Raw genomic sequence first — 144179 nt, forward strand, 5'->3', positions numbered from 1 at the left:
TGTCGTTTTATAATTGATTTGTTCAAATAAGAAGTCAAACAAGTTCTACTCATTGCATTTGATAGTCAAGTCTCTTAAATCTCTTCTCCTCTTCAGATTTTATTTTCAAGATTTTTACTCGTAAAACTCATGCAGTTAGCCTGCAGAATAACCCACATTCTGGAATTTTCTGGTGCTTTCTTGTAGTGTCATTTATATTGTTTCTCTATTCCCTGTATTTCTTACTTAGAGTAAGATCTAATGCTTGATTAGATTCTGCTTCATTTTTTTTTTTTTTGCATAAATATTTCACAGGTGGTGTTTTGTACCTCATAATGCATCACATCAAAAAGAGCATGTCTGGTTGAAAGACTTTCAGTAATGCTAGATCTATGAGGTCATATGGGAGCAGTCCAATTCTACTGTGTAACTCTCCATCCAACTTTACCCTAGAAGTTTATAGAAGAATTATTTCAATAGAGTTTGCTAAATAGTTTTCCACTTTTATCATATCTTCTGTAGTTATTATCTATAATTCTTCCATAAAGAAGAGTTTTGCTTAATCAAATACATTAAGATATTTTGCCAAATAATTATATAGAAATGACAGGATAAATGCTTGATACTGTTGTTGTTATTGTTATTGTTGTTGTTGTTGTTGTTCTAATTACCAGTTCCCAGAGTAAGAAATTAGTACCCTGGACACCTCCAATGGTGACCAAAAAGGGTTTTTTTTCTCTTTTTAAAAAATTGTTTGTACATTTTTTAACCATTCATATTTTCTTGTTCTTAGAAAAAAAATGAACTCATAAATTTTTATAACTTCAATTGCAGTCATTTTTCCTCTTTGATGCTCAAATTGTCCCATTGTGGATAGTTGGAAGAATTTTTTTTTTTCAAGTTGGATCCTGTGTCTTTTTGATATAACAATATTAATCCTTAATAGTTTTTTTTTCTGGTACATGTGTGCACTCGCTCACAGAAACAGTAACATACAGTCTCAATCTATCTTGTGTATTTCCTATTTGAAATCAATCGTTTTCTAAGCACCTAACTGGTAGACAATTTCCAGTAAGAAACAAGGGGGCTAAGGGTGAACACTAGGGATGCTCATTTCTTCTAGGTTACCATTGTTTCTAAATCTTTTCATTGTGTAGAACTAGGAAATATGCATAATTATGGTCAAATACAGATAACATAAAACTTACCATCTTGGCTATTTTTTAGTGTACAGTTCAGTAGCATTAAGTACATTCATATTGTTGTACTGCCAATTTCCAGAACACTCTTCATAATGCAAAACTGAAACTCTATGCCTATTTGTTACAACTGCCCATTCTCCCAACCCCCAGGCTCCTTGGAACCACAATTTCACTTTGTCTCTATGAGTCTGACTCTTCTAGGTACCTCATAAAAGTGGAATCACATAATATGTTTTTTGTGTGTGTGACTGGATTATTTTATTGGGCAAAATGTCCTCAGGTTCATCCATGTTATAACATGTCAGAATTCTCTTCCTTTTTAAGACTAAATAATATTCCTACTGTGTGTTTATATCATATTTTATTTATCCAGTCATTCGCCAATGGACATTTAGATTGCTTCCACCACTTGGTTATTATGAATAATGCTGCTATTAGCATGGCTCCACAAATATCTTTTCGAGACCATTTTCAATTCTTTTAGGTATATACCCAGAAACAGTTCTGTTTCTGATTATATGGTAATTTTATCATCAATTTTTTGAGGAACCACCATAGTTTTTCTATGTAAATGCTGTACCATTTTACATTCCTATCAATCATCATAAAGTTTCCAGTTTTTCTACATCCTCTTCAATACTCATGGGTATAAGGTTGTATCTCACTGTGAATTCAATTTGCATTTCCCTAATGACTAGTGATGTTGAGCATCTTTTCATGTGCTTATTGGCTATTTCTATATATATTATTGGAGAAATTATTCAAGTCTTTACTCATTTTTCAATATTGCACTGTTTGTTTTTATGTTATTGAGTTGTAAAAGTTCTTTACATCGTCTGGATATTACCCCCTATCAGATATATGACTTGTAAATATTTTATCCCATTCCATAGGTTTTTTTCACTTCGTTGATTGTCTTTGACCCAGTTTATACATTTAATATAGTCCAATTTACATACTTTTACTTTTGTCATCATATTCTTGACATATTCTGTTTTTTTTTTTTGTCATATTCTTAAAACCATTGCAAATCCAACGTGATGAAAAATTTCTTCTATGTTTTCTTCTAAGAGTTTTATAGTTTTGGGTCTTATGTTTAGATCTTTGATCCATTTTGAGTTAATTTTTTATATGATACAAGAAAAAAATTCAACTTTATTTTTTGCTTATGGATATACAGTTTTCCCAACACTATTTGTTGAAGAAACTATTTTTCACTTTTGGATAGTCTTGGCACTTTTGTCCTTTGACCACATATGTGTGAATTTATGGGCTCTCTATTCTGTTCCATTGCTCTATATGTCTGTCTTTATGCTAGTGATACTCTGCGATGACCACAACTTTGTAATAAGATTTAAAATCAGGTAGTGTGAGATCTCTAATTTTATTCTTTTTTTTTCAAGATGGTTTTCTCTAGTCAGGGTCCCTTGAAATTCAATATGAACTTTATTTTTGAAAAACAAATGCCATTGAGGTTTTGATATGGATGACATTGAATCTGTAGATCACTTTGGGTAATGCTGACATCTTAAATATATGTCTTTGGCAATGTTTTGTAGCTTTCACGGTACAAGTCTTTCATCTCCATTAATAATATCTAAATATTTTATTCTTTGTGATGCTATTATAAATGAAATTAATTCCTTCATTTTATGTTTGGATTGTTTGTTATTATTGTAATCAAACACAGTACATTTTTGCATGTTGATTTCGTATCCTATAAATTGCTAAATTTGTTTATTAGCCTTAATAGGGGTATGTTGGGGGGGGGGGAGTTGAAATCTGTAGGGTTTTCTACAAACAAAGTCATGTTCTTTACAAACAGACATAATGCTACTTTTTTCTTTCCAATTTGGATGACTTTTTTTTTATTAATTGCTTTTTCTAGGACTTTCAATACTATGTTGAATGGAAGTGAAAAATAGGCATTCTTGTCTTATTTGTGATCTTAGAGGAAGTGTTCAGTCAGGAAAAGTTTCCACCGTTGAGTATGATGTTAGCTGTGGGTTTTTCACATATGGCCTTTATTATATTGAGGTAGTTTCCTTCTATCCCAAGTTTATTAAATGTTTTTGTTATGAATTAAATGGAATTTTTTAAGAGCAAGATTAATAATGAAAGCTGTACTAAAAATTGCTTTCTAAGATCTTATTTTAATGTTACTTTGTAATCTTCACAAGATATCAAAATAACCATCATACCTGTTGTTAAATAAACGATGAACAAATACATATTAATTCATTTAATAGCTATTTCTCTGTTCATTTAATAGCTATTTCTCTGTTCCCAGGCACTTTTGGGAGCTGGGCTAAGCAAACAAAGCAGCTGCTCCCATGGAGTTTGCATTTTAGTGAGGAAGATAGAAAGTAATCAAAGAAAAAAATAAATGGAAAAAATGAGTGACTGGTGCCATTCAGAGGATTAAAATATGGCAATGTGATACACAAAGTATCTGGGGGAATGTTTTAGATTAGGGGTAGGGAAGATCCTCTAAAGAGGTGATAGTTAAACTGAAATCTGATTGACAAGAAGGAAGTAGATATGTGAGGAGCATTCTAGGCAGAGAAAATGAGAAGGACACGACCTTTAAGATAGAAACATGCTTGATAAAGTCATGGAACAGAGGGAAGATCAATGTGGCTAAAGTATAGTGGGCAAAGCGAAGATGGTTTAAGATGAGGTCAAAGGAGAGCGGTGATGATTTTATTTTAAATGTAAAGAGAAGCAATATAATCATATATGTAAAGCATTGTTAGACATGCACATACAGTATGGTCACTACCCTTAAGAAAGAATCTTATGAGTTCTCTAATAAAAATATGTAACCGACCAGCTTTGGAATAATTTGACTCAACAATCATAGCCATACCTGTATTTTTGTTTACATTGATATATAACAATTATAATCTAGTGTCATCCTTTCCTTTAAGACAGATTGACTTCTTATTCTTGAATACTAGAATTACAGACTTATCTGCCTAGTCCCATTAGATATGGAACAGGTCACGCAATATCTCTGTAAAATTACACAAGACATCAGAGGCAGTAAAGTATAGTAAATAAACATTTGGACTCTGGATCCAGACGGCCTGGGTTCCAGTCTTACTTTTTCAGTGTAACCTCTCATTTCAGTTTTCTTACCTATAAAATGTTGATCATGTAAGGGATTGTACCATAATGTGTTCTGCATCTTGTTCATCATACATCATATAATAATATCAAATATCTTTCCATATAAATCCATTCAGGTCTAACTCATTCTTTTATTAAGAAGTTGACTATTCTATTCCATGGATGTATTAGAGTTTATTTAATCAATTTTGCCTTTTCTTGATTCTTAGACTCATACAGGATGTAACCATTTTAGATTGCCTTCTTTCACTTAGTAATATGCATTTAAGCTTCTTCCATGTCTTTTCATGGCTTGATAGCTCTTTTCTTTTCTTTTCCTTTCCTTTTTTCTTTTTCTTTTCTTTTCTTTTCTTTTTTTTTTTAACACCTACAGCACCTGGTATTCCTAGGTGGTCTCCCATCCAAATACTAACCAGGCCCAACTCTGCTTAGTTTCCGATATCAGACAAGATTGTAGCTCATTTCTTTTTAGCACTGAATAATATTCCACTGTTTGGATGTATCACAGTTTATTTATCCATTCACCTACTGAAGAACATCTTGGGTGCTTTGAGGTTTTGGCAACTGTGAATATAGCTACTATAAACATCTATGTGCAGGTTTTTGTGTGGACGTATGTTTTCAGCTCCTTTAGGTAGATACCGAAGAGGGTGACTGCTAGATCATAGGATAAAAGTATGTTTAGTTTTGTAAGAAACTGCCAAACTGTTTTCCAAAGCGGCTGGACCATTTTGCATTCCCACCAGCAATTAATGAGAGTCCCCGAAGCTCCACATCCTCACCATCACTTGGTGTTCTCAGTGTTCTGAATTTTGGCCATTCTCAAGGTGTGTAGTAGTATCTCATTGTTGCTTTAACTTGAAATTCCCTGATGACATATGATATGGAGCATCTTTTCATATGCTTATTTGCCTTCTGTGTATCTCCTTTTGTGAGGTCTCTGTTAAGGACTTGGGCCCAATTTTAAATCATGTTGTTTGCTTTCTTATTATTAAGTTTTAAGAGCTCTTTGTGTAATTTGGATAATAGTCCTTTATCAGGTACATCTTTTGCAAATATTATCTCCCTACTTATGAAATTTTAATTGAAATGTTTCATTTTTATAGCCAATGTTCTCACTCTAAGAGAAAAACAGTTTAGTTGACACTTTAGGCATGTGGCGCCCTGTAGCAGTTCTAAATAGGGAATTCTTGTGATCAGAGTAGGAAGCCTATGACATCAGCCAACAACAATGCAGAAATCCTAAAGTAGAAGAGCCACAGGGCTTTGTTCTTCTGAGTGTTATATGGAAAAAAATACTCTTAAGAACTATAATTAAAATTTATTCAGAATTGTTCTCAACCTAATTAAATTTACAACAGCTTTTAATCTGGATGATTTTTAGATATAATTTAAAGGCATTTATGTAAGTTGGAAATTTAAAATAAAAAGTTCTAGTTTCTCTGATTTTACTTTAAAAAGTAAACATAAACAGCACACTCTTTAGCTGTGTGATTTGATCACAAAAGACTACTTTTTCTGTTCTACCTCCTACAGTTTAAATAACAATGTGGTGAAAATCTTGCTATAACAAAATATTCGGAAGTTTATTTGATGTTTAAAAAATTGTTTTGGATAAAGCTAATCAATATACAACTCAAAATCCCAGGGCAACAACAGAAAAATATTTGTTTAGGCTCCTGGTATATAAATAAAAGAGACTGATCATATCTGTGCTTATAATAGTGATTCTTAATATTTTGGGGTTAAGATCTCATTAAAACCACAAAAATCTGTAAAAACACAGATCTATATACATAAATGAAACTCTGTCTACAATTTTAGTGTTTATGGACTCACAGTTTCCTATACATAGGCATACAGCAAGAACTTTACCTTAAATGATTATTATGAGGATTAATTTTGGGGAGGAGGGTGCTTTTACTTCCAAATATATCTTTTAAGGTAACCTAGCCTCCCCACTTCCTAATAAATTTGGCCTAAAATCAAGCTGTTCCTAATTCAAGTTGCCAAATTTTCTCAAAATAATCAAAAGTAGTCAAATGAGTAAAGAAATAATGTTTTATAATCACTAGCCATAACCCATTGGTAGCACCATCATTTCCTGTACTGAGTTACCCTGGTTCCTAAAAATAACTTCTGTGCTATTCAACTGCTTACATTTCGCATATTCTTCATTCTTATTTGGGAAGGCACATTCCCTTCTCCAGCTGAAGAAACTCAGTGTCTGAAAAGAGCTGCCTGAAAACAGTTTTCCCTTTGGGCTCTTAAAAATGTTCAGCATCTGAATGCTGGCAGGGAGTGCTCATATCCAGTGGAGGCAACACTCCACAACTGAGGGGGAAAGGCGGGGGCCCTATATATGGAGAACCGGAAGCAGAACCAGTTGAAGCAGGCTTTCTCATATGTGACCCATATTCAAAGCCATAATCCAGCAACTACTATCTAGAAAAGAGAAAGACTTTATGGCTAGCCTAAGCTGTAAAAGACACATTGCAAAGCAGGCCAGACTGTTTTGCCATTTTCCATCTTACTTTTAAAAAGAAAAGAAAGCACTAACTAAAGCCTCAGGACAGGCAAGTCAAAATCACTGATACAACCATACATACTCAGTTAGTTGTTGTCTTGTAGCAAAGTGAATTTTTCATACTTACTCTGGCAATTATAACAAGGTACTGAAGAGCGTTCACTAGATCAAAACCTCTAAGCTAAGCCAAAAGTAAAAAAGTTGCAAAGTAAATAAACTTCCAGTTTCTCTGTATTATGATTATTTGCATGTTATTTATATATCTGGAGACAGAAGGAAGAGGAACTGGAAGGATTGTCTCACTCTTTCTTGTTCTTCAAAATGTCAATAATTCCCAGGGCTGCTTTTTTTTTTTTTTCTCTTTAATCTAAGCCACATAGATTCACATTTTAATAGAGGGGTTTTAGTTTCTTAGGAAAAACAATGGGATTATTCATGATTCAGAGGCATTTCCTATCAGAATGATAGGACATTATCGGAGACTTCTATTTCTTCCACCCTGATCCACTCATCTTTTTCTTTTTTTAATATTTAAAAGAGTTATGTTCTAAATAGCTGGATGTGGCACTTGAGAAAAATAAAGGTCACTCTGTAGAGACCTTTCTTAGAAAAGTAGCTGGAGACTTATCTAGCCACTGTCAAATCAGTTTGTTCTGGAAGCCATCACATACATTTACGATGTTATTTAAAACCCAGTCTAGTTACACTACTTTCCAAGGAATTTCCCTAATTAAATATCCTAGTAAGGAATTTTCATCACATAGGAACTTCCTAATTCAACACACTCATCCTCACACAAAGTTCTTCCTTATTCTCAATGTTGGAATGAGTCTTCACCTATTAACCTGGAACCTGATTTGAAACGTGTCCCTATGCATCTCTTCTGAATTTATAAAATTACTCTTCTCATTTCTCATTGTCTGGAGACTCTTATTTATAGGATGCCCATGTAATCTATCATCCATATCAGGATGTACTTTTGAGAATTAAAAGAGTGCTATTAATAATTATTTTTGGATAACAAACTAGGGCTATCTTGGGTATAGTAGGACACAAAGTCACCCTGCTTATTTAAAAATAACATGGTATGGATTGGGCTAAGATGTGCCAGTCAATGGCCAACACTAAGAAAAATTTGGTCTGGAGTATACACTTCTAATCTCACAATGCATGTATTCACCCTTCGTTCTAACCCCACAGAGTTGTGCCCTTTGATGACTATTGCACTTGTAAAATGATTTATAAATCACTGTGTACTAAAATATTTGCCTATACAAGTTTGTACTGTTTAGGGTTGTTTCTACTGTCAAATACTGGAAAGACTTCAAGTTATCATGAGAGGGTTTGTGGCTAACTGGACAAGGTAGTATTTGAAAGACTAAGTGCCAAGAATGCTCAAAGTACAAGCAAAAGACCAACACTGAATCGCTCTCATTCCCAATCCTGTATCCCATAATCATGAGATTAAACACAACCTTCTAGTTTTAAAGGTCAGTAAACATATTGTGATTCTACTGTCTAAAAGAGATAATCAGGTTTCCAGAGAAGCTTTTAGCCACTTTTGTACTTGACTAAATATGAGTAGTTCCCTTCATTTATGGAAGCCTATCTTTTAATTATAAATAAAAATATGAATTAAATACAGGTTGAAATGTACCTGGGCATCCAATAAAATCTCTGCTGGAAAAGAGTAAGTGAATATAGATTTGGAAGAGCACATAGTAGTATGGTGTCAAAACTAATGAAAAGGCCAACTTTTAATGATTTAACATAATGACTTATGAGATGGCAGAAGACAATTTGTAATAATTGGGAGACAGGTAAAGTATGTTTGTCTTAAATTCAAGGTACTAATAGATATTCTACTATGATATAATTTAGCAATGAGACTTGCGCTTAGTAGAATTTCCTGTTTAGCCTGGTAAGACTAATCAATCCTTGTTTAGAGTGTTCATGAATTTTATAGTTAGCTAACTGTCCATTAATATTTATATGAAATCAGAAGTAGTCATACTCCTGACCAATCACTGCTTTTCTTAGAAAATGTTTCTTTCTTTTTTCCCAAAAGCTTCTGACTTCTGTACATAAATGCTACTTACACTTCAATTTATCCAAATGTTCTGGCCTGGTCCAGAGGGAAGAAAATATATCAAATATTAGCTGAGCCCCTACTGTGTGTCATGGCACACTGTTCGATATTGGAATTAAAAAGATGGTTTAACTGTCCTTAAACGAATTTAGTTTAGGGTCGTGCAAATGTAAACTTTGTAATGTTCTTGTGGCAAAGATTGCCATCTCAAATCACATACAGGGAAGAAAATTCTGGGACGTTTAGTGCAAATCAAGCATAGACAAATTATGCTTTATCTTTTGAACTACAGTCTCCTATGCTGAGACCATGTGAGTTCAGATTAATTCTGAACAGTGCTATAACCAATACCTTTGAATTCAAGAATGTTGAGGTTTGGTGACAACTTTACCATTGGGAGTGTTAATACAGAAATATCGTTTAGCCTCTTAAGCATGGTCATCTATGAAATGGTCAAGTTATATTCATTTCTTAGAGGTCTTCAGAAATTATCTAACCAACAGATTTGATTTTGTTAATGAGCAATGTGCAAATGTTCCACAGATAGGATTACTCTATTTTCTCTTATCTAATATCGGCAGCCAAAGGAGCACCCAACTTCTAATCTCCCCTAAGTGAACCATTATTTTCAGTTTCACTAATCTCATAATTTGAGCTCTATTCCCAAAGGGTGCTGCAGCTCACAAGGTGGCAATATCCATTTTCAGCTCGCTAGCACCATATTCAGTTAAGATGTTGGTTGGTACAGGTTTCACTCCTCTTAACAAAATGTGCCTGGCCATTCTTATAATGAATGTCTCTTCTTTTTAGAAATATTCCTTCTCCAGCCCCCATCTCCACCTACTAAAAAAAAAAAAAAAAGGTGAGGATAAATAGAAACTGTATTCTTAAGGATGAAATTTTCCCTTGCCAATCATGTTCCCTACAAACGGACCGCCAGAATAACTAGAGCAGCTTTTCTCTTAAAACTTCCCACATCTCCATCTTTCTTGGCGTCCGCTTCTTTCCCAAGTCTCCATCTTTCTCATACACACAAGTCAAGCAAACTATCACTCCAGAAAAACAATATTGACTTAAGGTAATTTCTTTCCAAAAGGAAAACGTTTTGTAGCCCACGAAACCCTGCTGGGTAGGGGCCTGTCTCGATGAGCCTGGGACTGAAGGGGATCCCGGGACAGTCCTGGGCAAACTAGACGGTTGGTCAGTCAGACACGTGGCTTTGCGGACGCGGAACCTAGGACCGCGGAAAAGCAGCGCAGGCCCAGGTTCCCTACGGCCTGTCCGGTCTCTTCTCAAGGGCGGACCGTGACGCTCGCTGGACACCCTCGCCCCTCCCGCAGCAGACAGGGACACCGCGGCACCACGCAGGCCCCGGCGCGGGCCCTCGGCGCCCCCGCGCCCGCCGCTCCTTTGTCCCGGCGCCGGCTTCCGGCCTCCGCCCCCCGCCTCGAGCGCGGCTGACGCGGCCCGGGAGGAATGCGTTTCCGCAGGGAGAGGGCGGCGGCGGCGGCCCGAGCAGCCTCTGGGCCGCGCCGAGGAGGCGGGGCTGCGGGGGGCGCTTCCTGCCGGGAGGCGGCTCCGGGCCGCGAGCGCCCGCCTCCCCCGCCCCAGGAGGAGGAGGAGGAGCTGCCGCCGCCCGCCGCGCCCGAGACCCGGCAGGCCGCGCCAGCCCGCGGAGAGGCCGAGCGGGAGCCGCGGAGCAGCAGGCCCGAGCCGACCGCGCGGGCCCGGACGCCGCTCGGAGAAGGTAGGGGCCTGGGGCAGGCGGCGGCGGCGGCGGCCCCGGGGCGCGGCGGGACGCGGGCTGCGCGCCGCGGCCTGGCGGGACCCCCGTGCGGGGCGGCGGGGCCGGGCGGGCCTCGCGGGTGGGGTGGCGGGGGGATTCCAGCGTCGGGGCGGGGGAGGAGGGCCCGGCCGCCCCCCGCCGCCCCTCCGCTTGTCCGGCGCGCGCGGCCGCAGGCGCAGAGTCCGCCCGCCGCCTTCGGAGGCGAGGCTCGCCGGCCCGAGCGCTGTCACTTCAGGGCTGGGCGGTCGGCCGCGGCCACTCACGCCTGCCGCCCAGAGCCAGCCTCGCCTGACTCGTGGCCGCGGCGCCGTGGTTGGCGAGGGATGCCCGGGCCGCGCCCGCTTCCACCCGCCGCCTCGGCGCGTGCAGGTGGGAAAGAAGCGAGGCCGCCTCGGGACTGGGCGTGTTAGGACTTTGACCGATCCTTGACCGCGTCTCTTTGTCTCCCTTCTGTGACCGGCTTCTTTTTCTTTGAGCAACGCTGAGCTTAGTGATTAGCTTCCAGGTTGAGGAAATTTGGTCACCCTTCCAACTTCCAGAAGTTGAGTGCCAGCTCTCAGCGCCTGTGGCAGCGGATGAGTGTGGGGTGGGCTCGGCAGAAGTTGGCACTAGAGCCGCTAGGAGAAGGCGCAGTGTCGGCCGACGTTTTGTTTTTCTTTTTTCACCGAATGTTCATAAAAGCCACACCGGAGTGTCGGATCCCTGATCCGTCGGTCTCAGGCTCCTACTGAGGCTGGAGGAAGCCGCGTCCTCGCTGGACGCCCCTCCCTGTGTCTCTGCAACATTTAATGCCTGACCTGTTCTTGATGGCGTTTACTTCGTGTCATGTCTTATGCTTCGTAATGACACGTTGTATTTTTAACAATACCAATATTTAATCCCGAAAAAAATCTTTATTTTATCAAATTTGTGCTTTTGAGTTAAAACCTAGCATTAATTGTTACGATCAGTAGTAAATTACATTTTTTCAGCTTTCATTTCCTCGTGTCTAAAATGGCAACAAGAACACCTACGCTAATAATACAGGTAATAATTATTATAATAACCACGGTGAGGACCATGCTTAGCTCTGTGCACTTTTATATGTATTTTCTCATTTAATCCTGGAACTGATCCAATGAGACAGATGCTGTTTTATTCTCATTTTGCAAATGAAGAAAGTGAAATACCAGGAGCATAATCTGCCTGTGGTCCTCCAGCTAGTGAGTGGAGAAACCATGGGGTCTATCTAGTTTCAGAGCCCATGTTTGAATCACAGGTTGCTTTCAGAAACTACAGTATAGTTGTGAAAATCAGATGTAAAATGTAAAACACATGGAGTAGATGCTTAATAAAAGTTGACTCCTTTTCAGTAAAATGATTAAAAAAACAAAAAACAAAAAAAACCTTAGAATATAATTGATAACATCATTTGTAAGGTGTCTTTGGGTCTGCATTCCACATATTTAGGTGCATAGAATCACTAGGTTTTTTATTTTATTACTTTGATGGCACAGAAATAAATACAGAGTGAATTTCGATTAGCCATCTTTCTTAACATACAGCCTTTACAATAGATTGTACAATAGACCACTTTTAGGAATGATTAAGTAATTTCAGCTGGAAGTTACCTAGTCTGCATTTGTATACATCAAGGTCTAGAAGGGGATAAAACTTACCTGAGTTCCACTGTAATGTTTATAGTTTTATATAATTTGGTTCTTGATCAATATTAAATGAGTGACTGAAGACGATGAGATAAATAGAAAACATGAAACAAATTGGTTTTTTGGTTACAGCATTTGAGGAGAAAGCCATTTTACTTAAAATTCAGTGTAAAATGGAAGATATTATTAGAATGTTAATTTAAAAGACAGGGGATGTGGTTAATACTTCTGTAAACAGAAAGCAAATTCTAAGTCATCTATGTTGACCTCACAGACCTAAAACTTTTAAGTTTTTGTAGGGTTGATTCTTTTTAAAAGAATGTTAAGTTCTATATTAAGATTATTTTCTAATCTATCTCAGCATTCTGCACATGAAAGTATAGAGTCAACAATATTGAAAATCACTGGATTAAGTAATTTTAACTATCAGGTGGCTTTCTTCTTAACTTGCCATTCGCTGTAATTAAAATCTGCCCCAGTTTACTATAACTGAATGAATATGTAGTTCTGTATTGATGTCGATAAATCCCTAACTCCAGGAGCAACTTGGGACATCTGGCCACTTTATAAAATGGAAATTAATCAGTTTAACATGTTGGTAGTTTTTATGGAATGCTTGCCACTTAATATCTTTATAGTTTGACTTCTTGCCAAATATATTGGCTTACATCATGAGGAAGTAATATATTCTTTTTGAAGAAAAATTTTAAAAAATATTCTGTAAGTGCACTGGTCTACTTTTAACTACACTGCTAGAGTGATAAGATGAAACATTTAACTGCTAAAAGTTTCAGGACTTTCGAATTCTGAGAATTTAAATTTCTGAATGTGTAACAAGCTGAACTTACCTGAGAGGATTCACAGGGACTATTGTTAAATTTTAGATTTCCCCACTTACATGAAAGTTAAGATCTGTCGGGTTGTAGGTAGAATCCTAAAGGGTTATATTATACAAATAAATATGTAAATATCTCTTGTCGTAGTAGCAGGTCTCTTCTGACTTTGGTTATATATTGTGGGTTTTTTTGTCCTTTTACATTGTTGCAAACGTAGGAGTCTTGGGGTAGATAGGGTGGGTTGACAGGGATAAGGGTAGGAAGAGTATATTAGTCTTCAGGGTCCTGAAATGGTAACAGTATCTGTACATGTAGAAAACTGAAAAAATATTAAGTATGTACCTAGAATAAAGGAAGTGCAGTCCATAAAAAATTCATAGCAGTAGCAGCCTCAGAATATTTCAGTAGGTAGATGAAAAAAATGTATCTCTTTTTCAGGAGCTGTGTGCAAAAGGAGTCAAACTATACTTGATAAAGTTCTCATCTTTTTAAAGATGACTAATTCTAAGACTTTTATAGAATTGTTTTACTTATAAAATAACAATGTGGGTTTTTAGAAGTCAGCTACCTTTAAACTTTTTTTTTTGTTTGTGACTTTAGAAGATACGGTAAACTATATTTAGCAGTATGCTAAAGCATGTGCATATCACCTCATCATGAAATATGTATGTCTGAGTAAAAAAAAACTGCTTTAAATACCCATACTACATAATATATAAACACACATACACATATGTATATATTTACATATACATATGTGTACATATGTATTTCTTAAAAGAACCAGTCTCATTATAGAGTCTCTAAAATGCAGGTTCCTGAACCCCAGGAATGTGTAAATACTGCACTGGGGTGTAGGGAGAAAATATTAGACTTAATATTATATTTATATTTAAATCTCATCTTAAAATTAAAATTTTTTATTATGATTTATAATATACACATACACGTATTTTAATTTATAAATCAACATGTATATATTTTAGACACATGTATGCTCAAAAAAAATTTAATAAAGGTGAGTGATCAGAAAGCTTTGGAGATCATTGGTATGTATGGGGGATGATTTAGTTGGGTATAAGAACTACTGTATTTGGAGGAGAGAACTGATAAAACTTGGTGTCAGGTAAGAAATAAGAAAACCTAAGTGACACAAGTTTCTGGTTAGGTGGTTACATTCACTGAGGTAGGCGATATGACCACAAGGGGGTGGTGCTGGTTGATTGAATTTATAAATGAGTTTAGAGTTTATAATGTTGAAGGGTTTTTTTAAGGTGTATGTGGGACATAGGTAGAGATTCTAGAGTGCAGATTAGGAGCTCAAAAAAACCTGGTTGAGATTTAGATTTGGGAATTCTTAGTCTGTAAGTGCTAGCTGAAGCTATAGGCTGCAGATGAAAATACCACAGAGTGTGTAGAATGAAAAGGGGCTGAGGAGAACCTGGGACACTTAGCATTCAAAGGTGGGATAGATGAAAAGAAATCTAGAAAAGCATTTCCTTTACCCAGCTTTTTTCTCTGAATTCCTCATTCTTTTGATTGACAGTTTAGTTAGTGACTTGGCTATTTGTGGGGGTTCCCTGCGATTGGCAGGTATGAGGTAAAGGCAGAAAGACTTAACAGTCTTGAGACAATTAGAGAAGCAGTTTAATGTAGTAAAGGCCTCTTGATTGGGAGGTGGGGAACTTGGCTTCAGTGCAGGCTCTGCCATTGAGTTTCTCTTAGTTGGAAAGCTTCACCTTCTAGGACTTTCATTTCTGCATCTGCATCATAAGAAAGTGGTCTCCACCTTTCCCTCCCTCTGTCATTTGAGTTGAAGGATAGCTGCTGCTTGACCTGGGCACTGCAGAGTACAGCTCTCATCTTTCTCCTAGCAGCAGCCATTTTCTTATATCATCACCAGAGAAGGGAGAAGGTGCTGTGCTAAATGATTTCTTTAAGAACACTTGCCAGTGCTGACCAGACTTCTTCGTCAGGCTGTACCTCTGTTGTACATTATATTTTAATATATCATTTTATTGAGAACCGGTTACTTGAAAAAGGCTGTGCTAAGTGAGTGCAGAACAGTAAGTTGACATGGACTTTGGTGTTCAGTATATTATCTAATTGGGATAAGTTGTGTTCAATCTAGGGAAACAACAAATACCAAACAATGTACTACAGAATGTATTGTACTAGATAATATTCCTAAATGGATTTTGAGAGAAAGATCAACATTAGTTTAAGTGGTTTTGGAGGGCTTTCTTGAGGAGCTTGTAATGGTATGAGAGAAGATATGGATGACAAGATGGACAACATATTCAAAGGACAGTGTCGTTAGATTTAGCAAATATTGTTTGACTACTTCGTTTTATTTATATATAGATTATACACACACAAATGTGTAAGTATAAAAATTGGAATTGAAGGCCTGGATTCTTGCCCTCTAGCTCTGGTCTAGTGCGATTCACAGACACGAATACAATTAGCTATAATAGAAGTTTTATAATAAAATTAAAACAACACTGTACTATTGAGTATCACTGAAGGCAAGGTTTGTCATCTACTGCGCTAGACACTATCAAGAATATGTTTTGGAACCAGAAAGAATAGAGTGGTTAATTCTGCTTTTTGTGGTTGGTGAAGAAATGAAGAGCTAGTGAAGTCCAAAAAGAAGCCAGAAAGTTAGAAGAAAAATTAGTATTTTATTTTGTTTCAGGGAATGTAGTTTCAATGGAGTGATGAGGAAAGTTTTTACACGAAGAATTTGTTGGGAATGTACCATTTGAAGTATGCATGTCACATGCCAGTGTATGTTTACCGAATAAGTAATGTAAATAATTCAAGATTTCGTACTCTGAAATTAGGAATAGTAGTTTATTAGCTCTCCAATATTTTATTAGAAAATTCAGTAATAAAGTAAACCATGATCTGTAGATCACTATAAAGATGTATGTATGTTGCTTAGAGCTTTCACATTCATGGTCATTTTATCCTTGCAGCAAATTCTGAGGTATATATTATTCCCAGTTTAGTGCTGAGTAAAATGAGAAATTGATTTTTCCCTGTGTTTCCCAACCAAACACACACACACACACACACACACACACACACACACACACACGGAAAGATATCTATAACATAGTAAGTGTAAAGAAGGAACAGCTTACTAGACTGGTTTGAAGGATATCTTTGGCTTGGTAACGTCTTCCACTTTTGAGTGGAAGGAAGAGCTGGGAAGACTTAAGTTGAGGCTTTTCATGGTAATTTTGGATAATAGTTTTGTTTAAAGTGTTTATTTTTCTGATTGTATTTCAAGTCTGTCCTTCAGTCTTGGAGTTTATTTTGTTCCCTCTCACTGAGTTTTTAAATGTAATGCTTTTTTTTTTTTTTTCATTTTCACAGAAGGCTGTTTTGGGGAAGTGGTGGTGGTATTTCAGTCGTGTATTTATTGACTCAACCTTGACTGTATCAAAATATTTCTTATTGGCTTGAATTATTTTGAATTCTCTGTGTTTTTTTTTTAAGCTTGCTTTTTCTGTCATGATTCTGTTCCTTATGTTTATGAGTTCTGTAGAGGTTTTCCACATAAATTTCCTTCCTTAGCTCTGTATACTTTTCCTCTAGTTTAGTGGTCTTACTATTTTTGATCGCTATAAGGTAAAATGTATTCAAGATTTTCTAAGTTCTTTGAAGAGCATACGAATTTAACTAGATTTTCTCTTATTTTCAGAGAAGATTCTTCACTTTTACTTTTTGCCTCTACAAATTTTTTCTCGTTAAGTTGCATGTCCTTCCTTCCTCGCCCCCTCCCCCCCGCCTCCATTTCCAACTTATCTTCAAGGTTTTTTATTTGCTAACATGCAGGATATTCATTCTTTATCTTTCCCTTGCACTTGTGAACTGGGTGGTGGGTGGTAATAATTGATCATCCATACTCTCATTTTCCTGGAGAAAGTGGGTAGAGTAGTTACTAGTGATGAATTTTGTCTTCAGTCTGTTATTCTGTAATTTTCTTAAAGTATCCAGCCCCGTTATGAGCTCTTCTTGGGTTTCAAATTGTTTTGGGAACCTATAGCTTTAGAGCAGCCAAACCTTTGCTGTTGGAGCTCATTAGCCTCACACGGAAATTACCATTGAGTAAGAAGGTAAAAAGCCTCTTCTGGGTGGGAGTAGTGAATTTTAGGAGGTTTTTTAGTTCAGAGTACTGTTTTTATCCACAGTGGGTGGGAAAGTACTTCAGATGAAGTCTTAGTTCCTTCTTTGCCTTGGAATACTTAGCCTTTCTCATTCTCTATTTTTCCCCCTTCTCTTTTCTGTTAAGTTTTTATTAATCATTCTAACTTCTTATTTGGGCCAGAAACACGTGGTGACCACCATATACCTCTTCCTGCCAGATGGAGGGGAACAAATGTTAGGTTTAATTGTTTTTGCTGTTGGATGAATTCATCCAACTCGCACATTTGATGAACTAGATGGAGATCAGTTAGGTTTCTCTGAGTTCCTTCCATTCGCGCTTTCCCAACTGATTGTTCTCTCTGTGGGGAGAGGTGGGATGAAAGCAGACCCTCCATCTCCAGTCAGGCCTTCAGATGACTGTACCCTGAGCCACCCACCCAGCTATGCTGCTCCTAGATTCCTGACTCTCAGAAATGGATACAACAAATGTTTGTTGTTTTGAGCTACTAAGTTTGGGAGCAATTGGTTATGTAACAGTAGATAACTAGAACAGAAGCATTTTCTAGGAAGTAAGGGAAATTAACAGTTGTAACTGAAAATAGTGGTTTAGTCATAGGTTAGTGTCCGGAGTGCCCCTCGCTAACCTGCGCTCTGGCTTACAGGAGTTCCTGTTAACTCTAGTTCAGAGAAAATGATGAGAAATTAATTGTGTAAGTAGCGACAGAACTTCCCAATCATCCTTTCCAAATAGAAACGAGTATTGAAAGCTTGGGCTTTTGAATCAGGCCTGGATTCATATCCCAGCTTTGTCACTTATGTATCTGGTACATGGTAGATATGTGATAAATATTGTTGACTTTGATTTAATTAGTTGTAGTGAATAGAAATGTGCCCTTGTGCAAAGATTTTATAGGCAGAGATCTTTTGCAGATGTCTCTTTTTTGTATCAGATGTCTTTGGGGCACTTTATTTTAAAACTTGAAATAAATGTAACTCACCATATTTTTCTAAAGTAATTTTTTCTGAAATGTAGTTGCTTAATTTCTACAAGTATAGTACATGTAAAGTTTCTAAAAATTTTTATCTGAAAATGTAAGCGTGAATGCCAGATGAGTTATTTGTGACATTATTAAAAACTAATAAATAATAAGTGTATATTTAAAAGTTTGAACAGGACACAAAACTACACTTAATCTTGATTAATGGAGATGAGTTTACAATGGAGATTAAAATAATTAGGTAGTTTTTGACAGTGGGAACAATTGCACACATTCGCGGCTGTTAATCACTATAATGAGATAGCTTGGAGGAGATAGTTAAGATTATTTATTGCTCAAGGAATGAATTCTGACCCCTTAGATAAAATCGACTGTGGTAAAATATAATATTAGGGTGAAATACTTTTGTAGAATGAGATGCAAAATCTGTGGGTATGCTCATGAAATTTGATAATTAAAATAACTTTTGTTGGCCTCCATTCAGTCTGAAGGCCTAAGAAATAAACTCATAGAACATTACAGGTCCTTTCCAATTCTGTGCTCTGAGTCAGTTCTAACGCTCGAAGGATGTTGTCTTTTAAAATAATGACTAAGTAGGCCTTCAAAAAATTGTACGGGGTCACATCACAGCTTCTGGATTCAGATGATCTGGTTTCATTTTGGAGTCGTTATTTAACATCTTTATTTTGTTTTCCTCATCTATAAAATAAAGATAATGCCATTTCCAGCCCCACAGGGTTACCTGGAGGAAATACTTAACTGTTATTATTTTATCATTATTTTTATTATTATAGTCATTTGAATGTGTTGAAATAAAAATTTTTGATGCAGATTACCTTAGATAATCAAAACTCAGCATATTGTATTCTTGTCTGTGCTTGGTTTGGTATCTGCCTAGTCTGGCCCTCTCATGAACAAATAGATCTTCCTGTTTCAGTAGTCCCCAGTGGCAGCAGTCCCTGAATGTAAATCAAACTATGCAGCATCCTGATTCAAGTTTCTACTAGTAAGATGCCTTTTCAGAGAGTTTCCTTAATTTTTTTAGCCTCTCCTAGATTTGCTTCCTCATGACAGAAAAAGCCTCAAGTCATTCTTTCCTATTTCTATTAGCATTAGGTATGTCATCCCTGACTCTGATCTTTTTTGAAAGTGGTCTGTGATATTAACATACAGAAAAAGCTGTATTTTGTCTAATGTACTAATACAAAAACATTGAGGTTTTGCTGCTTTTTATTATTTTACAAATTGTTAGGAATCTGATTCTCAGAAAGCACATTAAGTAGAATAATCTTAGTTTGATGTGCAACCTAAAGTAAATATCTAATTATGCATGTTTATTAATACAGTAATTAGGATCTAATTAATATGATAATTAGCATCTGGTTAAAATTATTATGCAGTATAATAAAATTATGATATTTTATTAAAATAGCAGTAATAATCTACTTTAATCTATTATTTGCAGTGCCATTTCTAACCTTTATACCTTATCCTTTCTTCCATATCTTCTGTCTCCCTAACATAGATCAATACAAAGTTTTCTAGTTTTAATTATAATTGAAAAAAACTAAGCATTCAGTTACTTCTTTGTTCAATCAAGTCATTGATGAGCTCGAATCATGTGTATTAATAATCATAACAAGTAGTACTTAAGTAGCGCTTAAAATGTTCCAGAAGTTATTTTAAATTTATCGACTTATTTAAACTTCACACAACCCCAATAATGTATGTACTTTGGTCTCCATTTTTAAAGTGAGGAAACTGAGGCACAGATTTTAAAACTTGCCAGTGTCACCTACCTACTTATTGGTTGATCAGTGATTTGAATCCAGGCATCTAGCTCCACAGCCTGTTCTCTTAACTCTGCATGCATTGTCATACAGTGGTGGTTATTACACATGCTTGCCTTTGCTAAGCTTACTGGTTTTTGGAGACCTTGGAATATCTGTTATCTTTATTTGTAGTTTCTTTCTTAATTAAATATTAAGATATTGTGCTAGATAAACAAATGACTTCTAGGTGACAATTCATAAGGCAAGTCAACTGTACACATCTATAGTAGATGGGTAAGAGCTATATATGTGTCAAATACTAAATCTTTTAAAGATTTTTTTATATTTGTTTAAATATGTGTATGTGCATATATGTGAATCACCTGGCTTAAATTTCCTCTCCGATTCTTCTCATTATCAGGAGGCCCTAAAAGTTTCTGCAGATTTCTTCCACTCTGTTCCAGCAGTTTCAGTTCCAGTGGCCTTTGAGCACTGTCTTAGAGACCTCTTCAGCCCTTCTCACATTCTCTTGGCCTCCCCTCTGATTCGAGCCACTGTTGCTGGGAACAGTTCTGTGACTCCCTTCTGGCTGACTGCATCTTGCCTCAAGTGCCTTCATCATTTCAACTGGGGCTTCTCAAACAAGTCCTCTTATCTTTGGGGTGAGAAGCTGGCAGCAGCCTTCTGGGCAAATGTACTATAGTTCTTGGAAGTGTGGGGAAGTTAATGTCCTTTGGGACAAACTTTTACCTGTGGTCACTGGAATTGATACAATGTACTTGATCCTCCCATGGAAACTTCCCAGCAAGGTCAAGCCCTCAGGTATGCAACAATAGTAAATCAAAGATCCTGGGATAGGTTTTTTTTCTTTTTCATGGTTCTTTCTCTTTAGTACATTTCTCGGGGTCACCTTCCAAATACACTGCCTACCTGGACTCCTCTTCTTGTCTCAGGCTCTGCTTTGGGGAGGAACCCCAGCCAAAACAAGTAACCATAACTGTAACCTCCCTTAGACCTTTTTTCTCTGACATGGTAAGCCCACTGGCTTACTTACCAGCTCTTTTCCCTACTCTGTTTATGTGAGCCTCTTTTCTCTCACCTGCCCAGTGTGGTCTCTAGTCCCTTAACTTTGTCCTCTTCTTTGTTGTTAACTTTTTGTCAGTACCAACCCCCACCCCGCCTTTCTACATTTGTTCTGTAATCCAGTGGATTAATTCAGTGACTTCAGATTGGCACCTGAAGACCCATAGTAGCATGGGAAGTAGTCACAGTAATTTGAACATGTCTATAAGATTTCTAAAATAATTTTGTGCTTCTGCACTAATAATTTTAGTAATAAACAACTAGCATCTGGATTATAACTCATTAATTCTTACGCCCATGTTTGTATTTGCTGGTATGTGTAAATTAATTTTAGTTCTTAATATATATGAGCTAGAATCACAAGACATTTTACATCTAACTTTAAGTTGGCTTGTATTTACTTAAATGAATTGAAAATTGTTATCATTAGGGTATCCCCAGTCACTTTTCCATTAAAAGAGGATCTGCGCATTCACTAATCTGAGAGACTTCTTTCTTGGGCTTCTGAGGCATGTCAGAGAAAATATCATACAGTTTAAAAAGTTAAGCAAAAATATTTGAGCATTGACTTTGTGCCCAGCACTTCTAGGTGCTTTAAGTGAATGACACGCCAGAGCCCTGTCTTCTTGGAGCCTAGAACCCATCAGGGAAGATGGATATTAAATGAGTGTTACAAATGTGCTTTTATAAATTAGGATGTCATTACTTGCTGGGCCTTCAGTATTGCTCTAAAATCCTATTGCACTGTCCTAATTTTCTTCACCCTCTTAGCCCCATCTCCTTTTCTCCCAGCAGTTGTCCTTAGTTCTTGTTTCAGATTAACCGTAGGCCGTCATGCATGAATACTCTCAGCTTCTTATCCCTGCCCTGACTGAGAAAAGATGCTGTATCTCTCTTTAGGGTGATAGACCGCCTTGGTGCTCTGGATGCCATCCCTCTTTGCTCCAAGGAGGCTTGGCTCTGCTAGGTACTTCTATTCCCTTTTTCCTGTGTCTTAATCTCTTCAAGTCTGCCCTCAGCTCACCTCTCTTCATAAGAATTCTTTTCTTCACAATCTCATTCATTTTTTTCACAATCTCATCCAATTCTGTTTCAGTTGCCACCAATATACTGACAGGTCTTGGATTTGTATCTCCTGACATATCTCCTGACATCTAGACATCTTAACCAGCCGGTATCTTCCCTAGTTTATGCAGGCATTTCACAGTCCACATTTCTAAAACGAAAGTCATGATTTTCTCCCCTAAGTTCATTTTTCCTCTGTCTTTACTTGGTAGTGATGATTCCTTTTTTCCTCACCCTTATCTAAGGAACCATCAGACCTTACAATTGCTGTATTCTAATCTCTCATTTGTTTTCTTTTCCCTTGCTACTATCTGAATTCAGATGTTTGTCACCTCTTACTTGAATCTTGGCAGTAAATTTTGTACCTGTTTTGTGCCTCCTAATCTACACATCTTCTACCCTACTTATTTTCTGCCATGTATATGTTGTCATGTCACTACAGTGATCCGATTATTTTCAGTTTTCCTGGTGTATGTAGAATCAAATCTAAACTCCTTTATCGTGGCATTGAAAAATCTGTAAACTAACTCCTCCTGCCTTGTTGGTCTTGGTTCTTGTCATTTCAAACTTATAATTTAAGCCTTAGGAATACTTAAATACTTTAAGATTCTTTTTGGCCTTTATGGTGTTTTAAGATTTTAGCATAATTTATACTTATTGTAGAAAATTGCAGGGATAAAATAATCACTCATCTCACTGACCAGATTTAACTGTATATAACATGTGAATATATTTTTTGTAGTCTTTTTCCTCTAAAGATAGAAAGATTGAGACAATGTCACTAGAGAGGATTAGACATCCAAACATATATGTTTACAAATAAGATTAAAAAGAAGCCATTATAATTCTTCTTAGGAAACTGGCTTTGCATATGCAGATCTTTTGCCTGGAATATTTTTTAACATTCGCCCACATGTTTTCTGCATGTCTGCAGTTCTTGGCTGAGGTGTTATCATCTCTATGAAGCATCTGAACGTGCCCAGGCAGATTTTGGTGTCCTCAGTGCACTGTGTCCTTGTGTTCATAATAGAAACCATCACAGCATGTTGTAATTATGTGTATTTTTGTCTTTGAACTGAAAATTCCTTGAGATAGTGATCTTTGTATCTTCAAATAGGGCATAAAATATGGCATAGTTGGTTGAGGAGGAACTTCCAGAGAAGTCAGTAAAGTCCAGGGGAATAGAGTGTTTTATGAAAGAATCGCGAAATGTTTTAAATGTCGCTGTGTATAAATTCTGTGGGTTGTAAAATGCTATATTTCCCCAAGTGTATATTGTAGGCAGTCAAGAAATTTTCAAATGAAATAAATGCAGAGAGTAAGGTAAAGCCTGGTAAATTGTTTTTGTGAGAGCATTTTCACATGCATGGTAGCAAGTGGACACCAATTATAGCAGGATCAGGAGGGACTGGGAGGTTAGGAAATGGAGACTAGCGAAGACTATTTCTAGACCTTTGATCATAAAGAGGAGACAGTGATGGGATTAGAACAATATTGGAAGGCATCTTTCCCTAGTGGCCCCTCAAAATAAACTGTTCTGTGTGGAATGGTATTGGTAAAAAATTCCTTAAGGCACCTTTTCTCAGTGTAAGAATCCCCAGGAGTATAGGCCTCACTTCCTGAGATTCTGGTTTTTAGACCTAGGATGGGCATCTAGGTAAATCTGATACAATTTTTCCCTAGATCAGGGTTCCCCAATCCCCTCCGCCATGGACCGGGTCTGCAACCTATTAGGACTGGGGCTGTACAGTAGGAAGGAGGTGAGGAGTCGGGGCAGAGGCAGTGAGCGAAACTTTATCTGTATTTGAGCCGCTTCCCAGCGCTAGCATCACCGCCTCATCTCCACCTCAGATCATCAGTCCTTAGATTCTTGTAGGAGCACTGGTCCCTGGTGCCAAACAAGTTGAGGACTGCCGTTCTAGACCACAGTCTGAGAAGTGCTGCCCTAAAAGATTTTGAAATTTAGGAAGCTCTTGGCCTTCTTTCTCCCTGCAGGTGCAGGAGTGTCCATACCTTTAAAGACTGTCAGGATTTCAGGATTAGGTGGGGAAAGCTGTTTAGTCTTCTCTGCCACTTCCTTTTCACTATCCAGCTCTCTCTACTGCTGACTTTCCTGGTGGCCACTTCTAATCATGCTCCCTTCTAAACCTTATTATCCTCATTGCTCTTCTTTATTCTTAATTACTGTCTTCTGTGGCTTCTCTGACAGAAAGCCTACACTTTTACAGATATCACCAGCTAATGACAGTGCCTCTGGTTTTGCTGGTATGTTGACTAGTCGCAGGAGAGCTGACATCTGTCCTTGAGCTGTTCCCAGCTGTTGTCCTTGTTCTCTCAGCTGCTCTTCACCACTAAAACCTTGATTTGCCTTATTCTGGGTTTGAAGCTCTTCAGAGACCTGAGGATTTCAGAAGGCTGATCTTTGGCTTGTCAAGGTTTATAGAAGGAAAGGACAATGGCATTTAAAGTAATATTTTAAAGTTATGTAACCTAAGAATGTTAGGAAACATTTTCTGTTACCTAATAACTTTATCTTGGTGCTGATTCTCTGAATTGTGTACTATTTTAAGAGGTTTCTCAAGGTAGTCTAGTGGTCTTTAAAGTAGCCTGAGTAGTATCCTGAAGAAACACGTAGCAGTCCATTGGGCAGCAATTGCCCTAATGCTCCACTTGTCACAGCCATGCATTTCCTTGGAAGTCTTTATATTCCAGGTCCTTTTAGTCATAGCTTTGGAATTGATAACGTTATTTGAATTACTTAGAATTATGGTCTATATTGGATTTATTACACATTACATCTTTTAGGCAGGCCTTGAAAGGTGAACTGTTAGGCATTTCACACTCTGCAACACAGCTTTTGTTGGTCTTTTGGATGCTGTCTACAAGTGATATGTAAACAAACTAAGTTTTGGCATAACACAGTTTGCTGGTCTGAGGACCCTTGCAAAGTGGATGACTATGCAAATTACTCTTGGGAAGCCAACAGAGAAAAGGCGAACTGGATTTAACAGCAGAGGAAACACAAGAATCCAGGGTGCTCTGAAACAGCTTTGAAGCATTGTCTCACGGAGCTGTGGAAATTGTATCTTGGAATGTAAGCTCTTGCAGTTGGGGATTTTTAAAAGAAATATATATTTTTTTTAAATGAAGGAAATTTACTAAAAAAAAATTCCACACAGTTACTCTGGCATAATTCTTTTTATTAAGAAAGCAAAAAGAAGACTATAACTGTTTAAATACAAGTAAACCCACTGTCTTTGTATTATGCTTATAGCTCTTTGTCATCTGCAGATCTCTTGGCTACTTTATACTATTATGATTACATACCTGTCATCTTAATGTGTACTTTGCACTCCAAATTATTCTGTAAACCTTTTGATATTACTTCTTTTTTTATTATTATGGCTCTGTAATAGGTCCATCAAGTTGATGTATTTAGCCATTTCCCTATTATTGGATTGAGGCTGTTTGCATGTTTACCTATTGTTATTATACTGGAGTATATTTTTTAATATATATTTTTAATTATTTCCATAGAATGAATTTCCAGTAGCTAGATTACTAAGTCAGAGTGTGTAAACATTTTTAATGGTTTTTGGTATAGATTGTTAAAGTATTTACCCCCAAATTATACTAGTTTATAGAGCCATATCTGGTTATTTTCAGCCTTTTACAGTTAAGCTTTGTTGGGTTAAAAAATTTTATTTTTTTGCTTGCTAATTTACTTTATATTGCTTTAATTTTTATTTATTTGATAGCTAGTAAAGCTAACCATTCTTTTTGGTTCTATATTTTGTTGTTGTTTGGTTTTTGTTTTTGTTTTTTGTATTTGGGAGGGACAGATATTTATGCATAATTTTTAGACTGGCTGCTAGTCCAAGAGTTGTAAGTAGTAGTTAAAGGATAAGGTCAATGACCTGTAGCTAGCTATAGCCATCTTTGACTGGATTTAATTCTGGAAAGGCATAGATTAATATTGTGAAAACTTTGATTCACAAGAGATAGCTATATTCTAATGGTTGGAGTTTGGGGGTATTCTGCTTCATATACAGAATATTACTTAATTTTTCTTTAGAGATTCTGGAAGACATTCAAGCCTCCTTCCAGATCTTCTTATGCCGCATCCCCTTCCCCACCTTTTTTGATCTAGTTTGTAGTTCTAGAAATTGAAGGGAGTTAAACTGAGTATTTTACTAATTCCATGCACAGAAGTTGATTTTCTTAAAAAAGAGAAATAATTATAGGAGATCAAATTCAAAAACTGACTCAGGGCCTTGTGTAGTATATTGATCTTAGTCTGAGGAGAAATAAAAACTATTGAAAAGTTGTAAGTAAGGGATGATGCTGTCAGGGTTTTGGCACGTTCACTCAAACTAACATGTAGTAGTACTAAAGTAACTGAGGCATCTGATTTGGCCCCATGGGAGCCACATGAGATAATGTAGAGATTCCATGGGGCAAAGACTGTTAATAGTTTTTAGAGTGTTAGGGACTACTTGACACTGCTGTTCTTTTTGAGGCACTGTTAATTAGATGTTAAAGTATATTTGATTTGGGGAAAAGCAATGATGCATTCTGGGAATTTGGTATGAAAGTTATTTTAGTGCATGTAGGTGAAAGATGAGGTAACTGGAGAGGAAAGATAGGGGCATGGAGAGGGCTGGAGAAGAAATGGTTTGAGAGGTATTATGTTTATAAAAATCAAGATAAGGTGAGTGGGAATGTTTCATGTTTAACGTATTTTTTTAAAATTTTAACTTAATGTTATACATTTTATATTTCAGATGAATTTACAGCTGATTTTCTGGATTGGACTGATCAGTTCAATTTGCTATGTATTTGGCCAAGCAGGTAAAAAAACCCCAAAAAACAAAAAAAAACTTCCCCTAGTTGTCTTCATTTCAGTATCTTGTACCGCTTTTTGATCAGTTTTATTTCTGGGAAAGCTTGTCATACCATGCTGCCCTTCTGAAAGCCCCGCAGTAGCCCCTCTCACTCAGAGTGAAGGGCAAGGTTTTCACAATGTTGTGTAAGGCTCTTGATCAGGTACCTTTCATCCTTGCCACCCAGAATGAAGATAGGCAGGTTGGCCAGTGAAATGCTAAAATGATAGGATAGAATACACTACTTAAAGACTTTTTGAGAATCTATTAGGGTGTTTGAGATAGAGAAAGTTAAGGTGTGTGATAAGAAGAAAATAAGAGTAAAAGTGTAGAACGGTGGATTATGAACTATTCATTACCATCTGGAAAAATGAAACCAGGAACAATTGCCTTTCTAGAAGATATTCTTGCTCTTTGATCAGAATTCTTGCAAAATGTTGGCATTGAAAGAAGAATGAAAAATAAAGTTGAAAATGTATTTAATCGCCTTATAAACCATGGTGCATCCACATCTGAAGCATTTCCAGTTCTGTTCTCCAAATCTCAAAAAATATATTGCATAGAACGTTTACTTGATCTTAGGATAGGAAGGATGTGCTACATAGAAAAATGAAGAAAAAACCATGAAGGAAATATTGATAAATTTGAATGACATAAAACCAACCACACCAAAACTCAAAAATATCTGTATGTCAAAACACCATCAATAATGAGAAACTAAAAAAGGTTTAATTTTGTTAACATGTAGAGAGCCAGTAAAAACAGATGAACATGATAATAATAAAATTTGTAAAAGACAAAATAGAAAATTTACAAAAGAAATAGAAAGAATATGAAAAAGTGAAATTTTGAATAACTGACAATTGATATTCTAATTTTACCTGTTAAATGAGTAAACAAATTTTTTTTTATTTAAAAAGCACTCCATGTCTATGGCCATACCACCCTGAACAAGCCCAATCCCATCTGATCTCGGAAGCTAAGCAGGGTCTGGCCTGGTTAGTACTTGGATGGGAGACCACCTAGGAAGACCAAGTGCTGTAGGTGTAAAAAATAAAAAAATAAGGGATTCTAAACTGACAAGGTCTTTGCAGTCTTTGAGGTCAACCAAGGGTTGCCTTGTCTAAAAATAAAATTAAAAGTACTCAGTGCTATTGAAGGTGTAGTGAATGGTATTTGTATATTGCTTGTGCAAGTATACATTTGAATGTTACTTCTGAGTAGAAATTAGTTCATATCAAGAATTTTAAAAACATTAATACTCTTCAACTCAGTATTTTTTAAAAATGTATAAGGAAATAATCAGTCTTACATTGTGGAATGATCATCAGAATGGGAGCATATATGTGTATGTGTAAATATGTGTTTGGGGGGTCGGTTGTGTGTACATGTGAGCAAAAATGTGTGAATTGTGTATACATGCAATGGAAAACAAACTTGTTCAATGTTAAATAGGTATAATGAAATATGTAATTATTAAAAGCCATATTTTTGAAGAATTTGTAATGAACACTTAGGATAAACTATAAAAGGTAGTACACACAATATATATCCTCAGTTTCATTTAAATAATGTCTGTATATGAATGCTTGTTTGCTATTTTTCCATCTATATAAAAAGAAGCCTGGAAAGAAATATACAAAATTATTAACAGTAGTTATCTTTTAGCAGATTATGAGTGATTTTTAGTTTTTTTCTTTAAGCTTTTATATATTTTCAAATTTTCTATAATGAGCATGATCAGAAAAGGCACATTGGAGACATTCCGTATGAAAGGTTTCCACAGGAAAGGCATCCTGATACTTAGGTAACCAGATTCAAAGAAATGTAAGACATACTTTGAACACAGCCTGAAAAATCATGGGATTGTGGATTGGATGGATATGGGCTTTTCAATTATTTAACATTTAATAAAAATACAGGAAAACTGCAGAAGATATATATATGGGGTATGGTGTGGTAGCGTGAGTTAAAGGGAAAGAAATAATATTTTACCCAGTTATAAGAAAACTCCTGACAATTATGACCATCCAACATGTTAGATCCTGAAATTACACCTTTGGAAAAATGGATAAGTGTATGTATGTATAGGTTAACAATACCTTGTCTTTGCTATAGAAAACAAGATAAATATGCCTTTGTATGGTTCTGTGTCAGGTGATTCAGAATCACCTTTCCTTGGGGCAGGTGTGGATCAGTTTAGTAACAAGGTTCATAGTAGTCATATTTAACATTCATATATATTGCATTGTTTGTCACCGTAATCCTGATTTTTCATTTTCTCCTTTGAAACTTCATGTAAAGTGGTCTATTTTTTTCCCCTGACAGATGAAAATAGATGTTTAAAAGCAAATGCCAAATCATGTGGAGAATGTATACAAGCAGGGCCAAATTGTGGATGGTGTACAAATTCAGTAAGTAAGATTGCACAAGTCCTTTCCATTTATTCTCTAGTTATTCAGTGTTACACAAAACTGTGTCCTTGGGAGGGGCTTGACACGAATTTTCACTTAAATCAGTATTTTTTAAATAAGTGTCAAACTGTGTGTACTGTGTGATTATCTAGAACTGTGATGTTCAACACTGCCTCAGGGCACATGTGGCTTGAGGACTTAAAATATAAGTGGTCTTTATTGAGAATTGTTATAAGCCTCAAATAAATACTAAAGTTCGAAAATTTAATGATTAAAAAAATTATTATTAATGTTGAAATGCTAATATTTTGTATGTGTTGTTAAAATTGATTTCCTGTATCTTTTAATTTTTTTCTTTTTCGTGTAGCTACTAAACAGTTTATGCTCACCTTTGTGGAATGTATTATATTTCTATTGGACAGCTTCTCTCAAAACCCTAGCCATTTAATTTGACTGTTTTGGATCACCCTGCCCTCCCTTTTTTTTTTTGATGGGAGAGGTATAAATTAATCTTCCTAATTATATTTTAATTAAATTAATACAGAATTGCTTTGCATCCTAATAAAAGCCCATTGAGGTTAGGGTTTAAATTTTATTCAGGGAGGATTGGATTAAACATGGCGGACATGAGACACGTTTCCAGATCTCTTCCCTTGAGACGAGAATAAGCTGAATACCTAAACCTCAACAAAAAACAACCACGTCTGAGTGTGATCTGCACATAAGAGCTATCACAGGTCAGAACCCCAGGACTGGGAGGAACAAAGAAGCTGCCTCTCCCAGTCGGAGCTCCCTATAGGAGGAGGGGGAGGGGTGAGGGAGCTGCAACTTCTCTGAACAGCTCTGCCTGGCAGTGCCTAATCATGAGGGCAGAAGGCAGAGAAACAGGAATTGCAGCAAAGCAGGGACAGCAGAGAAACAACAGTTGATTTTTACGAAGTGCGGTTGCAAAACTGAGGGTGAGTTGGAGCCTCCAAATTCCAACCCAGAGAGCTCCGCCCCCCCCCAACCCTTCTAGACAGAATACTGCGTAGCCCCAGGGCAATCTGAGCAAATACTACCAAAACTATCACTAACACTGATAGGAACTGAGACTGAGGGTAACGAGCATGATTAAACATCAGTAAGGGAAAAAAAAAACCATTATTAACACTTTATAGAAAGCAGAAATCCATGAGGCTTAGTTGCTACCTACTGGAAACCAAAAAAAAACAAAACAAAACAAAACTTATTTGCGATAGGCTAGGGACCATTATATAATAAATCTTTCTGGAGGGGGAAAAAAAACCACACTTCCATTAATGCCCAGGCAGAGAAATAGTCCATTAAATGCCGCGAACAACCAAGGTGACAAGGCATCTCAGAAATAAAGAGAAAAATCTCCAGAAAATAAGCTTACAGACATAGAAATATGCAACTTAAATGACAGAGAATTCAGTGTGGTACTTCTGAAAAAACTCAGTGAGATCCAAAACAAATCAACAGTTTCAGGAATTGAAAAAACAACTAGATGATCAGAGCAAAGAGAACCAAAAGGAATCAAATAGAACTTCTGGAGAAGTTCTGCAAGAATTGAAAAATGAAATAACAAGCTCGTGAAATAGAGTCGACCAAATGGAGGAAAGCATCAGTGATATCAAAGACAGAAATCTAGAAATGAACCAGAAGATGAGAGAAACTGAAGAATGAAAAATAATGAAAGAGAAATTCAAGAACTAGCTAATACCATCAGGAGAGGAAACATAAGAATAGTGGATATTACCGAAGGCAAGGACAAGGAGCAGGGATAGAAAGCATTTTCAGACAAATAGTGGAAGAGAATTTTCAAATCTAAGAAATGAACTGGAGCTTGGAATTAAGTCAACAGAACACCCAGTTATCTCAATCCATAAAGGTCTTCCCCAAGACACATTGTATTAAAATTATCAAAAATCAATGACAAAGAATTCTCAGGGCAACCAGGGAAAAGAAGATGGTAACCTGTAAAGGAAAACCCATTAGATTATCATTGGACTTCTTAGCACAAACTTACAAGCCAGAAAGGAGTGGAATTAAATATTCAAACTATTAAATGAAAGGAACTACCAGCTTAGAATAATATATCCAGCTCAGCTCTCCTTTAGATATGAAAGAGAAATTAAGACCTTTCCAGACATATAAAAATTGAGGGGATTGTCCACTATGAGGCCTGCACTACAGGAAATAATGAAAAGTCAGCTCACCTAATAAAAAAACGACCAAAAAAAAATGCATAATTAGGAATAAGTGACTAGTAAGCTGATAAAAGCAGAGGAGTGCAACCCTTACTATGAACAAGGCATAATAAGCTTAAAATAAGAAGAGATGTGCTATAACAAGATAGTAAGGAATGTTCAGCATACATAGGGACAAAATGAGACAACAATGACAGAAAAGGGGAGGATTCAAAGATCCAAATTTTCAAAGGGGATGGGAGATAAGGCACAAGCAGAGGAAAAGGGACTACTATATATATACAACTATCCTTTTCATCTTTGTAATGGTAACCACAGGACAAAGATTTAGAACCAACGTATATAACGTAAAATAAGAAGGACTAGAGGGAAAACCCACAAAAGCTAACCAAAATAAAACAGAAGCATAAGGACAAGGAAGCAGTGGAAACACCGAGCTACCAGAAAGCAAAAGATAAAATTGCTCTAAGACGACCTCATTTTTCAGTAATCACCCTAAATGTAAATGAATTAAACTCACCAATCAAAAGGCACAGAGTTGCAAAATGGATCAAAAAACAAAACCAACCATATGCTGCCTTCAGGAGACACGTCTCAGCTCCAAAGACAAATATAGACTCAAAGTGATAGGGTGGAAAATGATATTTCAAGCAAATGGCAGAGAAAAGTGGGAGTAGTGGTACTATTATCAGACAAAATAGACTTCAAAATAGAAAAGGTAAAGATACTGAGGAACATTTCATAATGATAAAGGGAATAAAGGACCAAAAAGACAACACTTATTAATATCTATGCTCCCATTCAGGGAACCCTGAAATATGTAAAGTAATTACTAAAAGAACTAAAGGGAGAAATAGACAAAAATACTATAGTAGTAGGGAACCTAATACCCCACTGTTGGATATGGACAGATCACCCAAACAGAAAATCAGTAAGGAATTAACATCCTTAAATGACACATTAGACCAACTGGACATAATTGACATTTACAGAGCCTTCCATCCCAAAACAACTGTTGATACATTCTTCTCTAGTGCACATGTGACATTCTCAAGAATCGACCACATACTGGGTCACAGAGATAGCCTCAACAAATATGAGGGTTTAAATCATACCAACCATGTCCTCTAATCATAATGTTTTAAAACTAGAGATCAACTGCAGAAAGAAATCAGGAAGAACCACAAATACGTGGAGATTAACATACTACTGAAGAATAACTGGCTCAGAAAAGAAAGAAATAGAAAGATCAAGAGATACATAGAAACAAATGACAATGATACTACAACGTATCAAAACTTTTGGTTATAAGAAGAAAGTTCATATCATTACAGGACTAACTCCAAACACAAGAACAAGCCCCACCCCCCCAAAAAAACCTAACACTTAATCTTCAAAAATTAGAAAAGGAAGAACAAATGAAGCCTAAAGTCAGCAGAAGAAAGGAAATATCCAAATTATAGCAAAATCGAAATTGAAAACAAAAATAAAAAATAAATAAATACAACAAAGAGCCGGTTCTTTGACAAGGTTAATAAAATGGGCAAACCCCTGGCTAGACTCACTAAAGTAAAAAGAAAAAAGACACAAGTAAACAAAATCAGGGATCAAAGAGGGGAAATCACAACTGATAAGGCAGAAATACAAAGGATCGATCATACAAGAATACTATGAAAAAGTATATAACACCAAATTTAATAACCTAGAAGAAATGGTCAAGTACTTAGACAAATACAACCTTCCTACACTGAATCAAGAATTGGAAAAGCTAAATAGACTGATCAGCAATATGGAAATTGAAACAGTCATCCAAAACCTACCGAAAAGTAAAAGTCTAGGACCAGAGGGCTTCACCAGTGAATTCTACCAAACATTCAAAGAAGATTTAATACCTGTTCTCCTCAGACTCTTCCAAAAAATTGAAGCCAATATTACCTTGATACCAAAACCTGGTAAAGATAACACAAAAAAGAAAACTACAGACTCATATCTCTCATGAACACAAATGCGAAAATCCTAAATAAGATACTAGCGAACTGAAGACAGCAACATATTAAAAAGATTATACACCACGGTCAGGTGGGCTTCAACCCAGAGACACAGGATGGTTCAACAAACGCAAATCAATTAATGTGATATGCTACACAAATTAAAAAATAAGAATCATGTATCAATAGTGCAGAAAAAACCTTCGACAAGGTATAGCATCCATTTATGATCAAAACACTTATCAAAATCGGGATAGAAGGAAATTATCTTAACATAATAAAGGTCATTTATGACCTGAGCCAACATTATAAAGGTCTTCTATGACCTGAGCCAACATTATATACTTCATGGTGAAAAACTAAAAACCTTTCAAGATCAGGAGGAACGCTGTCCACTGTTACCACTGCTGTTCAGTATAACAGTGGAGGTCCTAGCAAGAGCAGTCAGGCAAGAGAAAGGTATAAAAAGCATCCAAATAGGAAATGAATAAGTCAAACTGTCACTATTTGCAGACGATATGATTCTCTATGTAGAAATCCCTAAAGACTCCACAAGAACGCTACTAGAAACAATAAGCAAATACAGTCAAGTGGATGTAAAATCAACGATCCAAAATCCATAGCATTCCTATACTCTAATAATGAAGTGTCAGAAAAAAAAATGTGGAAAAAATCATTCCTTTTGCAATTGCAACAAAAAATAAAATAGGAATAAATCTAATGAAACGTGAAGAACCTATATAATGAAAACTACAAAACCCCTATTAAAAGAAATCGAAGAAGATAAAAAGGAAAGATATTCCATGTTCTTGGAGTGGAAGAATCAACATAGTTAAAATGACTATATTACGTAAATTATTATACAGATTTAATCCAATCCCCATCAAAATCCCATCGGCATTTTTTTTTAAAGAAATAGAACAAAAAAATCAGGTTTGTATGGAAGGGCAAAAGACCCCTAATTACTAAAGCCATCCTGAGAAAATTATGAGATTGGAGACATCACTCTGCCCCATTTCAAATTATACGAAAAAGTGACAATCAAAACGGCATGGTATTGGCAGAAAAATAGACACATGTACCAGTGGAACAGATCCCAGAGTTCAGAAATATACCCATGTTTACATGGGCAAATAATTTTTGACAAAAATGCCAAATATACAGTGGAGAAAGGAAAGCCTCTTCGATGAATGGTATTGGGAAAACTGGAAAGCCACCTGCAAAAGAATGAAACTACACTGTTGTCTACGCACACCAAAATTAACTCAAAATTGATTAAGGTTCTGAATATAAGGCATAAAATAAGTTGTAGAAAGAAAACATAGAAACTAAACTCAAGGACCTTCGGCATAAAGAGGATTTTATGAATAGGACCTCAAAGGCTAGAAAAATAAACGCAAAAATAAATAAATGGGACTACATCAAACTACAAAGCTTCTTTTCACCAAAAGAAACCATCAACAAGGTAAAGAGACAACCATTCGAATGGGAAAATATATTTGCAAGCAACACCTCCGATAAGGGTCTAATATCCAAAATATACAAAAAACTTTTACAACTCAATAACAACAACAAAACGATCTAATCAGAAAATGGCCGTAGGACCTGAACAGACACTTCTCAGAGGACATACAAATAGCCAACAAATACATGAAAATATGCTCAACATCATTAGCTATTAGGGAAATGCAAATCAAAACCAAAATGAGATCTCATCTCACAACTGTTAGAATGGCTATAATCAACAGGACAAGTAGTAATAAATGTTGGAGAGGAAGTAGAGAAATAGGACCCCTCATACACTGCTGGTGGGACTGCAAATTGGTACGGCCACTGTGGAAAGCAGTATGGAGCTTCCTTAAAAAACTAAGAATTGACCTACCATATGGTCCAGTAATCCCTCTACTGAGTATTTACCCCAAAGACTGAAAACCCATATCTAAAAACATAATTGCACACCGATGTTCATAGCAGCATTATTCACAGTGGCCAGGACATGGAAGCAACCGAAGTGTCCTACGATGGATGATTGGCTAAAGAAGCTGTGGTACATATATATGATGGAATATTACTCAGCCATAAGAAGAAATGAAATATACCATTTGCAACAACATAGACCTTGAAATAATCATACTAAGCAAAATAAGCCAGACAGAAAAGGTCGAAAACCACATGATATCACTTATATGTGGAATATAAACCTAAAAGCAACAAATGAACAGGATAAATAAACACACTCATGGACATGGACAACGGACTAGTGGTTACCAGTAGGGTGGGAGTCAGGAAGGAGGAAAATAAAAAAAATATTTAAAAAATTATATATAGTATGAAAGATAAGTAAACTGATATTTAAAAAAATAAACAAACTTGTTATCTCTATATATTGTTTAACCTGGTACCTTCCACAAAGTTTACCAGATGTTGACTGAGTGAATGAGTGAAAAAATGAATTAGAACAGAAGGTAGAGGGAAGTCATTTTGAAGATACATAATTTATTCACAGATAATTAGTATCAGAAGATTAAAAGCTTATTATTTGTTTTTACTCAGGCATTTGATCCCACATTTCGAGTAGACATAACTGGTCAAAAGTTTGACCACAATTTGAAAGACAAATTGAGAGGTTTTTGTTTTGTTATTTCAAAAATTTTTAATGACACTTTCTGTTCACCTACAAATGATATTCTGGAATTGATTTGCAGACAAGGGAGGGAATAGGGAGTGCTGTGAATTTGTCTCAGGCTAGGCACACTAGCCTAAAACTCTTGGTTTTCTTAACTGGAAAATGAGCATGATAATGCCTGCGTTATCTTTGTTGTTAACAAGAATTAGAGTTGATTGAACTTAGGCAAGTTTCACATAAAAGGTTCTAAATGAGTGGTAGCTGCTGTTATCAATAACATCTATTTTATGAGGGTTATAGTTTATTTGGGGTTGTGGGTTATTCTACCCAAACTATTTTTTAAAATAGTTCAGCCTTCGATCATTGTTGCATAATTCTTAAATTATTAAAGTCTATTTTGGAATATATTCAGTGAAATTTTACTTGCGTGTTATGATTTTAAAGTTTCCCAGATTGACTAATATTTGGAAAGTAACAATGCACTAGGCTCCCGTGCATTGTTAGCTGTTTTAGGTTTGATAATACATAAAAGCAGTGCAGCTTTGACCCATCTGACCCATGGCATTCCCTTCCAGTTGTTTCTCTTAATTCCATAAATGCTCTCACTTAGGGTTTTGTTTCCCTTTAAAAATAATTGATCAATACCATTATGTATTCTTATGTGTATTTAAATAAGTGAACATAGATGACCCCAAATAAAAGGCATTCCCTCATTTTCCCAGTGTCAAGATAGAAAAAATATTTTGGCCATCTAAATATAAAATCTTTAGAAATACATGTGAAATAGTCAAATGTAAATAATTGGTTTAGTTATATGTACACATTTTAAAATGATGTGCACAGTCATTTTTCTTTCTACTCTGGCATTTTATGAAAAACTTTTCAAAATTTTTATATACATACTAAAAACAATGTTTATGATTTCACTATGTACTTCGTCAATCATCTGATAAAATATTTATTTCCATCTAGATTGTTTGAGGTATAACACATTTTAAAATTATGTTACTACTGGGAATTTTGCCCTAAGCCACAAGTACCATTAAGACTTTTTTATTTTTTATTTTTTAAATTCACCCTATGGAATCATATTCATGACCCTTGTCATATAATCACTTACAGAATTGTTTTTCAAATAAATTTTAAAAGGCTTATTATACAATAATAGCTAATACTTGAAATTGTTTTAAACCTCCAGGAATACTACATCTGTGCTAAATTTCTTGGTCTTTTTGTAAAAAATAGCATCATTAAGATACTTTTAGGGTAATATGTTTTCCATAAACATTAACTTGTTCCAGATATTGTAATGGAGAATATTATATAACATGAGAGGCTTTTAAAGATTTTTCTAAGGGAAATTTTAGGAAACAGTTATTCGTTTGATATTTGGGTATGTACATTACTGGCTGTTAACCATGCTGAATAAATGATTTCACTGAAGAAATTTCTTTGATTACTCTGAATTTGATGGTGGGACAGTTAAAATATACACTTACATCAGTCTTAAGCATGACTAAAATAATAAATTGCTAATAATATATTAGTGAAAAAAGTATTACTTTTCAAGGAAAAGATTTAGTTTATAAAGAACATTTATTATGGTTTGGATGAAGGGATCATTTTGTTTAAAACCCAGAAATAAAGTGCATTTGCTATGTCACTTGATTTTTATAATTTAATTGCATATTTGCAATTATTATATAAAAGATTTGACTATTATACTTTTTAAAAAATACTTTTTATTTATATCTATATTTTATATGTCATTTAGACATTTTTACAAGAAGGGATGCCTACTTCTGCACGATGTGATGATTTAGAAGCCTTAAAAAAGAAGGGCTGTCATCCAGATGACATAGAAAATCCCAGAGGCTCCAAAGATATAAAGAAAAATAAAAATGTAACCAACCGTAGCAAAGGAACAGCAGAGAAGCTCCAGCCAGAAGATATCACTCAAATCCAACCACAACAGTTGGTTTTACAATTAAGATCAGGTACAAAAATCTAATCCTGTGTGTACTTTTTTTTCTACTTGAGCCTTTTGACAACTTTACATAAACTTCCTACCAGTTTCTGTTGAGGGTTTATTTTCATATGTGGACTGGCACTCAAATAGAAATGTGGAACACATTAAATTTTAGAAAATTTTTCAGACATAACAATTTGTAAGATACATATACTTCAAATAACAATAAATGTTGCCTCATATCCAAAGTAAATTCTGTTAAAGATTTTGTCCTTTGTATTTGTCTAGTATTGTTAAAAAAAATTAAGGTTTTTGTAAGAATCTGTGGCAATCTCTCATTAAAATAAATAAATAAATAAATAAAAGAATATACAAGCCTTCCTAATACTCCTTTCAGTTTCTGTCTCCTTTCTCTAAAAGAAATGGTGTGCATTTCCTGTGTCCGTGACTTCCCCTCTCATTCACTCCTCAGCCTGGTACAACTAGGCTTCTGCTTCTGAACCTGTGCTGGCACAGCTCCATCATCACCTGGAACCACTAAGCCTAACAGACCGTTGTCGGGGTCTTCTTTTTCTTTTAAACTTTCTGTACTAAGTGATACCTTTGAACTACTTGAAATACACTCCTCTTGGCTTCTACAATATCACTCCTAGTTTTTCTTCTTATCTCTTAACAGTGCTTTCTGATCTTTTTCTTCCTTTTTGCAGTCCACTTAATCTCATGGCTTTAAAAACCATTTTTTTACTATACCAGACTTTAAGCTTCAGTCCTATTTATCCAACTGCCTATTAGAAATTTATATGCAGAAAATCTACAAGTTAAAAATTCTATGATTTTTCGCCAAACCTTCTTTTCCTATATTTCCTAAGTGAATTAATTACACCTAACACCTCTTGTATTGCTCTTCTTCTTCCTCATTATTTCTGTTTAAATCTTCATTGTCTTCCTTAGATTTTTATTATAGTTTCTTAACAAGTCTCTTTGTCTCTCTAAGTCACTTAAAAAACTTTTTGCCAGATTTTCTAAAGTAAAAATCAGATTGTTATTTGTTTGCATGTAGTGGGATCTCAGAAAACAATCTTAATCTTAGAATTTCAATCTCTGTACCTTGTAATGTGCCCTCTGTACCCACTCCAGTCTCATTTATGTTGTTCCATTCACTTGTTTTCCTCTTTCCTAGTTATAAATTGACTATTTGTTGTCTTGTTCACTGTGAATTAGGGATGTTGTCTTTTCACCTGCATCCCCATTTTAAGTATTTGTGAATGAAACCATTTCCATTGCATTACCTATGGAATTCTAATAGGTTTGTGTACAAATTATGGCAACATACATTTTAATCTAAGTTTTTTACCTTGTAAATATAGTTTATTTGCTTTTCATTGCTGGCAATCTATTGTCATTTTCTAATACCTTTTTAATTAGGAGAGCCGCAGACGTTTGCATTAAAATTCAAGAGAGCTGAAGACTATCCTATTGATCTCTACTACCTAATGGACCTTTCTTACTCTATGAAAGATGACTTGGAGAATGTGAAAAGTCTTGGAACAGATCTGATGAATGAAATGAGGAGGATTACTTCAGACTTTCGAATTGGTAAGAATATTAAGAAAATTTAATAATTTGTGTTTGTATAGGTCTAAGCAGTTTTGTTCTTTACCACGTACTTGTGAGATAAATAGGCGAGCTTTTATCCTTTTCCTTCTGAGAGGACTGTTACTCTTTTCACACATCTGATAATCTTTCTGCCTCTTTGTTAAACTTCTGTTATGTATGCTACCATGTTATTTGACACAGATTACAGTCATCCCTTGGGATTTACGGGTGGATTGGTTCCCAGCCCCCCTGTTCCACATACCATGCCATAATCTGTGGATGCTCAAGTACCTTATATAAAATGGGACTTTTTTGCATATAGGCAATAGCAGGGTATGCTTACCCATCACTTCATTCAGTTGGATTCATCATAGTGTTTGGTGCATGGCAAATTCAAATTTCCCTTTTTGGAACTTTCTGGGGTTTTTAAAAATATTTTTGATCTGCAGTTGGTTGAATCTGAGATGTGAAATGGATGTATGGAGGGCTAACAGTCTACCACACAGATAATGAAATGCATGCTTGTTTTCACAGGAATTCATTTGTTGATTTATTTCATAAACATGTTGAGTACTCAGATTCTGTTTCATTACTAATTAATAGGCCTACACCTGCCACTATAGCCTAATCGCATTTCAGAACTGGATTTTTCATATTACAGTAGTCACCTTTCCAAACCTTATTATTAAAACCTTACCGTTCTTTATTAAAGAAAAAAATCGACTTACATGTGGTAACATCCTTGATTTTTTTTAATGCAAGCTTATCTTTCCATCTATCTACCATCCATCTATTCATCTCTCTTTATGCATTTTTCCTGCACAGGGTTTGGCTCGTTTGTGGAGAAAACTGTGATGCCTTACATTAGTACAACACCAGCTAAGCTCAGGAACCCTTGCACAAGTGAACAGAATTGTACCAGCCCATTTAGCTACAAAAATGTGCTTAGTCTTACTGATAAAGGGGAAGTGTTTAATGAACTTGTTGGTAAACAGCGTATATCTGGAAATTTGGATTCTCCAGAAGGTGGCTTTGATGCAATCATGCAAGTTGCAGTTTGTGGGGTAAGTGCATTCATTTTTAACAAAGGATTATTGTATGAATTTTAAGTGTGATTTTACTATCAGTAGAAAGAATTACCTTTATGACCATATCATACTCGATTATTTCAGAGAAGTACAGAATTTAACCCCTTAAATTCCCGCCAACTACAAGTGCTTTATAAAAACATATGTAATTATTGCATCTGAATTTAAACTAGGCAGTTAGTGTATTTATACAGGGTTTTAAAAGCCAAAATGCTCACTAGTTGTAACTGGGGCAATTCCCCTGTACTTCAGCTAGTTTTCTTAGTTTTTAGAAGAGACCCAGGTGTCCTGACTTTCTGGCTTTGTCCAGAGACAGAATTGAGGTCTTCTGAAATATCAAAGGAGCATTAAAAGTGCTCAAAAGGAATAGTGTCTTAAATATCATTTTCCTTTGGCCAGTTTTCTTCTGCTCATCCCCTTTGAACTACATCTTTTCCTGTGTCACAGTAATTCAGAAAGAAAGAACTTTTTAAGTTCTAGTTTATAAACTGAGAAAATGTATTTGAGAAGTCATATATTTGTAAATAATTGTAAGATTTTAAGTAATAGCAAGCTCATCTCCACTGGACTAGTGATGGAATTTTTTTATCTTTTTTATTTTCAATTACAGTTGCTATTCAGTATTGTTTTATATTAGTTTCAGGTGTACAGCATAATTGTTAGACATTATATAATTTAAAAAGTGATCCCCCTGATTACTCTAGTACCCACCTGGCCTTGTACATAGTCATTGAAGTGTTATTGACTATAGTCCCTGTGCTGTACTTCACATCCCTGTGACTGTTTTGTCACTACCAATTTGCACTAATTAATCCCTTCACCTTTTTCACCCATACCTCCAGTTTGTTCTCTGTACCTCTTGAATCTGTTTCTGTTTTATTTGTTCATTTTTGTTCTTTAGATGCCACATATAAGTGTTTGACTTATTTAGCAATTAGAATGTTATGAGCCATTTAGCTTCTGGAGATTTTGAGATGACCTTAAAATGATATACTAAAGTTGAAAGGAGAAAACATTGTGAGGTAGATTAAGTTTGTCTTAAGTACCTACTGCTGTATCATTCCCCCCCCCCTTTTTTTTCTTATAGTATTCTTATTCCCTAGAAGCTCTTCCTTGATTCCAAATTTTTCTTAATGGTTATTTTTCAACCAATTTTTGCTAAGGTGCTAATTGCTGTCCAAGATAATAATATGGGATAGTGGTAATAGAACATTCTTTAGACCATTAGGACATGGCTTCAGACTTGCTCATCACCACTGATTAGGCAGTTTAGCCATTATAGAGGGCTGTTTTCCTTCTTAAGAAAGGATAATATACCTCATAGGGCTATTACGAAGTTTAAATAAGGTAATCCATATAAAGTACCATTAAGGTCTCAGCAAATATTAACTACTATATTGCTACCTCTGACTTCTCATGGAGTAGTTGCAATTTAAGGATAATCTTGCTTTTAAAGGGGAAGAAAGAGTAACTATTCCAGGTTGTGCATAGCCTGACACCTCTTTTCTTCTTTCCAGCCATTAATTTGTGTTCCTGTTAGCAGGTCACTGTGGGGAGAGCATTCTCTGGGTTGTCTCTAACTATTCCTTAGTCTGTGGGATTAAAACGAGCCAACTACTGTATTTCTGATTGTTATGCTGACTGAGCATAACTGTTCCACCTACTTCTCTAGATGTAAAAGAGACACATTCAACTGGATTGCCAGCATTAATAAACGTAATGTTTGCCTTCCAGTCTTACGAGTATATAAACAGATGTATTGAGTAAATTTAAACAAATATAATTACCATAAATAGAAGAGGCCTTTACTGCTACTCTAAATTATTTGTTGAATTGGGTGGAGAATTAATAAATGAACAAATAAACAGTGTTGATGAGTTAGAATGGTGGAATTAAGCAGTGCAAATCTTTGGAAAAGATAGTTTTTTCTGTACTTAAAAAAGGAAGACCTACTATGGCGGGCCAGTAAAGGTATATACTGTGGAAGTTAGAGTTAGGATGGAAGCATGGATGAGAATAAGACAGCAGGAAGGTAAAGTAAAGCATGAGCTGAGGCATTTTTATTTATTCAGAAATACTCATGAACCACCTACTACACACACACACACACACTCTGCCGGCTACTGCAGATATGATAATGAGCAAAACCATGAATGGTCCTTGCCCCCACGTGGAGTTGGCTTACCCCCACTAGAAGGTATTTATTTTAAAAGACACAGTTTTTTAAAAAGAGCTGAGAGAAATGGACAACCAGGCAAGATGTAATTTTACAGTGGGGTGGAAGAGCTCTGTTCAGTGGGGTCTATGTGTTTATCCACAAGAATATTAGCATTGTGGAAAGAGAAAGTAAAGAGAAGATACAGAATTAGGTTAAAGTACAGTGGTAGCCTATATGCACTATTGTGGATTATTGTGAGGAATACTTTTAAATTACAGTCCTTTTCTTTTCAAGTCATTAATTGGCTGGAGGAATGTCACACGGCTACTGGTGTTTTCCACGGACGCTGGCTTTCACTTCGCCGGAGATGGGAAACTTGGTGGCATTGTTTTACCAAATGATGGACAGTGTCACTTGGAAAATGATGTATACACAATGAGCCATTATTATGTAAGTGTCTAATTCCTTATATATTTATTGAATGGATTTATATTGAGTTTTGACATTTAATACTAAGATATTGTGAGCAAGTGGCTTGTGAGTTTTTCAGGGTTTGGGGTTTTTTATTTTGGTAAGTATGGGCCCTGACCTTATGTGCAAGAAAGCAAGTATTGCTGTTTCTAAAAATGTAGCTTTGTGCTTGCTTTCTTCCGCTTAGATGAGGACTTCAGTAGGAGGAAAGGAGCTTCTTAGACATTTTTACTTCATGCCTCAACCCATAGCTGGGTTTCTTCTCACTTGCATGCATCATTTGGTAGCAAATTTGATTTTATTTCTAAAAAAATAATTTGTACTCACATATAAATAACACTCCATATTTATATGCGAGTTTTAAAAATAGGCACCCTGCCTCTACTAAAAATAAAGATGGGCAACTTTTCCAGGTTCTGGAAGAAAGTGGTCTTTTTCTTAAGTAATAGATAATACAACCTTTAATTACTGGCAATTCTTTAATTTCCTTGTTCTGACATTTAATATACTTAGATAATCTTGCTTTATAAAACCTGTTATAGAAATTTTTATATACATATATAGATTAGAAACCACTCCAGCAATTATTTGTGTATTTCAAGCAATCTTATGTAAGTAATCCAGTTATATAGTCAAATCATGATTTTCAAAAAGGATTGAAAAACTGGAATTGATTAGATGTAATTACATACTAAATTTTATCACTTAACTTCTTAGGATTATCCTTCTATTGCTCACCTTGTCCAGAAACTAAGTGAAAATAACATTCAGACGATTTTTGCAGTTACTGAAGAATTTCAGCCTGTTTACAAGGTAACTATATGTATGAGATAAAAAGAGGAAGAAATTTCTAGACCCCTTTTCTTTTAGTCATTAGAGACAAAATCATATGTCTGAATTAAAATGTGGGAAAATGTCACCTGCTAGACAGACTGGATTTTACAGAAGCATTTTATATTAACAGGTCTGACTCTTTAAGTTATTTAGTAACTATGTATGGAACTGGTATTTAAAAATAAGTATTTGGTACTCCGTAGATGCTTATTGAATGACTATGTGTGTATTTTAAATGTTTTATCTTTTAATTACAGGAACTGAAAAATTTGATTCCTAAGTCAGCAGTAGGAACATTATCTGCAAATTCCAGCAATGTGATTCAGTTGATCATTGATGCATACAACGTGAGTGCATTTTAAATAAGATCTGTTTTGGACAATACCCTGTTGAGAATACTTTGCTCAAAGAAAGTAAAGCTCCCTTTATATACAGTTTAACAAAACCCAGGGACAACATAAATTTTAAAGTTTATATATATGGAGAAAAAACTCATATTTTTTAAAAGCATAATTATTAATTTTAAACAAAGAAAAAATAAGATAAAGGTGTGTGGAGAATATTTCTAAATATCTGTTTGAAGGTCATTAGACAGGAAGTCTCTTTGTTGGAAAGCAAACGGGAAAAAACTCACTTTTTGATTTACAGTTTTTTTCTACGTAAATATAGATATGACTTAGCTATTTTTAAAAGATTTATAAAATTTTTCCCCTCACACATGGAAGGAAGTTGAAATAAAGAGGGAATCGTTTGCTCCATCTAGAGCTTAATTCAGAATACCTTTAATAATATTCAGTAAGCATTGGTTAATGATTATTTTAAGTAATCTGAAGGCATTTGTATCATGTGTGCTGTATGCCACCGTCTCCACTTAGCCCTTGACCAGTTGATTTTTAGATACTTTTTATTTCATGCCAGGAGTTCCCAAAATGTTTTACAAAGACCCCACTCAAAAATGGGGAGGGAAAGAGATACAGAAGGGTAAAGGGTATCAAATATATAGTGATAGGAAGAGATTCGACTTGAGGTGGTGAACTCACAATACAATATATATATGATGGATTATTGAATTGTACACTTGGAGCCTATATAATTTTATTAACCAATATCACCCAGGAAATTTAATAAAATTTTTTTTAAATGTTTGATCATCTCAAAAAAAAGATTTTTACAAATATGTTCAGATGTTGCATGCCTTCGGCATAGTCGTTCTCCATCTTAACCACATGAATTCCCATGATGTAGGGGTTAACAGGTGATAACTTGCCGCCACAGCCTTTTGCTTTTGTCCTGGGCAGTCTGATATTCTTAAAAAAAGCATTGGCTTGAATCCTTACTGAGGGCTTTTGTTTTATTTTGTTTTGGCCAGGGCTACAATTGCTTCTAAGTAAATTTGTTCCAGACTGTATAGTAGATTATTTACTTTAGTCCCTAGTTAGATGAAGTGGTAGGGGCAGGGTGGAGCCATATTGCTGACAGGGAAAGAAAATGTTGGTTCTGAGTTCTTAGGACTCCTCATAATTTATATCAGGTTTCTGTGCTTAATGATCATTAATATTTTAACTAATATAAATAACTTAATTTCCAATCATGCACAATATTTTGAACTGATCCTTATTAATTAGAGCCTTATTTCTCTAGGTTCTGTGTTTTCTGGTCACTCAAGATTTGGCTTCAAGTATTTTATTTAAATGATATTTTGTTAACAGTTCATTTTACCCATTGGTTTTATGCATTCAGCTTATTTTATAATGGCATTTTGTTTGCCTTTCCTATATATAATTAGACTTTCTTTTAGTCTCTTTCCTCAGAAGTCATATTGGAAAATAGCAAATTGCCAGAAGGAGTAACAATAAATTACAAATCTTACTGCAAGAATGGGGTGAATGGAACAGGGGAAAATGGAAGAAAATGCTCCAATATTTCCATTGGAGATGAGGTAGGTGGTATAAATCTACCTTTTCTGTAGAAAAGAAAAAATCACTTATTTATAAGCAATCTAGATTATAATTTCAGGATAAAAAAATGAGTAGCTTTTTGAAATATTTTTTAGTAGATTTAAGTTGCTTAGTTGTTAACTCATTTTTTCCTTTAAGGTTCAATTTGAAATTAGCATAACTTCAAATAAATGTCCGAATAAGAATTCTGAAACCATTAAAATTAAGCCTCTGGGCTTCACTGAGGAAGTAGAGATTATTCTTCAGTTCATCTGTGAATGTGAGTGTCAAAGTGAAGGCATCCCTGGCAGTCCAAAGTGTCATGAAGGAAATGGAACGTTTGAGTGCGGAGCTTGCAGGTGAGCTGGAGGTGGTCGGAAAAGGACAGAGAGAGGTATATTGGTTCAGAAAGTTACAGGCAGGTTATGTTTTGGGACATCAAGAGAAAACCTGGCTATTTGGAGCAAATAAATTATTTGTTTCAAATAAATGAACACATGTAATGGATTCAGACTCATAGATCCAGAGAACAGACTGGTGGTTGCCACATGGGAGGAGGCTTGAGGGACTGGGGTAAAAAAGGTGAAGGGGAAGTACAAATTGGTAGATAGAAAATATCATGGGGATGTAAAGTACAACATTGGGAATATAGTCACTAATGTAATAACTACAGTGCCATGTAGGTGCTAGACTAATTAGAAGGTTCTCTTTGTAAATTAAGTGGCCAACTACTATGCTGTACACCTGAAACTAATATAAAATAATATTGAACGTAAACTCTAATTGAAAAAAAATTTTTTTGGTTCCAACCACTGTTGGTTACCTCAAGATCAATTTGATGATCTTGTTTGTGATATTTATAGAAAATTCTTCCTTGCCTTTTTTTTCCCCTTAAGAAGACTGCTTTTAAAATAAAAGCTTTTATAGCCATCCAAGCCATATATTTAACAAACTATTTAGGTAGCATTAGGGTTTTTCTCTCATAAAATAGCAATCTAAATTTTCTAGAGCTTATTAAATAAGCTTATGTAATGTTTGTAAAAAACATTTTGAAGACATGTCAAACTTATAATGGTGATTTTATCTGGGAATTGGAATTAGGACATGATAAAGGATGTTCACTTTGTACTACATGTACTTCTGCATAAAATTTTATTTTCACACTAGTTATTTTTAATTAAAAATTAAAATTGAATATACTCTGAATACAGTTTTCTCCTTAAAGAATAGGAGGGGAGAGTATTTTGATTAAATGTCAGCTCCAAATGGTTAAGTTTTTAAAGATTTTAATCATGAGAAAAATAAATGGCTCTATTTCACCATTAGTTATTAGCTATCATTTTAAATATTAAAATGTTACATTTTTATGTTTGCATATCCTAAGTCATGTAAATGATGCCTTTCTTCTCTTTATATATTTACTAGAAACAGAGTTAGTGTATTCAGTGTCTGTGAGCATTAGGTATTCTGAAAATATACAAGTGTATCTGAAAAGTCTGGATCCATAGGATAAATTTGTTTTTAAACAATATGTTACTTATATTTTTAAATTATATTCTCAGTGTTTAACTTCTGTGTGCTTTTAGGATGTGTTTATTGTACTTTCTTACATTAACAGTTGGACCATTGCTTTAAATTTAGAGATGCTTCACCAATAATAGCAAATATAATAGCATGTAATTTGAAAACATCACTAACATACTGTTTAAAAATAAGTTTATCCTTTGTTTCTAAATGTTTTGTGTACTTGCTTATTATATTTTCATCTTGATCAAAATGGTTACTCTCCTGAAGAGTTTTTTCCCTAGGCCCTTGCACATGTTCCGTGTGAACTTGAATGGCTGGCGCGTGTGTGTGTGTGTGTGTGTGCATATGCACACTTTGTGTCCATGAGCACTCCCATGTAACATAATTGTAGTTGAAACGTATCCTTAATCTTTCTCACAGCATAGTTATTTTAAGTTACTTTTCTTTTATGTGATTGAAATTTTGGACTCTTTAGGTGCAATGAGGGACGTGTTGGCAGACATTGTGAATGCAGCACAGATGAAGTTAACAGTGAAGATATGGATGCTTACTGCAGGAAAGAAAACAGTTCAGAGATCTGTAGTAACAATGGCGAATGTGTCTGTGGACAGTGTGTTTGTAGGAAGAGGGATAATACAAATGAAATTTATTCTGGAAAATTCTGCGAGTGTGATAATTTCAACTGTGATAGATCCAACGGCTTAATTTGTGGAGGTAAGAAAGGAGTCAGAATATGGTAATAAAATGTGATCTCATCTTAATAGGGGAAAAGTAGCACAGGGTAGGGGTAGGGGTAGGTGAAGGGGCTGGGGCTCTTCAGTGCTGGCAGTCTTTTTTTCTTGACCTAGGGCTAGTTACATTTATTTCCACTTTATAATTACATGTTAAACTTATGTATGTTTTATGTACTTATCTGTTATGTATGTTATATTTCACAATAAAAGAAGAAAAAAATAATATACAAAAAAATATGATCTAATATAATAAAAATGTTAGAGTTTGCTTAATGAATAAATAGAAAAAGGGCAGCATTGAGGGTCAGTCCATCCTTTACATATACTTTCTTCTCATTATTGCTCATTTTAACTTTTAAATCAGTGCTGTGATATTTGTTTTACTGTTATGAGAAATGATATTTTTAATTGTAGGAAATGGTGTTTGCAAGTGTCGTGTGTGTGAATGCAACCCCGACTACACGGGCAGTGCATGTGACTGTTCTCTGGACACGACTTCATGCATGGCCACAAATGGACAGATCTGTAATGGCCGGGGCATCTGTGAGTGTGGCACATGTAAGTGCACGGATCCCAAGTTTCAGGGGCCGACTTGTGAGATGTGTCAGACCTGCCTTGGCGTCTGTGCTGAGCATAAGTAAGTATTTCCTAATTGCTTTAAATAGTTGGCATTTACTGTCTGTTGCCCTGTGTGGTATCACTAGATATGGAATAGTACCTGCAGTGCCTTACATTGTAAATAAAATATCTGTCACACTGAAGCACACTCTTCAAATCTAAAAATTCTTTCTCAGTGGCTAGTGTTTGTCACATGATTTTGGAGAGTGTCATAGGATAGTGGTACCATTATTTTGATCTGAATTTGCTATGTAATTGAGTCTGGTAACTTCTGTTACATTAGCATCACCAATTGCTTAATTACTGTCTTTCGCCTAAGCAAAATTGAAGGTTTTCTCCTTGAAAAACTATTATTGTACCAGCAATACATCGTTTAAATTATTTTCATTTTATATCTGATAGAGCTAGTTTTATTTTACTACTATTTCTTTTGGGGGATTTTAGTTTGAGTTGTAATAAATTATAATTTCACTTGGGAAACTAGCATCTTATATTTTGTTTCTCATCAAGCAATGTTGTATGCCACTGCTTTTAGTCAAACTCTTCATAGATCTTGGTTCAGTTTGGTCAAATTTTGAATCTAGCACGTGAAGTAATTTCTAAGCAGATATTCATTTTAAATATTAAATTTTAACTGTTACAATTTGTGTTTTAACAGAGAATGTGTTCAGTGCAGAGCCTTCAATAAAGGAGAAAAGAAGGATACATGTGCACAGGAATGTTCCCATTTCAACATTACCAAGGTCGAAAATCGGGATAAATTACCCCAGCCAGGCCAGGTGGATCCCCTGTCCCACTGTAAAGAGAAGGATGTTGATGATTGCTGGTTCTATTTCACATATTCCGTGAATGGGAACAATGAAGCCATCGTTCACGTTGTAGAGACTCCAGGTAGAAATCTGATACTTCATAATGATTTTCATTTTCTTCTATGTCTTGTTTCTGCTACTTAGGCCTATTTGCATTTTCCTTAATGTCCAGGAATGGCCTCCAGCTGGATTATTTTAGGTTCCAATTGGGACATTTTTATCTCAAAGTTTAAAATAGTATTTAATTAACTATATAAGAAGTGAGGAAAAGCGAAAGCAAGTTTTAAGTTTTATGAGTGGAGAGTTTGAAGATTTAATACAGTAATCCCCACAAAACACTCAGCACAATATCTGACACCAGGTAATTCATAAGAGTTATATCATTATTGATGATACATAAATTTGAGGTTGATTTAGGCTTTGACAAGAGAGATAATTTGTTAAAGATTATTATAATTTGTGAGTTTGTTCAGCTTCTCAGAAGATGAAACATTTTTTTATCTTGGTTTTTCTATGTGCTTTTTGTATATTCTTTGGAATTTTCTACATTTGGGTACATGTTTTTATGGGAATGTAAGTTTACATTTCTCTTGAATAAATATTAGGAATGAATTTTGGGGGCTACGATAGGCATACGTTTATAAGAAACAGCCAAACTGCTTTTTAAAGTGTCTGCACTGTTTTGCCTTTTCAGATATGTGTTTTGCAATAGTGTCTCCCAGTCTGTGCCTCCTTGTTTTTTTATTTTCTTAACAAGGTTTTTCAAAGACCCAAAACTTTAATTTTGATGAACTACAGTTTACCCAGTTTTTCTCTTATGTATTTTGCTTTTACCATTTTATCTGAGAACTCTTCACCTAACCCAAGTTCATAGGATTTTTCTGTGGTGTTTTCTTCTAGATGTTTTTTCTACCTAGGTCAATAACCCATTTTGAGTTAATCTTAGTATGTGGAGTGAGATTCAGTTTTTTGCATATGGATGTCCAGTAATTCTAGCACTGTTTATTGAAAAACTTGACCTTTCTCAACCATTTTTGAAAATGAGATGACCTTATATGTATGCCCTATTTCTGACTCTATTCTAGTCCGTTAATGTATGCAACTTTCTTATGGCCAGTAAATACCACACTGTCTCAATTCCTATTACTTTATAGCTGAGCATGAAGTCTGATAATGTAAGTTGTCCAACTTTGTTCTTTTCCAAAAGTGATTTTGAAACACTTCCCTAGTTCGCTACCTTCCTGTAAATTTTAGAGTTAACTTTTTAATATCTACAAAAATCCTGCCAGGATTTTGATTTGGATTGCATCGATCAGATTGGAAGAGAATCATATCTTAATATTTATTGAGTCTTCTGATCCATAAACATGGACTAGCTCTCTATTCAGGTCTTATTTGGTTTCTTTCATCAATGTTTAGTAATTTTACCATGCAAAACTTGTACATATTTTGTTGGATTTACCATGTAAAACTTGCACATATTTTGTTGAAATACATAAGTATTTCATGACTTTTGATACTATTATAGAGGATACTATTTTAAAATTCAATTTCTAATATGTAGAAATAAATTTCTATATAATATGTAGAAATATATATTATTTTTATTGGTCATGGATTCTGTGTCCTTGTAAACTCACTTGTTAGTTGTAGTGTCTTTTAGATCTTTGGGATAGTATATGTTTATTGATAAGAGACTGCCTAGCTCTTCAGATTTCTGACTGTACTCTCCACACATTAATCCCTGTGTGCTCAGTCTTTCCTTTGTACTCTACAGAGTGTCCTACTGGTCCAGACATCATTCCCATTGTAGCTGGTGTGGTTGCAGGAATTGTTCTGATTGGCCTTGCATTGCTGCTGATTTGGAAGCTTTTAATGATAATTCATGACAGAAGGGAATTCGCCAAATTTGAAAAGGAAAAAATGAATGCCAAATGGGACACGGTAAGTTGTAAAACATCTAAAAAGTTCCATAAGTTCATTATTCAGAAAACTTGCATTTAGGGCAAAACAAAAAAACATCTTAAATATATCCCATTAAAAGAAAATGCTATAAGAATGTATCTTTGATTACTGTGGTCAGTATTTTTATTTTCTTAATAATTTTGATATTAAAGCTCCTCTTTTGCCTTTTCATCTCATGTAAAGTAGAATCCTAAATAATGTTATCTGCGTAGCAAGCTATTTGATGGAAGGCTCTCCCTCCCTCTCCCTCCCTCCTCCGCCCTCCCTCCCTCTCCCCCTCTCCCCCTCCCCCTCCCCTTTCCCTCCTTCTCCACTTCCCTCCCTCTCCCTCCCTCCCTCCCTTTTCCCTCCTTCTCTCTCTCTCTCTCTCTCTCTCAAACCTTAAGTAGAAAGCTCCCAGACTCAAAAGGCTACATAGTTTATGATTCCATTTATATGACAAAACTATAGGGATAGAAATCAAATTTGTGGTTTCCAGGTGCTAGAATTGGGGTAAAGGGCACAAGGGATCTTCTTGGGATGACGCTGGTGTGGGTGCATTTATACATTTGAGAGTTACGAAACTCTGTACTTAAAAAAGGACATATTTTACGCTTTGGAAATTATTACTCAGTAAACCTTGCTTTATAAAAATTTTAAAAGCTATAAGGGTCTGAAAGTTTGTGCTAGAGTTTAGTGCTTTGAAATACGGAGTCAGAGGTGGGGTGGCCAGATGTTGGACTTTGTGTATTAATCTTTTGATACAAGAAAACTGACAATCTTCAGTATTTTTAAATTGTAAATTTTAAAATAATGAATTTAAGAAGTGTAAAGTAGTAAAAATTCTCTTACAGTGTTTGAACACTATACATGTCAATTTTTTTATGATGACATCATTAGAAACTATCTCTTTCACTTTAGCAAGAAAATCCGATTTACAAGAGTCCTATTAATAATTTCAAGAATCCAAACTATGGACGTAAAGCTGGTCTCTAAGTTGCCGTTCGTATTTTCTTTCATTCTCTGTCTTTGCATGTGAACTTTCATCCTTTTTTACTGCACTGTGTGTCTTTTATCACTATTGCTATTTTTTAAGTCTGGCTTTAAATGGCTATATAATGGCTTTCCTTTTTGTGTGTTAATTTAAAGTTAGTGTTTAGAAGAGCTTTAAAATAATGGAATAGAAGCAGCAGCTGTGTTGTTGTGGAGAGAATGCTTTGTGGTCAGACAGACCTCGGGTGAAATCTCAGTTCTTCCATTTAGTAAGTAGAGTAGCATTAAGTCATTCGCTTCCCAGTGCTTCAGTTTTTCATATCTTTAACAAGGAGTCAGTAATATCTGTTCTATGGTGTGGTTGCTTGTAGCTAATAAACTACAGTGTATGATACCAGCCTGTTGGTCATAATCTTCACTGCAGTTCAATGCTCTATTAGCCTTCTAGAACAAATTACTATATGTCAGTTTTGGGGTGAAATAGTGAAAAGTAAATGAAATCTAAATGGCAAATAGAAAAATAAGTGTAACCTGGTGTAATATTTGTATAATATACAACTACAATGTCATTGTTATTTGTTCTAGAAATATTTTGAGATTTTTTATTCTTGATTGTAACTTGAAATTTCATTAAAGACCAGAAGACCATTTAATTCTAACATTGAACTTTTAAAAAGAAAGCTAAGAGACTTTAAAAAGTCCAGTTACGGTTTTAAATAAAAACTTAGTTGAAAATCTCATGGTCATAATAAGGTTTACTTAATCTCTAAGCTAGGCTAAGTTATTATGGTGAGTGTATGTTTTACCTGGATAATAAATTTATCATTACCAGTAGTGGGCAAGATTCTTCCTTATAACTGAAATTTCATGAAATGCTTCTAGCATATTTTAGCACAAGCCCCTAAAACTTTCTAATAAAAAAGTTGCGATCAGGACATATTCTCTTGACTGATAATCTAGAATTCTTTCCTTTCCCAACTACTTTTATTATTTCACCCATGAGAAAACTGAAGGACAAAAGGATTAGGTAACTTTTGACTCACGTTCACATATTTTATTGGTGTAAGAGCTGAGATTCAAACACATTTGGGCTCCAGGGTCCAAGTTCATGTCCACTACAATGTACTGGCAGCAGTCATATCTTCAGAAAACTCGGTTACCTGCTTAGGAAGAGGTAGATCACTCTTTATAGAAAATTATAGCTTTTTGACGTTTGTTGTAATTTAGAGTAACTACTGCATTGGGCAAACATTGCAACAGGGAAATCACTTTATTACACAGAAACCAACAATATAGTTTTGCTTGTTTACTAGTGTATACTTATAAAATAATAGCAAATAAGATCTTAATACAGAAATCTTTAATATATTTAGAGATATAGGAACTACCAAAAAATATTAGAACTCATCTGGTCAGATTTTTATTTCTAAGCAGATTTTAAGATTTCTGAAATGAAAAGTTAAATTTCATGGCAGAAAATGATAATCAGATTTATATATGGGCAGGCTGGTACATTTCCTTGTTAGTTTGAGACTTGCCACATTCTTTTTCTTACCTAATACTTTCCAGAAAGTATTTTTTAGAAGGAAACTGATTTGCTTGCATTTTTTTTCTTTCTAGGTTTTTTTTTTTTTTTTTGGATAGGTCAAAAACAGTCAATTTTTTATGTCCTAGCAAACGGTGAAATTTTCACCTTTGCTGTACATTAAATTGTACTTTGAAGGAAATTATCAATAATAGTGAAACTTAAAGTTTATATCGTTCAATTAATTTTTGGCTGAAATGTTACTTTTTTCAGCCAAAATAAGCATTTTGGATAATTCAAGAAGCAAAAGTAAAAATGTCTTTATTTATTCGTAAAATGCAGGTGAACTAACAGCTAGGGGTTATTCTGAGGTGTTTTCTCAAGAAAAATTAAAGTAGAAATAAAAAATAAATTAATGAATGAATCAAGAAATTAAGAACAAATCATGGTTTGTAAAACACTTTTCTGATATGGGATCAAAGTTTTCCAATCAATTATATCCTCAACTTTTGGGGTAATGGGCAAAAACTGTATTTAGCACATGAGACTCTCATGTTGATACATTAAAAAAAAAAATCAAGTTATCAACTTTATGATTGTTAAAGTAGATTGAAAAAATTGTCTAGTCTAGCCTCCCTTGCTGTTATGTAAAAATAATGGACTCCTAATCTCTCATAGTTGTGCATTGTATATTTAATATATTTTACAGAGATGATTCTCTAGCCATCATTGTCAGCATTCCAGAATGAGCACAAGGATCACATTTTACTGAGTACAGAGGATTTCTTTTCTGAATATACCCTTGCTCTCTTGATTTAAATAGACTTTTTTGTTGTTGGGATAGGCTGGGGTTGCACTCTGAACGATGAAGACTAATCTGAATTATTTTAGTTTATCTCCATTTAAAGTGATGCCTAATGCATATAGTTTAATTTTACCTCTAACCTTGCATGTTGAATTTTTGTTTGGCTGGACTTTGAAATAATGATGTTTGTGTATATGAAAAGGCAAACTTTTCTCCAAAGGTAAGTAAGTCTGCCATGTAATTTGTACTTTGGACTCATCAATAACTTAAGTGGTTTTTTTCTTTTGGGTTTTTTTTTTTTCAGATTTTTTTGTGTAACTTGCTTACAATTTTTAAGCATTAAATATTAGATTTATCTAATGCATTAAAGAAATTTAATTAAATGGTAATTAATTTTCCCAGCATATTTGAAAGAATGAGCAGGCAGTACTAGCCTCACAGGCACATAGGAAGATGGAAATAGCGAGTGTAACCCATTTGTACTACATAAGTTGTTAAGAATGTAGTTGCTAGGGTCCAGTTTCCCATCTCTATTATGAAACATCTGCTGTAATGTGCGTATGGGAATTATTAAATCCAATTGGGATTAGAGCTCAGAAATTGATATCCTATATGGTTTTTATCATTCAGATTATATAATGTTAGTTTCTAAGGGATCCTGTGTTCCTCCATGTTCCTAAAAATGGCTGATCAGGTTGTATTTTATGCAGAAGGGGAGCATGTGTGTGGCTAAAGTATACTGTCATGTTTTAATTGGTATTCAGACTAATTGCTGAGCTGAAATCATAGTGCCTTATTTGGTATCTTTCAGGACTCAGCCCTTATATGATACTCTCCTTCAGTGATTTTTTATCAGCATGATAAAATTCAGTCTTTTTAGTAGGGCATATGCAGAACCTTCCTGATTTGGCACTGTCTTATTTCTTGTCTTTTCTCCCTTCTCCACACCTCAAAATATATACTCACATATTCATCCTAAAAAACTAATGAATTATAGATATTTCTGCTAAATGTATTATTCTTCCCTACACCTTGACTTTGCATATGAACTTTGATTTTGCATATGTTTCTATTTACCTTTCAGTATTTTATCTGTAGTAAGGTTCACTATGACAGTATCTCTTCTCGAAGTCAGTCCCTTTTTTATACTATTCCTTTATTATGTACAGAATTCTATTTATTATATCAAAGTGACTTAATTTATTTTCATGTTTGTCATTCATCAAACTATTCTGAGGACAAAAATTGTGGCAATAAAAGCCAGGTCCAAATGTAATATGCAATGAGGTATAAATAAAATTTAAAAGCAAAATTACTGTTTAGATGCTTTCTATAAATATTTTTAAAAATTACTACAAATAGATCTGATGAGATATATGAAACTAAACAACATTTCAAAATCTTAATATATGTCTAAAAACTTAATGTTTAAGTTTTCATTTAATGTTTATTTGATTTGTACTCACTGCAATTTCCTCTGATAGAGGATTATTTTGCAGTATATCTTACTTGACTTTCAAGCGTACTTTCACTTTACAAGAACAGGAGAAAAAAGAATGCTGTGTCAGATATTTAAATGAATCAATTAGCATAAGAGACAAAGAAAATGGTAGTGTCGGGTTGTCTGTTATTTTCCTGTTTGAAACATCACTATCAGTATATTTTGGGATCTTGAAAGGTCTCTTGTTTATGGCTTGAAATCATTTACTGGACTTGATTATAGTACTCTTAAAATATATTATTGCAATAAAAAACATTTTGCCAATGCAATGTTGAATAATAACAATTATTTCATGAAGAATGGTAATTATATTTGTTAACATAATCAGTAACTTTTGTGGAAGAGGCTCAGGTGAACACCTCCCTCACAGAGATGAAAGCCAAGGATTCTTATTACTTATCAGGTACCTTCTATGTACAATAAAAGATTAAGAATCAGGCAGTTAATGGCAGAAGAGTTAATTCTTTCTTAAAACACATATTTAAAACTAGTTAAATGATAGAAACCGTAATAGCACATTCTCTACTATGGAGGACATTGTCAAATTAGCTCTCCAATGGAGGAAGGACTCAAGAATGAAATAATACCAGATTACAGGGGCAGCTTTAGACCTGTAGATCAAAGCTTTCATTTTTCATATTTGTATAAACTTTTATTAATGCCTTTTTAAAAAATTGAATGTGATATCTGGACAGAAAAAATAGAAATGACTTCTGAAAATGACTGTAGCTTTCAAAATTGTTTTAGAAAGTAATATTACATGATTTTTAGAGTAACTGCTCTTTTTTCTTTTTCTTTTTTAGGGTGAAAATCCTATTTATAAAAGTGCCGTGACAACTGTTGTCAATCCAAAGTATGAGGGAAAATGAGCACTACCTGTGTACATTTCATTTACAACACTGAATGCAAAGTAGCGATTTCCATAGTCACAGAATAATGTAGCTTTAGGGCAATATCACCATGGGTTTTACTCATGTGCAGGTCTTGAAAATGTACAATATGTATAATTTAAAATTTTTTATATTATTTTGAAAATAATGTTATAATCAATGCCAGGGACTGACAAAAGACTTGAGACAGGATGGTTATCCTTGTCAGCTGAGGTCACATTGTGCCTTTTTGACCTTTTCCTCCTGGACTATTGAAATCAAGCTCTTATTGGATTAAGTGATGTTTCTAGAGTGTTTGAAAGGGCAGTACAGTAGTTAAAGTAATGAGTATGAGAGTTCCTATTAATCAAGTATTAAAACTGATTTTTAGCTTTACAGATATGTCAGTTTTCAGTTATAAAAAATCCAAAGTGTCTTATTTGCTAGTTTAGAATTGTTTTAAGTTTATTATTTTGCTATTTGCCTCCTAGACATGACTGATGACATATCTGAAAGATGAGTATGTTGGGAGCTACTTTTGTAAAATAGTTTTGAAATATTTCCTCTACAAAGGCCATGAGAAAAATCAGTGTTGGGAAGAAAAAACAGCTTTAAAATCTGTGTGCCATTTTAAGAGTTACTTGATTTTGGTAACTTTTATGCCTTCTCATTATAAATTCAGGCCTTGGATAAAAGTATTGGGACATTTTCTGCAAAAAAGTCCTTAATTTAGCATTATTTACATAAAGGCTTTAATTTACATAGTATTTGCTGAATTGGGGACCTTTGGTTCATGAATTTATTTTATTCATTTTATTTTGTGTAAAGCCTGGTGCTTTTTATCACCACTTCTAATCATTTAATGCACTTGCAATTTTGGGGTAAGACTTTTTTTTAATCAGTACTTTTTCTTTGCTGTTTTCGCTGTAAATTTGCCTTCTTAATGATCACATGAAGTTGTACTGTGGCTCGTGCAACACTTATCACTTACACAAGTCTTACTTTCAATTACTGCAGTAACCACTGTATATTTCTCACTGAGTTGCCCATTTTGTTTCATACTAGTCACATTCTTGTTTTAAGTGCCTTTTAATTTTAACAGATCACTTTTTACAATGCTATTTACTGAAGTTATTTATTAAATAGAAATGCCTAAAATACTTACATTGTATGTTTCTATTTTGATATATTCGTCACTTTGTTTGCATAAAATTTTTATAGCTTAAAGAGACTGACAAAAAACATTTCTGGTTGATGGATATTTCACTTAAGGTAAAACATATTTCTTTAAAAAAAATAAAAATAAAAGATGTGCCAGGGACATAAGGAAATGTGGCATGGTAAAATAGATTTTCAGACACCTTTGAGCTCTCTAATATTAGATAACTCTTCATCCTCCACCCAACACTAGAAGATACGTTTCATCCCTACGTTAATCAGAATTAATTCTTTATGAAGGTCATCTTAGAGCTGTTAACTAGAAGCTAGAAATTCTATCACTTTAAGATATAGACAAGCAATTGTTACTTTTCTGATAAGGAAAATTTTATTTTCATTTGGCTGTGGTTTATTTGTGTTAGAAAGTATATATATGTCTCCATAAAAATACTTGTATAAAGCTTATTAAAAGAAATATATATTCTTTCCTAGAGCATATAACAAAAGTCAGAAGTTTTGGGGGAGAGGACTATTTAAAATTTCAGTTTTACCAATCTCACATTTACAGTGTTCCATTTTTTTAAAATTGGTATCCTTTTTACTTATTCCACTTAAATGTATTTCCTAGCTTACAATAAATCATCTTTCATCTGAGAATTATATTTTTACTAGTTTGTAAATTCTGTGACCAAAATTATCTTGTTCGTTTATCATTTCATTTTATCCTGCCCATTTTCCATTTCCCACCACCCATACTCCCTCTTAGCTTAACTCATTTCCATATGCCTTAGGCATAATCAATCAACTGAATTGAATCACATATTTCCACTCTAGAAGATTGCTATAATGGTTTTTTTTTTTTTTTTTACAAATATCATAGTCTGTTTTCTATATATGCATGATTTTTCCTAACATATCTTTGACACTGAATATGGTGGATTTTTAGATTTAAATGATGAATTATAAACATTTTCTGACTATAGAAATCCTTTTATTTGGAAGCTAGAAGAATTGTACAAAGTTATTTCTCATGCTGACTGTAAGAGCATTGACATTTGAATAATTTTAGTTTTGAAACTGGCAATTTTAAAATTCAGTCGAAGAGATTGATAATTACTTTTGATAGAAGCCACATAGAACTTTGTCACTAAAAATTTTCCTAGCAACAGTACATTTTGACCTCCAATGAAATGCTTTCCAAAAAATGGTTCTGAAAGTAAAATTAGGTATAAATATTTTTATTCAAACTATAGTATGAATATTTATAAAATGTTAGGTATCATGCATATATTTGATCAAGTGTCAAGTGTTAATAGTGGCATATTTTGCAGTAATTCCCGACAGTTTACAAAGTTTTCTTATTCTATTACAAAGTATAACTATGAATTTCTTTGATAAAGATGTCCAGATAAGACCTGGTCACTTTGGTCAACTTTTTATTTATTTTTTATTTTTTTTTTTTTTGGTTTCCTAGTGGAATTTGATAGATAAACTTGAATAGAGGCATTTGTCTTTAGTTTATTGCCTGTCTCCCTGAAGACGGATTTTTTGACCTATTGTGCTCAAAGGAGTTCAGAAACAATATCTCCAGGACTCCTTTTGAGTCTATGAAGACTTCACTGACTCTCATGTCCCAAGATTCTCTTGAGAATTTACAGATAGGTAGAAGTGGCTTCTGAGAGATCAGTGGTAGCATATTTTCCAGGCCAGATTAGATTAAGGTTAAATAGTCCACTGTAAGGGTGATATGTTACTTAAACTAGAACCTTTGGGGTACAAAAATGTTAGCATGAAGGATGAGACAAATAACTAATCATTTAAGTCCACTGATAATGAATGACAACCTTTATATTCATTTCCTTCTACACTCAGTCTTCACTCAATTTTAACTTTATTAAGATACTTGAATTTTTCAAGGTTAGAGAGTTTCCATAAAAGGTTATTAGTGATATTTCATTTAATTTTACTTGATTTTCTACTTTGGGTTTATGGACTCATTAGGACTAATTCTAAAATAAACTGGTATATTAAACAAGAGTTAATTATGGATCACTGTGAAGGGAAACACTATGTAGAATATTTAAATCCCATAACTGAATCCATTACTTTATTGTAGTAGTTTATAGAAGATAAGAGTTGCCTTTAATTTTATATGCAATATTTGATATATTATTGACTTTGCTTATTAATAACAGTGTTCTATTAATGTTGCTTACTGACCAACACTATTTGTGGGAGATATATCAACATTCATGTCTCCTTTAATAGCTAGCTGTCTCCTCAGCAACCATTTAAAACATGAATTGATCATATTGTTCCATCACCCTCATTGCAGCTCCTCAGATCCTCAAGCCTGCCACATGTCCTTCCTATTTCATATTTCTGTCTTATCCCTAGATTTGATAACCCCATGAGTACAGGAACCTGTGTGTTTTGATTCTTTATTGTATCCCTAGGACAATGTATGGTACAGAATAAGTAGGTAACCAATAAGTATTTGGATGGGTTTGTTTCCGTAAGTTATTGCTGCCATGTCTCCTTACCTAGCAGCATCTGCAGTGATATACTCCGCCTTCCTGCCTGTTCTATGAATGAACTCTGCACTCCAAGGCCAGTCTTTCCACTTATATCTTAAATAGTATTCCCTCTTAACCACTAAAACAAGCAATTCACTGCATTCTGGCATCATTGATTTTTCTCTCTCTTTCTAGATCATTTCCATCATTAATAAACATGCTATAGATATATCTGTTTCTCTCTTCTCTTTTACAACTCAAGTTGTTTGACATACCTATATAGCCAACTGATTTTTAACAAAGATGCCAAGTTTACTCAATGGGGAAAGAAAAGCCTCTTCAACAGATGGTGCTGGGTAACTGGATTTCCACATGCAAAGAATGAAATTGGGTCCCCACTTCACACCATATATAAAAATTACCTCAAAATGGATCAATAACCTAAGAGCTAAAACCATAAAACTCTTAGAAGAAAACATGATAAATATTTATGACCTTGGATTTGACTTTGGATTCTCAGATGTGATACCAAGAGAATGAGCAACAAAAGAAAAGAAAAATGTTTGAATTGAAGATTCAAATTAAAAACTTCTGTATTAAAGGATGTTTTCAAGAAAATGAGAAGAAAAACTTTGGGAAAATGTATTTACAAATTATATATCTGATGAAGTATTATACAAAATGTAAAGAACTATAAGAAACCAAAATAAACATGGCAAATAAAAAACGAGTAAAGGTCTTGAAAAAACAATTCTCCAAAGAAGATCTGAATAGTCAACAAACGTGAAAAGATGCTCAACATCATTAGCCATCAGGGAAATACAAATTAAAACCACAGTGAAGTACCACTTCACACCTACTAAGATGGCAATAATAAAAGTAGGAAATAAGTGTTGGTGAAGATGTGGAAATTTAGAGACCTTGTACATTGCTGGTGAAAGTATAAAATGGTGCAATGGCTATGGGAAACTGGTTTCTGAAAAAGCTAAACAAAACTTATATGACCCAGCAATTTTAGATATATACCCAAAAGGATCGAAAGCAATGACAAACAGATACTTGTATGTCAATATTCATTGCAGCATTATTCATAATAGTCAAAAGGTAAAAACAATTTAGGTGTCCATCAACAAATGAATGGATACACAAAATATATGTACAACCAATGGAATGTTATTTAGCCATAAAAAGGAAGTTCTGATCCATCCTGTGACAGGTGAATCTTGAAAACATGCTAAGTGAAGTAAACCAGAAATAAAAGGTCAAATATTTTATGATTCCACTACAAAATATCTTGACTAGGCAAATTCATAGAGACAGGAAATAGGTGAAAGTTTACCAGGGTTTGGGAAGAAGTGGAAATGGAGAAGTATTGATGATTAAAGAGCTTTTGTTTTGGGAGATGGAAATTTTTTTTGGTAACTTTTTAAATTTTTTCCCAGCTTTATTGAGATAAAATTGATAAGACATTGTGTAAGTATAAGGTGTAAAACTGGTTTTATATTTGTATATGTTGCAAAGTGATTACCACAGTAAAGTTAGTTAACATCCATTACTTCTGTTAAAATTTTTAATGTGGTGAGAACTTTTAAAATCTCAGAACTGTCAAATATGCAACACAGTATTAACTTATAGTCGCCAGACTGTATATTAGATCTCCAGAACTTATTCCTCATATAAATGGAAATTTACACCCTTGACTCTCTTCACACATTTCCTTCACCCCTGGCAACCACAATACTGTTCTCTGTATGAGTTTGTTGTTGTTTTTTATTGTTTTAAGATTCCACATAAAAGAGAGATTTATCTTTGTCTGCAACTTATTTTATTTAGCATAATGCCCTCAAAGTTTATCTATGTTGTTACAAATGACAAGATTTCATTTTTTATGGCTGAATAATATTACAGTTTGTGTGTGTGTGTGTACACACATTTTCTTAACCCACTCATTGGTCAGTGGACAGTTAGGTTGTTTCCATGTCTTTGCTATTGCTAAATAATGCTACAATGAAAATCGGGGTACACATATCTCTTCAAGATAATGATTTCATTTTTTTCACTATATACCCAAAAGCCAAATTACTGGATCGTATAATTCTATTTTTAATTTTTTGAAGACCATAGAGTTTTTCGTAGTGGCTGCACCAATGTGCATTTCCACTGACCATTTAGAAAGTTTCCCTTTTCTCCACATCTTTGCCAGCATTTACTGTTTGTCTTTTTGATAATACAGAAATACCTCGTTTTAATACAAGTTGAATGCTTGTGGCAACCCTGTGTCCAGCAAGTCTGTTGGCACCATTTTCCCAACAGCATTTGCTCACAATGTCTCTGTGTCACATTTTGGTAAATATTGCAATATTTCAAACGTTTTTGTTATTATATATTTTAATGGTAACCTGTGATCAGTGATCTTTGATGTGACTATTGTAATCATTTTGGGGTACCACGTAGCATGCTTATAAAAGATGACAAATGTAATTGATAAAATGTTGGGTGTGTGCCGATTGCTTCACTGACTGGTCATTTCCTCATCACTCCCTCTCTCTCTCTGGGCGTCTATTCTCCGAGACACAACAATATTGAAGTAAGGTCGATTAACAACCCCTACAATGGCCTATAAGCGTTCGAGTGAAAGGAGTTGTACGTCTCTCACTTTAAATCAAAAGTTCTAAATGATTAAGTTTAGTGAGGAAGGCATGTCAAAAGGCCAGACGGGCTGAAAGCTAGGGCTCTTGTGCCAAACAGCCAAGTAGGTGAATACAAAAAAGTTCCTGAAGGAGATTAATAGTGCTACTCCAGCGAACACATGAATGATAAGAAAGTGAAACAGCCTTGTTGCTGATGTGAAGAAAGTTTTAGTGGTCTGACTAGAAGATCAAACCAGCTACAACTTTTCTTTAAGTCAAAGCCTAATCTAGAGCAAGGCCCTAACTCTTCAGTTCTGTGAGGGCCAAGAGAGGTGAGGAAGCTGCCGAAGAAAGGTGAAGCTAACGGAGAGTTTGGTTCGTGAGGTTCATTTTTCCCGGGGAAAAAAATCCACTTTTGGTCATGATGTATTATATTTTTAATATATTGTTAGATATAATTTGGTAATACTTTATGGAGGATTGTTTGTCAATATTCATGAGATACCGGACTATAGTTTTCTTATAATGTACTTTGGTTTCGTTCAGGATAATGTTTACCTCATAAAACAGTTATCACATATGCCCTCTTTTTTTTGGAAATTTGTCTCAAATTGGTATTATTATTTCTTTAAATGTTAAAATTCATCATCGAAACCATGTCTATATTTTTTTGTGGGAAGTTCTTTACTCTGAATTTAAATTTTTAAAATTGATATAGGACAATTCAGATGATCTATTCCTTATGAGATCCCTGGAAGCTTGTTTTTCAAGGCATTTACCCACTTCATCTAGTTTGTCAAATTTATTGGCATTGAAATATTTCCTGTTACTTTAATTATTTGTGGGACATGTAGAGATGCCCCCTATTTCAGTCCTAATAGTAATCATTTTTTTTTGTTTTTTTTCCTTCTCAGTTTAACTAGTTTTATCAATCGATACTTTTAAAGAACTAGGTTTTAGTCTCATTTTTTCTGTTTTTTTTTGCTTTCAATTCATTAATTTCCGCTTATATTATTTCTATTCTTTGCCTTGCCTTAGTTTAATTTGTTCCTCTTTTTCTAGTTTCCTAAATTACCAGCTTATGTCATTGAGGCCTTTTTTTCCTACTAATATAAGCATTTAATGATATAATTTATTCTCTCAACAGTGCTTTGGCTCAATCCTACAACTTTGGATATGTTATGTTCTTTGAATGTTTTTGAGGAGATAATTTGTGTCTGGTACCATATTCCTTCTTGAATAACTAGCATTTCTTACAGTATAGGTCTTTGTAATAAAATATTCCCTTTTTGCTTGCTTGAAAATGTCTTTATCTTCTATTTTTTCTTCTTTTATATAGTGTTTAAATATTTTGCCCTTTTTAAAATTAAGTTGTTTATTATGAGTTGTAAGGCTTCTTTACATATTCCAGATATAAGTGCTGTTAGATATGTATATTAAAATTTTTCTTCAGTTTTTAGTTTGCCCTTTTAGTTGTGTCTTTTAAAGATCAGAAGTCATATTTTGATGAAATCGACTATATTTTAAAACTTTTATAGTGTTTCTTGAGTTGTAAGAAATATTTACCCTACCCTAAGTTCACGAGGATTTTCTTCTGTTTTCTTTTAGAAGTTTTATAGTTGTTCAATTTTTATGTTTAAATCTGACTAATTTTGAATTTTATCTTAAAAACTTTAGTTTTGGTGGAATACACATAAAAATTACTATCTTATTCATTTTTAAAGTGAATAATATTCACATCGTTGTGCAGGCAATCTCCAGAACTTTTTTTATCTTTCAAAACTAAAACTATACATACACTTTCTGTTCTAATAAATCTATCCAGGATTGAGATAATTAATACCAGGAATGAGAGTCCACACTAAACTGGCAAAGTATTTTCAATTAGTGTCATGAATGATATGAAAATTTAACTCTTTGTCCCAAATCAATAAATCCTAATATATAATTTAAAATGACACAGAACATAAAACAACTTTTACATACTATTTGCTGCTTTTAGGAAATATTGTGATTATAGTTTCACAACTGTTTTACTGAAACGTAATATATAGATAAGGTTAAAATTATGCTCTACTTGTACTAGGGGTTACCTTTAGTCGTACAATCAACTCGAGCATCTCAAAGCTCAATGTCTTTGTTCTTTAGAATTATTTGATACAAATTCTTGATGAATATGTATTCACATAACTCAAACATAAAAACGTTTTGTGAAATATCAAAATAAAAAGATAGCCATCAATTTATCAAATTCTAATGTTTGATTAAAAAAACAAAATACTTCTCTGCTTTAAAAATGTATTTTATAATGTCACTCATTCTTGTATCATAATTTTTGTTGTCCCATTACTGTGATCTGTTTATTTCAGGGCCAGTTTTAGGAGTTAACTTCCAATAATAGCACCTGGACAGGTTAGGCCAAAAGAGACCTACATTTATGTGGCTTGCATAGTAAGGAAGGGGCCTTTGAGGCAGGTGTGGAGGGTCTGACCAGCAGCAGCTCTTCTAGGGACCTTAACAGCTTCTTCCCAACAAATGTTGATGACAGTGATGGACTGTCAATTTTTTTCCACTGATCTGTGTGTCTGTTTTTCTGTCAATAACATGCTATTTTGATTATTGCCACTTCGTAGTATAATTTGAAGTTAGCCAGAGTGATGCATCTGGCCTTTTTCGTTTTTCTCAGGATCACTTTGGCGATTCAGGGTCTTTTGTGCTTTCATACAAATCTGATTATTTTTTGTTCTATTTATTTAAAAAATGCCGAAGGATATTGATGAAGATAGCTTAAATCTGCTTAATGCTTTCAGTAGTAAGGTCATTTTAACTATGTTGATTCTTCCAGTTCAAGAACATGGAATATCTTTCCATTTCTTTCTATCTTCTTCAATTTTAATAGGTTATTTTATTGGGGTAACATTGGTTAATACAATTATATAATTTTCAGGTCTACATTATCATTTGACATCTGTATATTCTATTGTGTTTACCATGCAAAGTCCAGTTTCCTTCAGCTACCATATATTTGTGATCCCCTTTACCTACTTCACCTTCCCCCTAGGTCCCTATATTTGACCCTTTTTACCCCGTCTACCTCCTAGCTCCTCCCCCACTCTCTACTATCTGATAACCACTAGTCTATAATCCCTGTCCATGAGTCTCTGTTTGTTCGTCCTGTTTGTTTGTTGCTTTTAGGTTTATATACCACATATAGGTGATATCATGTGATTTTCAACTTTGGCTTATTTCGCTTAACGATTATCTCAAGGTCCATCCATGTTGTCACAAATGGCAGTATTTCATCTCTTCTTATAACTGAGTAATATTCCATCACATATATACCACAGCTTCTTTGTCCAATCATCTATTGCAGGACACTTCTGTTGCTTCCATGTCCTGGCCGCTGTGAATAATGCTGCTATGAACATCAGTGTGCAAATATCTTTTTAGAGATGGGTTTTCAAATCTTTGGGGTAAATACCCAGTAGAGGGATTGCTGGATCAGATGGTGGGTCAATTCTTAGTTTTTTGAGGAACCTCCATATTGTTTTCCATAGTGGCTGTACCAATTAGCAGTCTCACCAGCAGTGGATGAGGGTTCCTTTACTCTGCATCCTCTCCAACATTTGTTATTACTTGTCCTGTTGATTATATATTCTAACAGGTGTGAGATGGGATCTCATTGTGGTTTTGATTTGCATTTCCCTAATAGCTAGAGATGTTGAGCATCTTTTCATATATTTGTTGGCCATTTGTATGTCTTCTAGGAAGAAGTAAGGTCTCCTGCCCATTTTCTGATTGTATCATTTGCTTTTTGTTGTTATTGAGTCGTATGAGTTCTTTGTATATATTGGATATTATTCGAGGCGTTGCTTGCAAATACATTTTCCCATTTGGATGGTTGTCTCTTTACCTTGTTGACAGTTTCTTTTGCTGAGCAGAAGGTTTTTAGTTTGATGTAGTCCTATTCATTTATTTTATCTTTTACTTCCCTCGCCTTTGATGACAAATTCATAAAATCCTCTGTAAGTCCAAGTTTCATGAGTTTAGTTCCTATGTTTTCTTCTATGCATTTTATTATTTCAGGTCTTATATTTAAGCCCTTAATCCACTTTGAGTTAATTTGGGCATGTAGTGATAGGCAACAGTCTAGTTTCATTCTTTTGCAGATGGCTTTCCAGTTTTCCCAGCACTATTTATTGGAGAAGCTTTTTCTGCACTGTATGTTTTGGCTTTTTTGTCAAAAATTATTTGCCTATATAAATATGGGTTTACTTTTGGACTCTTGATTCTGTTGCACTTTTCTGTGTGTCTGTTTTGCTGCCAATATCATGCTGTTTTGATTACTGTCTTTTTTTTTTTTTTTTTTTTGAAGTCAAATAGAGTGATGCCTACAGCCTCATTCTTTTTTCTCACTATGGCTTTGGCAATTCGGAGTCTTTGTGTTTCCATACAAATCTGACGATTTTTGTTCCATTTCTTTAAAAAGTGCCAATGAGATTTTGATGGGGATTGCATTAAATCTTTATAATGATTTAGGTAAAATGGTCTTTTTAACTATGTTTATTCTTCCAATGCAAGAACACGGAATATCTTTTCATTTCTTTGTATCTTCTTCGATTTCTTTTAATAGGGTCTTATAGTTTTCATTATATAGGTTCTTCACTTGTTTTGTAAAATTTATTCCTAGGTTATTTATTTTTTTTCGTTGAACTTGCCAAAGGAATTATTTTTTCCACTTCTTTTTATGATGTTCGTTATTTGAGTATAGGAATGCTATAGATTTTTGAATGTTGATTTTGTATCCAGAGACTTTACTGTATTTGCTTATTGATTCTAGTAGTGTACTTGTGGAGTGTTTAGGGTTTTCTACATAGAGAACCATATCATCTGCAAATAATGACAGTTTGACTTCTTCATTTCCTATTTGGATGCCTTTTATATCTATCTTTCTTTTGCCTAATTGAACTCGCTAGGACCTCTAATGTCATATTGAATAAGAGTGGTGATATTAGACGGTCTTGCCTTGTTCCTGATCTTAGAGGGAAGGTTTTTAATTTTTCACCATTAAGTATAATGTTGGCTGAGGGCTTGTCATATATTATGTTAAGGTACTTTATTATGTAAAGATACTTTCCTTCTATACCAAATTTTTAAGTGTTTTGATCATAAATGGATGCTTTTTCTGCACTACTGATATGATCATATGATTATTTTTTAAATTTGTTTATATGATATATCACATTAATCAATTTGCATATGTTGAACCATTTCTGTGCCCCTGAGATGAAGCCCACTTGATCGTGGTTATAATCTTTTTAGTACGTTGCTGTATTCTGTTTGCTAGTATCTTATTTAGGATTTTTGCATCTGTGTTCATGAGAGATATTGGTCTGTAGTTTTCTTTTTTTGTGTTATATTTATCAGGTTTTGGTGTCAGAGTAATATTGGCCTCATAAAATGAGTTGGGAAATATTGCCTCTTCTTTGATATTTTGGAAGAGCTTGAGGAGAATAGCTATTAAATCTACTCTGAATATTTGGTAGAATTCACTGGTGAAGCCATCTGGTCCTGGACTGCGACTCTTGAGTAGGTTTTTGGTGATTGGTTCCATTTCCATACTGCTGATCAGTCTAATTAGATTTTCCACTCTTGGTTCAGTCTAGGAAGGTTGTAGTTTTCTAAGCACTTTACTGTTTCTTCTAGATTATTAAATTTGGTGTTATATACCTTTTAATAGTATTTTTGTATAATCCTTTGTATTTCTGCAGTGTCTGTTGTAATTTCCCCTCTTTCAACCCTGATTTTATTTATTTGTGTCCTTTCTCTCTCTCTCTCTCTTTTTTTTTTTTTTTGGTAAGTCTAGCCAGGGTTTTGTCCATTTTATTAAGCTTCTCAAAGAACCAGTTCCTGGTTGCATTTATTTTTTCTATTGTTTTTTTGTTGTTATTTCAATTTCATTTAGTTCTGTTCTAATTTTGATGATTTCTTTCCTTCTGCTGACTTTAGGCTGCATGTATTCTTCCTTTTCTAGTTTTTTAAGATGAAGTGTTAAGTTGTTTATTTGGGCTTGTTCTTATTTTTGGAAGTAGGCCTGTAAAGATAATAACTTTCCTCTTATTACCATGTTAGCCATGTTCCAAAAGTTTTGATATGTTGTACTATCATTATCATTCATTTCTATGTATCTATCTCTTGATTTCTCTTTTCATTTCTTCCCTGACCCAGTTATTGTTCAGTAGCATGTTGTTTAATCTCCATGTATCTGTGGTTCTTCCTGCTTTCTTTTTGTAGTTGATGTCCAGTTTCAAAGCGTTTTGAGCAGAGAATATGATTGGTATGATTTCAACCCTCTTATATTTGTTGAGGCTATCTCTGTGTCCCAGTTTGTGGTCAAAGCTTGAGAATGTTCCATGTGCACTAGAGAAGAATGTGTAAGCATCTGTTTTGGGATGAAATGCTTTGTAAATATCAGTTATGTCCAGTTGGCTTAATGTGTCACTCAAGGATGTTATTTCCTTATTGATTTTTCTGTTCGGATGATCTGTCCATATCCAACAGTAGGATATTTAGGTCCCCTACTACAATAGTGTTTTGGTCTGTTTCTCCCTTTAGTTCTGTTAATAATTGCTTTACATATTTCGGGGATTCCTAATTGGGAGCATAGATATTAATACGTCTCCTGGGTGCGTGATTCCCTTTATCATTATGAAGTGTCCCTTTGTATCTTTCTTTACCTTTTTTATTTTGAAGTCTATTTCATTCGATATTAGTATCACTACTCTCACTTTTCTCTGAATGCCATTTGCTTGAAATATTTTCCACCCTTTCACTTTGAGTCTATATTTGTCTTTGGAACTGACATGCTTCTGCTGGAGGCAACTTATGGTTGAGTTTTGTTTTTTAATTCAATCTGCATTTCTGTGACTTTTTATTGGTGATTTCAGTCCATTTATATTTAGGGTGATTATTGAAATATGAGGCTTTTCAATAGCCATTTTATCTTTTGCTTTCTGGTAGCTCAGTGTTTCCATTGCTTCCTTGTCCTTTTGTTTCTTCTTTTTTTAAATTTTGATTGGCTTTTGTGCATTTTCCCTCTGGTCCTTCTTTTTCTTATTATATACTTTAGTTCTGAATCTTTGGCATATGTTTACCTTAACAAATGTGTAGAGTATAATTATATATATATATTTTCTTCTGTGTGTGCCTTATCTCCATTTCCCTTTGTGAATTTGGATCTTCGAATCCTCCCCTTTTCTGTCACTGTTGTCTCAATTTGTACCTATGTATGCTGAACGTTCATTACTATCTTGCTATAGCAAATCTCTTCTTATTGTTTAAGTTTATGTTGCTCTGTTCTTAGTTAAGATTGTACTCCTCTGTTTCTATCTCGCTGATAGTCGCCTAACTCATAATTATGTAATTTTTGGCATTTTTGTTCTAGGTGAGCTGACCCCTTTCAGTATTTCTTGTAATAAAAGCCTTATAGTGGAGAATTCCTTCAATTTTTGTATGTCTGGAAAGGTCAGTCTTTATTTCTCCTTCCTATCTAAAGGAGAGCTTACCTACATACATCATTCTTGGGTAATAATTCCTTTCATTGAATAGTTTGAATATTTGATTCCATTCCTTTTTGGCTTGTAAGGTTTGTGCTGAGAAGTCCTATGATAATCTAATGGGTTTTCCTTAATAGGTTACTGTCTACCTTTCCCTGGCTGCCCTGAGAATTCCTTGTCATTGATTTTTGATAATTTTAATACAATGTGTCTTGGGAAAGGCTTTTTGGGTTGAGATAAATTGGGTGTTCTGTTGCCTTCTCGAATTCCAAGCTTCAGCTCATTCCTTAGATTTAGTGAATTCTTGTCAACAATTTGTCTGAAAATGCTTTCTAATCCCTGTTCCTTTTCTTCGCCTTTGAGAATGCCCATTATTCTTATGTTTCCTCTCCTGATGGTATCAGGTAGTCTTCAATTTCTCTTTTCTTATTTTTCATTCTTCAGTTTCTCTCTTCTTCCTTCTGATTTATTTTTACATTTCTGTCTTCAATATCACTGATCCTTTCTTCCATTTGCTGAATTTATTTCCCAAGCTTGCTATTTCATTTTTCATCTCTTGCAGTGTGTTCTTCATCTCTAGAAGTTCTATTTGGGTTCTTTTTGAGGGTTTCAATCTCCTTGCTAAAGACCTCATTCTGCTCATCTAGTCGTTTTTTCAATTCCTGAAATTGTTGATATGAATTATTTTGGATATCATTGAGTTCTTTCAGAAGTACCATCCTGACTTCTCTGTCATTTAATTTATATTTCTGTCTTTAACTTATTTTCTGTAGATTTTTCTTTTTCTTTCTGCGATTCCTTGCCACCTTGGTTGTTCTTGGTGTTTAATGAACTATTTCTGTGCCTGGGCATTAATGGAAGTGTGTTCTGTGCCCCCCTCCCCCAAAAAGAAGATGTATTATATTAAGGTCTCTCTTTAGCCTGTTTCAAAGAAGGCATTTTTCTTTTGGTTCCCAGTAGGTGGTTTCTAATCCTCTTGGATCCCTGCTTTATATAAAGTCTTAATAATGCTTTTGTTTCCCTTACAGACATTCAATCACCTTCACTACCCTCAGTCTCAGTTCCTATCAATATTAGTGACAGTTTTGGTAGCATTTGCTTAGTTTTTCCTGGGGCTCTGAAGTGTTCATTCTTGGAGGATATGGAGGGAGGGGTCCTCTGGGTTGAGGGATGGGGGCTATGGCTCAGCCTCATGTTGTGCAGTTGCAGCTGGTAATAATCAACTATTGCTTCTTGGCCATCCCCACTTCTCTGCTTTCCGCCCTTATCCCTGGGCACTGCTGCTGTTTGGAGCTCAAAGCTGTTCTGGAAAACTGCTGCATCTTCTTTCCTGGCACCCTCCCCCCCACCCCCCACTCATGCAGGAAGCCCTGGCTGTGAGAGGCAGCCTCTTTGTTTCTCCCAGACCACCACCCAACTTCCGGGGTTCTGTCCTGTGGTAGCTCTTATGCCCAGATCCCACGCTCAGAAGTGCTAGTGTGCAGGTTGGGTGTTTTTGTTGAGTTTTAGAAGTTTAACTTATTGTTTTAACGGATTGATCTGGAGAATTCTCTCACTCTACCATGTTTGTGAATCAGTAATTTAAAAATTCCCGAGAAACAAAAGTCCAGGACTTGAAGGCTTTTCAAGGTGAATTCTACTAAACATATAAGAAGAATTAATACCTATCCTCAAATAATTCCAAAAAAATTAAAGGGAAAATAATGCTTCCTATCTTATTTTATGAGACCAATATTTTCCTTATACTGAAGGAGAAAGACACCACACGCAAAAAAGCAAATTATAGGCCGATATCTCTGATGCAAAAATACTCAACAAAATGTTAGAAAACTGAATTTAAAAATACATTAATAGGATTATTTACCAGGAGCAAGTAGGATTTTTTCCAGGGATGCAAGGATACTTCAACATGAATGTAATAAAATTCAGTATAATCAATCAGCAAAACAAAAGATAAAATCATGTGATCATCTCAATAGATTCAAAAAAATCATTTGAAAAATTCACATTCATTTATTATAAAAACTCAACAAAGTTGAATGGAAGGAACATACCTCTAAATAATGAAAGACATATATATGACAGACCTACAGCTAACATCATACTCAATGGTGAAAAGCTGAAAGTTTTTTCTTTCAGATTAGGGATAAGACTAGAATGCCCACCCTTTTCATTGTCCTCACTAGAACAGTTAGGAATAAATAAAGTAAGTAAGTAAGTAAATAAATAAATAAATAGCATTCAAATTGTAAAGGCAGAAGTAAAACTGTCATTTGCAGATGACATATTTATAGAAAACCCTAAGTCTTCCACCAAAATAACTATTAGAAGCAATATGTTAATTCAGTAAAGCTGCAGAATACAGAATTAACATACAGAAATCAGTTGCACTTCTATACACTTTTATAAAGAGCCATTAGAGAGATTTAGAAAATAATCTCATTTAGACAAGAAATAAATTTATTCAAGGTGAAAGACCTGTATGTACACTGAAAACTACAAGACATTGATGAAAGAAACTGAAGATGACATTTAAAAAAAAAATGAAAAGATTTATTTGCTCATGGATTGAAGTAATTAATATTGTTAAAATGTCCATACTACCCAAAGCAATCTACAGATTCAGTACAATCCCCATCAAGATACCAATGACATTTTTCACAGAACTAGAAGAAAGACTACTAAAATTTATATAAAACCAGAAAAGATTCAAATAGCCAAAGCAACATTGAGAAAGAACAAAACTAGAGGTATCATGCTCTCTGATTTCAAACTATAATACAAACCTGTAGTTTAGTGATGACGAACTCCTTTAGCTTTTGCTTGTTTGGGAAACTATCACTCTCCTTCAATTCTGACTGATAACTTTGCTGGGTAGAATATTCAGGGTTGTACATTTTTCCCTTTCATCACATTGAATATATCATGTCATTACCTTCTGGTCTGCAAAGTTTCTGCTGAAAAATCAGCTGATAGTCTTATGGGGGTTCACTTGTATATAACTAGTTGTTTTCCTCTTGCTGCTTTTAAGATGTTCTCTTTAACATTTTATATGATGTGTTCTGGTGTGGGTCCCTGGCTTCATTTTTTTAGTGACTCTCTGTACTTTCTGGACTTGGACGTGTTTTCTTCACCAGGTTAGGGAAGTTTTCAACCATTATTTTTTCAAATAGGTTTTCTGTCCCTTTCTCTCTCTCTTCTTCTGGGCCCTGTATGATAGGAATGGTAGTATTCTTGATGTTGTTTCTATAATTTATGCTATCCTCATTCTTTTAAGTTTTGTTTTTGTTTTGTTTTTGTCTTGCTCTTCCAATTTGGTGATTTCCACTACCCTGTTTTCCCAATTGCTGATCTCTGTCTACATCATATGATCTGCTATTGATTCCTTCTAGTATATTTTTCATTTCAGTTGCTATATTCTTTAGTTCAGGTATTCTTTTTTTTTTGTAATTTTTTTATCTCTTTGTTGAACTTTTCACTGAGTTTATTCACTTTTCTGTAGAGTTTGATGAGTATCTTTATGACCATTATTTTGAACTCTTTATCTAATAGACATCTTATTCTTTCTGAGGTTTTGTCTTTTGTTTATAATATATTCTTTGTTTCTTCATTTTACCTGCTTTTATCTATGTATTAAGTAGATCAGCTATGTCACCTGGTCTTGAAAATTGTCTTTATTTAGGTGGTGTCCTGTGGGACCCAGTGGTGCAGTCCCCCCCTTGTCACTAGAGCCAGGTGTTCCCTGTGTGATCTGGTGTAACCTCCGGTTGTGATTGGGTTACAACTGCTAAAGATGCATGGGCAGATGGGGCTGGTCTCTAGCCCAGCTAGCTGTAAGGCCTAGCTGCAACTGTTGTGGGTGCACTGGTGTGCAGGATTGGCCCCTGGTGTGGCTGGCTGTGAAGCCTGGCCTCAAGTGTTGCAGACACACTGCTGTGTGCTAGTGCCAAATGAGGCCACCCACCAGGTATAGCAGGACAGGAACTGCTTTAGAGGGGTGCAAGCCTAGGTAAGTCCTCAGAGAAATGCCAGGGCAGGGTGAATAGTGTTAGCAAAGTTAATGGAGAGTGTCAGAAATGGCACTTTCCAGCGTCAGACCAACTAGGAAAAAGGAGAGTAAAAAAAGGTTGCGGGGTGGGGAGACATGGCACCCAACAGCACTTCTTTTTTCTGGAGAAAGTTCCAACAGATTGCTACCCCTCCAGCACATGCCCTAAAATTAGTCTATGTATCACGTTCCTGTATGACTCAGGTGCTTTTCAAATTGCTGACTCTGTGCTAGAACTTACAAAGACTGCAAATTTGGTTTCCTTCAGCCCTTTGGCTCTCCTAGACATAAGCTCTGCTGGTTTTCTAAGCCAGATATTATGGATCCCCCAGTGCAGGTCCCCCAGGCTGGAGCTCACACCACTTTCTCTTTAGGGGGAACCTCTGCAATTGTGATATCCCTCTTGCTTTTGGGTCATCACATGGGGAGTGAGGGTAGGGTGGTCCTGAATTGACTGATTCTCTGCTTCTCTTACCCATCTCAATGTGGCTTTTTATTTATATCTGTAGTTGTAGAAAATCTGTTCTGCTCGTCTTCAGGTGTTTTCAGAGATAGCCATTCTATATGTACTTGTAGTTTTGGTGTCAATGAGGGGAGGTTAGCTCAGGTTTTACACTCTGCTATCTTGAACCTGAAGCTAGGAGCCTTGCTCTTGAATGCCAGTTTAGCTTGTTTGTGAAATGTTTTTCCTTGTGGCTCATGCACTGTCCCCACAACAAACATGTCTCCAGATCACCATGGTATTCTTAACCATTTTTAAATGTACAGTTTAGTGTCATTAAGTACATTCGCACCATTACCACTATTCGTCTCCAGAACTTTTTTATCTTTCCAAACTGAAACTCTGTGCCCATTAAACAATTACTGCTTATTCACCCCTTTCCTATACCTGGCAAGCATTCTAACTTCTATGAATTCAAATTCTATAAATTTGACTACTTCTGTTACCTCATATTGTGATATTATACAGTACTTGTTCATTTGAAACTGGCTTATTTCACTTAGTGTAATGTCTTCAAAGTTTATCCATATGTCAGACTTTCCTTCCTTTTTAAGGTTGAATAATATTCCATCATATTTATATATCACATTTTCTTTACCTGTTTATTCATTGTCAAGCAATTAGATTGCTTCTGCCTTTTGTCCATTGTGAATAATGCTGTTATAAACATGGGTGTACAAATATCTGTTCCAGGCTCTGCTTTCAATTTCTTTGAGTATGCATCTAGAAATGAGATTGCTGGATTATATGATGACTCTCTCTCATTTTTTTGAGGGATTACCATATCATTTTCTATAGCAACTATACCATTTTACAGTCCCATTAATAGCACAATACTGGTTATTTTCTGAGAGTTTAAAAAAATTTTAAATTAGTGCAAAGCCAATCATTTTATTCTTCTCCTCTCAGGCAAATGTGATGTGTTCCACACATTTTGGAAATAACCTTTCAGTATAATGGTTAAATTATGAAAGCCAATATATATGATCAAAATGAAAATTGCTCATCTGTCCAAATCTTAAATTGAGGGTTTCCTGTTTATCTTCTCATTTAACAATTGTTTTTATTTTAAAATAATTTTAGACTTACAGATAAGTTACAAAAATAGTACAAAGACTTCCCATATACCCATTACCATGGAGTTCCTAGGTTTTCCAACTTGCTTATCTATAACTCTTTTGTCCGCTAGTGAGAAATCTAACTCCCACTCTCCAGCATCCCTGTATTTATTTGTTCAGTCCTAGTATACATGTTCAGAATTGTTAACTTGTACTGCTGTAGGAAACAAATTTATTGACTAGATTTCAGTGTTTATATACCTTATTTTTGTCTTGAATTTCACAGTTTCCAGTGTGATTTGATGTACTTAAATACATGCCTAATGATCATCTTTTGAATAACAAGTAGAAGAAATTCTACATGGTGTAAAATTATAAGTTGTATATGATTTGTTGCAACTCATTCTTTGAACTCTAGGGTTGTGTAAATATATTCCATAGAATGAAGATAGACAATGTGGTATAAAATATTATCCTTCACCTAGGTCTAACATTTTTAAAAACAAATTAATTTGCCGTTGGAGTATATATGTATTTGGATTTAAAATGTTTGTGTATCACTGAGAGACACCAAAGATGTGTCAAAGGAGCTGCTTTGAACCTATCTCTGCGATCCACAATGACTGTATACTATATGCTGAGTTGTATGCTGAATTAAATGTGAAAGATTGAATTCTTAAATGTAGAGATTTAAATACCTTTTAATATTTTTTCCCCAAAAGCAGAATCTTATTATAAGCACCTTTTGAAATAGTGAAATAATTTTGGATTCTGGGGGAAAAAAATCTATTTTAATATATAATAGCATTATTTCATTTAATTTTATTTCATTTGAGATTTCAAGTAGATAAGGAACTAAAATATTACTTAATACTTATAAATATTAGAAGTTTATAAAATATTTTAAAAATACATTTAAAAATCTTTATATAAAAAGAGGACCATGATTAGATTATAGTAATAATGACAATCTATCAATCTTAGGGTCAAAGAGAAAACAAGACAACATATAGATAGTGGACTACTAACTCATCCAATATTTACAAGTTTTTTCCTCATCTTTTCAATTTCCCTTTTAACACTAGTATTAAACTTGGTATTTACTAGTAACAATCCTATATAGAATAAGTTCTTTGAGTCTATAAATAATGTCTTTTACAGTTGAGCTAGAGCTAGTAGTATAATTTATAGTCCTACTAGGTTTAATAACATGTAAATAAGAAAGACTTTGTTCTGATCTCTTCAACGAATTTCAAGTTTCAATATGAAAAAAAGAAACAACTAAAGCAAGATATTTTTCTTTCTGAATGTAATTTCTTTACTTGGAAGTGTAAGAAATGTATGTTTTTTTCTATATATAGTGTGTCATACAGAATAAATTTGCAAGTAATATGACACTTAAAGAATCATGACACTATCAAAACATGCTGAGCACAAATTTTATTTCATTGATTTTACACCGCAACAGAAGGCATTACAGGGACATTAGTGACTAGAAGGAAGCTGTAATTACAACATAGAGCTTCTTTCTTAACACCAGCAACAAAGAGGCTTTGATCTTAGAGTTTCAAATTTGTTCCAGATAGTAAAGAAGAGTTCTGAAAATAAACAAGTAATTATAACTTTAATTCAACCTCTAATACACACATATATACAAGCATTTCTGAAACTTTCAATTTTGTTCATTTCTTATTATTACAGTATATTTTACATTGTTTTCATGGTATTTTTAAAAATTTTATCTAGAGCTTCTAGTTTTCAAAATCAATGATTTTTTTCTCTAAATGCTAAATGCTAAGAAGTTTATTGTAACTGGACATTGACAAAGACTCCCTCCTTAAACAAACTTTAGTCAGGCTTTTTAAAGTCCTCTTTTCTTTTAGGCCTCATACTTGGCCCTTTCCTTGTCCTGCCTTTAGCAAGAACACCATTAGGCTAATTTAGTAGCAGTCTCCTTCACTCGCTGCCTCCTTTTAGTAATTTTACATCCTCATTCTACTACTCATTGGCTATAAATCTCCAGTTTTTTTCCCCATGTTTAGAGTTGAATTCAGTCTTCCTTTTCTATTACAATAGTCTTGAATAAAGTTTTCATTGCCATTTTGAACAAACGTCAATAATTTTTTTAACAACATCGTGAGACAGGCTGCTATGGACTTTGGTATTGTGCTGGGATATATGTCAGAGTTAAAATCCTGTACTTTAGAGTCTATTTGTATAGGTTCTCATTTTTTAATCTGCTACTTAGGTGATCTATATCCTTGAGTAATTCAGGTGAACTTGTGTGCTTTATTTTCAGATGATCAACATATGCTCTGAAGTAATAGACTTAACCATGAGAATATATTCACATGTGCTAGCCTGTCTACAAATAATTTCTATTACCATGAACTCTGCCCACACTGCAGAGTCTGGGAATTCTGTATTCTTAGTTTAGGAATTACATTCATATTTTAAGGTAGTGGGGCACGTTGACTATGGGCACCCAGCCTGTAAGCTTTCCATCTGCGACTCAAGCACTTGACTGGCTGTTCAAGAAGGAAATAGAAAGGTAGAAAAGATATGAGAGAGAGAACAATTATGGTGTTTTTACTCTTCCCAGTCTGTGGATTCAGCAGTCTATGTCTCAGGGAAAACTGAGTGATGTGTTCCTTCCACTAGATTAAAGTGATGATAGACTTCAAAGTGTCAGGCAGCTGCATGGACCAGGATTTCACTCAATTAGAAGTTATCAGTGCCCTGTATTCTAATGACCAACACCCCTTATTCCTTGCCTCAATACTCAGCCATTTCTGTTGAAAATTGATATCCTCCTATAAATAATAACAAATACAGCCCATGTCCTGTTAAAAATTCCATTTTATTTACCACCCCAGTGCTCATTAATCTAGGTAAGAGCATAACATAATAAGAATTGTTTCCTGAATCAAAAAACAATTGCATATTGCCCCTGAATCATGAATGTAACTGTGTAATCAACAGGTACCTAGGAACCTTCAAATGAATATACTTTGTCTCACTCTGCACCTAAAATCATGGACCCTGTACAAAAAATTAATCACCAACATGTAAAGGGAGAAATTAAAGTTCCTCTAACCCCTGTCTCCAAGTAATCTCATGTTATTCTTGAAGAAGAAAAATAAGGATTTTTGCTTCTCACAAAATACTGAGGTATCAAATGGTTATATTTAGATTACTATCTGCTCCTGTTGATCTCTAATCTCATGGGTCAGCTCTACAAGACATTTTAGAACTGGATGTTCAGGATACCATCAATTTGATCTCAATTAGAAATGGTGACAAATAGAAAGTTGAAATGTTACAGGCACTCTTGACAATTTAATAAGCCTCAGTAGCATGAATGATACCATAATTTTTACAAACAAAAATTTATTGTTTCACTCCCTTCCGTATAGAGCTTGTTTATGAAGACGATATTCTAATTTATATATAAAAGCAGACCTCGCATAAACCTTTGGTTTAAGTAATCTGTATCTGTTTTCAGCAGCACTATCTTTAGAACAACCATGATAAAAATATATTCAAACAATGAGAGAAATACTCTCTGGGCCTTTTTTAGTTTACTTAAAGCATTCCTATGATTTCCAGCAAGTTTTTAGCTTTTGAATGACTCACACTAGAACCAAATGAATCTGAATTTCTGGGGTTCATTAGTTATTTATTCTCATATCTATGCCCTATCTCATTATCTGACCTCTTCAAGAAGAGAAGGGACTTGCCTTATCTTTGATGGTAGCTAAAGCCTTCCAAAAGCTGTGAATCCTAGTCACTTTTGCCCTAATTCTGGCATAATTTGAGCTAGTGAGAGTTCTTGGTTGAAACTGACATAACCTGCATAACAGTAAGAATCATTCTGCTATCTTAAGAAGCATTAAATCTTATTCAACAGTTCTGTTGAAATCTTATTCCTGCTTCTACTTCTCCATCCATTTTTATCATGTCAGTCATTAATCAGTAAAAAGCTTTCCCATATATCCCTCTGAACAGCTCACTGTTTTCCCAGGTCCTGTTAGGCTGATGAGTCATTGGTAATTCTTGGGTTGTGTTATCCAATATGGGAGCTACTAACCACATATGGTGATTTAGATTTAGACTAACTAAAATTAAATAAAATTAAACATCTAGGTTTTTGGTCACACTAGCCACATTTCAAGAGCTCAATAGCAAGGATAATGCTTCTTCTCTTTATTTCTGCATATATTCTCTCTAAAACACTCTTGAGAGTTATTTATATATTTTATATTTATATTACACATTCACACCTTAGTAAAGAATTACTCCACTTATTTTCTCCTGACTGATAATTATGCTTAATTCATTATTTCTTCTTATTTATAATTTGTACATTTTTACTACTTTGTAAAATATAAATTATATCTTTACAATGAGAGATTATAGAGTATAGCCATTATCTCATTAATTTTATTTCACTTTACATTGTTTCTGTAAAAACCCAAATTTTTAAATTAATTTTTTATACAAAATAGATCTCCAAAATATTTGATTAATATTATTGTTCATTGTTCTAATCCTTGCTAGAGAAATATACAAACATTTGAGGTGCAAAAGGATATTATACAAATTTAAATACCTATGTCAATAATAATCCAGACTGGATTTAAGACAATCTCATCCAATAATATTTATGCTCTCTAGGGCACAGTAAAAATGTGGTTAAAAACAATATTTTGATGTTGTTAACATTGATTGACAAGAATCATGTCTTTAAAACTCTTAGCACTTGTTTTTTGTGCCATATCAAATTTTACAGAATCTGATTTAACACATATCAATCAGGTTATTGTCTTGAGGCATTATGTTCACTTACTTTCTGAAATTGGTTGGGCAATGTTAAACATTAACATTTTGAACAGGGTTGAATATTTTCAACACTTGTAATTTAAAAGATAACTATAAATTTTTTTAAAAGAAAAAAAGGGAAAGCAATTTAAACATTCAAACTCACCTGCTGCATATTAAGACCTTCTGTGATCTGAGCCTACCCTGTTTATTCAGGGTATTTCCTATATTGTTCAATAAGCGCCATCCACTTAAGTCATTGTTTTTTTCATAAGGCCTCCATACTTGCAATTTTCATTGCCGTTTCCATGAATTTGTACATGTTTCTTAGCTTGCCCAGAATTCATTTATTCTCAGAAGTATGTGCGGAGTGGAGATTTTTGAGCCCTATATGGCACTTTAAAGAAAAGTTATGTGATTTAAAAATATAGCTTTAATTTCATTAAGGTTGATATAATTTTTATTATATATGACATCATGGAAAATAGAATATCATAAATGAATAATAGTAAATATGAAAATGGAAAAGCAGTACATAAATCTCACTATGTTTCTACAGAAATGATACAGGGACATCCTTAACTTACAGTAGTATAAAAGTAGTACAATGGTTCTCCAATTTTAGCCTGCATCAGAATCACCTAGAGGACTTATTAGAATAGACTGCTGGACACAAACCCCACAGTAGGTCCGGGGTGGGGTCCAAGAATTTGTATTTCTAATAACTTTCTAAGTAATGCCAAACTGCTAGTCCAGAGATCACACTCTGAGAAGCATTGACAAAGAAATCAGAAAGTTCAAGTTCACTGGAATATTTTTTTTGAATATATAAAATGTATATGCTTAATATATCTATGTTTCTTCAAAAAAAATCATCAGTTTTAAATAAGAGGTGAATTTCTGAACTGCAAAAGAAAGAGGTCAAAAGAAATTAATGTCAGGGAGGAAATATGGATATTTTCTTTTGTATAGAAGACCCTTTGAACTGATGGAAACGAAGACTGGATTATAAAATACCTATTGATTCCAATGATCTTTATTGCAACATTGTTTTTTATAGAGAGAAAACTGGAAAAAAAATAAGGTGCCTATTTAACAGAGACCTAGTTAAATTTAAACTACAGTCTGCTTGAATATAAAAGACTTAAAAAGATTAGGTTGATGTGCTGATATGGAAAGATTTTGAAGTTACTTTTTTTTTTGCTTTAAAAAATGAAGGAGCAGAAAAGATGCATGGCTTCTTTGAATAAATAATAACAGAGGCAACATCAACAAGATGGAGGGCTAGGAAATCCCAGTCATGTCTCTCCCATTAAAAACAACAAAAACAATAAACAAACAAATACAAACCAATGAAAATGGCTCTAGAAAAGCTCTGCTCTACAAAGAAAAAGCAGCAGAAATCTTGAGGAGCTCAAAAACCAAGGATGGCTGCATTAAAAAGGGTGGGAAGCATTTTGCCTGTGTCGCTGCATCCTCCAGCCAAGAGAGATGCCCTTGGAGATACCCAGGGGGAAAAGGCATCCCAGCATGCCTCACTGTCATGGACGCTTGTGGGCTTTGCTACTGAAGACTCCCACATTATCCACCAATGTTGATTGCAGTCGACGAGCCTCTTAAAGTCCTCCCTCAAAAAGCCACCCTTCATCTATTATTCCCCAGGGCTGTAGCTGCGGCTGTGATGAGACTTGTCCCCAGACACCCCTATAGCTGCTATGCCTCAATTTTCTGAGATTGTAAAGCCATAGTGCCTCATCATCTATGGGACTAGAGAAGCTGCCACTGCTCTGAGTACTGCCCCAGGTCCTAGGCTGTGGCTCTGATGCACTATTACCAGACTAGTTGCTGCTTCTCTGATCTCTACCTTCTGTGTCATGATACTTGGCTTTAATAGGCCACCATGTGGACATATTGCTGTGTTCTGTGACTGCCCCCTAGGGCCAGAGTTGGGACTTTGACTCACCATCCCCAGGCCATGATGCTACTGCACCTTGCTCCCTGAGCCCAAGATACCACTGCACCCTGTTATCTCAGCACTCATGTCACTGCTGTGTCCCCCTTAACTCCCTCCCCCACTCACTGCAGTGAATCCCAGAGCCCTAGACCTCAGTTCCACAGGAAATCTGCATACACCTGCTCCTCAGACACTAGTGCTATTGCCATGGCAAGTGTACCTGTGTCCTAGAATCAAAGTACTGTGGTAGTTCCATATGCACCTGATGCCAGGAATGTCTCTGCTGATGATCTGAGTGCCATCACACCAGACCTGGCACCAAAAAGGATTTGCTCAGTTAGAGCTTCCTCTCACGAAGTAAAAAGGAGAACAAGAAGGCCACAGCAGCCTTCACCTCTAAGGACTCTAATTCCCCTTGTTGCCACTGATACCTACAGATCCTTTGCAGTACTGGTAACAGGAGACTCCCGCGGTATTCCCCAACATTGACCTTGGCTGATGGAGCTATAATGAATATATAATATATAATGAATATATTTTGCTGTGTCCTCCTGAGAACCAGAGATGCTGCACCCCAGCCAGCCAGTCATCACACAGCTGTCTTCACGTGAGAGAATTTATCACCAGTAAAACTGCCTTACAAGAAATGCTAAAGGGAGTTCCTCAAGCTGAGACAAATGGATGCTAAATAGCAACAGGAAAAAACAAAAGTATACAATCTACTGATAAAGATAAATATGTAGTAAAATTCAAAATACTGCAGTGGTGATGTGCAAATCACATTGAACTCTAACATATAGATTAAAAGGCAAAAAATTTTTAAATAACTATAGCTACAATATTTTGTTAATGGAAACATAATGTAAAAGGTATAAACTGAATTTTCTATATAGAGAATCATGTCTTCTGCAAAAAGTGACAATTGACTTCTTCATTCCCAATTTGGATGCCTTTTATTTATTTATCTTGCCTGAATGCTCTAGCTAGGACTTCCAATTCCATATTCCATACCCAAAGCAATATACAGATATAATGCAATGCTCATCAAAATCCTAACAGCATTTTTTTAAAGAAATAAAACAAAAAAATCATCAGATTTGTGTGGAATCACAAAGGACCCTGAGTAGTCAAAGTAATCCCGAGGGGTGGTGGAGAAATAAGGTTAGACTGTGCCTGACTTCAAATTATACTACAAAGCATCTCTAGTAAAAACAAAACGGTATTGGCAGAAAAACAGACACACAGACCAAAGGAACAGAATCGAGAGTCCAGAAATAAATCTCCATATATATGAGCAAACAATTTTTGACAAAGGAGCCAAAATATACAATGGAGAAAGGAGAGCCTCTTCAATAAATGGTTCTGGGTAAACTGGAAAACCACATGCAAAAGAATGAAACTAGACTGCTATCTGTCACCATATACCAAAATTAACTCAGAATGGATTGAAGACCTAAATATAAGATCTGAAACAATAAGTTCATAGAAGAAAACACAGGTACTAAATTCATAAACTTTGGATTTAGAGGGGATTTTATGAATTTGACCTCAACAGCAAAGGACGTAAAAACAAAAATAAATGAATAAAACTGTATCAAAAAAGGCTTCTGACAGCAAAAGAAACCATTTACAACAACAACAACAACAACAAAACAGGCGACCAACTGAACGGGAAAAGATATTTGCAATCAATGCCTCTAATAAGGGGTAAATATCCAAAATATATAGATTATATGACTCAAAGATAAAAAATGAACAATCCAATTAACAAATAGGCAGAGGGCCTGAACAGACACTTCTCCCAAGGAGGCATACAAATGGCCAACAGACATATGAAAAGTTGCTTAACTTCACTAGCTTTTAGGGAAATGCAAATCAAAATCACAATGAGATACTGCATCACACCTGCTAAAATGACTATCATCAACAAGACAAGTGATAATAAGTATTGGAGAAGCTGTGGGGGAAAAGAAACCCTCATACACTGCTGGTAGGAATGTAAATTGGTACAGCCACTATGGAAAACAGTATGGAGTTTCCTCAAAAAAATTAAGAATAGAATTAAGAATATAATAATCTAGCAATCCCTTCTCTGAATATCTACCCAAAGATTTGAAAACAGTTATCTATAGAGATATAGACACCCCGATATTCACTGCAATATTATTTATGGTGGAGAAAACACAAAAACAACTAAAATGCCCTTTGATAGATGATTGGCTAAAGAAGCTGTGGTACATATATACAATGGAATATTACTCAGCCATAAGAAAAGATGAATACTGCCATTTGCGACAACATGGATTAACTTGAGATTATCATGCTAAATGAAATAAGTCAGACAAAAAATTGAGAACAAAAAATTGATTTCACTCATATGTGGGATATAAAACTGAAAGCAAGAAATGAACACGACAAACAAACAAAAACTCATAGAAATAGACAAGTTTAGTAGTCACAGTGGGAAAGAGGTAGGGTGAGGTAGATAAGGGTAAAGATGGAAGAAGATTTGACTTTGAGTGGTGAACACACGATGCAATATACATATGACATATTATTGAATCATACTCTTGAAATCTATGTAATTTAATTAACCAGTCACCCCAATAAATTTAATAAAAAACAAATATGCTGGTACCAAAAAAGATGTAAATTGAGACATCAACAAAGAAAAATTAGGGGACAGTTATGGAATTGAAATTAAGTTGTTATCAGCTTAAAATAGGCTATTATAACTATAAGATGTATTATAAAAACCTTATGGTAATTATAAAGCAAAAAACTAATAAATACATAAATGATAAAGAGAAAATAATCAAACCATTTTACTATAAAAACCTATCAATGCACAAAGAAAGACAGCAAGAGAGGCAAAAAGGTACTATAAAGTATTCGGAAAGCCATTAACAAAATGGTGATAGTCCTTATGTATCAATAATTACTCTAACTCATTTAAATTCACCAATTAAAAGACAAAGAATGGTTGAAAGGATAAAAACAAAAAATCTAAGACTGCCTATAAGAGACTCATTTAAGCTTTCAGGGCACTCATAGGATAAAGGAGAAGAGACAGAAAAAGACATTAATAAAAAACAAAAGAGAGCAAATGTAGCTATACTTATACAAGAGAAAACAGACTTTAAGCTAAAAATGGTCAAGAGAGACAAAGTCATTATATAATGATAAAGGAGTCATTTCATCAAGAGGATAGAACAATTGTAAACATACATACCCAATTTGGAGCACCTAAATATATTAAACAAGTGTTAACATACATGGAGGCAAAAATTGACAGCAATGCAATAATAATGGGGAACTTCAATATTATACTCTCAATGGACAGATCATCCAGAAACAAAATCAGTTAGGAAATAATTGACTTGAAGTACCCTTTAGACCAAATAGACCTAACAGACATACCTAGAAACATTTTATACAACAGCAGAAAGAAAAAAACCACATCCTTCTCAAATCTACATGGAACATTCTATAAATTAGATCATATATTAGTCACAAAAATAAATCTTGAGAATTTAAGGTTGAAATCATATCAAGCATATTTTTTTTCTGACCACAATTACATGAAACCAAAAATCAATAAAAGGAGAATAGTTGAAGGATTCACAAATATGTGGAATTTAAACAACACACTTCTGAACAAACAACACACTTCTGAACAAAGAAAGAAAATCTAATGGGAAATTTTAAAATCTAGTGTTAAACAAAAATGGAAACATAAAATACCAAAACTATGCGATACAGCAAAAGCAGTCATAAAAGGTAAGGTTATAGCAGTAAATGACTACATTAAGAAACAGGAAAGATCTCAAATAAACACCTCAAGACACTAGAAAAAGAAGACACTAAGCCTAAAATTAGCAGAAGTAAGTAAATAATAAAGACTAGAGAAGAATAAATAAAATAAAGACTATAAAAACAACAGAAAAGATCAACAAAACTAAGACTTGGTTTTTTCAAAAGGTAAAATTGACCATCATTTCGCTAGATTAAGAGAAAAAGATAGATGACTCAAATTCATAATATCATAAATGAAAGAGAAGACAATACTACTGACACCACAGAAATATGAATAATCATAAGACTATTAATAATTATATTTCAACAAATTAGATAAAAGAAATGAATTCCTACAAACATAACTGAATCATGAAGAAATAGAAAATCTGAACAAACAAAAAACAAGGAGACTGATTCCTTCATAATAGCTTTTAAAAAATCATTTACCATTGTTGGACACTTATATTGTTCCTCTTTTGACTATAATAAATAATGTTGTTATAAATATGGTTGGGCAAATATCTGTTCATTGTCCCTGCTTTTCATTCTTTTGAGTATACATTTGGAGTGGAATTGCTCAATCATATGGTAATGCTGTTTTTGATATTTTGAGAAACCACCACACTGTTTTCCATAGTAGCTGCCTCATTTCACACTTCCACCAGTAGTGCACAAGGGTTCAAATTTCTCCACATCTTTGCTAACATTTTTTTTCTTTTCCTCTGCTTTCTTTTTCTTTTTCTTTTCTTTTTTTCTTTTAAATAGATATCTCATTATGTTTTTTATTTATATTCCCTTAATGAATAGTGGTGTTTATCATATTTTCCTGTGCCTATGGCTAATTGTATATCTTCCTAGGAGAAGTGTCTATTCAAGTCCTTTGCTCATTTTTTAATCAAGAGTTTTGTTTTCATTTTTGAATTTTAAGAATTCTATATGTATTCTGGATATTAACTGATTTAATATATGATTTGTAAATATTTTCTCCAATTATATGGGTTGTCTTTTTACTATATCGATATTTCCCTTTGCTGAACATTTTAAAGTTTTGCAAAAATTTGTCTTTTTTTCCTTTGTTTGGCTCTGCCTTGGATGTCATATCGAAGAAATTATTGTCAAATATAATGTCATGAAAATTTCTGTTTTTTCTAAGAGTTTTATAGTTACCACTTACTTTTAAGTCTCATCTATTTTAACCTAATTTTTACAAATGGTGTAAGATAAAGGTCTAATTTTGTTCTGTGGGATGTGAATATCCATTTTTTTCCAGCACCATATATTATAACAATTCTCCTTTTCCCATTGACGGTCTTGGCATTCTTGTCAAAAATTATTTACCCATATGTGTGAGGGTTTATTTCTAAGTTCTCTATCCTATTGCACTGGTCTGTATGTCTGTCTTTGTGCCAGTACCACACTGTTTTGATTACTGTAACTTTGTACTAAGCTTTGAAATTATGAAGTGTGAGTCCTCCGGCTTTGTTTTTTTTCAAGGTTATTTTGACTATCCAGAGGTCTTTAAGATTTTATATGAATTTTAGGATAGATTTTTCTATTTCTTCAAAAAAAGTCATTGGATTTTGATGGGAACTACAATGAATCTGTATATCATTGTGTGTAGTATTGCCAACTTAATTTGTTTGCCAATGTATAAAATGTCTAGTTCTGGCTAAGATGTTGGGAAACAAGCCTTTATGAATTGTTAACTAGTCATTTGGAAAGTAATTTGTCAATACCTATTAAAATAAAAACACACATACACTTTAATACAGCGACTACAGCTTACATGTTCTATTTTAGAAATACAATCACCACAATATAAATATATGTGCACAGTGATATTTACTGCACCATTAGTTGTAGTAGTAAAAAAACAATTTGATAAGAAATGTAAACATCATTCAACATAGAAATGGTTAATTATAGCACATTCACAGTATAAAATATTACGTAGTAGAAAAAAAATGGCGTACACAATAGAGGCTCTGTTCATCCCTCTGGTGACTAAATCAAAGTTGTAATGGAAACAAGGAGCAGTAGCAAAGAAAAATCACCTGGAATCTTGACGAACAAGCCATACAACTAAGGAGAAATTCAAGAAATCACTCTGCAATGGCAGAAGGTAGGAGAGGGCAAGGACACAGGGCTCCCTGATCTCCAACAGCTGAGTGAGAAGTCACTGCGGGAGCGACAGCTGCAGAAGCCTCTTAAAGGGGCCACATCTGCAAGCGGATTTTCTCAATGACAGACATGCTCACTTGGAGCACCAGCGCTGGTTCAGCTGCACACGGAGGGCATCAGGGACTTACAGGAAAACATTGTTGGAGTGAGGGCCAAGGTAAGACTTACTCTGTACAGAAGTGCCTACAGTATCCATTGTTCCCTGTTGAGCCCTCCCCACTACCAGTACATGGATACAGTGCCGCCATAGCCGTGACACCTTCAAACTGGATAACAGAGGTAGCTCTGCCCAGAGGATTCTCTGAAACCCTACCTCCCCAACTCGTGGTCCCACCCAAGCCATATCCAGGTGTATCCTCAGCAAGTTAGGTGCTCCTTGTTGAGCAGTGCCTATACTCACACTGGAGGCAGCTGGCCTCAGTTTCTGGTGTGGCCTTTTGAGGCAACTATAAGCACAGCATCTGCGGATTCCTTGCTGAATCTGAACAGGTGGCTCCAGACGGATAGAAGCTTGGGCTAAGTTTGTCTGCAGCTGAACCCCTCTCAGGACTGCAAAACTGGACACCTACTTCACAAATCCACACTAATAAGACCGGGAAACTTAGGAGCTATGTTTAGCACATAGAAACAAATACAAAAAGGCAGCCAAAATGGGAAGACAAAGAAGCAGAAACCATATGAGAGAAGAGAATGGAGATCCAGAAGTAATGGAGTTAAGTAATCTAACAGATGCAGAGTTCAAAACACTGGTTATGAAGATGCTCAATGACCTTTTGGGAAGTGTAGATAAATTCAGTGAGAACTTCAACAAAGAGATAAGAAACGTAAAAATGGAAATGGAAATTATAAAAGGGAACCAGTCTGAAATGAAGAACACATTATCTAAGATAAGAAGTATATTAAATGGAATAAACAAAGTGAATAAAGAAGAGGATCAAATGCATTATTTAGAGGACAGGAAAGCCAAGGGCACACAATCAGAATGGCAAGAGATAAGATACCAAGACTATAAAAATAATTTAAGGAGGATATGGGACACTACTAAGTGTCCAAATATCCATCATATCGGTGTAACTAAAGAAAATTAAGATGTTGTAAAATTTCCTAAGCTGGTGAAGGAAAGGGACATAAAACCTCAGGAAGCTCAGAGAATTCCAAAAATTAGAGATCCAAAGAGACCCACACCAAGACACATAATAATTAAAATGCCAAAGGTTAAAGACAAAGAAAGAATACTAAAAGCAGCAAGAGATAAACAGATAGTTACTTATAATGGAACACCCATAAGACTGGCAGCTGATTTCTCAAAAGAAACTATGCAGGACAGAAGGGCTTGGCACAAAATATTTGACAGAATGAATACCCAGCATCTACAACCAAGAATACTTTATCCAGCAAAGCTATCATTTAGAGTTGAAGGACAGATAAAGAGTTTCCCAGACAAACATAAGCTAAAGAAATTTATTACCACCAAGCCAATATTACACAAAATGTTGGAGCAACTTCTTTAAAAAGAAAAAACATGTATCGAAAACAGGAATAAAGAATGGTAACAACTACATTTTTATCAATAAGTACCTCACACGGAAAAGAGTTAAGTGCTCCAACCAAAAGATAAAATGGATGAATAGAAAGGAAAACAAGACCCCTAAATGTTGCCTACAAGAGACTCATTTCAGATTAAAGAATACACATAGACTAAAAGGAAGAGAATGGAGAAGATATTGCTTTGATGGACCTAGAAGGTATTTAAGTCAGACAAAGATAAACACTATATGATTTCACTTACATGTAGAATCTAAGGAATAAAAAGAACAAACTAATCAAAAACAGATTCCTTAAATATAGTGGATAATTTGGTGACAAGCAGAGGGAAAGAGGTTTGGGGGGCTGGGAGAAAGGAGTGAAGGGTTAAAGAAGTATAAATTAGTAGTTGATGGATGATCATGGGGATGGGGAGCACAACATAGGGAATGCATTTAGCATTAATGCATTAGCTAGGTGCAGGGTCAGGGGAGGGATAGAACAATTGGGGGGATCATATATAGATATAGATGTCTGACCAATGTACTATATACTTGAAACTAATTAAAATAAATAATTTTTTAAAAAGTAAAATAAATTTTGTAGCACCTTAAAGGTATGAAAGATAAAATAAATCTATATCAATATACCTGGATCAGAAATGAGGAGAATCCCTGCATATGATCTTATTATTGTACAAATAGAAAAATCTCTCTCTCTCTCTCTCTCTCTCTCACACACACACACACACACACACGCATGCACAAATATACCTGGCTCATAACACTGGTTATCTGGGGAGGGGGCCCATAGGGTGAGGAGACTGGCAAATAGAGACAATGATTACATAGTATAAGGTTTTATTTCATACATCTTTATATTGCAGTGACTATTTTACCTTTATTTATAGGCTTTTTCCCTTTAGAGAGCACAATAGGCAGAGTACTCTTAATTTCAACATTTCTTTTCTTTAAGATTACATTTGTTGGATGCCCTAAAAATGAGAAAAGAATTATTAAATTATCCTAGAAATGACTTGATATCAACTTTTAAAAGTTAAAAATAAATCTAATCCACTTCTAAAACATACTTTCTTATGTTTTCCCCAGTAATTTAGATAAAGCATCTTTATTAACACAAATGTTTTTTCTATGGTTTTTTTCTTGATGGGTATTTGATATTTATTATCATAATCAGAGTCCAAATCAAGAAAAAGAAATAATATAAATGCAGTATATAAAAACGCTAGAGAAAAAATCTCTTTTTACAGTAGGACAGTAAAATAACTTTAGCAATTAAATTGATAAGTTATCAGATAAAGTTCTTATCTCTATATGCAAGAGCATGTATTTACTTAAAAAAATAAGTTTATATTCCCACAGTGAAAAATACAGTTCTAGGATGAAGAGAGAGAGATGCTTGGAAATGTTATTGTAAAAATACTTATTTTGAGTACTGTTACAAACAAAACAATGCAATAATAAAAATAGTTTCAAAATGCTCAGTTAGAGAAAAACATACTAAAATAAAAAGCAGAATATGGGCATTTAAATGGTACTTTCTCAAATTTGTAGAAAAAAATGTACCTTAATGTGTTCAATTTCCACAATATGTGTCTTGCAGAGAAATGAAACATTCAACTTTTCCATTTCTCAAAATAAGTGTTTATTAAAATAATGTTTATCTGTCATTAGTTTTAGATTAAAAAGCTTATGATTAAAAATAGAAACATTTATGTAACATAATTTTCATTCAATCTACAAAAGAAGAACATTGTTATTGCTCTCTATCATGGTGTAAAAAGTTAGTGGATTATTATGACTATTTGTTAGTACTTATTCTCTTATTCTTTGTTGTTTCTTTAGGCAACATTACTGCATATAATTACTATTTCTATCAAATAGAAGGCTTTAGCTTAGAAAAGGAAACAAAAATTATAGGTAAAACTAGGAGCTACATAAATGCAAAGCAGAATGGTAAGTGATATAAAGTAGCTGGTGAATATAAAATCAATTACATAGGTCTAAAATATTCTGAAAGATTTTGATCTCACTGTTAGCAATTAGTAGGAAGAAAGGGATAGCTTATTTGAACATAAAGGGCATATTATAAGTAACTTTAGATTTTTAGGTTTGTTTGCCTTATATGTCTTACTTCAGTTAACAGTCAAATTTATCTTATCTCTGAATTATATATTTGAAGAACTATAAAAAATAGCCAATAGATATGATGGTAAAGGATGCAGAGTTAGAAAAAAACTTGGCAAAAGTATTGATAGCATACATAATTATTTGGGGTTTGGGAGAACATAATTGACTGAAGAAAAATATACATTGAAAAAAAGTTTAAACTCAATATTGGGTTAAAAAATTTACTAGGGTAATTAATGATTATATAACACCTCTGAAACAACGAATAAGAAATAGAGTCTGGAAATTAGTTCTTAGAGATTAATGGATTAGAATTCTGGAGAGATATAATGAAGAGAAAGGGAAAAATGAACATAATGTTTATTTTCCTTCCCACCTAGTCTTAAGTCTTTCTATTGCAGACCCTGTCTTGGATTGGACAAAAAAGGTACATATAAATATGTAAAGAAGAGGATTACAGAATGAGTTTATCTCAGTCATCTGAGGATCTATCACAGTGAGCAAAAATGGAAGGTTGAGAAAAGAAACAGAGTTCCAATTTAGTGGTAGTGAGGAAAGAAGAGCCATGTCAGGGACATCAGTCATCCACTAAGAATGTGTATATGTTAAAGAAGCTTAATTTGTCATTTACTTTTACTTAGGTTTTGCTAAACTTGTTATATCCCTAAAGCTAGTACAATCTGATTATTTTCATATAATTAAAGCTTGTTAATTTAGAAGATCACATTGTATACTAAGAATATTAAAATTACCTGAAGTTTCTTTATTCAGTGAAGGAAAATAGACGGCTTTATTAAAGCTTGACATAGCCATAGGTATTCTATTAGGTGAAATAGACTCAGAATTTTCCCCTAGAAGTGTTTAGAAAATATGTTAGATATAAGATGGAGTATATTTATAGTTATTTTTAATACACAGTGAGTTGTGAACAATAAAATTTTTAAAAATTGAAATACTTTTAACTTCTTTATTATTAATTTATTTCAGACCAAAATTTATATATTTAGAAGGAGAGTTTTGTAGATCAGAACTAAGTAAAAGAGGCAAGTCACAAAAGGCCACATTTATAAGACTTCATTTCTATGAAACATCCAGTATAGGCAAATTTTATAGAAATAGAAATTAGATTAGTGGCTGCCTTGAGCTAGAGACATAAAACTTCAGGATGGTGATTAAGGAGTGTGAAGGTTTTTTTTTTTTTTTTTTCGTGTAATATAAATATTCCAAAGTTGAATGTGATGATGGAAGCACAACTTTATGAATGTACCAACAGCTATTGCATTATATATTTTAATGAGTAAATTGTATGATATGTGAATTATATCTCAATAAATCTAGTTAAAAGATTAACATCTGACTTTTTATTACAAACAATGGAAAACAGAGACAGTGGGATGACAAATTCAAAGCAAAATTTCACAACCAAGAATTTTATACCCAGATGACTACCATTAAAAAAAAATAAAGACAAAACAAAAATATTCCTAGATTTAAAAAAAAAAACTAATAAATTTTATTGTTATATTCGCAAAAGTGCCTTAAAAGAAATGCTAAAGGGAATACTGAACATTTGGTAACTCAAATCTACATGAAGATATAAAAAGCACCTTATAGGTAATTATACAGATACATATAAATGACCATATACATTTTTTTCTCTTTTCTATAATGAACTGGTTAAAAAGATAACTACATAAAACTGTATTGCTAGGCACAAAAAGCAAAACTTAGTTTTGTTTCTATATATGAGAACTGAATAATCCAAAAACTAAATTATAAAAAGTTTTATTTGCAATAGGATCACAGAGAATAAACAGTAATAAATTAAACAGAGAAGCAAGGTTTGTACTGAAAATTACAAAAAAAAAGTGCTGAGGAAAATTAAAGATGATCTAAATAAATAAAAATATTCAATGTTCATGAATTAGGACATTCTCACTTTATTATTTATTGAAATGTAATTGACATATAACATTGTATTCATTTCAGTGATTTCATATATGTATATATTTTTAAAATGATTACCACAATAAATTTACTTAACATCCATTACCACAAATAGTTACAATTGCTTTTCTTGTTATGAGAACTTTTAAGATCTACTTTGTTAGCAACTTTCAAATATATAATTACAGTATTGTTATCTATAGTCACCATGCTATAATTACATCCCTGCAGGCCTTCTCAGGCTCTAGAGAAGATTGTAGTTGGTTCCTAGGTGTGTGTTAAATTAGGTACCTTACCCTCAGGCTGCTCCTTTTAAGATCGAAAATAGACCTCTTTCATTGAAAGGCTGGTTTCAGTCTGATGTCTCTGTGCTGAGCCTCAGGGGAATAACTGGTTAAGAACTATTTTTTTGTCTGTTACAGTACTGTGGGACTCAAAAACACAGGCCCTGCTAGCCACCATCTTCAACTGGAACTCTTGGAACACTCCTATTTTTAAGATGACAATTCTTTTCGAATCGATATATAGGTTCAGTATAAACCCTATCAATTTACAGGAGGCTTTTATTTTGCAGAAATTAGCAAAACTAAAATTTATATGGAAATGCAGAAGATATAGAATAGCTAAAATGATTTGTAAAAGGTGAATAAAACTATAGGGTATTCACTTCCTAATTATAAAATTAACCATAAACTGGCATAATGGTACACAAATAGATTTAAGGAACAGAATTAACACTCCAGTAGTAAGCTCTTATACTTATCGATTATTGATTTTCAACTAGTTGCCAAGGCAAATCAATGAAAATAGGATTCTCTTTTCACAAATGATGATGGGACAATGAGGTAGACACTTGCAAAAAGATGAACCTGAAACTTTAGTTTCCATTGTACGCAACATTAAATTGAAGTAAATTACATATCTAAATAGCTATACTATAAAAACCCTTAGGAAAAATAGAAAATATTGAGACCTTGAATTAAGCAATAATTTTTTAGATATTAGTTTAAAAGAATGATCCATAAAAGAAATATTAATAATGTAAGCATTCTCAAAATTCAAAGCTTTTGATTGCCATTAATAAAGTTGCAATAAGCCATAGACTGGAAGAAAATATTTTCAAATAATGTATTCAATAAAGGAGTTGTGTCCAGAACATATATAGAACTCTTAAAAATTACAAGATTAAAAAACAGAACTTTACGAATGAGCAAAAAAATTTAAAGACATTTCTCCAAAGAAATACACAAATGCACATGAAAAGATGCTCAACACCATTTGTCAGCATGGAAATGTAAATTAAAACTACAATCAAATGCAATCTCACATTCAACAGAATGTCTATAATCAAAAAGGACTGACAATAGTGAAATGTTGGCAAGGATGAGGAGAGAAAGAAACCTTCATACCTTGCTGGTTTGCATGTAATTGGTAGAATCACTTTGGAAAAGTTTGGCATTTTTTAGAAATGGCTAAATGTTAAGTTCACCAGAGAACACAGCAACTCTACTCCTATGTATACACCTAAGAGACATGAAGACATATGCCCTCAAAAATACCAACATGTGACTATTCAGAGCGGCATCACTTATTATAGCTCTGACACATTTCCTTTGTGCTGCAACTGTGGAATGTATTAATGTTCCATATTTATAGGCCCAACAGCATAACGATATGCATATTGTTTTAGACAACTGCCTTTAAGTCAGTTAACAGAAGAAAGGAGACAAAATGTGTGAAATACTGTCTTTTGGAATTACAGAATTCCTTGAACCCATGCTCTTTTGGTGGAGGAATTCAGATTACTGCCTGAGGTAAGTTGCTTTCAGCATAAATGACTTTAGTATTTATTGTAAGGTGAATTTGCTAGCAACAAGTTCTCTCTTTTTTAAAATATGGGAATCTCTTTATATCACCTTAACTTTTGAAAGAATTTTGGCTGGATATAATTCTTGGTGGCCATGTTTTCTTTCAGCATTTTGAATATGCCATCACACTCATTGCCTTCTGGCCTCTATTGTTTGTGATGCTAAGTCAGCTGTTAATATTTCTAGAATTGTCTTCTATATAATAAGTTGTTTCCCCTTTGCTGCAGTCAAGATTTTCTCTGTCTTTTATAACCTTTACCATGATGGGTCTGATTACAGGTTTATTTGTATTTATTCTACTTAGTTTTCATCAGGTTTGGATGTATAAAATCATTTATGGGCAAAAAGTTTGAAAATTTTAAGCCATTATTTTTTCCAATGTTTTCTCTGCCCCTTTTCTCTCTGCTCTACTTGTATGGGTCCCATTACTTTAAATGTAGAGATTCTTACTTCTAATCATTCAAATCAATCTTGAGCCTCTCTAGTGAAAATTTCCTTACAGTTATTAAACTTTCAATGCTACCCTTTGATTGTTCATAAACATTATGTATACACACATGCATATAACCCACCTCTTTGTTTATATTTTATTTTTTAAATTTTATTTTATTAGTTTCAAGTATACAGTACATTGGTTAGACATTTATATAGCTTATAAAATGACCTCCCTTTCTCTCTTCTGGTTCTCCACCTAGTCAATACATTAATGCTGGCTGCATTCCCTATGCCGTGCTCCCCATTCCCATGACCATTTATCAATTACTAATTAGTACTCTATAACCCTTCACCACATTCTCTGAGCCTTTTCATGAGACATTGTCGTCCATCTTCCTTTTCTTTTTAAGCATAAGTTTCTTGAATTATTTAACTCTTTTATATTATCCTACAACTGGAATAATCACAAGGAGTTATTCTGGCCAGCTTTTTTCCTGTGTATAGTCCTCCCATACTGTTTCATATTACATGTCTCATACATATTCTTTTGGTAAAAACTGGGCAGTTCAGACAATATATTGCAGCAAATCTGGGTACTGAGTTCCCCTCCCTTTTGAACTTTGTTATTGTTGTTTGCCTGATTAGTTATCGAGTGATTAGACTGGACTATTTTCTATTTTATTGAAGTCTCCTTCCAAGCTTCTAAGGTGGCATCTCCGAGGGCACAGAGTTGGACATGCACAATCACCTTTGGATGACAGTTGATTTTAAAAGGCTCTCTTTGGCTGTCTCCTTCCCTTATTTCTCTGTTAAGCTCTCTTCCTCCTTTGGCATCACACCAAAGATAAAGAAGAAGTGTGCTAAACACTTTTATTCCAGGGCAATATACAGTATTGAAAACTGTGAACTATACAACAATACTAAAGATCTCTATTTCATCTGAGATACTAGAAATTTGCCTGTTATTTTAGTCATATGGAGAAAATTAGTAACCAATGAATTAACTATCTGCTAAATTCCTCTTCTTATTCTATACAAAAGTTAGCATTTCTGCTTTTCTAAATACAAAGCAACTATGCTACCTAGCCTGAAAAAAGTGATTAGGACAGCATTTTAAAAGTTTCCGTCAATGTATTCCAAGCTCATGTATAGCACTGGATTTTTGTAGATCACTTTTTAAATGAATGAGTTCTGAAACTTATATGATACACAGCTGATGTTCCATTGATGGTATCTGCTAGAGTTCCATTAATTATAGGAGAGAAATTATGAAGATGCTTTATCATGTAATAATAGCCTACAGGTACTGCAGTCATTAAAGATCCGAACTTAAACTCCTGAGAAGATAACAAACCATTAATAGACTTGCAATCTTCTTGTACTTACCAAGGTGACCCTTTGATTGTGTCTTGATGTCCCACTTTTTCATACGTTTTCCAGTAATATCTAGCAGTTGTTCTGTATTTGTCTCTATAAAAATGTACAGTTTAAAACACTTCTTAAAATTAAATATTAACACATGTGTTTGTATGTGTTTTTGTGTGGGTGTATGTGGGAGATTTTGTGCAGTACTCCTAATTAGCATTTTTTTACTATAAAAATAGAATTATAGTGAAATATCTAAATTTCAGAAACAATACCTTAGAATGAGAGGAGCTGTCAGCAATCATATAAGCTTTATTGTATTGAGGCTTAGAGATGTTTAGTGATTTGACCAAGGTGACATACCCAGGTAATGACAAAATTGATTCACAAACTGAAGTCTCATAATTCTTTAACTAGGTCTCTTTCCATAAAATACAAACTCTTCTGAAAATTTCTATCACCCTGAAGAGTTATCTTAACAGCATTACTTTCATGTGTATATTAAAAACACATTTGTGTGGCAAGGATATACCTGGCTAGTCAGAACATAACACATTTCTGCAGGTTAAGTTGCAAACTTTGGTCATCGTAGACACAGACGTTTACAGTAAAGCAGAAATTTTTGGACTCATACAGAAATATTTTAATGCCTTTTTTAAAAAGGTTATATTACTTTAAATCAAGTAGGCCTTGACTCATACAATTAAGATGGGTGAATTTATGGTATGCACTTTGTATTTCAATGAAGAGTTTTTAAAAATAATTGCTAATCAGTACCTTTATGAGGAACATATTTACTAGAATACAATATGTATATCCAGTTGTTCGTGTTTTTACCTTAGTATATCCACTCAAAACACTCTTTTCCAGTTACTTTGAGCTGTTCATTTTTCTGCCAATAATGTCATGTATTTATTCTGTTGTTCCCCTTCAGCTTTAATGAAATATACTTAACATATTACATTGTGAAAGTTTAAGGTATAATGGTGTGTTGATTTGATACACTTACATATTGCAAAATGATTGTCACAATAACATTAGCTAGACCTCCATCATGTCACACAAATATCATATATTTTTTTGTAGTGAAATCTTTAACACTTATTCTATCAACTTTCAAATATATAATACAGTATTCTTGACTATAATCACCATGCCATTAATTAGGTTCCCAGAACTTATTCACTTTTTAACTGGAAGTTTGTACCCTTTGACCAACATCTCCCCATTTCCCTCACCCATTGTTTCTATGAGTTCAAGCTTTTTTATAGCTTACATATGAGATCATATAGTCTGTCTGACTTATTTCACTTAGCATGGCTTCATGGTTTATCCATGTTGTCATAAATGGCAGGATCTCTTTTTTTATAGCTGAATAGTATTCTATTATATATAATACAGAAAATAGATAAAATGTTATTATATAATTATAATATATTATATTATATAATTACATTATATAATTAAATGTCATACATTTATAATGTTATCTAATTGTTAGTGTACATATAAAATAAAAGTTATTTTGAATTCCTTATTAGGTTAACTGTAGATTTCCATGTCTTTGGGTTTGGTTACTGGAAGATTATTGTGATTCTTCGGTAGTGTCATGTTTCCTTGATTTTTATGTTTCTTGGAATTTTGTGTTGTTGCCTTCACAATTGAAGTAGCAGTTGCCTCCTGTAATCTTTATAACTGCTTTGGAAGGATAAATACCCTACATTAGCCATGCTCCAGGTTTGAGGCTTTCTCAGACCTAGAGTGGATACGCTTTCCTGCTTCGTGCTCCCTCTCGTGTTAGAATTCTTAAACTCGTATGTCTTCTCTTTACAACAGGCCAGTTGCTGACACTCTCCCTTTTTGTTTTTCCCATGGTGGCACCACAGCTCAAGTTTGTGATTTCTCTCTGGCCTGCAGATCCAGGCCTGCTTTCTGTAAGTACTTACTAGCTTCCTAACAAGTGCTACCAAAGATTGTTCTCACCACTGCATTCAAGAGCATGCCCATGGAGCTGGCTGCAGAGTTGGGGGAGGCGTGGGTAAGACATGCCTATTACCAGGGGTACCTGTGCACCAGTTGGGGGAATCTACTGGTGAGACTTTCTCAGCAGCTCATGGGTAGGCTTCCTGATGGAATCTGCAACACGGTCAGCAAAAACTGCATCCCTTTAATGCTGGGAATATTATCTGCCTCTCTTCTGATCTCTCATCCCACAATTTAGTACTCTGCACAGTGCAAGAGAGAATTGAGTCTCTTTGGCAATGTCCTGGAGATCTGGAGAAGCTTGGTACTCACTCACAAGCTCTCCCTTTCCCCCCGAGGGAGAAATCATGGGATGAGAAGGTCTCAGTTGGTCCTAGCTGTGTCACCTTGGAGGAGGTGGGATACAGGCAAAGTCAGACTATTTCTCTGATGAACAGGTAGGCAGAACTCCTCTGTATCCCTTTGTCATTTGATGCTGGATCCCACACTCTCGCAGAAGCAATTTTGTTCATGGGAGGATATTAAATTTTTGTTGTTAAGAGGAGAGGAACAAAATAAAGGGTGTCTTCTGCTATCACAATTCTGACATCACCTGTCATACATTTGTAATACAGTAAGTTCCATATGCCTCAGTCTGCATTACATTCTGGGACCTCCCTGCATACTGGTTCATTTGCTTTTGCATACATATTTTTATTGAAACAATTATAATAGTATTATAATATAATTGAAGAATGGAAAGACTGCCTAAACACATGTCTGTGTGCCTGGTTTTTCCCTGCCCGTTTATAGAGGAGTGCCTACTGTGGAACCTACCCCTGTCTTGCTATTGTATTGTGCTGTGTGTGTGTGTGTGTGTGTGTGTGTGTGTGTGTGTGTACGCATGCATGTATTTTGCAGGAAGTTACATTATAGAAGCAGTCTCTGAAACTGATTACAGATCACGAGAGGGTGGTCTTTGGCGTTGTCACTAAAATTTAATGAGAATTTGTAGAGTTCTAGGAAAAGCACATGTATTTTGCGTGTGGGAAGGTCAGGAATACTCTCAACCAGAGAGAATTCTGGTGAATTGGTTTCAATAATGCCTTCAATGTGTTATTGACCATTTGTATTCATGTCCTCCCACACAACTCTAGTCTTAGTTATATGACTTAGTGAATGGAACAAAAACAAATAAATGTAAGCAGAAAATTCAAAATTGCTTGTATACAGGCTTTTCCACATGCTGCTCTTAAAATCTGAGGTTACATCATGAAGTCTTCTAAGCTAATTAGCTGGATAATGAGAGACATGTAGTTAGGTTACTGCCTGTGCTACTTGAAAAGTTTTTTCTCTTAACTCCCAAGCCACCCTTCTGTATTCTGCTTTGTAGTGCTGAACCTGGGACTCAGAAATCCACATTCTTGCTTCAAATTAGGCTGTGGTACAAGGCATGCTAGAGGGAGACTGAGAGTTTAGGGAGTCAAGGACTTTATTTCTTCCATTTGGTTACCAAAGGGCTTCCTGAGAGCTTCCTGTCTCTTTTCAGTTCCTGGGAACATCATCCAAGCAATGTTTTTTATCCCAGGAACGAAAATTGTTTCCATGACATAAATGATTTGTATTTTTAACCAACATTTGCAGAACTAGTTTTATTTAAACTTTCACCATCTGAGACACTAGCAGTGCCCCTCTTCAGAAATATGCTGAGTCCCCTCCTGAGAAATCAGACAGAACACCAACCAAACTGCATCTTCTACTCAGGGGTCTCCTGTAGTCCGAAGATTGGCAACTTTTTCCTGCAATTGCTTCCTCCATGTTACCTTAGAATTTCTTTACACTTTCAATTACATAGTTAAATTTGTACTTAGTTAACTAGTTTTTTCATTATTGCTCTTTTTTCAAACAACTATTGATGTTTCTATCTCCTGATGGACCCCAGTTATGTATCCCCATTGACCCAAACAACAGCCAATTGCCAGATATGTGAGCGAAGCCACTGACCACAAGCTGACCAAAGATGTATAAGTTAGCCCAGCCCAAACCAGTCTACATTTCTAACTCTCAAATCATAAACTAAGTAGTTACTGTTTGAAGCAAAATTGTTGAAGTAGCTATTCAGTAAAAGATCACTAACAAATGTGGAAGAAATTAGAATAAAACTGAGATATCATTTAATAACTGTCAGATGAGCATAAATGAAAACAACACCCACATACACAAATACCCCTACCAACCTGTATGGTTGATGGGTATGCAGAAAAAGGTATTTTCCTCCCAATATTGTTGGTGAAAATTTTAAAAGCCTTTTAGGAATGCAATCTGAAAGTATGTTTTAATATCAAAAATCCATGTATGCTTTAATAATCTCAATTTGGACTCTACCCCAAAAAGAGAAAAGCACAAATCCTTAAGAATATATGTTCAGGAACACATTTAGTGATGGCAAAAGGAAAAAAAAAACCTACAAAAAACCCCACAATGCCCTTTAATAGAAAAATTATTGAATAAATAATTCTATACTATAAAATATCTTTATATTTTACTGCCAGTAAAAAAGATATATTAAAATCATTTTATTTTCAGCATGCAAAGTATATTTCTGAATGAAAAATAAGGTGCAAAATAAATAAAAAGAAAACCATATTACAAAAGCAATTCTAATTATATCCTTATAATATGTCTTTATACATAGTTTTTTACCTTTATTGCCAAAGGGTGATAAATTGATCACTTTTGTTGGGAATTTATTTGGTGTGATGTTCCTGGTAAACAATTCTTCTTGAAGAGGTAAGAACATATTTTTGTTTTCAAATAAATTCATACCTAAGATAAAATTTAAAAAGAAAAATTACATGAGTACTTTGAATATTCACACACTACTCCCCAAACTCTTTATTTATGGATGTGCTTTTTCTTCCCACATTTTATTGAGTGGCTACTTGTCTATTACTCTGGTTTCTATAAACTATTTTATTATTTTCTCTTTCTTGTCATTATTCTGTTTCTTGATAGTATTTTTTTCAGCTTCATTGTAAATTTAAAAGCTGCACATATTTAATGTATATATTTTGATATTTGGACATATTCATACACCTGTGATACCATCACTACACGCAAGGTAATAAACATATCCATTCCTCCAAAAGATTTCTTGTGCCTCCTTGCTTTTGCATGTGTAGAAAAAGCACTTAGCACAAGTACCCCCTCTTAACAATTTTTAAGTGCACAGCGCTGTATTATTAATTATAAAATGCTATATAGAAGATCCCTAGAACATATTCATCTAATATAACTATAACTTTATACCCATCAAATAACTACCCATTTCTCTCTATTTTCAGTCCCTGGAAACCACTAGCTTTATTCTCCACTTCTGTGAGTTTGACTTTTTACAACTCATGTAAGTGAAATTGTTTAGTATTTGTCCTTCTCTGACTGGATTATTTCACTTAGCATTAATATCTTCCAGATTCACCTATTTTGTTGCATATGGAAAGATTTCCTTCTTTTTTAAGACCAAATAATATTTATTGTATGTCTATACCACATTTTTATTTCTTATTGTTCCACCTCTATTGAGATATAATTAATATATAACATTGTGTAAGTTTAAGGTGTATAACGTGATATTTTGATACATGTATATATAATGAAAGAATTACCACCATAGGGTTAGTAAAAACCCCCATAGCCTCATGTAATTACCTTTTTAAAATTTGTGGTAACAATATTGAAGATCTATTCTCCCAGCAACTTTCAAGTATATAATATAGTAGTATCATTATCATCATCATACCATACATTAGATTGCAGAACTTATTCATCTTTTAACTAAAAGTTTGTACTCTTTGACCAACATCTCCCCCACTTCCTCTATCCCACAGCCCTTAGTAACCATCATTCTACTTTGTGTTTCAAAGAGCTCAGCTTATTTAGATTCCACATATGAGTGAGATTATACAAATGTTTTCTGTCTCACTTCACTTAGGTAATGAACTCAAGTATTATTCATATTGTCACAAATAGCAGAATTTCCTTTTTTTTCTGGCTGAATAATATTCAATTATATGTTATACCAAAAAAAATTTTTTATCTCTTCCATCTACAGACACATAAGTTATTCCTATATCTTGGCTATTGTGACTAATGCTAAAATAAACATGGGAGTGCAGATATCTATTTAAAATAGTGATTTCATTTATTTCAGATATGTATCCAGAAGTGATATTGCTAACTCATATGGTAGTTCTATTTTTAATTTTTGGAGGAACATCCTTACTATTTTCCATAGTGATTGTATCAACTTAGAAGCCTCCTAACAGTATGCAAGGGTTCATTTTCCCCACATCCTTGCAAACATTTACTTCTCATCTTTTTGATGATAGCTATTCTAACAGGTATGAGACAATATTTCCTTGCAGTTTTAATTTGCATTTTATTTGTTAGTAATGTTAAACTCATCTTCATCTACTCGTTGACTATTTGTGCCTTATTTGAAAAAATGTCTGTTCAGGGTTGGGTTTTTGTTTGTTGTTGTTGTTGTTGTTGTTGTTGTTGTTGTTGTTGTTTTGCTATTGAGTCGTATGAGTCCCTACATACTTTGGATATTAACCCCTTATCAAAGATGGTTTGCAAATATTTTCTTCCATTTTGTAGTTTGCATTTTCATTTTGCTAATGCTTTCCTTTGCTGTGCAGAAGCTTTTTAGTTTGATGTTGTTCCATCTGTTCATTTTTTCTTTGGTTGTTTGTAGTTTTGGTATAATATCCAAAATATTGTTGCCAAGACTAATATCAAGGAGTTTTCCCCCTGTGTTTTCTTGTAGGAGTATTAAGGTTTCAGATCTCACATTTAAGTCTTTCATCTATTTTGAGTTAAATTTTATTCTTGCATGTGACTATCCAATTTTTCAACACCATTTATTTCCTTATTAAGTATTAATTGCTTCCTTTGTTGTTATTAGTTGTCAATGTGAGGGTTTATTTGGACTCTTGATTCTATTCCATTGGTCTGTGGTCTATTTTTATGTCAGGACCATCCTGTTGTGATTACTGTAGCTTTGTAATATGGTTTGAAATTAGGAAGTATAGTGCTTCTAGCTTTGTTTATTCGGGGTCTTTTGTGGTTCTGAGAAATTTTAGAATTGTTTTTTCTATTTTGGGGGAGAAAGCCATTGGAATACTCATAGGGATTGTATTGACTCTATAGATGGCTTTGGGTGGTATTGACATTTAAAATCATAAACTCTTCCAATCTATACACCCAAGATATAATTCCATTTAGCCGTGCTTCTTCAATTTCTTCCATCAAAGTTTTTAGTGTTTAGATCACTCTCAACCTTATTTAAGTTTATTCCTAAGTAACCTTTTCTTTTACATATGAAGTTGACACATTCAACCTTTATTATGAAGTGCATTGGACCCATCTAACCATGTGAACTCCACTATCAGCAAGGTTGGGTGTGAAAAGGCCCCTCACAGAGCATGCAGCCCACCAGCCCATGATCATCTCAAGACCACACCACTAGAATCAAGCCTTGCCCATGGGCACCTTCAGCTTAGTGACAAACAATGCCAAACCGTCTCCCCGAAACCCTGCTTCCCAGGGTAATCCCTACCTGGACCTGAGCCAATGGGGTTGGGGGGGTCCCTGGAAGACTGACACCCTCGTGTTGAGTGTTCTCCTCTTCTGACATCACACTTTGATATTTCATCTATAGCCCAACTGATATCTGGGGTGCCACTTCTCAAGTATGCATCCCAGATTCTATTGTTATTGTAAATGGGATTGTTTTCTTTATTTCTTTTTTCAGATATTTTATTGTTAGTATATAGAAATGCAATTTTTATATGCTGATTTTGCATCCTTCAACTTTATTATATTTATTTATTATATCTAATAGTTTTATAGTAGAGTCTTTAGAATTTTCTCTATGTAAGATTATATTATCTGCAAATAGAGAATATATTATTTTTTCCTTTCCAATTGGATGCCTTTTATCTCTTTTTCTTGCCTGAGTGCTCGTGCTAGGAATTCCAGTACCAAACTGAATAGGAGTGGTGAAAGTGGTCACCTTATTCCTGACCTTAGAGGAAAACATTTCAGACTTTCAACATTGAGTGTGACATTAGCTGTGGGCTTGTCATATATGACCTTTATTATTTTGAGATATGTTCTTTCTATAAAATGTTGAGAGTTTTTATCATGAAAAGATATTGAACTTTGTCAAATGCCTTTTCTGAATATAATGATCATAGAGTATAATATTTTAACTATGCTGTTGAATTTGGTATGCTAGTAGTTTGTTGAGAATTATTGCATCAATTTTCATCAGAAACATCATGCATCAGGCTTGTATTTTCTTTTGTTTGTTTGTTTTTTGGTGTTCATGTCTGGCCTGATTATCAGGATAATGCTAGTCTTGTAAAATGAGCTTGAGGTTCCTTCTCTTCAATTTTTTGAAGTGTTTGAGAAATATTGGTGTTAATTCTTCTTTAACTGTTTGGTGAATTCATCAGCAAAACCATTTAGATCAACTTTTCTTTAAAGGGTGATATTTGATTACTGATTCAATCTCCTTATTGTTATTGGTGTGATATTTTCTATTTCTTCATAATTCAGTCTGGGGAGTGGTATGTTTCTAGGAATTTATTCATTTCTTCCAGGTTACCCAATTTGTTGGCTTATTATTATTCATAGTGTTACTTATAATGTTTGTATCTCTGTAGTATCAGATGTAATGTCTCCTCTTTCATTTCTTTTTATTCCAACCTTCTTTTTTTTCCCCCTAGTCTAGCTAAAGGTTTCCGATATTGTTTAATTTATCAAATTATAATACATTTTTCTGTTATTATTTTTTTACTTTTTCAAAAGAAAACACATCCCTTACCATCATTGATCTTTTTGTTGCTTTTCTAGTCTCGATTTTATTTGTTTATGCATAGATATTGGTTATTTCCTTACCTGTGCGAACTTTGGGCTTAGTTTTACTCCTTTTTCTTTTTCCTTGTGGCGAAAAGTTAGCTTGTTTATTTGATTCTCATTCTCTCTCTCTGTCTGTCTCTCTCTCTGTCAATGTAGATGTTTAATGCTATAAACTTTTCTTAGAACTGCTTTTGCATCATCCTTTAAGTTTTGGTATTATGTATTTCCAGTTTCATTTTTTTTCAATTTTTTTTTATTTTACATTTTATTTCTTCTTTGACCCATTGGTTGTTCAAAGCTGTGTTGTTTAATTTCCACATATTTTTTTTTCATCCTGTTACTGATTTCTCATTTTATGCTATTATAGTGTAGCATTATGGTGTAGATATTTGGTAGCATTTCAGTCTTCTTAAATATGCTAAGACTTGTTTTGTGACTTGTATATGATCTATCCTGGAGAATGTTTATGTACACTTGAGAAGAATGTGTACTGCGCCGCTTTCGTGTGAAATGCTATGTATCTGTTAGGTCTGTTTGGCCTAAATAAAGTTCAGGTTCAGTTTTCCCTTACTGATATTTTGTCTGGATTATCTATCCATTGTTGAAAGTGGAATATTGAAGTCTCCTACTATTATTATATATTATCTATTTTTCCTTCGTAGCTATTAGTATTTGCTTAACACATTTATGTGTCTGATGTTGGGCACAGGTATATTTATAATTATTACATCCCCCTGATAAGCTCATCCCTTTATCATTCTATGATGACCTTCTTTGTCTCTTGTTAATGCTTCTGAGTTTGTCTATTTTGTCTGATATAAGGGGAGCCTCTCCTGTTCTAAGTTGGTTTACATTTGCATGAAATATCTTTTTTTATTCCTTCGCATTGACCCTACATGTGTCCTTAAAGCCGAAATGAGTCTTTAGTTGACAGTATATAATTTGGTCTTTTAAAAATATCCATTTGTCTTCTTTATGCCTTTTGATTAAAGAATTTAACCAATTTACATTTAAAGTATTTGTTGAAACCAAATGACTTATAATGCCATTTTATTGTTTTCTGCCTGTTTTGTAGTTCCTTTGTTCCTTTTTTCCTTTCCCACTGGCGATGTTCTTTTCCATACTGCTATATTTTTATTTCTGTCTTTTTATCTTTTGTGTATCTGCTGTAGATTTTAACTCTCCAGTTACCATGAAGCTTATATAAAATATCTTATAGATAGAATAGTCTATTTTATACTGTTAACTACTTCACTTTTTTAACAATAAAGAACTCTAACTATTACCTTTCCACATTTTTCCTTTCACTTTTACTGATATATAATTGACATACAATATTGCATAAATTTAAGGTGTAGAGCATAATGATTTCATATACATACATTTGTGAAATGATTACCACAATGAGTTTAGTTAATATCCATTATTTCATATAAATACAAAAAATGTTATTCCCTTGTGATGAGACCTCTTAAGATTGACTCCCATAACAAATTTAAATATATAATACAGCAGTGTTAACTACAGTCATCATGTTTATATTACATAACTAGAACTTATTTATCTTGTAATTACAGGTTTGTATCTTTTGACCACCTTCATCCAATTTCCCTCCCCATCTTCCAACCGCTGGTAACCATGAATGTGATATTATTTTTCTATAAGTTTGTTGTTGTTGTTTTTAAAGATTTCACTTACAAGTGAGATCATATAGTATTTGAATTTCTCTTTGACTTCTATCACTTAGCCAAATACCCTTGGGGTCCAATCATGTTATCCTTCTTTTTATGGCTGAATATTATATCTCTATATAATTTATATCTGTATCTATATATCTACATCTATATATCTATATCTAGCTCTATCTCTATTATCTATCATCTATCTAATCTATCTATCATCTATCTATCATCTATCAATCATCTAATCTATCTATCTATCTATCTATCTATCTATCTATCTATCTATCTTTCTATCTATCATCTCATCTATATATATATATATCAACTTCTTTATCCACTTATCCATCGATGTACTCTTAGCTCATTTTCTTGTCTTAGCTAATGTAAACAATGCTGCTCTAAACACAAAGGGTGCAAATATCTCTTAGACATAGTGTTTTTGTTTCCTTCAAATATATTCCAAAAAGCAAAATTTCTGAATCATATGATATTTCTATTTTTAATTTTTTGAGGAACATCCATAATATTTCCCATAGTGGTTTTACCAATTTACAACCAACAGTGCACAAGGTTTTCCTTTTCTCTATATTTTTGTCAGCATTAGTTATCACTTGTCTTTTTGTTCACAGCCATTGTAACAGGGGTGAGATAATATCTCATGGTTTTTATTTTCATTTCCCTGATGATTAGTGACATTGACCACATTTTCATGTACCTATTGGCCATCCTTATCTTTTTTGGAAAACATCTTTTCAGGCCTTTGGCCCATTTTTTTTTTTTATTTGGAGTATTTGTTTGTTTGTTTGCTATTGAGTTGTATGTGTTCTTTATATATTTTGTATATCAACTTTATCAGATATATGGTTTGCAAATATTTTTTTCTCATTTCACAGAATGTCTTTTCATTTTGTTGATCTTTTGTTTTGTTTTGTTTTTATTTTGTTTGTTTGTTTGTTTTTGCTCTGCAAAAGCTTATTGGTTAGATGTGGTCCCACTTGTTCACTTTTTATTTTGTTACTTTTGCTTTAAGTTTCATATCCAAGGAATCATTATCAAGACCCATGTCAAGAAACTTTTTTCTTATGTTTTCTCCTAGGAGTTTTGTGAGTTTTGGTCTTACATTTTTAAGTCTTTGATATATTTTGAGTTATCTTGTGAATGGTATAAAAGAGTTCTAGTTTCATTCTTTTGCATGTGAATATCAATTTTTTTTCTAGCACTATTTATGGAGGAAATTGTGTTTTCTTCATAGAGTATTAATATTAGTTAATCATATATGAATGAGTTTATTTCTGGGTTCTTGATTTTATTCCTTTCACCTATGTATGTTTTTTTTTTATACCAGTACCATACTGTTTTGATTACTATAGCTTTATAATATAGCTTGACATGAGGAAGTGTGATGCCTGCATCTTTGTTTTGCTTTCTCAGAATTGCTTTGACTATTTGGCATCTTTTGTAGTTCTATATAAATTTTAGGATTGTTTTTTCTACTTCTGTAAAAAATCTTATTGGAATATTGATAGGTATTGTACTAATTTTATAGATGGCTTTGAGTAGTATGAATATTTTAACAGTGTTAATTCTGCCAATTCATGAACTTAGGATACCTTTCTATTTATATATGTCTTTTAAAATTTTCTTTCATTGATGTCTTATACTTTTCAGTGTAAATATCTTATATCTCTTTGGTTAAATTTGTTCCAAGCATTTTATTGCTTATGATTTTATTGTAACTGGGGTCATTTTTTATTTCTTTTTCAAATAACTTGTTAGAGTATAGAAACGGTATTGATTTTGTATGTTAATTTGTATCTTGCAACTTTACTGACATTTTAAATTGAAATTAGTTTTTTGGTGGAGTCTATAGAATTTTCTATCTATAATATTATGTCATCTGAAAATAGAGACAATTTAATTCTGTCCTTTTCAATTAATGTTATTTGTTTGTTTGTTTATTGCCCTGGCTGTGATTTCCAGGACTATGCTGAATAGAAATGGTGAGAATGGGCACCCTTGTCTTATTCTTGTTCTTAGAGAAAAGACTTTCAACCTTTCACCATTAAATATAATATAAGCTCTGGGCTTGCCATCTTTGGTATTTGTATATTGAGGCATGTTCTTTCTGTACCTAATTTAATAGTTTTTATAAAAAGATATTGAATTTTGTCAAATGCTTTTTCTGAATCTGTTAAGATGATCATATAATTTTATCTATTGTTTTGTCAGTATAGTATATCACATTGATTGGTTACAGAAATTGAACCATCCTTGCATTTCTGGAATAAGTCCCACTTAATGATGGTGTACAATCCTTCTAATGTATTGTTGAATTTTGTTTGCTAATATTTGCTGAGAATTTTTACATCTATGTTCATCAAGGATATTGGCTTGTAATTTTTTTTTATGTCCTTTTCTGACGTAAGTATCAGGGTAATGCTAGCCTTATAAAATGAATTTGGGTGTATTCCCTCCTCTTTGATATTTTGAAAGTGTTTGAGAAAGGTTGGCCTTATTTCTGTTTGAAATATTTGGTGAAAATCATCAGTGAAGCCTTCTAGTCCTGAGCTTTTCTTCATTGGGAGATTTTTGATTAGCAATTCAATTTTCTTGCTATTAAATGTTGTCTTCAGATATTCTATTTGTTTTTTTTATGGTGTCAGTAGTAATGCATTCTTTTTCATTTGTGATTTTGTTTATTTGGGTCTTCTCTTTTTATTGTTTAGTTTAGCTAAATATTTGTCAACTTTATCTTTTCAAAGAAACTACTCTTCATTTTATTAATCTTTTCTGTTGCTTTCCTGTTCTCAATTTAATTTATTTTTACTCTAATTTTATTGTTTACTTCCTTCTGCTAAATTTGGGATTTTTTATTCTGCTTTTTCTGGTTCCTTGAAGCATAGAAATAGGTTGTTTATTTGAGTTCTTTCTTCCTTCTAATGCAGACATTTGTTGTTAGGACCTTTCTTCTTAGAACTGCTTGTGCTGCTTCCCACAAGTTTTAGTATGTTGTGCTTTCATTTTCATTTGTCTTAATATGCTTTTTCAGTCCTCATTTAATTTCTTCTTTGAGCCATTGGTTGATCAGGAGAAAGCTGACTAATATTTACACATTCCTGAATTTTTTCCAGTTTTCCTCCTGTAATTAAGTTATTTTCAGTAACATTTTAATCAAAGACATTAATTAGTATAATTTCTATCTTTCGAAATTTGCTAAGACTTGTTTTGTGGCTTAAAATACGGTCTATCCTAGAAAATGTTCCATGTGCTATTGAGAAGAATGTGTATTCTGTTATCATCAAATAGAATGTTCTATACATTTCAGCCACATTCGTTTGATCTATAGTGTTGTTCAAATCCACTGTTTTATTATTGATTCTCTGGATGATCTAACTATTATTGAGAGTAGGCTATTTATTAAAGGTTTCAACTATTACTGTATTGTTCAGACATATCATAGAGCTTTATAGTATATGTTTAACTTTATCTTCTTAGGCACATGGAGGTTGTGCTTAAATATTTACAATTATTATATCTTGTTGGCAGATTAACCTTTTTATTATTTTCTTTATTTTTTAACCCTTTCTAGGTTAATGTCTATTTCTGTGTAATACACGTTTAGCTACTTTTGCTTTTTTCTTGGTTACCATTTGGATATTTAGTTTTATCTTTAGTTTAACACCACCTGGTGTATTCATTTATACCATCTAATATATGACACACTGTTGTCGTATGTATACTTTTGTGACCTTTATTTCTCTTTGTAGTTATTTTAAGCATCTAAATAAATTGCTGTATTGTGTTTAAGTTAAATCTTTTTTTTAAGTTGTGTATCCAATAACATTATTGTAGTTATGGTTATTTTTACTACATTTGCTTTTTAACCTTTAAACTAAAATAGTAAATAAATTATGTATTACCATATTACATAATTTACCTGATTACATATTTACTATTACCAGTGACTTTTACACTACCTTCTTATGTTTTTATGATGTTCATTATCATCCTTTTATATTCGATCAAAGAATTCCATTTAGCATTTCTTGTAGGGTAGGTCTAGTGTGAATGTGCTCCATTTTTTTGAAAGACAACTTTCTAGATATAGAATTCTTTATTGACAGATTTCTTTTTTAACATTTAAATATATCATCCTATTCTCTCCTGGCCTGGAAAGTTTTTGTTGAGAAATATGCCTATACTTTAATGGAGGTTTCCTTGTATGTAAATTTGTTTTTTTTCTCTTGCATCTTTAAAAATTCAATATTTTTATTTGACTTTTGATCATTTAATTATAGTGTGCCTTGGTGTAGCCTATTCAGGTGCAACATATTGGGGTCCTTTGGGATCATGAATCTGAATCTCCATTTCTCTCCTCCACTTTTGGAAGTTTTCAGCCATTATATCTTTAAATATAGTTTCTGCCTGTATCTATGAATTTGTCTCTTTTGTTTATTAATTTTGTTTTCATAAGGTATATAAATGTATAATTACTACACCATATACTGTATACTTGAAACTAGTATGAAATTGTATGTCAACTGTAATTAAAAAATAAATAAATTAAAAAAAAAACAGAAAAAAACATACACTTTCTGTTCCCTTCTCTTTCTCTTTTCCTCCTGAAAGTCCCATAATGTGAATCTTCTTTTTTCTATTTATATCTCATGAGTCTCGTCAGCTTTCTTCATTCTTTTTATTATTTTTGCTTTTCTGATTGTATAATTTCAAATTATGTCTCCTAGGTCACTGATTCTTTTTTCTGTATGGTTGAATCTGATTTTCAAGCTCTTTATTGAGTTCTTCAGTTCTATCATTATTTTTCAGCTCTAAAATTTTTGTTTTGTTTTTTGTTTTTTGGTGGTTTCTATTTCTTTATTGAACTTCTTTTGTCTAGGCATTTGGTTGTATGTGTTTTCTTGTAGTTAGAAAAATTATTTAAGAGGAATATTATGAATTCTTTGACAGTTCATAAATTTTTATTTCTTTTAGGTCATTGGAGCATTATTAGTTTTCTTTGGTGGTACCATGTTTACTTGAGTTTCATGTGTGTGTGATTCTTGATTCCTTTTGTTGGTATCTGTGCATTTTAGTAAGTGGTCTCCTCTTTCAGACTTCACAGCTTAGCCTTGGCAGAGGCATTTCTTCAGCACTCAACTCGATTTCGGTTTCTGCACATGTCTACTGGTAATTTCCTCGGCCAGGTGGGCCTTAGTGTCAGTATCTGTTTTGGGGTGAGGCTGTTGCCTGAGTTCTGAGGGAGTGGGAGGTGGCACTGGATGAGAATGGTTGGATAGGATCACCAGCCTGTTTACTTTCCAAACAAGGCTGTTGGATAGGGGTCTGTGGTTGCTTTGGCTTTCTGGTCAGTCTTACTAGATGGTCAAGACTGAGTACTACACTTAGTAGTAGGCAAGGCTATGAATTATCTTCTCTGTCCTGGCAGGCAGCAGAACAACTTCTGGGGCTTGTGTGACTTGTTATTGAAAACTGAAATCAGGTAAGATTATGAACTGAATTTCCTGGCTGGAGAGGACCACTGGATTTCCTCTGTAGACAGAGAAAGCCATGGCCTTGCTCTCTGTTCAATTACCAAAGAAAACTAGGCTGTTAGACACACTATTTTTCCAGGCCAGTCAGGCTGAAGGCTGTATTCAACAATGGATAGGACTATGAATTAGTTCTCTGCCTGGGTAGAGCAGAACTGGCTCCATAGCTGGCAAAGCTCTATTTTTGTGTCCTAACTCAAATGACCTGAGTCTCAGGCTTCCTGGCTGAATGGTTCTACTGGCTTTGCTCTACTGAAGACCAGTTCCTTCTGCTGTGCTACAGAGCCTCCAAGTGTTCTGTCAAGGCTTTCTGGTCAGGCAGGGCTGGGAGCTACACTCAGCAGTCAGTTAAGTTATAAATGAGCTCCCCTACCTGGGCAGAATGGGATTGACAGCTCCAAGCAGCCTCCCAAGTATTCCAAATTGGGCTTTCTGGTGAAGAGTGGTGAGAAACTACATGTGGCAGTGGGTGGGACTATTAAATAGTTCCCCTGGGCAAAGCAGGGAACTAACTCAAAGCCTGGCAAGACTTTTTGCTTTTAGTCTCAACTCAAGCCAATCCACTTTCCAAGTTGTCTGGCCAAATTGATTGTCAAGCCCTTGGATTTGCTCTGTGGACAACTAGCTCTGCCTGCCATACTTTCTGCTCAAGTGGTGCTGAGACACATCACTTTGTGATGTTCTTGCCAGTTTTCCTAGTCCTCAATAGTGAATTATGCAATGACTCAGCTACTGTGTTTGATTAGGAGTACCAGAGTTTTTATTTTAGTACCCATCAGGGAGCACCTCACTGAGCTCCCTGATGAAACTATGCCACCAACTTGACTCTGCATATAAATAAAGCTTTTGATTGGGGCTATTAGTTGTGTGCTGTAGGTAGGAATTCAGTTTGCCAAGATCCAAGTGCTGGTTGTGGCAAGCTCCTACCCTGCCTCTCTGTCACAATCCAATTCCCAGTGGTCAAGTCCCACAGATCACCATAATACCACGGTGTGAGACTGAAAGGGAGGGTTCCCAAGAAGCAACCCACAATGCTGGAGGAGCTGAATGTTTATCCTGAGCTTTCTTTTCCAAGAGAAGAAATTGAGGGCTTAAGGAAAACTCTTGGAAGTGCTGCACTGGCCTAGGGGAGGGGGGAATATGTTCAGCATGTAGTAAGTCCTCTTACCCTTCTAATGCAGTCTCTCTTGGTCTCTGTGGTGCAGTGAGTGCTTTAGCCTCACCCATGTGTGCTAGGGTTTTCTCAGTGGTGTCTTGTCTATAAAGAGTTTCTAGTTATTCTTCTTGTGAGGGGATGTGAAGTCAGGAATGACTTATGTTACCATCTTGGCGATGTCAACCTCCTTCAGCCTTTTGTTTTTGATATCACAATTTACTTTTGTTTATATTGTATATCCATTAAAAATTGTTGTAGTTATAGTTATTTTTAATGCTTTTGTCTTTTAATCTTTATACCAGAATTTAGTGGTTACTATGCAGTATTAGAATATTCTTAATTTGACTACATACTTTGCTTTATCAGCATGTTGTATGTTTTCATATGTTTTCATGTCACTAATATCCTTTTATTTCAGATTGGAGAACTCCTTTCAGCATGACTTGTAAGGCGGTTATAGGGATGATGAACTCAGTTTTCCTTCGTTTTTGAGTCTTATATCATTTTTAGATCTGGAGGACAAATTTACTTGGTAAAGTATTCTTTTAGGCATTTTTTTTTTTCTTTCAGCATTTGAATTTATCATCCCACTCTCTTCAGGCTCACAATTTTATTTTTTCAGAGAAAGCTCCTAATAGCCTGATGAAAATTCTTTTGTATGAGAGAAATATTTTTTCTCTCATTGCTTTAAAAATTATCTTTGTCTCTGATTTTAGATAGTTTTATTTTGTGTCTTGGCAAATATTACTGTAGATTAAAATTTTGGGTGATCTATTAACTTCACAAACTTCCATGTTGAAATTTCTCCCTGGATTTGGGAAGTTCTCAGTCATTATTTCTTTAAACAAACATTCTGCCCCTCTTCCCCCTTCTTCTCCTTCTTGGACTCCAATCATTAATACGTTATTAACTCGTTGGTATCCTATAGTCGATATAGTATTTCTTCATTCTTTTTTTTTTCTTTGCTCATCTTTGGATGCATAATTTCAAAGATACTGTCTTCTACTTCAGAAATTCTTTCTTTTGCTTGATCCATTATTTTATTAATGTTCTCTACGGCATCTTTCATTTTAATCATTGTATTATTTAGCTCGAGAATTTCTTTGATTCTTTTTTATGATTTCTATCTCCCGATAACTTACTTTGTTTTCCTTTAGTTTTTCTGCTTTGTTGAGCTGTCATTTTGTGTTTTTCTGTAGCTCACCGAGCTAGTTTAAAAGAGCTATTTTGAATTTTTATTATTTAAAATGTAAATCTTCGTATCTTTGGGATTATTAGAGAATTATTATATCTCTTTCATAATTTTTTATGTTCCTTTGATGTTCTGTATTGCCATAATTGCATCTAAAGAAGCAGGCACCTCCTACAGGCTTTTCTGACTGGCTGCTGGAGAGAAATACCTCTGTCAGTCCTGCTAGGGATTCTGAGGCTTTCTCAGACTTTTTCTATGAGTATCCTTGCTCTACACTTTTTGCTTCCTTTTGTGGTAGAATTTTTAAATTTTAGAATTTTTATGCTTTCACTCTATCCTATAAAGCAGGCTAGTTGCAACAGCATCCCTGTTGCTTAATCTAGAGCAGTGTTTAGTGCTCAAGTTTGTAGTTTCTCCTAGAATGCAGATCAGGCGTGTTTTCTCTGGGTTTTCATCTGCTGTCTGAAAAAGCTCACTCTTGCTGCCAGTAGAGACACACATAGGGAGGGAATTTGTGTGTGTGTGAGGCACACCAAGTTATGGAGCAGTGCCTATAGGCCAATTGTGGGGGATTTACCTGTGGTATTCTCATAAGCTGATGTGAGCACCTCCAGTGGGCTTCCTATGTCCTTAACATGGTTAACAGTAGTCATACCCCTTTTATACATTCCATTCTGAGCCCTGGCTGCTGTTTTCTCAGCTACTCACAGTCCCCCAGTTATACGGCTTGTGACTCAGTCCTCTAAATGGGACAAGAGAGAAACGAGCCTTCCACAGTGTCCTGTATAGCTAGAAATGATAAGTGTTCACTTACATGGTCTTACTTTTGAGAAATCACAAAATGAGAAAGGCTCTCCTGGCACTGAGATATGCTTCCATGTGGGAGAAATGATACAGGAAAGTCAAACTGTACCTCTTGGCCTCCTCATTGCATCTAATCTCAATTTTTTTTTTCTCCAATAGTGTGCTAGAACTTCTCTGCTGGGCTCCTGGACTTCCAGAAAGGCTCTGTTATCTATAGCTGTTTGTCAAATAGATTTTCTCTGGAGAGAAGATGGTGAAAACTCCAATTCTACCACATTGATTTTGTCACTGTAATCTTCCTCCTATCTTTCCAAATATTCTATAGGAAATGTGACTTTCTGTTTTAGTTCTTCAATATGTCTAATTCACAGTCATTTAGAAAGCCTTCTCACTTCTGGTAGAGAAAGATTCTTTTTTTAAAATAGAATTTTGATGGAGTAGTATTTTTAGTATTTGCAAATGTAGATGTACAAAATGACTTCCTCTTCTTTTTAGGAAAAGTAGAATAATTAGCAGCAACGCCCTCACTGTATTTTTTTAACTTGATACAGAGAGCAACATACATGGTTTTTGTCTGACAAACAAGATATCTATTCTCAGAATCTTCCTTAATTTGGACCTTTTCTCCCAACCCTGTTTTACTTTAAACCACAATATTAATTTCTAAATTCGATCTGTACTCTACATTTAGAACACATTCATAAGCATAGTTTTGGAGATCAGAGCCCTATGTATCGGCCATTGGCTTTCCCCGCTCCCGTTCGATCAATGTTTATTAGATTTATTTTTAATAAAATTTAATATAAAAGTAACATATGCTATTATAGAAGATGTACATTTAAAGGATTATAAACTACATATTATTTAACAATTAGTTAGAGATTAAACTGAAGACACAAGGCTGGGAGATTTAGTAAGAGATAGTGATTGAGAAGATAAAATATTATTGACACAATTTATTTCAGAAGCCATGGCTCCAAGCTAGCCATTCACATTTGTCAAATAAGGGTAAAATCTGCAGAGAATTTTCAAGTCATTAAAAATAAAAACCTTAATGCATGTTAGTGTAATGACCCCATACTGTCAAATTTATGTTTATTTTTTATCTTATTTTTATGAAAGTGTCAAGACTAGAGTGTTTGTATAAATATATTTTGGTACATCTTGGTATTAAAAATTGATTATATTTTTGTATACACGTAGTATAGAAGACAAGCTATCTCAAATGATCTTTCTAATACCAGCAACTAAAATGCTAGATTTAAAAATGTATGTTACAAAGTATCATTGAGCTAGCATAAAAATATACTCTAGAGACAAAAAAAGAAGTAAAAGTATTTAACTTGGGTATTTCTGCCAAAAAGATGTGTGTGTGTGTGTGTGTGTGTGTGTACATATTTTTTATAAACTCAATAGACCTGGAGTAAAGTGAGTTGTAAAGGAGGAGTCAAGGTAAGAAATTCCAAAATAAATAAAAATAAAAAATAAAGAAAGTACATTAAAATAATTTGGAAAATATTCGTATAGAGCTTTATTATAGTTTATGACTGTATATGATAAAAGGTGAGAAAGGATGGAATGGGATTATTATAGCATAGAAAGAGAACCATTGGAATGTCATAATTTGTGTATTAGTGTTACATATTTCCTAAATGTTTTAAATATTTTATAAAAAGTAAAATATAAAAAGCATACTGTAAGTATTCTGGGTAATCGGATACTTATTTCATATCGTTATATCTAATTTTACCTTGTTTGTCCAAGTCTGAAAAATTGGTCACATTTGTTGAGAATTTACTTGGTGCAATGGGCCTGGTAAAAACATCTTGATGATGTATGGACATGTTTTGAAATAAATTCACACCTAAATAAAATTTAAAAAGAAAATAGTGTGACTATTTGCACACTAGTCCTCAATCTCCATGTATTACTTTTTATATCTGCAATTGTTATTTTTTCTCCCTACATTTGAGTGGCTGTTTGTCTATCCAATTTTTATAAGCTATTTGTTCATTTTTATCCCTTTTCTTTGTTCTGTGTTTTTAGATAGCATTTTCCTTCATTTCAACCTTTAAACCAAGACCACTTTACCTTTCTATATTTGATCTGTCATCTCCTTTCAACTCCTTTTCTCTCAACAATTTCTCTTATGTTATTTAGAGCATTTACTTATAAATTAATCATTAATAAATAATTGTAATTAACTAAATTAATTATTAAAAAGCATATTTTAAATTGACTAACCACTTTATTGCTGTATCTGAGATTGTTATTCAAAATTGATAAGCAATACTGAGCAAAAAGTAATTTTCAGTATCTAAATAAAAAATCTGAAAGTTAATAACAGAAAAATGTCTTATCATAATTTACCAAGTTTGTTAGATTACAACACAAAACAAATTGCTTGTTTCAAGTAATTCCATATTTACACCACCAGCTTTTCCCCAGTTATAAGCTGTTTGAGTAAATAATTCTTATCTGATTAATTTTTAATAATACTTGTTTTCAGGAATAAAAGTGTGAATTTAATAAAATAAAGCATTTAAAAGCAAAGTTTTAGAAATCTTGCCTTAACCTTAAATTTCAATTAGAACACATATTTTGATGCTTATATGTGAGGATTCAGCTACTTCCAAATTCTAGCTTTCAGCATCAGTTCTGCAAAATAGTTCATAATTATAGTATTTCTTACATCAAAGAGAAAAGTACCTACCACTGCTACTCCAGGACTAAAGGCAGTAGTGTAATTTCTGAATTACATAATGCAGCTGGAGAACACTATTTTAGTAGAAATATAAATTTACATGCCAACTTAATTATGCAGAGGAAATTTATATCGTATACAATAACTATCTATTATGTTCTTCTTCTTATAATTAGCCTCATTAACTAGCCTTTTTGCTTTTTCAAATTCAAAGCTACTTTCCTTTCTAAGCTTGCAATAGAAAGTGAGTAGAATAGCAGTTAGAAATACTTATACTAAGCATATTTGAAGGTTCTTGAACATTGGCTTTTATGGATTACTTTCTATATTGATGAGTTTTAAAAATAATATCTAGCTGATTTTCTATTGGTAGTAATTATTAGAGTTTAGCTAATTATAAGAGGGCATTTATAAAAATTTTACCTATGTACTAATAACATACAGTTATTGTTGTTATTAAAGATCTATACTTGATCAAACATCAGAGAAGACTTAACTTATAAATATTAGACTTGAAAAATTCTTTTTCTCACAGGGTAGTTCTTAAGTTGTGTTTTGATTTCACCAAGTATTTTTTTCTCTTCCTAAAATATCTTTGAAATTTTTTATATCAGTCTCTATAAACATAAAACAGATTTCAAAACATTTTTTAGGGTAACCATTAACTTACATATGTTTTTGTGTATGTGTGTGTGTATGTGGTACTATTGAATTAGCATTTATTATTATAGAGGAAGAAAAAATAATACAATATTTGTACTGCACAATCATAAAGCCTTAGAATTTGAATGGCTCTCAGCAATAATATAAACCTCATTATATTAAGGCTTAGAGATGTTTTGTGACTTGATCAAGAATGCATACCAAGATAATGACAAGATTGATCCATAAATTGATGCCCCATAATTCCTTAACCAGTGCTTTTTCTGCACAATGCTATCTCTTACACAAATTTAAATCATCTTGGGGAGTTTATTTTAATAATGTAACTTCCAAGTTTACACTGAGGACATTCATACCGTAAGAATATACATGTTGAGTGGAACACAACATTTTCGTTCACAGGTCATGTTATAAACCCTGGTCCCACATCACAGAAAGTTACTATGAGGCAGAAATTCTTTGACTCTCTCGAGGATAACTTATCCATTTTTAGCCAATGTAATTGTAAATCATGTAGCCATCAATGATATAGAAGAACAACAAGATATTCTGTGATCTAAGAAAAAGTGTCTATCAGGTTCCCTTAGTATATACACCTTGTAGCTGGGGAGAGAGGAAATGGGTAAAATTTGCAGCAGTACCGGTATTGGAATTGAATCCCAGTCCATTCGTTTTTTTTTATGTGATTTGACATTTCGCTGGATTTAGAAATTACTAACTAGGTCAAATGAGAGGAAAAATACATGAAGTTATTTCTGTTTAGAAATTCATATTGAAAAAGAGATTATTAGGTTGATGACTCGTGTCAAGCAATGTGCCTAATGTTTATAAATGGAAATTGGTTATAGGAAAGCATATACCAGAGGTTGGAAACCTCTTAGGAACCTGCCACCATTAAGTGATGTTTATTGTAATGGTAAGAGCATGAATAAAGGTTAAAGATTGCACTATGAACTTTGGAGCTCAAATATACATCCACTGCAATCTGAAAGGAGGTAGGTAACCACTTGGGTATTATTACCAAAATGAACCAAATCACATACGAAGGACAGAACAAGTTTCAATAAGTACATAACTACATTTTGTGAAAGTAACATGTGAAAAAGGGGATATCAGCAGATATATTTGAGGCTCTCTGGATCTTTCTCTGACTGGCATAAGAATGAATGACCCATTTGAAATGAGCATGCAGAGATGCTTAAATAAACAAGAAAGGCATTAAGAAAGGCATTTGACAGCAGACAAGATTAAGGACTAGGGAAAAAAAGATGTGTACTAGAGAAACATATTCTGGTAAGAATCATAATTTCCCTTCTTCACAATATCTTTCCATTGTTTTAATTCTTTTTAAAACCAGTCCTCTCTGAAATTTATATGATATGTGTTTCATTGACTGCCTGTCTCATACTTTTTTAGTAAAAAAAAAAAAGATGGGCATTTCAGACAATATATTGTAGTAAATCTGGACACTGAGTTCCCTTTCCCTTTGGAGGTTTGCCTAGCTATTTTTTGCCTCGTTATTTATCGAGTGGTTAGGCTGGCTATTTCATATTTTACTTTCCAGTAAAGTATAACATCAAGCTTCTAACATGGTTCCTCTGAAGGCACAGACTTGGATATGCACACGGATTTTTGGGTGACAGTTTGATATAATAGATAATTTCTATATAAACTCTTTTTGTCTCCTTTTATTTCTGACAAACTCTCTGCTTCCTTTGGTACCACATCAAAAGTCAGGAAGTGTATTAAACACTGTTATGCCAGGACAAGAGGCAGTAGTGTAAACTATGAATTATGTAACAAAACTAAAGATCTCTATTTCATCTGAGGTATTAGAAATTTGCCTGATATTTTAGTTATATGGAGGGGACTAGTAAGATATGAAATAACTATCTGCTAAATTCTCTTATCTCATACATAAGCTAGCATTTATGCTTTTGCAAATACAAAGCAACTATGCTGTGTGGTCTGAAAAAGAAATTGAGTAGAATAGCATTTTAAAGGCTTCCATCAATACATAGCACTGCATTTCTCTAAATCACTTTTTAAATGAATGGGTTCTAAAACTTATATGATACATAGTTGATTTTCCTTTGATGGTGTCTGCTAGGGTTCCATCAATTATAGGAGGGAAATTATGAAGATACTTTATCGTGTAATATTGGCATACAGGTACTACATATAGTCATTAAAGATCCAAACTTAAATAAACTCCTGAGAAGATAATGAACCATAAATAGACGTGAAATATTCTTGTTCTTACCAAGGCGACCCTTTGAGTGTTTCTTAATTTCTCCCTTTCTTATACCTCTTGCAATAATATCCGGGAAGCGTTCTCTATCAGTCTCTATAGAAATAAACAATAATTAATGTGGATGTGTGTAGTAGTACTCTAATTAGAACTTTTTATGAAGAAGAATTATAACAAAATATCTGAATTGCAGACATAAGACCTTAGAATTGAAAAAGAATTATAATGTCTCATAATTCCTTAACTAGGACTTTTCCCATAAAACAAAGTCTTTTGCAAATTTAAATCATCCTAGGTAGTTGATATTAATAACATAACTTCAAAACACATTCATAAGATATGGATGTATGTGTTGAGGCGGGTCATAACATTTTTTCCCAGACCAGGTTATAAACTATGGTCATCATAGTCACAGAAATTCTTGGACTTGTACAGGGATATTTTAATGCCTTTCTTTAAAGGTTATGTTATCGTAAATCAAATAGGCCTTAATGGTGAAAAAAAATAACAAGTAAGTTTTGGACTGAACTAAAACACCATCTCAGGTCTTTTTAGTATGTAGACCTTCTACCTAGGAAGGAGGAAATGGGTAATTTGTAGTGACTTGAGCACTGGTATGCAACCCTTGCTAGTTGAGTCTGTAGGTCCTTTTCACTTTTTGCTGAATTTAGAAACTAATACCTCGGTCCAATGACAGAAAAACTAAAAAGAAATTTATTTTTAAAGATTACATATTTTAAAAGGGATAATTAGAATTGATGAGTCTTGGCAAACTCTTGGGAAAATTTTGTGTGCAAAAATTGGTTCTAACACAATATTTAACTGAGTTGGAAACCTATTGCAATCCAGACGCCATAGGTTAAAAGTCTTGCTTTGAAGAATGACTGAACCCATGAATATTTAAAGTTTGCACTATCACCATGGCAGTACAAACATACCATTACTGCAATCTAAGCAGAGGCAAGCAGAGGGGCATTATTATTAAAACGAACACACACTGGATTGGGCAGAACAAGTTTTCGATAATAAATTATGATATCTGTGGAAGTAATATTAGTTATAGCAACACTTGACTAGAGAACATTAGCAGACTGTTCTCCAACAAATATAATTAGAAGAATTGAATCATTTGAATTGAGAGAGCTAAAGATTCTTAGATTATCAGAGAGGCAATGAGAATGGCCCTTGGAGGCAAATTGTATTTAATATTATACACATAAAAGTTATGTGGTAGAAAAACGTATAATCTATTGTCACAATTTTCTTCTTTGACAGTATCCTTCCATTGCTTTTAAGTCCTTTTTTTTTAAAAAAAAAATCCTATTCTTCTTGGAGGTCCTATCCTTAAGCTACTTTTTAATAAAATGCATAACATAGTATTATATAATTTTCCCATTTTAAATGACTCTTCAATGATTATTGCTATTTCTTGGAATTGTGGAACAATCACTATATTCAATTTTAGAATACACTTCTGATTTATACTAATTAAATTCTAGGGAGATACAGAAATTACCAATAATCCTATAGATAATTATATAGTTTAATATAATAGATAATTTTTATATAGTGATTCGTATATAGTGTTCCTAGATAGTGATTCCTATATAGATTTATCCCCACTTCCCCATTTTTCTGCTATTGTATTACATGTTATATATATATATATATATATATATATATATATATGTATTAAAGACATTGTTAAGATTGCTATTATAATTTTAAGAAAAATGAGACAAATTTAAATGAAACACATTTATAGTGTTTGTTATGTTTACCTTCTTATTTACAATCTTTGATTCTTTTAATTGGTTCCTGTGAACTCAATTACCATCTAGTGTCATTTTTTTCTTACTCTAATTCATTCTTGTTCTTACCACTTCCTTTATGCTGCTTTTGTGAAAAATGTCTAATTTTTGTTGTACACCTGAAATTCATACAATATTGTATTTGTGTATACAGTTACAGTCCCAATAATATTTTATACCATCAATATGTTTTATACAAATGCCTTTTTAAAACAATTATCAGATGAGTCAGATGTGCATTAATACGGACTTTTGTAATTCTAGAGTTTTTTCAAGTGATTTTTTATGTTTGTTTATTTTTTTGTGGATTCAAATTACTATGTCTGATGACTTTCTTATAAAATGGGTCTGCAAGCAATAAATTCTCTCGATTTTTTTATTTGGAAATCTTTTTCACCTTCATTTTAAAAAATGTAAATAGTATGTTGAATTTTCTCACATAATAGAAAATGTGATCATAAATATGTTTATGTCTATTATTGAACAGTCACTACTTTCCTTAAATCCCTCTCAAGTTATATTGGGAGAATTAACCATTAATATGGAACAATTTTTAAAAATTGACATTTGCACCTTCTATTGTACAGGTCGGATGATTATAGCAGGGTAAACAATAAGAGAGAAAATGATAGTTCATGAGGACTATAATAATTATATGGACATTTAATTCACCTTCATTTTTGGAAATTGATTGCCTGATATAAGATTCCTAGTGGACAGATTTTTCTTTCAGCACTTTAAATATTCCACCCCACTGCCTTCTGGCCTCCACAGTTTCCAGTGCTCAGTCTGCTTCACATCCTACTGGGATTCTCTTTTACATGATCAGCTGTTTTACTCTTGCTGCTTTCAAGATTTTCTCTTTCTCTTTCAGCATTTTTACTAGGTTGGGGCTTGTTGTGGATTTCTTTGTGCTTATTCTACTTAGATTTAGTTGAGCTTAGATATGAATGTATGAATTTTTGAATAGTTTTCAAAAATTTAAGCCATCTTCTGCTTCATCCAATCTACTGTCAGTTCCTCCTGAATTCATTTCAGTTACTGTATTCTTCATTTCTGACTGGTTCTTTTTTATATTTTCTATCTCCACTTGGATGTATTCTATTTCATCATTAAAGTTCTTACTGAGTTACTCTACTCTTCTCTTAAGGTTATTGAGCATCCTTATAACCACTGTTTTGAACTCTGTATCTACTTTACTGTTTGTCTCCATTTTGTTTAGTTCTTTTTCTGGAGATCTGTTCTGTTCTTTCATGTGGGACATATTTCTTAGTCTTCCTATTTTGGCTGCCTACTTGTGTTTGTTTGTATTAGGTAGGCTGCTATGTCTCCCAGTCTCAGTAGAGTGGCCTTGTGTTGTAGGTGTGTTGTGGGGCCCAGTGGCACAGTCTTCTCTGGTCACCTGAGCTGAGTGCTCCAGGTATGTCTTTTGTATGGGTTGTGTGTGCTTTCCTGTTGCAGTTGAGCCGTAATTCATATTTGCTTGTTAATGGGAGGGATTTACCCTCAGGTTGATTGGTTGTGATGACTGGCCATGACCAGTGAAGGTGCTGTTGTGCAGCGGCCAACCCTAAAGAGCAGGATTTGCTTTATCAGGGCTCTGGGCCCTGTCCAGTCTGCCATTTGGGTGTGTCATCCTCAGATATGACCCTGGGTGGTGTGCTGGCTCAGATGGAAGCTAGCCACTGGGCATGCAAGCCAGGGTCTCCTAAGGAGAGGCCCTACTGCAGGCCAAGTTCAGCTGCAGCTTGTGTCCTGCCCAAGGCCACCTGGCATGAGCCACCAACCAATCTGCAGATGGCAGCCACTCACTCTGTGCTTAAAAGTGCCTCAAGAGGCAAGGCTGTAAACTCAGGCTGGCAACTGCTAGTGCCAAGCCTGGGGCTGCTCAGCAAGAGGTACAGGGCGTGCTGAGGCTAGATGATGCTTGTTTATGTTTTGTGAACTTTTGAGAGACTTTAGGAAAGTTTGTACCATGAACCAAGACAGGCTATTTGTACGGAAAATCCACTGGTTTGGGTGGGCATGCCACATGTTGAGAGGGGTGGGGTCTCAGGAAATCACCAGGGCAGGGTGACCAGTGTTAGCTATGTTGCTGGAGACTCAGATATGGTGGCAATTATGTCTGCAAATCAAACAGGGAAGGGCTCAACAAAGGAACAATATCCTCTTCCAGAACTTCTGTCTGGGAGGAAGCTGCCCCTCCAGCCCTTGCTCTGATGGCAGACAACTCAGTTTCTCCCTCTATGTCCCTGAAACCTTTCTAGCTGCTTCCCTAGCATTGGAGCTCAGAACAAGTGAGTCCATCAATGAGTAAGTTCATGGGGCATTTTTTAAGAGGAGTGCCTGAGACTCCCACAGCCCTCCATCTTACTCAGCCATGGTCTCTGCTGGTTTTCACAGCCAGAAGTTGTGGGGACCTCTCTTCCTGGTACTGGAACCCGAGGCCGGTGAGGCCACTGTAGGATCGAGGCCCCTCTCTCCTTAGGGGGAACCTCTGCAGCTGAGATATTTCTTCCAGTTCTCAACCGCCACAGATGGGTATGGTACCAGCCCATTTTGCATCTCCACCCCCTCTATCAATCTTGAAGTGGCCTTTTCTATGAGTCCCTAGTTTTAGGACTTCTATTCAGCTAGATTTCAAGTAACTTCCAATGATGGCCATTCTATAATTTAGTTGTAATTTTAATGTGGCTGTGAGAGGAGGCAACCACAGTATTTACCTACTCCACCATCTTGACTAGAACTAAACATTGTTTTTCACAAACTGGAGATTTTGGGCAACCCTGCATAAAGAAAGTAATCAGAGTCATTTTTCAAACAGCAGTTGCTCACTTCCTGTCTCGTTGTCATATGTTGCTAATTCTCACAATATTTCAAACATTTTGATTAGTATTATATTTGTTATGGTGATCTGTAATTAATAATCTTTGATGTTACAGTTGTAATTATTGGTGTGCCTCAAATGATTCCCATATAAGATCACAAACTTAGTAGATAAATGTTGTGCATGTTCTGACTGCTCCACTCACTGGACATTCCCATCAGTCTCCCTTACCTTGGACCTTCCAATTCCCTGAGACACAACAATATTGAAGTTAGGGTAACTAACAACTATACAATGTAATCTAAATTTCAAGTGAAAGAAAAAGTCACACATCTCTCACTTTAAACCAAAAGCTAGAAGTGATTAAGCTTAGTGTGAAAAGCATGTAGAAAGCCAAAACAGGTCAAAAACTAGGCATCTTGTGTCAAACAGTCACATTGTGAATGCAAGCTGGTGACTTTAAATTGAAGCTAGTGTTCATTTATCATTGTGAAAATCCTGGAGACTTTCAGAATTATGGTAAATTTATTCAACTTGTGCTCCACAACTGAAACAATAGAACTGATTACAGTACATCTATTTACAACATGGCTTACTGAATATTTTAAGATCACTGTTGAGAATTACTGCTCAGAACAAAAAAGATGCATTTCAAAATATTACTGCAAATTGGCAAGAGCTCTGATGGAGATACACATTGAGATTAATCTTATTTTTATGCCTGCTAACACAGCATCCATTCTGCAGCCCATGTGTCAAGGAGTAGTTTTGAGTTTCAAGTGTTATTATTTAACAAATAAATTTCATAACTATAGCTGCCATAGACAATGATCACTCTGATGGGTCTGAGCACTGTAAATTTAAACCTTCTCAAAAGGATGTACTCATGCCATTAAGAACATTCACGATTCATGGGAAGGGGTCAAAATATCAACATTAACAGAAATTTTGAATAAGTTGTTCCAACCCCCATGGAGACTTTGAGGGGTAGAAAACTTCAGTGAAGGGAGTAATTGGTGATGTGGTGGAACCAGCAAGAGAACTGGACTTAGAAGTGGAAGCTGAAAAAGTGGAACCTAAATCGTGGCAATCTCATGGCAAAACGTTAATGGATGAGAAGTTTCTTCTTATGAATAAGCAAAGTAGTTTCTTGAGATAGAGTCTACTCCTGGTAAAGATTCTGTGAAGATTGTTGAAATGATAACAAAAGATTTAGAATATTATATAAGCTCAGTTGATTCTTTTCCTTACCAGGGAGATTCAATGATTGTCCTTTCATTATACTACTTCCAGTTGCAGGTACTGAGTGTTCTACACTAGGTCCTGTGGGGGGGGAAAAACATATTTCTAAACATTTTCATGGTAAATGTTTCATAAAGCAGTGATAGTTATCGACATAACTGACTCTATTTTCTACTGTGCGTTAAATGTTATTAAACAACATTGCAGGCTGTTGAGAAATCGTTCACGAAAAGAAGAGTCAACAGATGTGGCAAACTTCACTGATGTCTTATTTTAAGAAAGTGCCCCAGCCAACCTAATCTGCAGTAACCACCACCCCGATTGGTCAGCAGCCATCAACACTGAGGAAGACCTCTCCACCATCAAAAAGAGTATGACTCACTGAAGACTCTGATTATTGTTAGCATTTTATAGCAACAAAGTATTGTTAAGTAAGAATGTACATTGCTTTTCAGTTAAAATACTATTTTACACACAATGGACTACAGAGGAGTGTAAATATAATTTTTATATGCACTGGAAAACCAAAAATTTCATGTGACTCGTTTTATTGCAATATTCATTTTACTGCAATGGTCTGGAACCGGACCCACAATATCTCCAAGGTATGCATGTATTTAATACAAAATTTAAATAAAGGAAGGAATTCATAAATACTTTTCTCCAAATAATAAGGAACTATAGACACTATTGTTATTAAAGGCACATCCTTAATTGAACTCCAGAGAGGAATAATAGACCTGAAATATCAGATTTTTAAAACTCTTGTCCTTACCAGGGAGAGTAGATAATTGTTTCTTGGGTTGTCCTTTTATTATGCTACTTCTACTTGCAGGTACTGAGTGTGCTACACTAGGTCCTGTGGGGGAAAAAAACATATTTCTACACATTTTCATGGTAAATGTTTCATAAAGCAGTGATAGTTATCGAGATAACTGACTCTATTTTCTACTGTGCATTAAATGTTATTAAACGACATTGCAGGCTGTAGAGAAATCATTCGTGAAAAGAAGAGTCAACAGATGTGGCAAACTTCACTGTTGTCTTATTTTAAGAAAGTGCCCCAGCCAACCTAATCTGCAGCAAACACCACCCCAATTGGTCAGCAGTCTTCAACACTGAGGAAGACCTCTCCACCATCAAAAAGAGAATGACTCACTGAAGACTCTGATTATTGTTAGCATTTTATAGCAACAAAGTATTGTTAAGTAAGAATGTACATTGCTTTTCAGTTAAAATACTATTTCACACACAATGGACTACAGAAATGTGTAAACATAATTTTTATATGCACTGGAAAACCAAAAATTTCATGTGACTCGCTTTATTGCAATATTTGTTTTACCGCGATGATCTGGAACCGGACCCACAATATCTCCAAGGTATGCATGTATCTAATACAAAATTTAAATAGTTAAAGGAAGGAATTCATAAATACTTTTCTCCAAATAATAAGGAACTATAGACACTATTGTTATTAAAGGCACATCCTTAATTGAACTCCAGAGAGGAATAATAGACCTGAAATATCAGATTTTTAAAACTCTTGCTCTTACCAGGGAGAGTAGATAATTGTTTCTTGGGTTGTCCTTTCATTATGCCACTTCCAATTGCAGGTACTGAATGTTCTACACTAGGTCCTATGGGGGGAAAAACATATTTCTAAACATTTGCATGGTAAACGTTTCATAAAGCAGTTATAGTTACTGAGAGGACTGACTCCATTTTCTACGATGGGTAAAATGTTATTAAACAATGTTGCAGGCTGTAGAGAAATCATTCGTGAAAAGAAGAGTCAACAGATGTGGCAAACTTCACTGATGTCTTATTTTAAGAAAGTGCCCCAGCCAACCTAATCTGCAGTAACCACCACCCCAATCGATCAGCAGCCATCAACACTGAGGAAGACCTCTCCACCATCAAAAAGAGAATGACTCTCTGAAGACTCTGATTATTGTTAGCATTTTATAGCAACAAAGTATTGTTAAGTAAGAATGTACATTGCTTTTCAGTTAAAATACTATTTCACACACAATGGACTACAGAAGAGTGTAAACATAATTTTTATATGCACTGGAAAACCAAAAATTTCATGTGACTCGCTTTATTGTAATATTTGTTTTACCGCAATGATCTGGAACCGGACCCACAATATCTCCAAGGTATGCATGTATCTAATACAAAATTTAAATAGTTAAAGGAAGGAATTCATAAATACTTTTCTCCAAATAATAAGGAACTATAGACACTATTGTTATTAAAGGCACATCCTTAATTGAACTCCAGAGAGGAATAATAGACCTGAAATATCAGATTTTTAAAACTCTTGTCCTTACCAGGGAGGTTCAATGATAGTTTCCTGAATTGTCCTTTTATTATGCTACTTCCAGTTGTAGGTACTGAGTATCTTTCACGAGATCCTATTAAAAAAAAAACATATTTCTAAACATTTGCATGGTAAATGTTTCATAAAGCAGTGATAGTTATCGAGATAACTGACTCTATTTTCTACTGTGCGTTAAATGTTATTAAACAACATTGCAGGCTGTAGAGAAATCATTCGTGAAAAGAAGAGTCAACAGATGTGGCAAACTTCACTGATGTCTTATTTTAAGAAAGTGCCCCAGCCAACTTAATCTGCAGCAACCACCACTCCAATTGGTCAGCAGTCTTCAACACTGAGGAAGACCTCTCCACCATCAAAAAGAGAATGACTCACTGAAGACTCTGATTATTGTTAGCATTTTATAGCAACAAAGTATTGTTAAGTAAGAATGTACATTGCTTTTCAGTTAAAATACTATTTCACACACAGTGGACTACAGAAATGTGTAAACATAATTTTTATATGTACTGGGAAACCAAAAATTTCATGACTCGTTTTATTGCAATATTCGTTTTACTGCAATGGTCTGGAACCGGACCCACAATATCTCCAAGGTATGCATGTATTTAATACAAAATTTAAATAGTTAAAGGAAGGAATTCATAAATACTTTTCTCCAAATAATAAGGAACTATAGACACTATTGTTATTAAAGGCACATCCTTAATTGAACTCCAGAGAGGAATAACAGACCTGAAATATCAGATTTTTAAAACTCTTGCTCTTACCAGGGAGAGTAGATAATTGTTTCTTGAGTTGTCCTTTCATTATGCCACTTCCAATTGCAGGTACTGAATGTTCTACACTAGGTCCTATGGGGGGAAAAACATATTTCTAAACATTTGCATGGTAAACGTTTCATAAAGCAGTTATAGTTACTGAGAGGACTGACTCCATTTTCTACGATGGGTAAAATGTTATTAAACAACGTTGCAGGCTGTAGAGAAATCATTCGTGAAAAGAAGAGTCAACAGATGTGGCAAACTTCACTGATGTCTTATTTTAAGAAAGTGCCCCAGCCAACCTAATCTGCAGTAACCACCACCCCAATCGGTCGGCAGCCATCAACACTGAGGAAGACCTCTCCACCATCAAAAAGAGAATGACTCTCTGAAGACTCTGATTATTGTTAGCATTTTATAGCAACAAAGTATTGTTAAGTAAGAATGTACATTGCTTTTCAGTTAAAATACTATTTCACACACAATGGACTACAGAAGAGTGTAAACATAATTTTTATATGCACTGGAAAACCAAAAATTTCATGTGACTCGCTTTATTGTAATATTTGTTTTACCGCAATGATCTGGAACCGGACCCACAATATCTCCAAGGTATGCATGTATTTAATACAAAATTTAAATAGTTAAAGGAAGGAATTCATAAATACTTTTCTCCAAATAATAAGGAACTATAGACACTATTGTTATTAAAGGCACATCCTTAATTGAACTCCAGAGAGGAATAATAGACCTGAAATATCAGATTTTTAAAACTCTTGTCCTTACCAGGGAGGTTCAATGATAGTTTCCTGAATTGTCCTTTTATTATGCTACTTCCAGTTGTAGGTACTGAGTATCTTTCACGAGATCCTATTAAAAAAAAAACAGATTTCTAAACATTTGCATGGTAATCATCTATGTACAAATGCATGTGTGTGTTTACATATCTGTGTTACTAGGAAAAAATTAGTGTCTTTATTATAATAAGAAGAGTTATATTAAAATATCTGGCTTGGAGAATCATAAAATCTTATATTGGCAGAGATGGAGTAATGATGAGCCATATTATATTGAAGTTTAGAGATGTTTAGTGAATTGACCAAAACCCAAAATCCAGAGAAAGACAAAATTGATGTGCATCCTCACACTGCACAATTTTTTAACCAGTGATTTTCTATATAATTTTCTCTATTACAAAAATTGAAATAAATCATTCTAGGGAATTTATAATAATATAACTTTCAGGATTACATTAAAAGCATACTCTTTCTGTAGGGATGTATCTAGTGAAGTATAAACTAACATTTTTTTACAGGACAAGTGGCAGACCACATGCTTCATAGTCACAGAAACTTACCATGAGTCAATAATTTTTTGACTCATCCAGAAAAATTTTAATTCCCTTTTAGATTATATAACTGTAAATGATATAGGCATCGGGGAATAAAAGAATAATAAGAATTTGATTAGACTGACGGAAAGTCCCCTCTGAGGTTCTTTTACCATATAAACCTTGTGACTTATAAAAAGATAATAGTTAAATTTGCAGCAGTACCAGGGATCTGATTGAATCTATTATAATTTGAGTTTTTATAGGAGTTAAACTTTTTGCTATAATTATCAGCTATTACCTAAATCCAGTGACATGAAAAATACGTGAAAAAGTTACTTAAAAAGTACACATTGTGAGAGGGATAACTAGTATTGATGACCAAAAGTCAACTACCGTACCAAAATTTAGTGGGCGAAATTTGGTTTTAGTAGAACATGTAAGTATGGTTGGAAATCTGCCGTGATCCTGACCCTGTTCAGTAAAAACCTTACTTTGAAGAGATGACTGAACCCATGGATAAAAGTAAACAGTCATACTATGATTCTGGCAGCCAAAGATACAGTTCCACTTTCTTTACAAAGAAGGTCCCAACTGAGGTATCATTAACAAAATGAACAAATTTGCCTCATATGAGGCAGAACAAACTTTTAATAATTCATTAGCAACATTTTGTGAAAACCATATAAGCTAAAACAACAGAGAACTGCAGAACATAGCAGATATATTTCAGGCCCTCTGGTCTTTCCCCAATGGTTGCAAGTAAAAAAAAAAAGCAAAGTCATTAGAATTAAGTAAGCAAAGTATACTAACATAACTGGGAGACAATCAGAATAACTTCTGAGAGGAGAAATGCTGGAGAAACTTAAAATCTAGTAAGAATCACAATTTTCTTCCCTCACAATATCTTCCCATTGTTTTAAATCTTTTAAAAATCTTTTACTACTTATAGTTCACTAAGCTATTTTTATAAAATATATGACATACCATACTTTTTCCCATTTAAATTATGCAATTCAATGGTTTTTTAAAATTTTATATTCAGATATGTACAACCATCACAACAGTCAATTGTAGAATCTACTTCAGATTTGTTCTAAATAAATCTAGACAGCTATAGATGTCTTACTCCTACATAGTTATGTTACCTCTTCCCCATTTTTGTGCTATTATTATACATTAGGCCCCCTTATCTGCAAGACATACATTCCAAGACCCTCCAGTGGATGCATGAAACCACAAATAAAACCAAGCACTATATATACTATGAGTTTTCTTATACATACATCCTATGATAAAGTTTGTGGTTTATCTTTGGCATATCTAAATTACCAGCATAACTACTCTTGTTCTTCAAGGTCATTATTAAATAAAACAAGAGTTACTTGAACACAAGCACTGCGATGCCATGACGATCTGATAACTGAGAAGGCTACTAAGTGACTGAAGGGCAGGTGGTGTACACAGACAGCATGTATACCCTAAACAGAGGGATGATTCATATCCTGGGTGGGACAGTCAGAAGGCATTAGGCAATATCCAGTATTGAAAACTATGAACTATACAACAATACTAACGATCTCTACTTCACCTGAGATATTAGAAATTCGCCTATTATTTTAGTTATATGGAGGAAATTAGTAACAAATGAATTAACTATCTGCTAAATTCCTCTTCTTATTCTATACAAAAGTTAGCATTTCTGCCTTTCTAAAAACAAAGTAACTATGCTATCTAGCCTGAAAAAAAGTGATTAGGACAGCATTTTAAGTTTCCATCAATGTATTCCAAGCTCACATGTAACGCTGGATTTTCGTAGATCACTTTTTAAATGAATGAGTTCTAAAACTTATATGATACACAGCTGATTTATGAAGATGCTTTATCATGTAATAATAGCATACAGGTACTGTAGACATTAAAGATCCAAACTTAAATAAACTCCTGAGAAGATAACAAACCATTAATAGACCTGCAATCTTCTTATACTTACCAAGGTGACTTTTTGATTGTGTCTTGATTTCTTCCTTTGTCACACCTCTTCTAGTAACATTCAGTAGTTGTTCTTCATTTGTCTCTATAAAAATAAACAGTTTAAAGCACTTTCGTAAATTAAATATTAACATATGTGTTTTTATATGTCTTTGTGTGGGAAAGTTTGTGCAGTACTCCTAACTAATTAGCATATTTTACTATGAGAGTAGAATTATAATAAAATACCTAAATTTCAAAAACAATATCTTAGAATCAGAGATGCTGTCAGCAATCATATAAGCTTTACTGTATTGAAGCTTAGAGATGTTTAGTGATTTGACCAAGGTGACGTATCCAGGTAATGACTAAATTGATTCACAAACTGAAGTCTCATAATTCCTTAACTAGGTCTCTTTCCATAAAATAAAAACTCTTCTGCAAATTTCAATCATCCTAAAGAGTTTATCTTAATAGCATTACTTACATGTGTTTATTAAAGACACATTCACATGGTGAGGATATACCTGGCCATTCAGAATATAACACATTTCCCCAGGTTAAGTTGCAAACTATGGTCATCATAGACACAGATGTCTACTGTGAGGCAGACATTCTTTGATTTGTACAGCATTATTTCAATACCTTTAAAAAATATTATGATACTATAAATCAACTAGGCCTAAGTTCAGAATTTAAGAATAATGAGTAATTTGTGGACTGAGATGAAGCACCCTCTCAGGTCTTAGCATACAGACCTTCTAGCTGGGAAGGAGGAAATAGGTAATTTGCAGTAATGTGAGCACTAGTGTGCATCTCTTGCCAGTTGAGTCTGTTGGAGAGTTTTACTTTTTTGCTGGATTTATAAATTATTATCTAGGCCCAGTGATAAAGAAAATATAAAATTTGTTTTTAAAAATTACATATTTCAAAAGGAATAATTGGAATTGGTGACCTGGGTCACCTATTGGATAAAATTTTGTGTGGTTAACTTAGTTCTAATGCATCATGTAACTGAGTTGGAAACCTGTCATAATCCAGACATCATAGGTTGGAAGTCTTACTTCCGGGACACGACTGAGGCCATGAATATTTAAAGTTTGCATATCATCATGACAGTACAAAAATACCATCAGCATAATCAAATCAGTGGTTAAGTCTAAAAGGGACATCACTACTAAAATCAAAAACATACTGGATTGAGCATAATAAGTTTTCAATAATTATGTAATAATGTTTGTGAAAAGTAACATTGGGTATCTTAACACAGGACTGAAGAACATTAGCCGACATATCTTAGCCATTGGTCTTTTTCCAACAGATGTAATTAAAAGAAATTATTTATTTCAATCGAGTATGTAAAAATTGGCTTAAACACTATGAGCATAAAAGATATGTGATGAAGAAAGTTATGATCTAGTAAGAGTCACAACTTTTCTACCTCACAATATCTTTCCATTGCTTTGACGTCGTTTGTAAAAATCTTATAATACTTGGAGTTCCCTGAGGTATTTTTTAAAAACACATAAAATACTATATAATTTTCCCTTTTTAAATGTTTAATCACTGGTTATTAATATATTCACAGAATTGTATAACAATCAGCACGGTTATACAATTCTGTACTAATTAAATTACAATGAGTTTTAGAAATGTTACTTACATATTCTCAATATATAATTCTATGTATAACTCTAAATTACTATACTCCTTCCCTAGTTTTCATTCTTGTTATGCATATTATTCTTATAAATATAAATTAATTTTAAGTTTTTTAAAAAATTATTTCTTATATAACTTTGTGATCTATAGAGAGACTGAGAGAAGAGCAAGTATGTGTGTATAATTTTGTTATATTAACCATTTTCTTTATATATCCTGGTTTCCTTTTCAGCCATTATTTTATTTTTTTAAGTTTATTGGGATAACATTAGTTAATACAATTATATAATTTTTGAGCGTACATTATAATTTGACATCTGGATATTACATTGTGTAATTACCACACAGAGTCCAGTTTCCTTCAGCTACCATATATTTGATTCCCTTTACCCGCTTCACTCTCCCCAAACCTCCCGATATTTGACCCCCTTAACCCTGTAGACTTCTTCCCTCTTCCCTAACCCCCTACCTTCTGGTAACAACTAGTCCATTGTCCATGTCTCTGAGTCTCTGTTTGTTCTGTTCATTTGTTGCTTTTAGGTTTATATCCCACATATAAATGATATCATGTGATTTTAATTTTTTTCTGTCTGGCTATTTCGCTTAGATGATTATCTCGAGGTCCATCTATGTTGTCGCAAATGGCAGTATTTCATCTCTTCTTATGGCTGAGTAATATTCCATTGTATATACATACCACAGCTTCCATGTCCTGGCCACTCTGAATAATGCTGCTATGAATATCAGTGTGAAAATATCATTCTGGATGTGGGTTTTCAAGTCTTTGGGGTAAATACCCAGTAGAGGGATTACTGGATCATATGGTAGGTCAATTCTTAGTTTTTTGAGGAACCTCCACACTATTTTCCATAGTGACTGTACCAATTTGCAGTCCCACCGGCAGTGTATGAGGGTTCCTTTTGCTCCGCATCCTCTCCAACATTTGTTATTACTTGTCTGGTAGATTATAGCCATTCTAACAGGTGTGAGATGGGATCTCATTGTGTTTTTTATTTGCATGTCCCTAAGAGCTAGCAATGTTGAGCATCTTTTCATATATTTGTTGGCCATTTGTATATCCTCTAAGGAGAAGTGTCTGTTCAGGTCCTCTGCCCATTTTTGGATTGGATCGTTTGGGTTTTCTTTGTTGTTATTGAGTTGTATGAGTTTTTTGTTTATTTGGATATTAGGCCCTTATCAGAGGCATTGCTTGCAAATATGTTTTCCCATTTGAATGGTTGTCTCTTTATCTTATTAACGATTTCTTTTGCTAAGTAGAAGCTTTTTAGTTTGATGTAGTCCCATTAATTTATTTTCGCTTTTACTTCCCTTGCCTTTGAGGTCAAATTCATAAAATTCTCTTTAAGTACAAGGTCCTTGAGTCTAGTTCCTATGTTTTCTTCTATGCATTTTATTGACTCTGGTCTTATATTCAGGTTCTTAATCCATTTTGAGTTAATTTCAGTGTGTGGTGATACACAACAGTCTAGTTTCATTCTTTTGCAGGTGATGATCCAGTTTTCCCAGGACCATTTATTGAAGAGGTTTTCCTTTTTTCACTGTATGTTTTTAGCTTCCTTGTTGAAAATTATTTGCCCATATAGATATGAGTTTATTTCTGAACTCTCAATTCTGTTCCACTAGTTTATCTGTATGTTTTGCTACCAATATCATGCTGTTTTGATTACTGTAGCCTTGTAGTGTAATTTGAAGTCAAGCAGAGTGATGCCTCCAGGCTCATTCTTTTTTCTCAGCATGGCTGTGGCAATTCAGGGTCTTTTGTGCTTCTATACAAATCTGAAATTTTTTGTTCTATTTCTTTAAAAAATGCCGATGGGATTTTGATGAGAATTGCATTGAATCTGTATAATGCTTTAGGTAATATGGTCATTTTAGCTATGTTGATTCTTTAATATGGTCATTTTAACTATGTTGATTCTTCCAATTTAAGAACATAGAATATCTTTCCATCTCTTTGAATCTTCTTTGATTTCTTAATAGGGTCTTGTAGTTTTCATTATATAGGTCTTTCACATGTTTCGCTAAATTTATTCCTAGGTATTTTATTCTTTTTGTTGCAATTGCAAAAGGAATTATTTTTTTCACTTCTTTTTCTGATGTTTCATTATTAGAGCATAGGAACACTATGGATTTTTGAATGTTGATTTTGTATCCAGAGACTTTACTGTATTTGCTTATTGTTTCTAGTAGTGTTCTTGTGGAGTCTTTAGGGTTTTCTACATAGATAACCATGACATTCACAAATAGTGAGAGTTTGACTTCTTTGTTTCCTATTTGTGTGCCTTTTATATCTTTATCTTCCCTGATTGCACTAGCTAGGACCTCCAATGTTATATTGAATAACAGTGGCAATAGGGGACAGTCTTGCCTTTTTCCTGATCTTAGAGGGAAGTTTTTTAGTTTTTCACCATTAAGTATAATGTTGGCTGAGGGTTTGTCATATACGGCCTTTATTACGTTAAAATACTTTCTTTCTATACTGATTTTGTTAAGTGTTTTGATCATAAATGGATGCTGTATCTTCTTGAAGGCTTTTTCTGCACTATTGATATGATCATATGATTCTTATTTTTTAATTTGTTTATGTAGTGTATCACATTAATCGATTTGCATATGTTGAACCATCTGAGATGAAGCACAGTTGATTGTAGTGTATAATCTTTTTACTATGTTGCTGTATTCCATTTGCTAGTTCCTTATTTAGGATTTTTGAATATGCATTCATGAGAGATAGTGGTCTGTAGTTTTCTTTTTTTGTGTTATCTTTACCAGGTTTTGGTGTCAGAGTAATATTGGCCTCATAAAATGATTTTGGAAGTATTGCCTTCTCTTTGATTTTTTGGATGCCTTTAAGGAGACTAGGTATTAAATCTTCTTTGAATGTTTGGTAGAATTCGCTGGTGGGCCATCTGGTTCTGGACTTTTAAGTTTTGGTAGTTTTCGATGATTGTTTCAATTTCCATCCTGCTGATTGGATTGGGTCTATTTAGATTTTCCAGTTCTTCTTGATTCCGTCTAGGAAGGTTGTATTTGTCTAAGTACTAGTCCATTTCTTCTAGGTTATTAAATTTGGTGTTATGTACTTTTTCATAATATTCTTGCATGATTCTTTGTATTTCTGCAATGTCAGTTATAATTTCTCCACTTTCATCCCTAATTCTGTTTAGTGAGTCTAGACAGGGGTTTGTCAATTTTATTAACCTTATCAAAGAACTAGCTCTTTGTTGTATTTATTTTTTCTATTGTTTTGTTGTTGTTGTTTTCAATTTCAATTATTTCTGCTCTAATTTTGATGATTTATTTTCTTCTGCTGACTTTAGGCTTCATTGCTCTTTTTCTAGGTTTTTAAGATGAAATGTTAGGTTGTTTTGGGGGGCTTGTTATTGTTTTTGGAGATAGTCCTTTAATAATATAAACTTTCCTCTTATGACCACTTTCGCCATGTCCCCAAAATTTTAATATGTTGTACTATCATTCTCATTTGTTTCTATGATCTCTTGATCTCTCTTTTTATTTCTTTTCTGAGCCAGTTATTCTTCAGTAGAATGTTGTTTAATCTCCATTTATTTGTGGTTCTTCCTGTTTTCTTTTTGCAGTCGATGTCCAGTTTTAAAGCATTGTGATCAGAGAATATGGTTGGTATGATTTCAACCCTTTTATATTTGTTGAGGCTATCTCTGTGTCCCAGTATGTGGTTAATTCTTGAGAATGTTCCATGTTCAGTAGAGAAAAATGGATAAGAAGCTATTTTGGGATAGAAGGCTTTGTATATGTCAATTATGTCTAGTTTGTCTAATGTGTCATTTAAGGATGTTATTTCCTTATTGATTTTCTATTTGGATGATCTGTCCATATCCAACAGTGGGGTATTTAGATCCCCTACTATGATAGTGTTTTGGTCTATTTCTCCCTTTAGTTCTGTTAGTAATTGCTTTACATATTTCAGGGTTCCCTGATTGGGAGTATAGATATTAATAAGTGTTGTGTCTTCTTGGTGTATGATTCCCTTTATCATGATGAAGTGTCCCCCTATATTTTTCCGTACTTTTTTTATTTTGAAGTCTATTTCATCTGATATTATTATTGCTACTTCTCTGCCTGGGCATTAATAGAAGTGTATTCTGTTATTTTTCCTGAAAGAAGATTAATTATATAAAGGTCTCTCTTTAGTGTGTTGTAAAGAAGGCACTTTTCTTTTGGTCTCCAGTAGCTGGAGTCTAAGCCTCTTAGATCCCTTCTTTATATAAAGCCTAAATGTATTTTTTATTTTCTTGTAGATATTTAATCACACTTGCTACTCTCAGTTTCAGTCCCTGTCAGTGTTAACAACAGTTTCAGTAGCATTTGCTCAAATTCCCCTGGGTTTCCACAGTGATCAATGTCAGAGGGTATGCAGGGAGAGGCCCCTTTGGGTTGGGAGTTGGGGGCTGTGGCTCAGTCTTGGTTTTGCAATTGGGGCTGGTAAAAATTAACTGTTGTCTCTCTGTGGTCCCATCCCACTTCTCTGCTTTCTGCTCTGATGACCAGGGCCTGCTGCCGGCTGCTAGAAGTTCTGGCACTTCCAGGCAGACTTATCAGTGAAGTCACTGCACCTTCACTTCCCACCTCCTCCTGCAAGAAGCTCTGGCAGCTGCCAGAGGCAACTTCTTTATTTCTCCCAGTCTGCCACCCAATACCCGGAGTTCTGACCTGTGGTAGGTCTTATGCGCAGATTCCACGTTCAGACATACTGGTGTGCAGTTTGGGTGTTTTTTGGTTGAGTTTAGATGTTCAGCTTATTGTTGTTTCAGGAGTAGATATCTGAGGACATCTCTCACTCTGCCATGTTTCCTCGCCATCCTTCAGCCATTATTTTAAATTATGTTTCTCTTTAATTTTTCTGTAGTTATTTCAATACTCTTAAGTTTGCTGATTCTTTCTTCTGACAGTGTAAATCTACTGAGGCCCTCTAGTGATTTTATAAATTTTAGTTATTGTACTTTTCAACTCCTGGATTTCCATGTAGTCCTTTTCAAAGTAACATCTGTTTCTTTTTAGATATTCCCTCTTTATGAGATATTTTCATCTTCTCTTCTTAAGAATTGTTACCGTTAGTTCTTTGAACACATTCGTAATAACTGATTTTTAATTTTGTTCTTTCAGTTTAATACCTTGGATTCTCATAAGCAAATTTAATGTATATTTTTTTCTTGATATATGTCACACTTTATTGTTTCTTTACATGACTCATAATTTTAATCTAAAAACTGGTTGTTTTAGACATATTTGCAGCATCTCTGTAAATGATTTCTTCTTTTTCTTTTGGAGCATATTACTATTGTTTTCTTGTTTATCTTTTTAGATATTTGACTTAATCATTTTACTAAAAGTCATCTCCCTATGCAGCATGAAGCTGCTGCTGTTGCTTCCCAAGGAGCAAAGCCTTGGACATGCACCATCACCTTTGGTTGACAGTGATTTAGAAGAGCTGTCCTTTGACTGACTCTTTCCCTTATTTCTCTAAGTTGTCTGACTGTTTTGTTATCACACCATAAGTCAAAGGACAGCGTGTTTATTATTTTTACAAGTGTAAAGACAGTAGTATAATCCCTGACCTAGATAACACAATTAATGGACTCTGTTACAGCTGAGATATCATAAATATACTTGACATTTCCATCAAATAAAGGAAAATCGTAACAAATGAATTAACTATCTGTCATATTCTTCTTGCTATTATTACATCAATCAGGTAGCTTTTCTCCTTTTGCAAATTTCAAGCAACTTTCTATCTAAGCCAGAAATAGAAAGTAAGTAGAATCACAGCAAGCACATTCTAAGCATTTAATTTTTACAGTTTAATTTCTAAATGGATGAGTCCTAAAATTCATATCTGGCTAATTTTTCAATTCAAGCAAATACAAGAGTATAACTAGTTATGAGGATATTCATGAAGATTTTACACATAGAATAGTAACATATAGATACTTGTCATTAAGAAAGTAAATAAACCAGAAATATTAGACTTGTAAAATTCTTGTTCTTACCAAGA

At 34.1% G+C, this 144179-nt stretch overlaps 2 protein-coding genes and 1 pseudogene across 2 annotated transcripts in view; 2 read left to right on the forward strand and 1 right to left on the reverse strand.

Moving 5' to 3' along the window:
- The first annotated feature begins 10542 nt into the window (after positions 1–10542).
- ITGB1 (integrin subunit beta 1) lies at positions 10543–58939 on the forward strand. The gene is made up of 16 exons (XM_036228054.1): positions 10543–10676; positions 27058–27124; positions 29485–29570; positions 38172–38394; positions 39792–39962; positions 40788–41026; positions 43503–43658; positions 44397–44492; positions 44771–44860; positions 46312–46452; positions 46610–46809; positions 48453–48691; positions 49126–49348; positions 49988–50220; positions 51916–52082; positions 57710–58939. Exons 2-16 carry the CDS (start codon positions 27058–27060, stop codon positions 57773–57775), a joined length of 2397 nt encoding a protein of 798 aa, XP_036083947.1. The 5' UTR covers positions 10543–10676; the 3' UTR covers positions 57776–58939.
- LOC118608785 lies at positions 28085–28203 on the forward strand (annotated as a pseudogene).
- A 69808-nt stretch (positions 58940–128747) lies between the features above and the next one.
- Positions 128748–144179, reverse strand: part of LOC107511567 (coiled-coil domain-containing protein 7-like) — a 256029-nt gene continuing 240597 nt past the window's right edge. The window contains exons 24-29 of the mRNA XM_036226605.1: positions 136488–136571; positions 133951–134034; positions 133171–133254; positions 132393–132476; positions 131613–131696; positions 128748–128773 (exon numbers count right to left, since the gene is read on the reverse strand). Of these exons, the coding sequence (XP_036082498.1) occupies positions 128748–128773; positions 131613–131696; positions 132393–132476; positions 133171–133254; positions 133951–134034; positions 136488–136571 (446 nt within the window). The remainder of the gene's footprint in view (positions 128774–131612; positions 131697–132392; positions 132477–133170; positions 133255–133950; positions 134035–136487; positions 136572–144179) is intronic.

The sequence above is a fragment of the Rousettus aegyptiacus genome, unplaced genomic scaffold (assembly GCF_014176215.1).
Source record: "Rousettus aegyptiacus isolate mRouAeg1 unplaced genomic scaffold, mRouAeg1.p scaffold_m13_p_10, whole genome shotgun sequence".
Taxonomy (NCBI): Eukaryota; Metazoa; Chordata; class Mammalia; order Chiroptera; family Pteropodidae; genus Rousettus; species Rousettus aegyptiacus.

Coding starts and splice junctions, on each gene's coding strand:
- ITGB1 (XM_036228054.1), top strand. CDS start 27,058: ATGAATTTACAGCTGATTTTCTGGATTGGACTGATCAGTTCAATTTGC. Junction 46,453..46,609: donor ATATTTCCATTGGAGATGAG/GTAGGTGGTATA, acceptor TTTTCCTTTAAG/GTTCAATTTGAAATTAGCAT. Junction 49,349..49,987: donor GGCGTCTGTGCTGAGCATAA/GTAAGTATTTCC, acceptor GTGTTTTAACAG/AGAATGTGTTCAGTGCAGAG.